Source organism: Rhododendron vialii, chromosome 10a (genome assembly GCF_030253575.1).
Source record: "Rhododendron vialii isolate Sample 1 chromosome 10a, ASM3025357v1".
Lineage (NCBI taxonomy): Eukaryota > Viridiplantae > Streptophyta > Magnoliopsida > Ericales > Ericaceae > Rhododendron > Rhododendron vialii.
The window spans coordinates 7,476,412-7,620,590 of NC_080566.1; the positions used below are offsets into that span (position 1 = coordinate 7,476,412).

At 37.7% G+C, this 144,179-nt stretch overlaps 6 protein-coding genes and 1 pseudogene across 23 annotated transcripts; 1 reads left to right on the forward strand and 6 right to left on the reverse strand.

Moving 5' to 3' along the window:
- Positions 1-12,235: 12,235 nt before the first annotated feature.
- On the reverse strand, positions 12,236-14,453 carry LOC131304605 (transcription factor CYCLOIDEA-like). 2 transcript variants are annotated; one of them, XM_058331901.1, is made up of 3 exons: positions 13,290-14,453; positions 13,079-13,130; positions 12,236-12,638 (listed from the first exon to the last, which is right to left on the reverse strand). In XM_058331901.1, the coding sequence occupies exons 1-3, from the start codon at positions 14,151-14,153 to the stop codon at positions 12,631-12,633; spliced, it is 924 nt and encodes a 307-aa protein (XP_058187884.1). In that variant the 5' UTR covers positions 14,154-14,453; the 3' UTR covers positions 12,236-12,630. The 2 variants fall into 2 exon arrangements, with proteins under 2 accessions (XP_058187884.1, XP_058187883.1); XM_058331900.1 differs by having other exon boundaries at positions 12,236-13,130.
- On the reverse strand, positions 12,771-39,163 carry LOC131304608 (transcription factor CYCLOIDEA-like). 7 transcript variants are annotated; one of them, XM_058331918.1, is made up of 3 exons: positions 38,326-39,163; positions 27,897-27,980; positions 12,771-12,867 (listed from the first exon to the last, which is right to left on the reverse strand). In XM_058331918.1, the coding sequence occupies exons 1-2, from the start codon at positions 39,070-39,072 to the stop codon at positions 27,915-27,917; spliced, it is 813 nt and encodes a 270-aa protein (XP_058187901.1). In that variant the 5' UTR covers positions 39,073-39,163; the 3' UTR covers positions 12,771-12,867; positions 27,897-27,914. The 7 variants fall into 7 exon arrangements, with proteins under 7 accessions (XP_058187901.1, XP_058187898.1, XP_058187900.1 ...); XM_058331915.1 differs by lacking the exon at positions 12,771-12,867 and adding an exon at positions 26,068-26,374 and having other exon boundaries at positions 27,914-27,980; XM_058331917.1 differs by lacking the exon at positions 12,771-12,867 and adding an exon at positions 26,068-26,382 and having other exon boundaries at positions 27,914-27,980.
- On the reverse strand, positions 12,771-80,160 carry LOC131304607 (transcription factor CYCLOIDEA-like). 10 transcript variants are annotated; one of them, XR_009192439.1, is made up of 4 exons: positions 79,170-80,074; positions 78,930-79,010; positions 38,003-38,048; positions 12,771-12,821 (listed from the first exon to the last, which is right to left on the reverse strand). XR_009192439.1 is itself a non-coding variant. In XM_058331904.1 (4 exons), exons 1-2 carry the CDS (start codon positions 79,923-79,925, stop codon positions 78,945-78,947), a joined length of 822 nt encoding a protein of 273 aa, XP_058187887.1. In that variant the 5' UTR covers positions 79,926-80,071; the 3' UTR covers positions 77,887-78,627; positions 78,659-78,689; position 78,944. The 10 variants fall into 10 exon arrangements, 9 of the variants coding, with proteins under 9 accessions (XP_058187886.1, XP_058187894.1, XP_058187892.1 ...); XM_058331904.1 differs by lacking the exons at positions 12,771-12,821; positions 38,003-38,048 and adding exons at positions 77,887-78,627; positions 78,659-78,689 and having other exon boundaries at positions 78,944-79,010; positions 79,170-80,071; XM_058331903.1 differs by lacking the exon at positions 38,003-38,048 and having other exon boundaries at positions 12,771-12,875; positions 78,938-79,010; positions 79,170-80,072.
- LOC131304610 (transcription factor CYCLOIDEA-like) lies at positions 26,068-103,035 on the reverse strand. Of its 2 annotated transcripts, XR_009192440.1 has the most exons (4): positions 101,974-103,035; positions 101,744-101,810; positions 99,841-99,918; positions 26,068-26,355 (listed from the first exon to the last, which is right to left on the reverse strand). XR_009192440.1 is itself a non-coding variant. In XM_058331919.1 (3 exons), exons 1-2 carry the CDS (start codon positions 102,709-102,711, stop codon positions 101,745-101,747), a joined length of 804 nt encoding a protein of 267 aa, XP_058187902.1. In that variant the 5' UTR covers positions 102,712-103,035; the 3' UTR covers positions 101,603-101,692; positions 101,734-101,744. The 2 variants fall into 2 exon arrangements, 1 of the variants encoding a protein (XP_058187902.1); XM_058331919.1 differs by lacking the exons at positions 26,068-26,355; positions 99,841-99,918 and adding an exon at positions 101,603-101,692 and having other exon boundaries at positions 101,734-101,810.
- LOC131302827 (uncharacterized) lies at positions 51,030-51,923 on the forward strand. Its single transcript, XM_058329621.1, has 3 exons — positions 51,030-51,172; positions 51,227-51,605; positions 51,726-51,923. Exons 1-3 carry the CDS (start codon positions 51,030-51,032, stop codon positions 51,921-51,923), a joined length of 720 nt encoding a protein of 239 aa, XP_058185604.1.
- Positions 56,549-66,444, reverse strand: LOC131302828 (uncharacterized; annotated as a pseudogene).
- LOC131302829 (uncharacterized) lies at positions 86,521-91,676 on the reverse strand. The gene is made up of 3 exons (XM_058329623.1): positions 91,589-91,676; positions 89,482-90,171; positions 86,521-89,395 (listed from the first exon to the last, which is right to left on the reverse strand). The coding sequence occupies exons 1-3, from the start codon at positions 91,674-91,676 to the stop codon at positions 89,226-89,228; spliced, it is 948 nt and encodes a 315-aa protein (XP_058185606.1). The 3' UTR covers positions 86,521-89,225.
- Positions 103,036-144,179: the final 41,144 nt, after the last annotated feature.

The window sequence follows — 144,179 nt, forward strand, 5'->3', positions numbered from 1 at the left end:
CTGCAAAACGTAGGGAAATTAAGCTGTTTCATATTTTCCTTTCTTTTTTCCTGGAATTGAACACGAGGCCAAAGAGAGAACACAATCCTTAGGATTTTAGATTTGTGGCGACTCTTTTGAGAGAAAGAAGAAGGAAAATATGCATAAATAAGCATCTTTTAGAAAGTTTTTAATTGGCAAAAAAACAAGATCATGTAATTAGCTACCTTTTGTTTGCCTTTTTATCAATTGAAGATTTGTTAAATAGTTAATAATTTATGATCGAGACATGTATTTCTACGAAAACAATAATTCTCATACATTTGTGGAGTGCAGTTTAGGGAAAAAATGATTTTGTAAAACTGAATTGTTATTTTTTTTTCACTTTCCTTATGTTTTTCTTTCACAGTTTAATCCACAATGCTTCCACTAACAATTTGGGCAACAAGTTATGGTATTTTAGCTTGTCGATCTCGATAAGCAACAAGTTTTGCATCTCATTTATAACTTACTATTAATTAGCAGAAACTACTTGACATTTTTCGACCCCTCTCTCTCTCTCTCTTTCTTTCAATAAACTTAAAATTTTTCAATAACTTATTGGTTAGTAAAAAATGACTTGATATTTTTCAAAAACAACAAGTAATCATTAAGTTATTGCCTACCAAAAATACCCCAAATAGAACCAAGGTTAGTATCTGATGGGTTTGAATGTCCTAAGTAGCTCAAGGGGTAGGCCCAATGCCAAGGAACTTAAATGCTCTCTTCCAACAATTCCGAGGATTGAAATGGTACATGAAAATTACTCATGAAAAAAAATGAAGGATTCAGATTCAGCAAACCATAGTTAAATAATTCCTCCTCCAAGTTTCCTTCAATGCAAAAAGGCACCATCTCCGGTTCAATGTTGATGATCTACATCTTTGTTTGTAAGTTTCAACAATTAAATAGCGCCAATAATCTATTGGTAAGTGCTTGGTCGAATTATTATATTATCAAACGTCTGAGCGAGTTGTGGTTAAAAAAAAAAAGGGATAGTCATAATTATAGCTTCAATTGTTCTAATTTGATACCGATATTTTCGATCATCCAACCTTTTGTTTTCCATTTCTAAGTGCTTGGTCGAATTATGAATTGATAGGCCAACAGGCTCTGGCCCAATTGGCATGGTCTTCTCCATGTGGGAGGCCAGGATTTGCGCCCCGTCGTGGGCATTTGGAATTCATGATTATGGATAGCCTCTGAAGTTTTTTGTGAACTAACCTACTAACATCCCGCTAAACCCTGTAAATGTATACAATCTTAGGGGGAAAAAACAAAGAATTAAGACTTGAGATGCACGTGTGAATCTCTCTGTCCCTCTCTCTCTCTCTCTCTCTCTCAACCCTAGCCACCACAACTCTTCGATTTTCTCCCTTCCCCTCCCTCTCGCGGGTTCCATACCCGTGTGCAGCGGCGGGAGGGGGAGGCCATAGTACTACCGACTCCCTTTCTTTGTTTTTCTTTCCCTTCCGTCTCTCCAGATCTACGACTTGTCGTTTGATCTGTGAAAGTTTTGTCTCTCGTACAACGAGAGTTATTAGTTTCGTCTTTGGACGAATTTTGTCTACAGATCGGATTCTCTTAATCGAGGTTGCTTTACAACGATATCTGTGCTTCAGCGTTCTATCCCTACATGATGTCTTTGGCGAGGCGACCCGTGGCAGCTTGGCAGATCTGTAGTTCTTGGGAGTTCATTAGTGCGTTCATACTTGGGTGGGAGTGCATCTGATTGTCCGGGTATTTGGTGTCTTTTGTCCATAACTTTGCACTTTTTCTCGTTTGAGACTTCTAATTAGATGTTAGGCAGTTTAAAATTGTCGTTATTGCGTCAGACCATGTTTAGGTTAGGATGAAAGGCATCGATTGCCTTATGATTTACTTATTTTGTATTTGTTAGACGATTAGTTTGGTTTTATCCAAATTCTTTGTAATGATCTCCGTTTTATAAGTGTCATTGGCGTTTATCAATACAATCTTCTCACTTTTGACAAAAAAAAAAAGAAAGCATGTGAATGTGACTTTTATTTTTGTTTTCCCTTTTCTTAGCAGATATACATCTGATCTCTGGAATAATTATTCAGCAGTTCTAAGGCACCGCTACGTGGTATCTCAACACTTTTACCTACCACACAAATTTTTTTTTTTTGTATGGCTCAAGACGAATTGTTTGTACACCACAAAAATTTATGGTAAGAAATGGTATGTTAGAGCACCACATTACGGTACACCAAAACCATAGAATATCTACACAATAAGGAAGAACAGTTTTTAAATTTCATATTTTTATAAATCCTAACTATTGATTTGCTCCATAAATTCTACGGTTCTCCTTGTCTCAAACAAAATTAATTGCACAATTGCTACTAATTAAATCTCATATTGCGCAGGCACCGCATTACGGTACACCAAAACCATACTATAATCCTCTTATAATAGACTTACCTTTTAGGGCTAGGTTGATGTACCAGCTGGTAAATCTCAATAGTGATCTTTAGTTAGTGAGATTTTCCAGTGTACCTGATGTTTAAATATTTTAAAAACCCAAAGGCAAAGGGCAGATATGATTTCCTCTGGCTATGGATATGTACGTACCAATCGAATCCAATATCGGATTAAAGAATTCTTGGAGGATCTTTATACGTGCCGCCAGAAGGTTTCTTGGATTTTTCCAAAATGTCCATCAAATTAACTTGAAAACAATTGCAGGGATTGGCTCAGTGGTGAAAGCTTGAGATTTAGAAGTGCTTTGTTTCCTTGATTTCTTCTAAGGTCTCAGATTTGAAATCTCTTAGGTACTGTCAACTCTTTTTGAGTCAATCTCATACTGAATTTTGCTCTGACTTAATTGGACTCTTCACTAGTGGGCGGTGGGATTCGGTTCCTAAGATTAGTCGAGGTGCGTGTAAACAGTACAAACACTTGAGTTATCCAAAAAAAAAGAAAAAATCCCTTGTCCGGAAAAGAGAGTAATATATACTCCCTCCGTCCCACATTGAGAGCCCACAATGAAAAGTCGTGTCATTTTTCAAATAAAAAAATCAACTACTTCCGTGTATAATTTTTTGAATTTTTCGCACCAAATTGAAGTACTAATTGAGATCTTTAATATGGTGCGAAAAAATTCAAAAAATTATACATTGAAGTAGTTAATTTTTATATTTGAACAATGACAAGAGAGAAAGTGAGACTCTCAATATGGAACAGAGAGAATATGATTTTAGTACTCCCATTTTATCGAAAAGCATTTTTATTTTTATCGGCAAAAATAACATATTACTATTAGGAATCTTGATCAGGGTACGAAATGCATTCCTTCTTTGATTTTACTCATGTGAATTTATAAAATTATGTTTGATATATTAACTTTTTCTTAATTCTTTTTTTCGGTATTCGAATTTTAAAATGAGGCCTGAGAAACCGAATGAAGGGTTGTTCTTCAAGAACTTGAGCCAAGCCTGATGACAAAGCAAAAAAACTAGGTTTCAGAAATTAGATTTGGGGTTAAGGTAGAGCTTTGCTAATTTTTAATCTCCAAAATTTTTTGAATCGAGAGAGGAAAAAATCAGGGTAAGAGAATTTCAATGCAATAGAATCACCTTTACTCTTTACCCCTGAAAGGATTATTTTTCTAATTAATTTCACATGAATTAGTTGAAAAAAGAAGTGCATTTGAATAAAACAAAACTTTAAAAGGAATTTTGGTATCCTACGGTTATCTTGAGTGATTTCCGAAAGGGTATTAATTTGCCCACTCCACTTATTTACCATTCACACTCCTACTATCATTCTTGTAGAGAACGTGATAAGCTAGCGTTTTCGACGATGAAGCCCGAGCCCTAGGAGTTTACATGTAAGTTCGAAAAATGAAAATAACTGAAAGGTTTGCCAAATTACGAATCTTTGCTGATTAGAATAGAGGAAAAATAGAATCGCTTCCATCTTTTAATCTTTTTAGTAAACATGTTCGTCACTACACAGGTAAAATCTTGGCTCTATACCTGCTTCCGGCGATCTCTGTTTTTTTTTTTTTTGGCAGTCTTTGACTCTGTTACCACTCATCTCCACTGGCTATTCGTGTCACTCATTTTATCTGAGAAAATTCTCTTTCTCAGGGCTCACTGTTGTCTCCTCTTTAAATAAAAATTTTCCCACTATAGTTTCTGTTATTCAGGGTGTTAAAGCTTATGTCCTTTTACTGCGTGCTTCAATGCGCCGGCTAGTACTAGCTCAATGGGTTAGGCCCAATGCCAAGAAACTTATTAATTGCTCTATGTTAATAGAGAAATGATATTAGTACCGACGAGTACCATAGGAAAAACGTACCGACGGTCGCGCCGGACCGTCTTCGGCCACCGGACTGCCGTACATGTATTTACGAAAAAATGAAGTGTTTGGATCGGACACCTACGCATGTAAGATGCTGTTGATTCCCGAAGGGCTCACTCGGTTTTTTTTTTAAAATTTTTGGACGGCTCGGATCGACAGTCCGGTGGCCGGAGACTGCCTGGCGTGGCTGTCGGTGCATTTTTCCTATGCTATTGGTCGATACCAATAGCAGGACTGATGCTAATAATTCCGAAGTTATTAAAACGGTACATGAAAATATTCATGAATGAAAAATGAAAAGTTCTAATTCCGCATACTATATTTGAATTTTTCCTCCGGCCTCCAAGTCTCTCCTTGAATGCCAAATGGCACCATCTCCACTTCAACGTTGATGATCTACAACTTTCTTTGTAAGTTTCGATAATTAAATAATGCTTGGTAAGTGCTTGGTCGGATTATTATTATCAAACGTCTGAACGAATTGTGATTAAAAAAAAAAAGGGATAGTTGCTTGACGGATTTATAACGGATTGTCCCAAGCGTAAAGTTGGGACTAACGTAGCACAATATCTGATAAGGCCGGAGTCGAATCCATAAAGATTGTGAAGTGTGCTGACTTAAAAACTCAAGTTGTTATAATTTAAACGGACTCTTAGGTATTCACCCCTTGTCGATTGGATGAAATTAATTAACTAAAACTTAAGAAATTGATTGCTCTTTTCAAATAATGTAAATGAGGTACGGTCGTAGGGTTCATAGCATTTGCAACCAATCCAGATTAACCTGCTCCATTCAGTGTTCTTAAAAACATTCAACTTTAGATTGAAAAAGATACCCCACAAGATGCGAACCCTTATAGTCGCCGTTTACCCATACGCAACGAAGAATAAATTTTGGACCCTCATTCCCCCGTTCACATAGGCTCCGACAATATCCGAGTTCATCTACGAGGAGTATTTTATCAATCTAAAATTATCTTTTTCATTATTTGAAAATAGGACCAATGTGCTAATCACTTCGCGATCCTACCTATACGACTACTCGTTAATCATTGCACAAGAAACATAAGAAATCCTAATTTGAAACATGCTTCTATTACGCAAGGTGAAAAACAAATAAGAAATATAAACTAATCAAATACCAACGAATAACTTTTATTAAGAACATAAATTAAAACTAGTTATCGAAGTGCGAGTAATTGAATAAAGTATCACAAACTTGAAAAGAAAAGAGAACACCAAACAATATTGATCGCAGTCCCTGTTCTTCGTTACCACGCAAAGTTGTTAATCCCATACCGTACCGGCTGGTACGTACCGAATTTGGGTGAAACCGATACTTTGGATCTCTAATACTGTCTCAGCTCTAATAATGGTCCTTACCGGCGAGTACCGGAAAATCCAGCCAATCTCGAACGAGATGGAGGTACTGGCGATTTCGTCCGGAATCATTTTGCATGACTGTGACTGGGATTTACAAACCCCTCTCATTCAAATCGCCACCAGAGAGAGAAGAAGGAGAGAGAGAGAGAGAGAGAGAGAGAGAGAGAGAGCTGTACAATATAGTTCATACCTGGGTTTGCCATGAGAGAGAGAGAGAGAGAGAGAGAGGCAGAGGAGAAGAAAAAGCAGCAGCAGTAAAGGGAAGGGGACGGGGGGTGGTGGGGAACTGCTGGTAAAAAGTTGACTCTAAAAAAGTTGAAACCCTAAAATGAACTAGGACCAAACTACCCTTTTGCTTACTAGAACTTACACGTGGAGAAAAAGGAAGTGGGGAGATGAGTCAGTAAAGGATTTTGTTGCAAGCCTAAAGTTTCATTTTTAAATAAAGTGAACTTTCAAAATTTGATATTTATGGAGCTTATATAATGAGGGTGTAATTTGTGTTGTCTAAATGAAAGTTTATGTTATAAAAAATGGAAACACATGGGAAAAATATAAATTTATAACTATATATAATGGTAAGAGAATAAATTCTTTACATCACCGGTGTAAATATTTGTTTCCTTTAAATCAATTGTATTGCGACACGTGTTAAAACAGTGGTCTTAATTAATAAAACACGGCGACGTGACGCAATACAATTAATTTGAAAGAAACAAATGTTTACACCGGCGGTGTAAAGAATTTATTCTCTAATGGCAATATCTTCAAAAAAAAAAAAAACACTAAATCCGAAACGGTACTCAGTATTTGACAAGTAGCGATATGTACCATATCAGTAGAAAATCGGTACCTTAACTGGTACGGTATTCAGAACATTGTGACCACAGTCTCTGTGCGTCGGCAGCCCCCATTCTTCTTTTTTTCCTGTAAAAAAGTCCCCTCTTTGTGCGCAGCTTTTTTTTTCTTTTTTCTCCCACGTAATTCGTCCTCTCCAGCTCTCCTTTTAAAGCTGCTGCTGCCGACTTCACTTGTAAAAGCTCTCATGAGATATCAGTCACTTGGGGTCTAGCCTTGGTCAAAATATAATTATTAAACATTAGGCCCACTTAGAAGATCAATTACAAGTTCAATTAATATAGCTTCGGGTCCCATCAATTTTATGATTTTGTATTATTCTGCTAACCCATTTTACTTTCAATACCACGTACATAGCAGCACAGTAGGAGGTGGAAAAATTATAAGATGCAATTCATGCTTCTTTTGCTTCAATCAGCAACTAAACAATGCACATTAAATCTAAGGTGTGATTGTCCAATTGTTTGTTGGATGCTTTTCTTTTCCGGAGTTTTAAGCTCTTTATACTTGATGCTCTTCTCTCGATGTACCCTTTCGAGCAATATAAAAGTGTTTCGTTTGCCGAGCAAAAAAAATAATGCACATTAAAATGTTAAAACCTCCGAATATCTACAGCACAAAAATCAAGCATTAATCTTCAAGTAATATTATATAAATAGACTTAGCAATAATAAATTAGGAAGTGCGTATGTGAATATTTATGTGCCTATCAATAGTCATAGTTATACCTTCAATAGTTTGATTTGATACCATATTTTCGATCATCCTAACTTTTGCTTTCTTTTTTTAAGTGCTTGGTCGAATTATTATGACTTGATAAGCCAATGTGCTATAGCCCAGTTGGCATCTCGTGATCCTCCACACATGGGAGACAAGGATTGAACTATCGTCGGGGGCGTTTGGAGTCTAGGACTATGGATAGCCTATAAAGCATCCTGTGGACTAATTAACATCCCGCCAAGTACCCTTGCTGATGTATATAATCTTGAAAAGAAAAAAAAAATTGACTTGATATAATCTGGTTGGATGCGAATATGACTTATTTTCGATTTCCTTTTTCTAAGCAGATGTAGTCGGCGGTTCTGGGGCACCGCCACCACTCTTTTTTACCACATATTTTTGTGTGGCTCGGGACAAATTACTTGTACTCCGTAGAAATGTGTGATAAAAAGAGCATTAGGACACTAGATGACAATACACTAAGACCACAGAATAATCCTCTTTCTTATAGACTTTTTTTTTTTGAACGGATTTCTTATAGACTTACCTTAGGGCTAGGTTGGTGTACCATGTTATAGTATAGTCCAATAGTGATCTTTAGTTAGTGAGATTTTCTAGTGTACCTGATAGTTGAAAAAATCAACCAACATACCTTCTTTAAATACTTTTAAAACTCAAAGTGAAGCTAGGTCAGATATGATTTCCTATGGCTATGGATAGTACCAATAGAATCCAATATCTGATTAAAGAATTATTAGAGGTTCTCATACGTACTGAGAGAAGGTTTCTTGGATTTTTTTCACGATGTCCATCAACCTAACTTTTTTGTTTTTGTTTTTTAGGGTGTTTCGGATCAGTTTGCGCGCACCTCAAACTAATCTCTATAGCCCCTCAGCTGTTTCACACGCTTAAGCGTGAGGTGAGTTGGCTCTAAGAGTTGTTGGTAAGGAGAATCGAATCTGAAACATTAGGATGAAGCAAACACCTAAGTTCCAAGTCAAGACCACTTGGCCAACCCTCTAGAGTTTCCATCAACTTAACTTGAAAACAATTGTGAGGGGTTGGCTATGTGGCGAAGGTTTTGAGATATACTTAAGAGTTTGTACCAATCTTTTACTGAATTTTGCTCCGATTTTAATTGAGCTTCTCAATAGTCGGCAGTGGAATTCGGCTTCCAAGATTCATTGAGGTGCACGCAAGTAGCATAGGCACCTGAGTTATCTAATAACAAAAAAACTCTCCTCTTGTTCTGCTCCATTGCGAGACAAACTGTATAAGCGCTTTCTCAGCACAGAAGAAATGAGTCAATATACAAATACTGATCAGAAAAACCCTAAACGTGGCTATTTGCCGGAAATCAATTTTCTCGAAAAGGTTATATAGAATCCTATTAATAATAACCCGTATAAATAAATCACTTCTGTCTATTAAACAAAACATCTTGAATATACTTAATTACAAAGTGGATTATATGATAAATAAATAGAACAACACCTAAAATTTTACTACTATTTATTACCCGTATAACATTAAAACACTTCTGTGACATATCATCTTTTGATAACACTTGATTCAGATATTAAAGGTGTTTTTCTAATTCTAAAGTAAGTCAATTCAATAGTTTTTTTTTTTTTTCTAATAACTTGAAATCTGGCTCAATAAACCGATTAATTCAACTTAAGTCTTTTTTTTTTTTTTTCTATCAGCATTAAAAAACTTTCATTGATAACAAAAAATTTATATAACTAAACCCTAATGAATTGATACATTTTGGGGTTTGGTTTATCCTTAACATGCATGTACCGTGCATATAGATGCAATGCAACAGATAGATGAGAATCGATGAGAATAACTTATTCAACGAAGTTATTCTGAAAAATTGATTCCAAATTCAAACAAGCACAAGGTTTTCAGGGCCTACCAATATGACCACAGGACGGTTTTATTAAATGCTCTCTATTTCCACAAGAAATTAATTAACATCTTTCGGTCAAGTAGACCCAGTAGGTAAGGGTCTTTGTGGACTCAAATGATTCACTGGAATTCCCTTTCCAAAAGAAAAATAAATAAATAAATAAGGTCACTGGAATCATTCTTATTTTCCTACAAAATTAATGACTCATCCATGAATAAGACAATCTCAAAATAGAACAACACCTGGTGTGTCCATCTTCTTTGGCAAACTTTGCAAATTGGTGGTTTGGAAATAGGTTTTGAAATTTGGAAATGCACATTTGGGAGGTGATTTTCTTTGCCACTCTTTGGTCATTGTGGCTTGCGTGGAACGATATTATTTTTAACAACACGACAAGGACAGTTGGTGAGGTGGGGGATCTGATCAAGACTAGGGTAGCTATGTGGATAAAAGTTAAGTTTGATATAAAGACATACTCTGTGGGGGTATTTTAAAAGCTTTTTACATGGAATTCGTAAGCTGAAATTGTAGGTTGATGCTGAGATGTTGTAGCGCCCAAATTTCGGTTGAATGCTTGTAATTTTTTTTTCTCTCTTTCTGGTGGTGAGCCTTTTTATGCTCACCGGCATGCTCCATTCTTGATGCACCCCTTTCGAGTTTTATAAAATGTTTCGATATGCTGAGGAAAAAAAAAAAACGCACCTGTTGATCAAGAATTTCAAATAGAACCAAAGTTGGTATCTGATGGGTTTGAATGTCCTTCTCACTGCGTGCTTCAATGGGTAGGGCCAAAGAACTTATTAAATGCACCGTGCTAATAATTCCGAGGATATTGAAACGATACATAAAAATATTCATGAAAGAAAAATAAAGGGTTCAAATTTAGCATATTATATTTGAATTTTTCCTTCGGCCTCCAAGTCTCCTTCAATGCAAAATGGCACCATCTCCGGTTCAACGTTGATGATCTACAATTTTGTTTGTAAGTTTCGATAATTAAATAACGCTTGGTAAGTGCTTGGTCGAATTATTATTATCAAAAGTTTGAACGAATTGTGATATTAAAAAAAAAAAAAGGGGATAGTCATAGTTATAACTTCAATTGTCTAATTTGATACCGATATTTTCGATCATCCTCACTTTTGTTTTCTTTTTTTAAGTGTTTGGTTGAATTATTATGACTTGATAGGCCAATAAGCTCTAGTTTAGTCGGCATATCGTGATCCTCTAAACATGGGAGACCAAGATTTGAGTACCGTCATGGTCGTTTAGAGTTCAGGACTATGAATAACCTATAAAGCATCCTATGGACTAACATTCCGCAAAGTACCCCTACTGATGTATAAAATCTTTATAAAAAAAGAAAAGAATTATGACTTGATATATGCCGGTGGGATGTGAAGACTTATTTTTGTTTTCCTTTTTCAAAGAAGATGTACATCTGATCACAAGAGTCAAAATCATAGAGTGATACCTCTTTCTATGGAATAATTATTCAGCGGTTCTAGGGTTAAGTGGTGTCCCAACGCACTCTTCTCTACCATACATTTTTGTGTGGCTCAAGACAAATTTTTTGTACTCCATAGGAATATGTGTGGCAAGAAATTAAAGATGTTAAGCACCACATAATGGTACACTGAGACCACAGAATAATCCTCTTGTTATAGACTTACCTTAGGGCTGGGTTGGTGTACCATGTAATAGAATAGTCCAATAGTGATCTTTAGTTAGTGAGATTTTCTAGTGTACCTGATGTTGAAAAAATCAACCAAACATACCTTCTTTAAATATTTTAAAAACTCAAAGTACCAATCGAATCCAATATCTGATTAAAGAATTATTGGAGGCTCTTATGCGTACTGAGAGAAGGTTTCTTGGATTTTTGTACAATGGCCATCAACCTAACTTTTTTTGTTTTTGTTTTTCAAGGTGTTCCGGGTCAGTTTACGTGCACCTCGAACTAATCCTTGAGGTCCCTCCCACAGCCGTTTCACATGCTTAAGTGTGAGAGTGAATTGGCTTCAAGAGTTGTTGGCAAAGATAATCGAACCTGAGATCTTAAGTTGGAGCAAACACCTAAATCACAGGTCAAGACCACTTGGCCAACCCCTAGAAGTTTCCATCAACTTAACTTGAAAACAATTGCGAGGGATTGGCTCGGTGGTAAAGGTTTTGAGACGTACTTAGGAGTTTGCCAATCTTATACTAAACTTTGATCCAGTTTTAATGGGGCTCCTCAATAGTGGGCGGTGACATTCGGTTCTTAAGATTTGTCAAGGTGCACGTAAGCAACACATACACCTGAGTTATAATAAAAAAACAAAACTCTCCTCTTTGTTCTGCTCCAATGCGAGACAAACTGTATAAGCGCTTTCATCGCAGGAGAAATGAGTCAATATCCAAATACTGATCAGAAAAACCCTAAACGTGGCTATGCCGGAAATCAATTTTCTCGCAAAGGTTATAGAATCCTATTAATAATTACCCGTATAAATAACTTAATTACAAAGTGGATGATGATAAATAAATAGAACAACACCTAAAATTTTACTACTATTTATTACCTGTATAATATTAAAACACTTCTGCGACGCATCATCTTCTGACAACACATGATTCAGATATTAAAGGCGTTTTTCTGATTCTAAAGTAAGTAAATTCAGTAGGTTTTGTTTTTCTGATAACTTGAAATCTGACTCAATAAACCGATTAATTCCCTACGATAATTCATTACAAGTGATGTGGTAAATCACTTGATCATCGCATGTCTCGCGTTTTATAAACACGAAAATTTCAAAGATCAGTTATTTTTTCACGATCGCAAACACTTGCATTTTTTTTTTTGCAAGAAATTAAACTACTCCACTATGGACCAACTGAAAAGTATAAATCAGACTCGATGGCTGAAAATTTTCGGTTTCACATATGACACACATGAGTCCATAAATATCAATTCTCAAGAGGTAACCATTTTATATTGGTGCCTTCTAATACCCAAATTTTTTTTAAATACTTTTTTTTATAAGCAAAAAGAATTTATTAATCTTTATAAAGGATTACAAAGATTAAAAAGATCAAGAGCACACCGGCTAAAAGCCACCCGAGACCTAAAAGCAGGCAAGATGCCAAACCGTACCCCAAAAACCAAAAACAACCAAGAACCAAAAGCTTAAAGCTTCAAAGCAACCCAAAACAACCAGACCACCACCAAAAAACAAAAACACCGAAATCTAAACACTTGGCAAAACCGAACACAAGGAGCACATACCAAACCCACCAAAAACTCGAAATTAAAAATCCAAAGGGAGAGATGCTCCATGCTCCAAGTCGCCTTCTTCCTCCGAGACAGACTCTACCTTCAAGTCATCTAGAGCATGATTCCTATCAATTAATTCTTCCTCTTTCATCTCAACATTCTATATATATACACATCATAAATACTTGATCCACAATATATATACAAAAAATAGACAATAAACAAAGAAAGAACAAAGACCAAGGGAAAATGAGAAAGCAAAATATTGAAACCCAATTAAGATGCATATAAATTGAAATAACTCAATAATAAAGATACTTATAATTATTTGATTCCAAACTACCTCAATATCAACATAACAGTGATAAAAAAAAGAAAAGAAAAAGAAGCTATATACCTATACCTTAAACTATGTTTTTTTTTTTTTTAATTTTATGAGCAACAAAATTATTATTACTCGACAAATGGTATATCGAGGAGGCCAAACTCCAATTACAAGAAGGACTTGGATCAAAGAGATGGCCACAAGAAAGGAAAAAGAAAAAGAAAAGAAAAGAGATCAATGAGAAATTGAAAGAAACGACTACAGGAGTGGAGTACCATTGGCTGTAGATGTTGCAGGCCTTCCAAAGTTTGGTACAAACTCTAAATTCTGCAAATTAAGAATAGCTGAAGTCATTCAGAAAATTTAAAACCTGGGGTTTTAAATAAAAAAATTACTCTAAAATGGAACCAATTAATTTCTAGGGTTTTTTTTTATAAAAAAAAATAAATATCTTGTAGGGTTATTGGGGTAACTTTACAAACTTACATCTTCTGAAGTCTTTTGCTCATCACTGGAAATTGGAGATCCCTTCAACTTGGATCTCAAGATCTTCTTCTCTCTTGTTCTTTCCCTGGCTCTCTCTCTTGCCCTTGCCCTAGACTCTCTTGAAGCAAGATATCGCTCATCAAATACAGCAGCCCTATCTTTCTGTAACTTGAGCTCTTTACCCTTGCCAACAGTACTGATCTCCAGTTCCTTCATCTTAGTACCTTCATAGGCCCCTGCTGCTACTACTTCATATCCAGAGGCAGTAGAAGTCAGAATACTCCTCTTTCCACCACCACTCGAGCCGTCCTTCACCTTGTTCAGCAGGTCCTTGATTTCTACCTTCGAGTTTTTTAGCAACCAATCAATGGTTTTGCTTGCTTTCTCGAACCCTAGCATGTCCTGGAGATCAAAGAACTTGCGAGCCGTCTCGATCGAGAGCCTCACTCTCCGATCCCTCAGCCCTTGAGCCGTGAAAATCTTGCTGTGCTTGTGCTTATTCGCGGCCTTCTTCGTCTTCGGTAGCACGCTCTTTGGACCAAAACTTTGTCCATTGAGTTCAGTACTGGCTTCTTGGTTTCTCGCCGGAGGCTTGTTTGAAACCACCATGCCGAAAAGGGTGTCGGTCAGGAGCAGATCCGAGTGGTACTGGAGGAAGAAATCGGTGGCATCGTTGCCGAGAAAGGGAGGAGGAGGAGAGAGGCGTGAGAGGAGATATGCATTGGTGGTTGAAGAGAACATTTGCAAAATTAGCAAGTGAAGCTTGCTCTTGACAAACCCTAGCTTTGGAAAGCAACGATGGTTCATATAATCTTGTCTAATGATCAAACAAGGACGGCATACATAATCTTGTCTCCCACCCATTAGCAAATGCAAGTGAGATCCACTTCTCTTTTGTCTAGATGTGGAAAGATAGAGATGAGAGAGGGAGATAGATTGTGGTTGGATTCATCCGTGGAAGTGTGCTCGCGGTATCAATCAGAGCAAAAGTTGCGTGGTTTTTCTTCATTTTAGGGAGGTGGGGAATTAGGTCATACATTGGGGGAGAGAGAGAGAGAGAGAAGGAGACAGAGGGATAAGAGTGGAAATGTGACTGGATTGAAAGCTAGTACCACGCTCCACATGGGAGGTCCGGAAAAAAAAAAGAAAGATGGAAAATAGTATAATACGCTCTCTTTTGCGGTTTCGCAACTTTGTTCAATCGCTTTTTTTTTTTGTTTTTTTTTGACGAAATCGATTTGTTCAATTACTTTGAATTCATAAATGAGTGTAAAATCATAATATCAAGACGAGTCAAACGACGCTTATGATATAAATGCTTTCAATTCAAAATTGGTGTTATGAATCTCATGCAAATGTTAGTATGATTTTTATACAAAACTGATGAATTAAAGGATGATATGGGGTGGTGGTTTGAGTTCTGCGTTATCAAAAAAAAAAAAAGAAGTTGGGTCACCTAGTAGATTTGACCGTTTTCTCATTCTTCACATCACTATGCAAGAGAAACAATCAATTAGCATTGTCGGGTTGTAATTAGCAAGCCCACCGACACTTCGATGATCAAGTTAGCATGTGGAAGGAGGAGGAGGAGAAGAAGTACTATTAGGAACGGCGTAGCTTCTCCAGGTTTTATCCCTTTGTTTTTATAGACGGTTTACCCTTGCTCTACAAGTGCATCTGCACGTCACGTGCCTGACATCACGCGTAACTGACTCGGTTAGTGACGTCACGGTGACGCCCGGCGGGCACGTGGCCTTCACGTGTTCTCCTTAAATATCTTCCAACTGATCCTCTGGTCTACCGCCAGGTCAGGTGTACAACGTCGGTCTAGATCGACTCGTCTTAGAACGGTCCTTAGGCTTCCACCTGGGCCATTCCACAGGGTGGGTTATCAGTATGTCCCACTATGGTTTGGCCCATTTGGTCTGTCTTGGGGGTCTAATCTCAGCCCGTTTTGGCAAAATTAGGGGGTGTTTGGGAGGTGCATTTTTGCATTTTTCCATATTCATTATTTCATTTTGGTTGTTTGACTACTCCATTCTCAAAAACCATTCCCAGATTTTGACAAAGGAAGCAAAAAGGGAGAATGAAGCCTGGAGGTCCTTTTTGGCTTTTGGGATTTTTGCATTTTGGGTAAATTACTAAAAAAAACCCTCATCGAGTTTAGGTAATTACTTCCATTACTTAGAGAACATTATTCTCCAAATAGCTCATGAATCTGAGGATGCCCTCCACGCCATCTATGAATTTGACGGTCCAGGCAAAAAAATTACATTCCCCAAAAAATATATAAATTAATAAATAACATTATTCATACATCTTTTAATACGACAATAAATAATCAAGTACAAAATGGTAAAAAAACCAACTCATAACTCATTTTGATCATATATCTCCTAAATACTATTATTGCTCCAAAATACATTCTACACATATCTCTCAAACACTCCTATCATATTCAAAACACATTTTGACTACAATTCAAAAAGTCAAAAAGCCCAAAGATGAAAATGAAAAGCCAAAAGTAGGCTCCCAAATACCCTCTTAATCCAGAATGGGTTCGGCCCAATCCCAGAGTCAGGTTTGTACCTAGAAAGCATTTGGCGATCGAGGTCCATCTTCACACCACACGCACATACATACATGTACACATTTATATTTAGAGAGGGAGAGAGATAGTACAGATGATAGGCAGTGTAACGCCCTGAATTTTGGGTACGTTAAAAAAATAATTTTATTGAAAATTAAAATAGAGTCTAAGAGTTTGGCTCAATATTACATCATAAACCTTACAAAAATACTTTTATTCAAACAATGAGGGAACTAGGGTTCCTAACTACTGCTCTTCTTCTTCCTCCATCCGGGCTAGCTCTTCGGCTCCGAAGGTCTCCAAGGTGTAGAGTTCACCCTGTTCACCTATGAGGTCTGACATATTATACTGGCGTCGCCACCAATATAATAAGTCAGGGTCACCAAAAAGGCAACACCGTGAGCTTAAAAAGCTCAATAGAATAATCTAAACCCAATAACCCTTAACTTATAAACAATAAAAATTATACAACAGACAATAACAATAACACATCCATAATCGATATTCAACTATCGTTGGTGTCCATGATTTTCTGTGTTTCTCCTACGTGACTTATCGTAGACCGTGTCACCATTTTCCATTTTTCTTTTTCCAAATCAATGTTTCCAAAATTTGTGTTTAACACACCCAACCTCGGTTCCGCCGCTCCGGGTTCCCGAGTATCCGCACAATGGTTCCGCCGCTCCGGGTTTCCATTGGCACACAATTGCATTGGCACCTCTCCACGGTAACCAAGCCACACACCTTACCTTGGTTCCGCCGTTTCGGGTTCCCGAGTATCCTCACAATGGTTCCGTTGCACCGGGTTTTCATTGGCACACAAAACTTGCATTGGCTCCTCTCCACGGATAATCAAGCCATTCCTCACCATGGTTCTGCCGCTCCGGGTTCCCATGGGAACGCACACAACCTCACAATAGTTCCGCTGATCCGGATCTCCATTGGAACACACACACATTCCCACAATGGGCAAGTCCGGCCACATTGCGATTTCAAAACACACCTTGTCATTAACACACCCTAGGTGTCATGTTTCTATCTTTCTTGATTTTTGTGTCTTGTTTTCATGCAACGACTCCGCGGTAGGACATATCACATACGTAAACATAAATCAAACATTCAACATGCTCTTATTACTCTTATCAAGCAAATTTACTAATTATCATGCATTTCAACATATTAGTAAAATGAGCTTGCTAATTACTTCTAATACTTCAACTTGCCTTATCATAGACAAAAATAACTAAAGTTATACTAGGGAGAATGAGCAGAGATTTATCTATCTTGATTCGAAACTAGTCGGGGCCGAATAAGCTAGTTGGAAAATTCTACGGGTGGTGAAACTCGCAAATCTGGACCGAATTTTGGATGGCAGTAACTTGGTCAATCTTTGGCCGAATATGATCGTTCTTGGGTCGAAATCGAAGCTCTAGAAGCGCTCTACAACTTTCGTGAAGGAAGTTGATCCTAGAAACTATTTTAGGTAGGAGAAAAATGGTGATAAAGGAAGAGACAATGTGTTGTCTGGAAATGAAAATCCGAGATTTTTACTGAAATTCGGATGCCAATATCTTTGTCATTTCTTCACCGATTTGGGTGGTTCTTGGGTCTAACTTGAAGGTCTCGAAGTGCTTTACAACTTTTTTGAAGGGAGTTGGCTAAAAACTACATTAAGCAGGAGAAAAATGAAGATTTGTGAAAGGAAGTAGGCTGTCTGGAAAATGGAATGGTTTCTAGAGAGAAGTGAGAGGAAAGGAATGAAGGTGTGAGTTGAATAGCATGAGGGTGGCTCTATTTATAGCCAAATCTTTGGCTCTCCCTCCCTCTCTCAAGGCTGGCCCCCCCTCTCTCTCCATATCTCTATCTTTAACAATTTGTCAGGAAATCTTAGAAAGATCAAGGCCTAACCCTAGGCTTGCATAGCTAGGATTGTTACTTTGGATTGGATTATGGAAGATTTGGTATTAAACAATCATAAAAGGACAATTGAGAGATAGATTTTTGGCTAGGAAGAAGATACACCTAAGAATTTGAAAGGATGCAAGAAGATCATGGTGATCCAAGCATGTACAACAAAATCTTCCCCGCTCTCTCTCTCTCTCTCTCTCTCCCCCCCCCCCCCCCCCCCGCTCTCTCTCTCTCTCTCTCGGCTCACTCTCAAGTACACTTTATATATATATAATGGCCAAGTACAAAGGTGCTAGATTTTCCAAGTCCAAAATCCCATTGAAAAAATTCAAATTAGGCACTTGTCTCCCTTAAACTAATAGATATTGTACCCTTGGAAATCTATATCTATATATAATATTGTATATATGTACACATGCCTATATATACATAGGTACCAAGAATCAATAGCTTAAGATTTTCTCATTAAAATATAATTTAGGTACTAGTATTAATCTACTAATCAAGGTACTAAAAATCTAGGGTTTAGATTTACCCACATATTCTAATGCTTAAAAGCAAATGGGAAAATCAATACATGAATATTAAATAGGATTCTTGTACTTAGTAGGAAGATTGGAGCTATTACCCAATGGATAATAATTTTCCTAGCGGTTAATAACCAATGGACAATGGGGGGTGGGGTGATATCTAATAAACAAAGTCTAATTGTCCTTTGCACATGTGGATATACCCTATATAATACTATATCCTTATCCTTATCAACATATCTTAAAGGAAAGCCTATTGTCCAATGGATAAAGATTACCCTAACATCTATGGACCAATGAGTAATGGTTCAACTAGTAACTAGGTGAGTTGATTTCTCCAACTAGTCGGTTAAAAGCTAACTAGACTTGCCAAGTTGGGCCTCTAGCTAAAAAATATATTTTTAAAGGACTAAAATCTAATTATGACGGATTAAAAGAGATTTAAAAGAAATCCAAGTAATTTTAAAAAAAAAATGCAAATATCTAACGAAATTTTTTATTTACCGAAAATCAGGGCCGTTACAGGCAGATTGAAGGGGGTGGGATCCGGTGATCTCGCCCTTGATGTTGTGGAGCCCAAAGCGGATGGTGTCATTTTGGAGCCCTCCGATTTCGTGTGCGATTTTCTCTATGTTTGAAGCTTCCATTGCTCTCTCTTATTGTTTCTCCCAGTGGTGGAGTTATTTTGACCCCAGGTGATGCAGGGAGGCGTGTCGAAATAGAAGAACGCGCAACAAGTACACTCACGAATAAGTTTGAACTAGAAATACTCTCTCTACGAACAAACAATTATGAGAAAACTTCTCAAATTTTAATTAATAATTCATAAAACAACTCCCTTAACCCTAAGGCTTACAACTCAATTTATAATAAACTAGAAATACTAAAAAGGAAACCTAAATAAGGGAAAACTAAATCTACATCTTAGAGAGCAAGAAAACAATAAAGAGTAAATAGAATCAACCTAATTACGAAAATCCAATATCCTAGGCAATTTATGCTAAAACGGAAATATTCCTAATAAAATACTAATTGCAAAATAATAAATTAAAATTCCTATATTTCTTAAATAATTAAAATATCGGCCTGCATCACTAGGGGAGGCTGTTTAAAAGACATATATTTTTTTATCGGAACGTATACTTATTATATCAAAATAAGTATACCCGTAATGCTCCCATCATCTAATAATCTGACTAATGCAAGAACACCCGGGTCAAGAAAACACGGAAATAACTCAAATAGGTAGCAATCTTCCAATCCAGTGACTATGCCAGTGCTTGAAGGCATGATGCCATCACTTGTTCAATACCACCACTATTCTTTAACCCCTCCAAAAGCTAACCTAATTTGCTCCAAGCTTTACCGAAATCAACTAACTGTGCTCTAGGATAAGAAATAAGGCTGAGTTTTTATGGAAAAAAAACCCCATTAAGAAATCAAAATGTGCATCGAATGGGATGCCTTCTAAAATTCTTTGATCGAATGGGACCTTTGGATTAAAAAACACAATTGAGGTTGCCCTCTACATGGAAAAGTGAAAATATCAATAAGCCCAAACCAAGAATAATCGAAGTTTTGGGAGAAGAATACGACTGAAAGAGAGGTGTTTGCTGCAATCGGTGGCTCCGCACCGGCGATTTTCTTTCACATCGATCAAGTAATCTACATGGTTTGCCCAAAAATGCACAAACGGGAAAATAAATTGGGGTGTTTTATTTTTGTGGGTAGCTATGTTAGGAAGGCTCTCAAATAAGCTGTGTTTAGCCAAACAATGAACAAATTTTTTACTCAAGCAAAAATTGATGTAGAACTAAAATCGACTATGCAACAAAATAAAAAAATAAAAGTGGAAAGAAAATACCTACTAGTCTTCCATTATGATACAAAAAATACACCTGAAGAGCATACAAAATACATTCATACACAAATTAGATGGGTCCAAAATCATACACAGGGAAGAAAACCAAAGATTAGATGGGTTGAAAATCAAGATTTCGATTATCTGCCCAGGTTAGTCGCGAAGCTTAGATGGGTTGGATATCAAGAATCTGATTACCGGTTGAGGTCAGTCGCAACGATTTAGTTAGATAGCGAGGAAAAACAAAGGGTGAGATTGGTGAGTGGGTGTTGTGCGCGTGCGCACGAGAGAGAGAGAGAGAGAGAGAGAGAGAGAGAGAGAGAGAGAGAGAGAGAGAGAGAGAGAGAGAGTACTAGGTTCCTCACCGGAGAAGGGTTCGGCGATGAGGGCCAACGCTGGAGATGGAGGTCCTGAGATGGAGGGGGTGTATCGTGAACGAAGTACTACCAGATTTGAGAGAGAGAGAGAGAGAGAGAGAGAGAGAGAGAGAGAGAGAGATTTGAATTTTGAATCCAAAATTCGGGGCTTTTGAATTTAGGAGTGAGAGAGAGATTCAACCGTGTGTGCAAGGGCCTGTTTGTACTAGCAAGAACAAGGAAACATAGTCCCAATATTTGCCATAAAAAATCCCATTATTTACCAAACTGCCATTCAAAAGATAGTTTGTGAGAGACATTTTTTGGACCATTGGATGTGTAGAATTGGAGGGTTGAGATTAAAAGAAAAGGAATATTATTTTGGAATCTTGTAGATACCTCCCCTCCCTTGATATATGGATTTTTGCTTTTTAATTTATTAAATTTGTACATTGAAATGATTCTTTAAGTTACTTCAAATGTCACATTCTTGTTTTTTGTTTATGAAAGAAATTGAAAAATGAAAATGTAAAACAACCGATTTTTTTATCAAATTGAACCAAAATGGTCAAAACCTTATATATACAAAATAAAAATTTTAAAATTCGAACACTCGAGAAACTAGGGTCAAGGGGCCCCTCCAGTCCCAACATAGGTTTGCCCTCTGCCCCTGGTTTCTCATGCTCTTCGGTGCTTCTGTGAAAGAGAACTGGAAAACTTTGACATTGCCGTGACTTCGTGGACAAGAAAAGAAGGCAAGGGCCGGCCCATAAGACAAATGGAAGGGCCTGGTCCACTGTACTATGGGCCTACTAAAAAAAACTCATGTTCCATTAATTACGTGGGTCTTGAGGCCCACTGATGGGCCTACTGAGAAAAGCCAATGTTTCATTACGTGGGTCTTGAGGCCCACTGCTGTAAAAGCTTTCATGCTTCCTTTCAGTCATCAAGAGATTGGTGCAGGAAAGCTATTCCAAGAAAATTATAGTGAAGTGGCGATTCCTTTCTATGTTTCGTGGGCTTCTGTCGTCGGATCCTCTCCTGGGTGGTTCCGATCTTGGGCCTAGCTGCATGGTGGAGGGCAGCGAACAGGTGTTTGGGGTTTTGGGCGGTTGTTTCCCACCGGTCGGTATCTCGTGGGCCGACCGGTTTCGTGCCTAACGGCCTGGGATTCTACCGTTGCCGATGACTGTCGTTTCTTCTCCTCGCTGCTTCAAATCATTTTTGTGGTCTGCCCTCAGCCTTGGTTTGTTTGGAGGATAGGAGAGTGCATGCGAAACCGGTTTGGGTTCTCCCTAGCTGGCGACGGTGGCGGCAGGAGGCCGTGGGTTGTGGCTGGAGGTTGTTTGGTGTGGCTATGTTGTATGGTGGTCTGTGGCGACGGTGGGCTGGGCTATGGTTGTTGGCAGGCGCAGTGGCGGCTGCGGCGGTGGGTGGCGGCTGTGCTGTTTTGTTCCTGTAGGGTTTGGGTTTGGGCTAGGGTTGGGTTTAGGTGTTTGGGCTTTACCCTTTTTTGGTGTTTGGGGTTTTTTTCTGGTTTGAGCTCAGTTTGTTGGGCCTAAATTACTTCCTCCATGTGTTTGGAGACAAGGGTCTTGAATGGTCAAGCCGGTGTATCATTTATCTTATTTTCTTGTAACTTCATGTTATAAGTTAATGAAATTTTATTTTCGCTGAGCAAAAAAAAAAAAATGTGGCATAAATGAAAATGAAAAGAATTTCAAAAAATGATATGATCCATGACATCCGAATCATAAAAGTGTCCATAAAAAAGTAAATGAATGATCCAGATTCACAGTGCAGTGAATTTGAATTTTTCCTCAGAGTTTTCCCTTTGTGCGTTCATTTGATATTTGGAAAATGAAGAGAAAACTGAAAGTATTTATGCTTAGTTATATAATATTAAAACTAGTGTAGAAACAAGATTCGTGGAAAACTCTTACATTTTTTGCTAGATAAGTTTTGATGAGAAGCTAATCATGGTGGAAAAGTTAAAGATTTGGGTCGCGCAAAATGTAGGAAAATTAAGCATTTCCATATTTTCCTTTCTTTTTCCCTACAACTTAACAAGACTGAAGTTAAAACACAATTTTTGGGATCTTAAATTTGTGGGGACTCTCTTGAGAGAAAGAAGGGAAATAGGTACAATAAACAAACATCTTTTAGAAAGTTTTTAATTGGCCAAAAAACTAGATCATGTAAGTAGCTTACTTTTGTTTGCCTTTTTATCAACAATTGAAGATTTGTTAAATCGTTAATGATTTATGAAGACATGTATTTGTACAAAAATAATAATTCTCATACATTTGTGGGGTGCAGTTTAGGGGGAAAATGATTTTGGAAAGCCAATTTTTTTTTTCTTTTTTCACTTCGCTTATGTTTTTCTTTCGTAGATTAATCCACAAAATCAAGAATTTCAAATAGAACCAAGGTTGGTATCTGATGGGTTTCAATGTCCTTCTATTGTGCGCTTCAATGCAACGGCCAATAGCTCAATGGGTAGGTCCAATGCCAAGGACCTTAAATGCTCTCTTCGATTTAGGATCGAAACGATGCATGAAAACTACCCCTGAAAGTGTCAATGAAAGAAAAATGAAGGGTACAAATTCAGCATACCATATTTGAATAATTCCTCCTCTAAGCTAGTCTCCTTCAATGCAAAATGGCACCATCTCCGGTGCAATGTTAATGATCTACATCTTTGTTCGTATGTTTCAACAATTAAATAACGCTAATAATCTCTTAGTAAGTGGCTGGTCGAATTATTATTATTATCAAACGTCTGAATGAATTGTGATAAAAAAAAAAGAAAAGAAAAGAAAAGAAAAGAAAAGGAAGGGTAGCCATTTTTTTTTTTTTTTGAACAGCTAGAAAAATTTATTAATCTTTGAAAACAGATTACAAAGATTAAAAGGATCCATAGCACGAGGCATCAAAACAGAGCAAAGAGAACTCCGACAATCATATGCCATGCTGCTAAGAACCAGAAGGGAAAATAGCCACCCATGGATGGAAAGAAGCCAACCCGGCCCAAAAAACCAAAAAAGAGACAAATACACCCAAAACCCAACCACCTGCCCCTGAGATGACTAATGATCAATCATGAGATTACTTAAGACTTCCTCATCATCACCCAAATAATCTTCGCCCAAGATTTTCTCAATAGACTGAGCAGCCTTTGCATCATCAAGATGTAACCTGTTAGTGAAAAAGCGGATAAAGCCGCAGCAGCAATCGCAGATCTAAACATAACACTTTTTTTCTTCTTTCTTCTTAGATTGAGGAATACCCAACATTTTCTCAGTCGACTTATCCTTCGAATTTCCTTTCCCCATTTCTTTAGTCTTCTCAGCTGGGTCAATAATTATAACTTCAATTGTCTACTTTGATACCGATATTTTCGATCATCCTAACTTTTATTTTCCTACTTTTAAGTGCTTTGTCAAAAAATGACTTGATAGGCCAATGGGCTCTAGCTTAGAGCATCCGCAATACTAATAAATTACCAATAATCAAAATATAACACGTCAGCATTTGATTATCCATTTAGTTCATAATCAAATTTAGCAACCTCTACACCTATATTGGTTATTTTTGTATCCCTAACCAAAAATAAATAAAATCCCACAATATACATTTGTCCAATCACAAACGAGTTACAATCATGCATCCGACCATACCAAATTATTCATCTCGTTGAGACGATTCCAATGTGAGGTGTTTCTGTGTTATTGAATTTTGGTTATTGGTAAAAGTTTTAAGTTTGGTTATGGAATGAATGAAATTTGGATATTTGCTAAAAAACTTTTGTAATTTTGCTTATTACAATGTAGGGTATTTTTTGAGTATTGTTGTTAAATTTATTTATCTACACCCATTGGCTTATTACAATGAGAATACTCTTAGTTGATATTTTCTGGTCCTCCTCATGTGGGAGGTTAAGGTTCGAGCCCCGTCGTGGGCATTTGGAATTTAGAGCTGTGGATAACTTCTGAAACTCCCCGTGGACTAACCTATTAATATCTCGGCCCATGACCCCGCTAACTCTTGTTGTTGATGGATGCAATCTTGAAAAAAAAAACAAAAAGAATTACGACATGATATAAGCCGGTGGGATGTGAACTTATTTTTGTTTTCCTTTTTCTAAAGCAGATGTACATCTGATCACAAGAGTCAAAATCATAGATAGTGATACCTCTTTCTCTGAAATAATTATTCGGCGGTTCTAGGGTACCATTACGTGGTGCCTCAACACCCTTCTTTACGAGACATTTTTGTGTGGCTCAGGACGAATTATTTGTACTCCAGAGGAATATTTGTGGCAAGAAATTAAGGGTGTTAGAGCACCACATGGCGATACACCGAGACCACAGAATAATCCTCTTGTTATAGACTTACCTTAGAGCTAGGTTGGTGTACCATGTAATAGAATATATAGGCCAATAGTGATCTTTAGTTAGTGAGATTTTCTAGTGTACCTGATGTCAAAAAAATCTTCTTTAAATATTTTAAAAACTCAAAGTGAAGCTAGGTCAGATATGATTTCCTATGGGTATGTACCAATCGAATCCAATATCTGATTTTTTTTATACGTACTGAGAGAAGGTTTCTTGGATTTTTTTCTCAATGTCCATCAACTTAACTTGAAAACAATTGCGAGGGTTTGGTTCGGTGGCGAAGGATTTGGGACTTAGAATTTGCCAATCTTATACTGAATTTTGTTCCGATTTTAATTGGGCTCCTCAATAGTGGGCACCTCTGTAAATAAAAATTTTCCTTGGATTTTTTTTTTTACAATGTCCATCAACTTAACTTCAAAACAATCGCAAGGGTTTGGTTCGGTGGTGAAGGTTTGAGACTTTGGAGTTTGGAGCTTGCTTCATTCTAATTAAGATTTCAGATTCGAAACCTCTCGGGTGTTGTGAATTCTTTTTGGGCCAATCTCATTCTGAGCTTTACTCCGATTTTAATTGGGCTCCTCAATAGTGGACGGTAGGATTCGGCTTCCAAGATTCGTTGAGGTGCGCGTAAGCAGCACAGACACTTGAGTTATATTAACAACAACACTCTTAGCACAGAAGAAATGAGTCAATATCCAAATACTGATCAGAAAAACCCTATAACGTGGCTTACGCCGGAAATCAATTCTCTCGAAAAGGTTATAGAATCATATTAATAATTACTCGTATAAATCACTTCTGTCTATTAAACAAAACATCTAGAATATACTTAATTACAAAGTGGATGATAAATAAATAGAACACCAAAATTTTTACTACTATTTATTACCTGTATAATTAATATTAAAACACTTCTGCGACGTATCATCTTTTGACAACACATGATTCAGATATTAAAGGTGTTCTTCTAATTCTGAAGCAAGTAAATTCAGTAGGTTTTCTTTTTCTAATAACTTTAAATCTGGCTCAATAAACCGATTAATTCAACTTAAGTCTTCTTCTTCTTCTTTTTTTTTCTTTTTTTGTCAACATGGTAAGAAACTTTCATTGATAACAAAGAGCAAAGCAGTACATCAAAGAAGACGGTTATTGTTCCACAAAGGATTCAATAACAAATAAGGAGGCCTAGCTTACCAAATATGAATATCAGAATCTTGCAAACCCGAAGTTGCCAAAGTATATGCAACTACATTTGCCAATCTATGAATAAAAAGAAAATCATGACTCCTAACAGATCAATCTCGCAGGGAATGTCTTCGATGGCAACTTTCATGGGCAAGACTACACAGTGATGGTTAGTGAATCCAACCGATCTGATCGAACCACCACTTCCTCTGCCTTGCTTCATCAAAAGACCATCACTACTACCTTTATTGTAACCTGCAGGGCTAACTCAAGATTTTTAGTGCTCAAAGCCTAATAAAAAAAAGTGTCTCCTAAAGAGTTATTACTTAATAATTTTTACAGCAATAATCACAATACGAGAAAGTCAAATCAATATAAAATTCTACTAATCATTACATACGAACACAAAATATAAAATCTCCAAATAGGCAAATACATATTATCTCAAGAACGCATAAATATCACTTGAATATTAATCATGTTGCATTTCTAGATGTAAAAGTATCAAAAGAGTCCTATTCAAACCCAAGTAGTAAAAATATTGGAGTGCCTCTAAAATTTAAAATTTTTGGGATGTCTGAGGCCCTAGCCTCGTGGGCCTTGGGGGTGGGCTGACACTGGTAACCTGATACGGCAACTCGATGATAAATGAGAATCCAAGAGAAAGGGGAAAAGAAAAAGAACGCAGAGAAACTCTCGGATCTGATGTCAAGAGAGAAAAACCCTCGCTGGAAAGGACAGAATATTGAAAACAAAAAAATCATCACCGCAAAAGAAAGAAAACACCCATCAAGGGTAAAACCCTCCCCCCTCGCCGCCGCAATAGGGTGATGGAACCTTGGGGGAGGGAGGGGAAGAAGAGAGAAGATAGATAGGGTTGAGAGAGAGAAGAATCTAGACACCCATTTTTCTTCCCCAACTTAAGTGATCGCTAGGTCAAAGTTTAAACAGATGTCAGCTAAAAAATCTTTTGATTTCAACATGGCGCCTTTGGCCCAATAGCATAGATGTGCATTCGGTTTCAAATACTATTCTTCTAAGGTTCTAATCTAACTATTCTAATGGTGTTAATTTTAATACTATTTTAAGAATACTGACTTTCACTGAACAAAAAATATTGAAAGATGTAATATTGTTGCAATGAATTATCTTTTCAGAAACAGAAATTACTCTTTCTCATAGATGGTCTGATCAAGTTCAAGTTCTACAACATATATATTACTCATTTTCTTAAATTTTTTTAGCTCAAAATAAATGGTAGAGATTTGCACTGTCCTAAATTTTTATGACTGTAAGAGTCTAAAAGTAACACAAAGAAAATGATTAATTCCCTGCGATAATTCATTGCAATGATGTGGTAAATCACTTGATCTTAGCATGTCTCGATTTTTATAAACACGAAAAATTTCAAAGATCGGTTATTTTTCATGATCGCAAACACGTTCATTTTTTGGCTAGAAATTAAACTACTATGGACCAACTGAAAAGTATAAATCAGACTCATTGGGTGAAAATTTCCGGTTTCATGTATTACATATATGTGTCCATAAATATCAAGACTCAAGAGGTAACCTATTTATATTTCGGCCTTTTAATACCCGAAAAAAAATTAAATACTTGACTCCACATCACTAATATATACTATATACAAAAAATAGACAGTAACAACATTTTCTATATATGTAAGGAAATATAATTTATATCAAAGACACCTGCCATTTTCTTATTTGATTCAAAACTACCTCAATAATAATATAACAGTGATTAAAAAAAATACAACCTATATACCTATACCTTAAACTACGTTACCATTGGCTGTCGATGTTGCAGGCCTTCCGAAGCTTGGTACAAACTTGAAACCCTGCAAATTAAGAATAGCTTGGTACAAACAGTGAAAAGCCCATGTTCCATCAAGTGGGTCTTGAGGCCCACTGATGGGCCAACCGAGAAAAGCCCATGTTCCATTAAATGGGTCTTGAGGCCCACTGATGTAAAAGCTTTCGGGCTTCGTTTGGTCATCAAGAGATTGGTGCAGGAAAACTATTCCAAGAAAATTAAAGTGAAGTGGCGTAAATGAAAATGAAAAGAATTTCAAAAAATGATATGATCCATGAAATCCGAATTATAAAAGTGATCATGAAAATAAATAAATGGTCCAGATTCACAATGCACTGAATTTGAATTTTTCCTCAAAGAGTTTTTCCTTTGTGCGCTCGTTTGATATTAGGAAAATGAAGAGAAAGCTGAAAAGTATTATGCTTAGTTATGTAAAAACTAGTGTAGAAACAAGATTTGTGTAAAACTCTTACATTTTTTGCTAGATAAGTTTCGATGAGAAGCTAATCATGGTGGAAAAGTTAAAGATTTTGGTCACGCAAAATGTAGGAAAATTAAGCATTTCTACATTTTCCTTTCTTTTTCCTTGCAACTAAATGAGACCGAAGTTAAAACACAATATTTGGGATCTTAGATTTGTGGCGACTCTCTTGAGAGGAAGAAGAAGGGACATATGTACTATAAACGAACATCTTTTAAAAAGTTTTTAACTGGCCAAAAAACTAGATCATGTAAGTAGCTTCCTTTTGTTTGCCTTTTTATCAACAATTGAAGATTTGTTAAATCGTTAATGATTTATGAAGACATGTATTTGTACAAAAATAATAATTCTCATACATTTGTGGAGTGTAGTTTAGGGGGGGAAATGATTTTGGAAAGCTGATTTTTTTTTTCTTTTTTCACTTTGCTTATGTTTTTCTTTCGTAGATTAATCCACAAAATCAAGAATTTCAAATAGAACCAAGGTTGGTATCTGATGGGTTTCAATGTCCTTCTTTTGTGTGCTTCAATGCGTCAGCCAGTAGCTCAATGAGTAGGCCCAATGCCAAGGAACTTAAATGCTCTTTTCTAATAATTCCGAGGGTTGAAACAGTACATGAAAACTATCCATGAAAGTTTCGACGAAAGAAAAATGAAGGGTTCAAATTTAGCATACCATATTTGAATAATTCCTCCTTCAATTCAAAATGGCACCATCTCCGCTTCAATGTTGATGATCTATGTAACTACCCGGATTTTTGACTCAATTTTTTTTTACTACAAATTTATATTGTTAAATTTTTAATTCAATAATTAATTAGATTGAATAATTAAAATATATTATTATGTGTATAATTGATATTATTTGCATTATTATATAAGATATGTATTTAAACTTTAGATATACAGGAAATCAGTGATTCATATTCATCTCTTATCTTTCTTATCTAAACCCTAAGTCGAACTCTATTCAAACTAACTCTCCACTTCTCTCTCTCATCTTTTACATAAAAGCGTCCAGATACATTCTCACCATGTACATACATGCGTCCACATACATTAGAATTGAAAACTCCCCCCAAATGTGGCACTTGTCCCCCATCTTTTTATCATTATCAGTATCACTCTCTTTCCTCATTCCACTACTTCTACACTTATCCTCTCACCTTCTCACTACCTTATTCTCTCTCATTATACATACCCACATAATCCGAAAATTGAACACCAGTATATTATTTTACTCTCAATTATATTGTTGAGTCTAGAATAGAGAGAGAGAGAGAGAGAGAGAGAGAGAGAGTTGTGAGTTTCGTGGGTACACCGCCGCTACGGGCCCTGTTGGAGTGCCACCGGACGCTGCCTCGAGATTTCAGAACCACCATGGCGATCTACGGACACTGTACAACACTTATCCGGACTTAGAATCGCGTTTGAGGTAGTTTTCCGGAAACCCGAAACCTTAATCTACATTTTAATAGAGTTACTTAGATTTAAAGTTTATTGAAGATGACGACCTGCTGTTAAATTGTCAATTTATTTTTAGCCCTATTTATATTAAAATTTAGTCCGGTTGTGCTAGAATGATTAGTGTTATACCCTGTGAAAATTTATGATCGTTTAACAAGTGTTTGATTGTGAAATTATTATTGATGATGCATTATTGATTTGTATTGAGTGAACGTTTACGTGTTTAATAAATTATTGGGGTAGATAAATGTTTATGAAATATTCACAAGAATATTTTACTAGTAAAAATTTATTTAGATTGTAAACAAGAAATATTTTAGATTATATATTAGTTAATCTTTAACTCTAATAAATATTGACTAGAATAGCCTCACATAATTTTGTTCTTATGAAAATCTCATATTAATATGTAATATAGTTAGTAAATACTAAATTTAGAAATAAGTATTTTCCAATAAAAATAATTAGTTTGTAAAATCTATGAATAATATGAAAGTTAAAGAAAATGTTTAAATAGTAGAAATATTTTATAAAATTTCTAAATGAGAGAAATAGACTTAATTTTAAGTGTAGTAATTAATTATTTGACTGAATATTATTTTGTTACTCGAATGATTAATTCTATGACAGGATTAATTTTATCGCATGGTTATGTGTTGTTAGTACTTTTAGTTGAAATGTTGAACCGTGTGATATTTTGTTATGGCTGTAGATTGGACAAATAGGTTCCCTGGGTGGTTACGAGTAGTGACTCATATAGACGATGTTAAGTAAATGAAAATTGATAAAGTGTTGGAAGTGTGATTGTGTGGATTGTAATTTGAGCCATGGTGATGGCAAGGGTAACCTATGGGGCCCTGTGTTGAAATGGGTTACCTGAGGGGCCCGGTGTTGTGATGCTAATGTATGATACGTCATGGAAAGTTTCTCTTCGAAGAAGAGAATGGGTCCCATGAGACGGTTATAGTTAGTGAGACGTTAATGTATGATACGTCATGGGAAGTTTCTCTTGGAGAAAGAGAATGGGTCCCATGAGACGGTTATAGTTAGCGTGGGGTAGTGGATGTCCGACCTTAATGTACGATACGTCATGGAATGACTCGATCCTCCTGTTATGGTCTTAAGTGAGAACATACTCGGTACATAACTTAGATGCGCTCACCTAGGACCCTGGTGCAGGACAAGCAAGAGGAAGGGTGGACCCATGAGACGATTGTAGTTAGTGGATGTGGGAGGAAAGGATCTCGCGGAGAGAATCCTTAGATTACATGTAAGATGATGGATAGTAAAGAAAAAGACGATGTGTTATTATTTTGTACCTTCGATGTATTATGAATTATTATATTGTTGATCTGCATATTGTGGTATTGGGTTTTAGGATTTCTACTTAGTGAATTATCACTCAGGATACGTTTGTATCCTGGCAAATCGTTTGCTTCGGCGTTCAATTTGCCAGAGTGTGCAGGATTCCACAGTGGAGCAATTGATACATGTGGGACCCTTGGAACAAAGTCTGGGCCAACATTGCTTGGAATTTCGTGTCAAAACTAGAGTCGCGTTGGAGTTGCTTTTGTTAAATAAATGTACATAAATTTTTGTATTATTTTGAAATTGTAATTTTTGTATAAGGATAAATAAGGGCTTAATAGTTTGTAAAATTCAGTGTATTTTAGGGTTAATGCTTCCGAAATTTCTTGAAAAATCGGGGCGTTACAATCTACATCTTTGTTCGCAAGTTTCAACAATTAAATAACGCCAATAATTTATTGGTAAGTGCTTGGTCAAATTATTATTAGTATCAAAAGTCTGAACGAATTGTGATAAAAAAAGAAAAGAAAAAGAAAGGGTAGCCTTAATTATAACTTCAATTGTTCCAATTTGATACCGATATTTTTTTATCATCATAACTTTTATTTTCCTTCTTTTAAGTGCTTGGTTGAATTATTACTTTATTGGCTAATGAGTTCTTGCTTAGTTGGTATCTTCTGGTCCTCTTCATGTGGAAGGTTAGAGTTTGAGTCCCGTCGTGGGCGTTTGGAATTCAGGGTTGAGAATAACCTCTAAAGCTCTCTGTGGTGGACTAACCTAATAATATCCCAGCTCATGACTCCGCTTACTCTTGTTGATGTATGCAATCTTGAAAGGAAAAAAAAAATTATGACTTGATATATGCCGGTGGGATGTGAAGACTTATTTTTGTTTTTTCCTTTTTCTAAGCAGAAGTACATCTGATCACAAGAGTCAAAATCATAGAGAGTGATACCTCTATCTCTGGAATAATTATTCGGCAGTTCTAGAGCACTGCTACATGGTGTCCCAACACACCCTTCTCTACCATATATTTTTGTGTGGCTTAGGACGAATTGTTTATACTCCACAGAAATATGTGTGACAAGAAATTAAGTGTGTTAAAGCATCACATAGCGCGATAAACCTAGAACACAGAATAATCCTCTTGTTATAGACTTACCATAGGGCTAGTTTGGTGTACCATGTAATAGAATTGTCCAATAGTGATCTTTAGTTAGTGAGATTTTCTAGTGTACCTGATGTTGAAAAAATCAACCAAACATACCTTTAAATATTTTAAAAACTCAAAGTGAAGCTAGGTCACATATGATTTCCTATGGCTATGGTTATGTAACAATCGAATCCAATATCTGATTAAAGAATTCTTGGAGGTTCTTATACGTACTGAGAGGAGGTTACTTGGATTTTTTTCACATTGTTAAATGATTAGCAAGAAACAACAAGTCGCAGAGGCCAATTTCTCTCTCTCGACTTTCCCTCTTCCCCTCTCCCGTTAGAGCATCACCAGCAATATAAGCATAATTCTAGCCATTTACCATAGGATTTCTCTCTTGGCTAGCCACAAAACATGTCCAACACCCAACAGCCTCAATAAGAACTTCAACAAAGTGAAAAAAAAAAAATTCAAACGGGCGCGTGTTGGACACGCGAGAGAGTAGATCTCACTCTCTCTCACGCGCGGCCTTTGATCGGCACGTGAGAGCTCCGGTGACCTCCATTGCCGACGGGATCGGTGGCGTTGGAATCGTCTCGACGGTATCTTCAATCCTCTGGGCTCAAAACGATTTTGGGATTAAGTCTCCATTGAAGCTGCTGTCGCAGGAAAATGGAGAGTAGCCACCGTCTCCGATCTGTCTGGCCAAGCGAGCCTCCGTACTCGCTCAGACGAGCGAGGGGAGCAACTGGCGAGTTCGTGGCGAGGTTGCTGGGAACTCGATTTTGATGGTTTCGCTCGGGAATCTATCTCGCCGGAGGAAATGGCGACCTTGCTGGAGATGCTCTTACACAGCTAGGGTTTTTCCCCGTTGTGTGGAGGCGCCTCCTCCCCCCGGCACCTTCTTGACCCTTCTCCTCCTTTCTCTCTCTGTTTCTCTCTGTCCATCTTCCCCTCCCTCTCCCCCATTCTTTTCTGATCTTCTCTTTTTCCACTACAAGAAAAAATATGTTTAGTGACGAAAAAGTGGTGACAAAATTTAATTTCGTCGCTAAATGAGTATATTTGGCGACAAAAAAATAAATTCGTCACTGTTTTGATAACTTTCTTGACGAAATTATTTTGTCACCAATTATAACTATTTAGCGACGAAAAAGATATTTTTGTCACCAAAGGCTCCTATTTGGCGACGAAATAAAATTTTCGTCGCCAAAAGAGTAAAAAAGGAGACGAAATTATTTTTTGTTGCCAAAGATAACTATTCGGTGACGGAAAAAATATTTTGTCGCCAAATTAATATTTTCGTCTTCTTTTTACATTTTCAGTGACGAAAAATTTATCCTTTGGTGACGAAATTTATGAATTACGCTTTGTCTCCAAATATATTTCGGGCATAACTCTTTGCTCAGAACTCCGATTGAGATAATTTAAATTGAGTTTGAACAATAACATAAAGAGCTACGACTTTCATGTTTATTAAAATTGCTAATTTTAATGTTTAATAGTTCAAAATGCCGTTCAAAATATATTTTAGTGTTCAATGTATGTGTTATATATTAGATATTTCAAACATATGCTGAAAAGTTTGTGTGGTGTAGTTGGTTAAAGCTTGCGTGCAAGACTTAGGAGACTCGGGTTCGAAACCCCGCAGGAGCAAGAAAGAGAGATTTTTTTCACATATAAGAATGTCTTTCGCGACGAAAAATTTCGTCACCGATGGGTCACCTTTGACGAGCCAAAGGGAATAATTTGTGACGAAATTTTTTGTCATCAAAAAAGCACAATAGGTGAAGAATAAAATTTCGTCACCAAGTCATTTTTCCGTGACGAAATTTTTCGTCACCAAAAGGCACTATAAGTGACGAAAAATAGATTTCGTCACCAGGTAGGAATCCTCGACAACCTTTAGTCGACAAATTTTTTTTCCTCACCTATATTATTTGTGACGAAAAACATACAATTTGCGACGATTTTCATTCGTCACCCAATGCAATTTTTCTTGTAGTGTTCTCATTATTCACAAAATTGATCGGCATTTGTAATGAGATGGTTGGAGGTGGCGGTGCTGGTGGGCAGTGTCACTGGAGTTATGGTTCTTGACATCCGGTTTCTTCTTGGTCGTTTATAGGTGCTGATTTTGCGGTTACTTGGCAGTCGGTTGCAGGGAGTCCGGAGAGTGACAAGGGCGATTTCGGTATGGTCTTCTGGTTTCTATCTTTCTCCCTCTTTTTCTTTTCCGACCCCCTTACATACTTGTTTGTTCATCTTCTTCTCCGCCTCCTCTTTGCTTCATTCTCGTCCCCTGCTCTCGTCTTTGCCACTCCCTCCAGTTGTTTACCCCCTTCTGATTTTCTGTTGGGTCTACCGAGCTTATGCCTAACGGCGAGGTGGTTTCTGTGGTGGTGTTTGGTTGGACGGCGTGATCTCCTGCCGTGATCGCTGCTGGGTGTTTCGCGGTTCTTGCCTAACGGTAATGGTGAGCTTTTGCGGCAGTGGGTGGTGGCCGTCGGCTCGTTTTCTTCTGGGGGTGTGCTTACGGTGGCGTGGTGGTGCTTGGAGGCAGCGATCCGATGATGGTTGTTGTTTGTTGTTGTCTAGGCAGTGGTGAGCGGCGGCCGGTTGGAAGGTTTTTAGACTAGTGTGTCTAGGTTTAGGGTTTTCTTTGGGCTGGCCTTTTGGCTGGGCCTGACCCACTTTGGTGGGTTAGGTTTCTTTTGGGTATTTTTCAACTTTTGGTTGGATTCTCCTTAATGAAATGTTACTTTTGCAATCAAAAAAAAAAAAAAACTTCAACTTGAAAAAAATTGTGAGGGGTTGGCTTGGTGGTGAAGGCTTTGAGACTTAGGGGCTTGTTTGGTTGGATTTTTGAGTCTTTGACTCTAAATTATTACCCTACTTCAAAATTCACTCATTACCCATATCTTCAACAATTACTTTCATTTTATCTTTATATCTCTCCAATCATTACCCCAATCTCCCTACCCTAATCATTACAAATTCAAATCCAAAAATCCAAAATCCAATCTTATACTGAATTTTGCTCCGATTTTAATTGGATTCCTTAATAGTGGGCACCTCTGTAAATAAAAAATTTCCCTTCTTGGATTTTTTTTACAATGTCCATCAACTTAACTTCAAAACAATCGCAAGGGGTTGGTTCGGTAGTGAAGGTTTGAGACTTCGGAGTTTGCTTCATTCTCAGATCTCAAATTCGAAACATCTCGGGTGCTGGCAACTCTTTTTGGGCCAATCTCATACTGAACTTTGCTCCGATTTTAATTGGATTCCTCAATAGTGGACAGTAGAATTTGACTCCCAAGATTCGTCAAGGTGCGCGCATAAGCGGCACAAACACCTGAGCTATAATAACAACAAAACGAGGCACATAAGAAATGAGTCAATATCCAAATACTGATCAGAAAAACCCTAAAACGTGGCTTATGCCGGAAATCAATTCTCTCGAAAAGGTTATAGAATCCTATTAATAATTACTCGTATAAATCACTTCTGTCTATTAAACAAATCATCTTGAATATACTTAATTACAAAGTGGATGATAAATAAATACTGTAGAACAACACCTAAAATTTTACTACTATTTATTACCCGTATAATTAATATTAAAACACTTCTGTGACGTATCATCTTTTGACAACACATGATTCAGATATTAAAGGCGTTCTTCTAATTCTAAAGTAAGCAAAATCAGTAGGTTTTCTATTTCTGAAAACTTGAAATCTGGCTTAATAAACCGATTAATTCAACTTAAGTCTTTTTCTTTTTCTTTTTCTTTTTTTTTGTCAACATGGTAAGAATCTTTCATTGATAACAAAGAACATAGCAATACATCAAAGAAGACGGTTATTGTTCCACAAAGGATTCAATAACCAATAAGGAGGTCTACCTTACCAAGTACGAATATCAGAATCTTGCAAAGCCGAAGTTGCCAAAATGTATGCAACTACATTCACCAATCTATGAATAAAAAGAAAATCATGACTCCTAACAGATCAACCTCGCAGCGAATGTCTTCGATGGCAACTTTCATGGGCAAGACTACATAGTGATGGTTAGTGAATCCAACCGATTTGATCGAACCACCACTTCCTCTGCCTTGCCTCGTCAAAAGACCATCACTAGCACCTTTATCGTAACCTGCAGGGCCGGCTCAAGAGTTTTTAGTGCCCAAGGCCTAATAAAAAAAAAAGTCCCCTTAAAGAGTTACTACTTAACAATTTTAATAGCAATAATCACAATACGATAAAGCCAAATCAATATAAAGTCTTACAAATCATTACATATGAACACAAAATTTAAAGTCTTTAAATAGGCAAATACATATTATCTAAAAAATGCATGATTATCACTTGAATTAATATTACTCGTGTTGCATTTCTAGATGCAAAAGTATCAAAAGAGTCCTACTCAAACCCAAGTAGTAAAAATATTGGAGTGCCCCTAAAATTTAAAATTTTTGGGATATGCCCGAGGCCTTGGCCTCTTGGGCCTTATGGGTGGGCCGACAGTGGTAACCTGATACGGCATCTCGATGATAAATAAGAAGCCAAGATAAAGGGGAAAAGAAAAAGAACGCAGAGAAACTCTCAGATCTAATGTTGAGAGAGAAAACCTCGCTGGAAAGGAGAGATTATTGAAAACAAAAAAATCATCACCGCAGAGGAAAGAAAACACCCTTCTAGGGTAAAACCCTCCCCTCTCGCTGCCGCAATAGGGTGATGGAAAACCTAGGGAGAGAAGGAGAAGAAGAGATAAGACAGCTAGGGTTTGAGAGAGAAAAGAATCTAGACACCCATTTTTCTTCCCCAACTTAAGTCACTAGGTAAAAGTTTAAACAAATGTCAGCTAAAAAATCTTTTGATTTCAACAAGGGGCCTTTGGCCCAATAGCATAGGTGTGCATTCGGTTTCAAGTACTGTTCTTCTGAAGTGTTAATCTAACTATTCTAATGTTGTTAATTTTAATACTATTATAATAATACTGACTTTCATCAATAAAAAAAAGAAGATTGAAAGATGTAATATTGTTGCCAATGAATTATCTTTTTAGAAACAGAAATTCCTCTTTCTCATATATGGTCTGATCAAGTTCAAGTTCTACTACATATACATTGCTTATTTTCTTGAATTTTTTTTAGCTCAAAATACATGGTAGAGATTTGCACTATCCTAGATTTTTATGACTGTAAGAGTCTAAAAGTAACACAAAGAAAGTGTTTAATTCCGTGCGATAATTCATTACAAATGATGTGGTAAATCACTTGATCATCGCATGTCTCACGTTTTATAAACACAAAAAATTTCAAAGATCAGTTATTTTTTACGGTCGCAAACACGTTCATTTTTTGGCTAGAAATTAAACTACTATGGACCAACTGAAAAGTATAAATCAGACTCATTGGATGAAAATTTGTACTATATTTGTCCATAAATATCAAGACTCAAGAGGTAACCTATTTATATTTCCGCGTTTTAATACCCCCAAAAAATTTAAATACTTGATCCACATCACTAATATATATATACAAAAAATAGACAGTAACCACATTTTCTGTATAAAGAAATATACTGTAATTTATATCAAAGACACTGCCATTTTCTTATTTGATTCCAAACTACCTCAATAATAATATAACAGTGATTAAAAAAAATAAAAAAGAAGAAGCTATGTACCTATACCTTAAACTATGTCACCATTGGCTGTAGATGTTGCAGGACTTCCAAAGCTTGGTACAAAAATTGAAACACTGCAAATTAAGAAGAGCTGAAGTCGTTCAGAAAATTTAAAACCCTGGGTTTCAAATAAAATTACTATAAAATTTAAAACCTGGGGTTTCAAATAAAATTACTATAAAAAAAATGGTACCAATTAATTTGTAGGGTTTTTTTTTTTAAGATTTTTTTTTTCTTGTTGGGTTATTGAGGTAACTTAACGAACTTACATATTCTGAAATCTTTTTTTGCTCATCACTGGAAATTGGAGATCCCTTCAACTTGGATCTCAAGATCTTCTTCTCTCTTGTTCTTTCCCTGGCTCTCTCTCTTGCCCTTGCCCTAGACTCTCTTGCAGCAAGATATCTCTCATCAAATGCAGCAGCCCTATCTCTCTGTAACTTGACCTTTTTGCCCTTGCCACCAGTACTAATCTCCAGTTCCTTCATCTTGGTATCGTCAAAGGCTCCTGCTGATGCCACTTCACATCCAGGGGCAGTAGCAGTCAGAGTACTCCTCTTTGCACCACCACTCGAGCCGTCCGTCACCTTGTTCAGCAGGTCCTTGATTTCTGCCTTCGAGTTTTTTAGCAACCAATCAATGGTTTTGCTTGCTTTCTCGAACCCTAGCATGTCCTGGAGATCAAAGAACTTGCGAGCCGTCTCGATTGAGAGCCTCACTCTCCGATCCCTCAGCCCTTGAGCCGTGAAAATCTTGCTGTGCTTGTGCTTCTTCGCGGCCTTCTTCGTCTTTGGCAGCGCGCTCTTTGGACCAAAACTTTGTCCATTGAGTTCAGTACTGGCTTCTTGGTTTCTCGCCGGAGGCTTGTTTGAAACTACCATGCCGAAAAGGGTGTCGGTCAGGAGCAGATCCGAGTGGTACTGGAGGAAGAAATCGGTGGCATCGCCGACGCCGAGAAAGGGAGGAGGAGGAGAGAGGCGTGGGAGGAGATATGCATTGGTGGTTGAAGAGAACATTTGCAAAAATTAGCAAGTGAAGCTTGCTCTTGACAAACCCTAGCAACAATGGTACATATAATCTTGTCTAATGATCGATCGAACAAGGATGGCAGACATAATCTTGTCTCCCACCCATTAGCAAATGCAAGTGCGATCCATTTCCCCTTTTGAATAGATGTGGAAAAATAGATCATGAGAGAGGGAGATAGATTTTTGTTGGATTCATGGGTGGAAGTGTGCTCGCGGTATCAATCAGAGCAAAAGTTGTGTTGGTTTTTCTTCATTTTAGGGAATTGGCCTAAAGTCCAAAAGCAGGTAACTATTGGGCCATTCAGTTTAAAGTAGTCCTTGATTGGACAAAAATGACCTGTCTAGCTGCCGTCTTCCTCGCGCGGACTCGCACTTCTCTTTCTTTTCTCTTGCGCGAGAGCTCATAGCTAATGGAGTATTAGCTATTGTGGACAGGTCATTCTCACAAATTTGTATCGATTGGGGGCCACGTGTAGACAGGTGTTGTGTTTGTTTTGAGGACTACTTTTTTCCTAAGCCATGCTATTGACATGTAGTATCAACATCTCTGGTAGTACCATGTGAGAATGGGGGCCATTGAAATCAAGGGCTGAAAAACAGACTAAAAATTAAGTTTAGCAGTTAGCACCGGTCTTTTATTCTGAAGGTCTTTAAGAATCAAGTCGGGCACCGTTTTGTTAAGATTTTTCTTTTTTAGGTACGAGTACTTATTTTTTTATTTATGAGACATGTCATTTTTTTACAATGCATTACCTATAATTCAAAAAATAAATACATATTTTAGTTTGTTGGACACACCTTAGTTCATTATATTTTCTATCAGTTATTTAATTGATATTTTACTTCAAAACATCCATTATTTAAAATCACTTATTTAACTTTGTTATCTAAATTGTATTTTTAGAAAAAATAAGTGATATATTGGCGTAAAGACAAAAAATTTAGTGTGAACTCATCCATCATCCATTATCTGTTGCTTTATTTTTGGGAGAAGAAAAAAATAGATTGACAAAGTTAACGTTATCTGTTGCTTTTTTTTGAAAGATGAAGAGAATATATTTGAGCATATAAGGTCATCTGTTTCTTTATTTTGGAAATAGTTTAGCAGAGATAATATTATCTGTTTTTTATTTTGAAAGATACAAAGGATAAATTAGCACATTAAGATTATTTGTTGCTTTATTCGGTGTGACAAAAAAATGTTCAACAAAGATAACCACATTTGTTGATGTTGTTACGATTTTGGAAAGTTCAAATTTTACATAGATAACCTTATTTGTTAATTGCAAGCGGAGCGTCAGTGCAATTTTTACGGCTCTTTGCCCCAATGCATAAGGTGTGGGGTTCTAGTTACCCCCTCCTCCCACACTAACATCTAACTTATAACCACTTCCCTAAAGTATAGCAACAAAAAAAAAACCTTTTCTGTTAAATTGTTTTGGGATAATACAGAGTAACACACTCCCTCCATCCCAATAAATATCCGGCTTGCAAACCTAGGCCTTTAAATAGATGCATTCTTTTTGTTCAAAAAATTAGGAAAAAATACCTTCGGGGCCAAGGTATCTTTTTTCCAATTTTTTCAAATATTTGAACCAAAAAAATGTATGTTTTTAAAGGTCTAGGTTCGCGGGCTGGACATTTATTTAGAAATGGAGGAAGCATAAGGTTATTTGTGTGCTTCATGTGTCACACATATACTGTTACCAGTGCGTATTTATTTGTGTTATTAAAAAACATAACACATATAAAATTATATTTTTGGTTGGTGGGTCACACATACAATGTTACATGTGTGTATTTATTTTGTTATTAGGATATGCCAAAGTAACACATACAAACTTATATTTTTGTTTTATGCCATACAAATAACGTTATTTGTGTGTCAAAGTAGTAATACATAAATAAGATTATTATTTTTGTTTGAATGTGGAGCATGTGCCGCTTAGCCAAGTGGAGTATATGAGTATTAACAATACTGACAAGAAAACTTAACCATACATACCCCCATCAAATGGAGTTTTTGTCTTTTTTCCACAACCCAAGTGAAAATGCATGGAAAACTAATATTGCAGGTCAAAGTGTCCTCAAACAGCTATCATCGTTCACCAGCGATAAAGTTTCCAATATAGTTCACCGGCGATAAAGTTCCCAGCACTATACTGTCGATCTAACATTTCTCGATTATGATTCCGGTAATCATTGGGATTTTATCAGTTCAGCCTTGGGCGGCGACCAAGTTTTCTGGCCGGAGTTGGGATGGCTGGCGTGGATGTCGCAGTCTAGGAAGATGGCAGCAGCGTTGTTGACGATGACGTCGAGCATGTCGCAGCTAAATTGTTGCTGGAGATAATTTAGAAAAATGGCAAAGTACAGATTAACTTCCTGAGGTTTTCGCCTTTGGTAGATGACCCTCCTGTGATTTATTAATGACACATCGCCTCCTTGTAGTTTTGGAGTAAAGTGCAATGACTAACTCCGTTAATGGTAGAAGTAAAAAAACCATGTTACCCTTTCTCAAATAAAGTGCTTTACTCTTCTTAACACCAAGAGAGAGAGAGAGATGGCAGCTAATACTCCTTAATTTTTTTTATCAGATACTCTCCTTAATTTGAAATTCAACCAGCATAAATTCTAATTACACGTTGACGTATCTGCCGCGTTCGACCCGACCCAGAGCGAATAGTCGGGATCGAGCGCCGTCTTCTCTGAGGACGGCAGATAGTACTCGCTAGAGAGGGAGTTGTTGTCGCCGAAGCTGCTACCGCTCGACTGCCTCTGCAAGCCGATCCGGCCCGACTGGTTTCCAGTCATGCGGTGGTCGATCAGCGCCCATGTCGAATCCCCCTCCTCTCTCTCTCTCCCAGTCGAATCTCCCTCCCATGTGGTTGTCAATCAGCTGCCAGTCGATTCGCTCAGCAGGCGGTGGCTGTGAAGCTTGACGTTAGGGCCGACGGGCCCATCGGCGAGGCGGCCGTGCTGAGGGCTTGGGATGTGTTTGGGACCATTGATGTTCTTATAAACAATGCTGATGTTTCAGGTGATTCATACCAAACCAATTCAAACCACCTGAAACCATATTAATTTGAATTTTGGGGTTTGATTTAAGGCTGGAAATATATGTGCGTCGAAAAGGTGTACGGTGGTGGCGGCAAAAAGATTTGAGGCTGGCAATATTGGGTTGGGGTAAATGGATATGGTTTTGAGTTTGTTTAAGGAAGAAGATGAGGAAAAGGATACTAAAGTCATTTTACAATTCACAAAAAGTCTAACGGTTGCACTTTACTCTCAAACCATAGAGGGGCAATGTGGTCATTAATGAATCACGGGGGGTCATCTGCCAAATGCGAAAACCTCAAGAAGGTAATTCGTATTTTGCCCTTAGAAAAATCTCCGCGTCGATCGTTGGAGGATGTTGTTGGAGATGCCGTCGAAAAAATCACAAGGCTCTCAATCGGTGAAGGTTGTCGGCCATCGAGAGAGAGAACGCGCGCGATACAGAGAGAAGTGATGTTTGGGGGTTGGCGAAACTATTTTGAAATTCCACCTCTTCGGTTTGTTGTTTTGTTTTAAAGGGGGGTAATTTTGGAAGGGGAGGGGGAATGTCCTGGCTGGTTGGAAATATTTGATGACTTAATTACATCATTACACCCTATATGATGTCCTTCTAGCCAAAGCTCCCCTCTTCATTTTAGGGAGGTGGGAAATTAGGTCATACATTGGGCAGAGACAGAGAGGTAAGAGTGGATATTTGGCTGGACTGAAAGCTAGTAGCTGATACGAGCGTAAATATTCACATTAGCGCTTTCTAATTTATCTTGTTAAGTCCTATTTATATTATTATTCGAGCTTAATGCTTAATTTGTATATTATAGGTATTTGGAGGATTTGGTACAAAAAGCGTGAAGCTGGTCCATTTGAATATCATATGGAGTTTAGCATTGAACTAATTAGTCCACAGGCATTACCGAAAAATCATTTGCAATTTTATTGCGTGGGCCCAATGCTTGTTGACTAAAAGGTGGGCCATAGAGTAAAAGAGTAATTATGGGCTGAGAAGGAATTAATTGGAAGTCAACTTAGGAATAAAAGAAAAAGAAAAGAAAAGGAGTATAGGTTTTTGTTTATTTTGGTTAGTCGGCACTTCTCACTTACATATAAAAGGACGAAAAACGGGGCTATGAGAGTAGGTATTTTTTTTATTCTTTTCAGTAGGTTTTCTTACGGACGATTACTTTATTTTTTTTTTTTACGATCGAAGAGCTACAGAGAAGAAAGTGGCGCTGTGATATCTACTTGGATTCATCACGCACGAAAAAAAAAGAGAACGTGGCTGCCGTGGTTACGAAGAACAGGGACTACGGCCAATATTGTTGAGTGTTCTCTTTTCCTTTCAAGTTATTTAAAGCTTTGTTGAATTACTCATCTTTCGGTAACTCGTATTATATTTTGTTCTTAATTAAAGTTATTCATTTGAGTTTTCTTGGTATTAATCTTTTATTTGTTTTCTCTTCTGAGTAATAGAAACATGTTTCAAATTAGGATTTATTCTTTTTCATGCAAAATGATTAGTGAGTAGTCGTACAGGTAGGGTCGCGGGGTGATTAGCACACAGTGCCCAGTTTGGGTACTGCTCCTATTTTCAAACAATAAAAAAAACGATTTTAGATTGTAAAAATACTTTCAGTAGACGAACCTGGGCATTGTCGGAGCCCATGTGAACGGGAGAATGGGGGTCCAAAACTCATTCTTCGCTGCACATGGGTAAACAGCGACCATTAGGGTTTGCATCTTGCGGGATATCTTTTTCAACATTAAGTTGAATGTTTTTAAGAACATCGAATGAAGCAGGTTAATCTGGACTGATTGTTAGTGCTATGATTCCTATGATTGTACCTCCTTTAATTATCTGAAAAGTACAATCAATTTCTAGGTTTTAATTAATCTTTGCATAAAACGATAAGGGGTGGCTACCTAAGAGCTAATTTTAATACTATAACCCGAGGTTCCACAGCACACACTTCACCGTCCTTAGTGGATTCGACTTCGGTCTTACCGGGTATTGTGCTACATCTGTCTCAACCCTACGCTTGGGGCAACCCATTATTTTAGGTCTAAAAATCGGTCAAGCATTTTGGGCGCCGTTACCGGAGACGGTAACGTGTTTTAAGAATTCAGGTAGTATTTTTATTTTTATTTTTTTTAGTTTATTTAGTTGTTTTGAGTCAACATAGGTAAAGGTAAGCATTCCTCCATCGTAGGAAAGCAATCATCTCTAAAGCCTAAGTACTATCAAGATAATACTAGACGTCTCGTAACCATTGAGATAGCGCCGAGAGTAATCGTGGAGGAAGAATCTTTTAGTGGTGAGTCGTTTGATATCGGTGGCCTGTTCATTGATTTAATAATTGAGCCACCGATGGCAGAGCCACTGATGTCGATACGTGCACACATGCATCCTGAGAGGACCACTCCTTTCGGTCCAATAGTTCTACCAACCGAGACGATGAAAGCACTTAATGCTTTCACCATAAAGCCTGCTACGCATAATGCTCTTCCCCTATTTTATGGGAAGGAGAATGAGGATCCGTATGAGCATGCTCATTATTTCGACGGTTTGGTGCGCACCCTTGCCACCACTTCTTAGTGGGAGAATGCTTGTCTTAAGCTTTTTCCAGCCTCGCTCAAGGACTATGCGGATAAATGGCTGCGAATGCAGAAGCCACAGTCTCTCATGACGTGGGCTGCTGTTCGAGATCTATTTTACAAGAAATATTTCTTGGAGAGTAAATCGAAGTACCTAACTCGCCAAGTTCAGTCGTATAAGCAGAAAAAGGGCGAGTCGTTCTTAAGGTGCTGTGAGCGGTTTAAGGACTTGCTGTTGTCCTTGCCGCATCATGGTTTCGTGAAACACCAGTTGATGTCATTTTTCTATTTGGGCTTGAATGTTGCTACGGTCCAACAAATTGAGTACCTCTGTAAGGAGGAGGACTTCCAAGACAAATCCCCGAACGATGCATGGGACTTTCTAGATGAGTTGGCTGAAATAAACCAGAGTTAGAAACCTTCCAACCTCGGTGATAGAGCCATGGCTGCGCAGGAACCCAGTGGGTCCAGCATTTTTCTGTCAAGTGTGCGAGAGCACAATGTCTAGTCTCAACTGGATAAAATGGCTAAGGAGTTAGAGGACTTGAAGTTTAAGCAAGTCCATCAAGTGAGTGAGGTGAGAGTTGATGAGGTTTGTGCCTTATGTGAGTGTTTGGGGCATCTAGTTACCGCTTGCCCCGTTTTTCCTATGGTGAAAGAAGCCTACCAAAGCAATTAGGCTGAGGTGAATGCAATTAACTAGCGTTGGGATCCGTATTCAAATACCTACAATCCTAGGTGGGCCCAAAACCCATTTCTAGGTTGGAGGGATCAAAAAGCCGCAGTACAACCCCAGGCACCACTTCAGTAGCAGTCAGTCAAGCAGTTCCGGCCTTCTCAAGGCCAAATGACCCAGTTTCGTTACCCACCTCAGCAGCAGCAAGGATTCGGTCCTTCATCTTTTGGACCACCCACAGGCATAAACCATCCCCCGCGGGATAAACAGACTGATGAGATGATGAATGCTTTCATGCAGTCTCAATTAAACTTCACTGAGCAAACCAAACAGGCAATTGATGACATTAGGACACAATTGACCCAGTTAACGGTGGTAGTTGGACAAGTCCAGTAGGAGAAGGGAAAGTTTCCTTCTCAACCTCTAGTCAATGCCATCGGTACTCATTATGTGGGCGATTCTTCTGGCCCAAGTAATCCGAATCTCAGTCTGAAAGAGGCTAAGGCGATCACTCTCAGAAGTGGAAAGGTGATCGACAAAGACTTACCTCCCAAGCAAAAATCGGTGCCACCCCCGGTGTCGGTAGCTATACCAGCATTCGTTCCAGACTTGGGAAGTATTCCTAAGGTAGAGAAGGAGGCGGAGTCTCCTGAAATGGTGGTGCCTGCAATTACAGGCCCCACGACTCCAACACCACCTATTGCTCCATATCCAAATCGCTTGGTGGCGAAGCCTAAGGTCAATGTGAACTTTCAAATGCTTGAATTATTCAAGAAAGTTCAGTTTCCTATCTCTTTGATGGAAGCCATTGACGTAATTCCTTAGTTTGCAAAGGTCTTGAAGGATCTGTGCACGTCAAAATGGAGAACCAAGAGTCAGGATACAGTGCTTCTGATGGAGCAAGTGAGCTCTATTCTCCAGGCTGAGATCCCCACCAAGTGTAAGGACCCTGGTTGTCCCACCATTCCTATAGCTATGCGGGCCAAAAATTCGATAAGGCTTTATTGGATTTAGGAGCAAGTGTCAACTTGCTCCCTTATTCGGTATACTTGAAGCTGGGTTAGGCGATTTGAGAGCCACTCCAGTCATGCTACAGTTAGCTGACCGGAGTGTGAGAATTCCAAAGGGAGTGGTGGAGGATGTTCTGATTCAAGTGGGCGAGTTTCTTTTTCCAGTCGACTTTATTGTCCTGGATACTTGCCTAATACCGGAGGTCTTTAAGAAGACTCCTATCATCCTTGGCCACCCATTTTTAGCCACCTCCAGTGTTGTTATGAATTGCAAAACTGGACAAGTCCAATTGTCATTTGGGGACTTGAAATGGAGGTGAATATTTTCAATGTAGATAGTCGGGTTGAGGATGATGAGGAGATATATGAGGTGAGTTTGATCGATACGCTGGTGCAAGAGCATGTCGATAGTGTGTTGTACAAGGATCCTCTAGAGATAGTATTAACTGCCGAAAAGGCATCATTATGAGATTCTCCAGAGGTAAGGAGTTTAATGGAGATGCTTGCAGTGGAAGATGTGTGTGGCGCCGCTTGGAATCTAGTTCCTGAGCCGCTGGGTGCCCAATCTCCTAAAGCTCTCCCGTCGTCAATCCAACCGTCTAAACTAGAGTTAAAGCCTCTGCCAGACACACTTAAGTATGCCTTCCTTAAAGGCGATGATACTTTTTCGGTTGTGATCTCCTCATCCCTTGAGGTGGATCAAGAGGCTAAGTTGATTGCCTTGCTGAGAAAGCACGTGGGCGCGATAGGCTGGACAATAGTTGATTTACAGGGTATTAGTCCAACGGTGTGTACACACCGTATTTTTCTAGATGAGGACATGAAGCCTTCTAGGCAACCTCAGCGTCGTCTGAACCCTAATATGAAGGAGGTGGTTCGGGCTGAGGTGCTGAAGCTCTTAGATGCAGGTATTATTTACTCGATAGCCCATAGTGAGTGGGTAAGCTCGGTGCAAATAGTGCCTAAGAAGGCTGGAGTGACTGTTGTGAGAAACGGCGAGGGCGAGCTGGTGCTGACTCATGTTCAAACCGGGTGGCGAGTTTGCATCAATTACCGGAAGCTCAATGCGAGCACCCAGAAAAACCATTTCCCTCTCCCATTCATTGATCAAATTTTGGAGAAGGTGGCTGACCGGGCATTCTATTGCTTCCTGGATGGGTACTCTGGCTACAATCAGATTGAGGTAGCCATGGAGGACCAGGAGAAGACCATGTTCACATGTCCTTATGGTACGTTTGCCTACCGTCACATGCCGTTTGGCTTGTACAATACTCCCGGAACCTTTTCAATGTGCATGATGGGAATATTTAGCGACATGGTAGAGAAGATCGTGAAGGTGTTTATGGATGACTTTTCAGTTTTCGGAGATTCGTTTGACGAATGTCTTGAGAATTTAGGAAAGGTTTTGCAACGGTACGAGGAGAAGCAACTTGTGCTTAATTGGGAGAAGTGTCATTTCATGGTGACCCAAGGGATTGTGTTGGGACACATTGTCTCATCCAAGGGTATTGAGGTGGACAAGTCGAAGATTGATTTGATCGCAAATCTTCCCATTCCAAAGTCTGTTAAAGACATTCGATCTTTCCTTGGTCACGCCGATTTCTACCGGCGTTTTATTAAAGGATTCAATGCTATCTCCCGACCGTTGTGCTGTAGACACCCCATTCTGGACCGTCCAGATAACGTTATTTGTCGATCTTTTGTTTTCCCCAATGATGATTTTAGTCGAAAACAGTTTAAGGACAAAGGTGTGGTTGAGCTTTGAGCGTCCCTAACCTCTCTCAAACCCCTTTCAAACCCTTCAAACCAGAGCCAAACAGCCCCAACAAAACCCAACTGACATACGCCAGTGTCCTGGAGGCGTACGCCAGTTATCTGCCACGTGTCAGTCATCGACCAGTGGCCCAGCTTTTACCGGCGCACGCCAGTTAATAGTGGCGCACGCCAGTCAAACCCAATCAAATCAACTTTATTCAGCCACTTGGGAGGGACTTTTGTGCCACCCTGACGTCGGCCACAGTAGCCCCTGATGATTGTATCGTCCAGGCCCGCTCCCTCTCTCTCCTACACCCCCCATCAAGGCAAGTCCCATGCATTTAATGCATGGGAGGCTCCAACCTTGCCTTGACCAGCCAAACAAGGCCTTGGTCCCAGACTGATCTCAGTCTCTCTCCCCTATAAATACCCCCCTTGCATTCATTTGCAAGGGGTTAGCATCATCAAGAAGCAAAAGCACCCCTCTCCTCTCTTCTTGCTTTTTCTCTTCTTCTTCCATTGAAAGAGAAAGGAAAGAAGCCCATTTCCATATACCTCCACTGATGTCCAGTCACCATACAACATCCATCTTCAACCTCTAGGCTCTAAACCACCTTCAAACTTCAACACCCAAAAGGTATACCACCTTTGCTTTCCTTTCTGTTTTCGGCCCCTGAGGGGAACCAGCAAGGCCCAGGCTAGTAAACAATACTAGTCCTGGCCTTGAACTGGTAAAATACAACAATCGTATGCGACAATACTTGGCGCACGCCAGTTTATATACGCCGTACGCCAGTCATGGCAGTACGAGCACAACTGGCGTGGGGATCAAGGATCGTCATTCTTTTGTTTTATCTTTCTGTCAATCACCCTTGCATGCTAAACAACCAGTTTACTGTCTTCTGTATGTTGAGAACTGTTTAGATGTAGTAGTTATTGCTTATTCTTTGTCTATTTAGAAGGCCTCTAGGATCCTTCTGGTCATGTTCCAGAGCCCAGATGATGCAAAAGCCAAGCACTGGGTTAGGGTCAAACGTGCGTACGGCAGTCCATAACTGGCGTACGGCGGTTGTTCCGCGACCCAGTGGCTGGCCCTTGCATTTTAGTGTGATCTTGGCCTCCTTCCTGTCCCCACTCTGTTTAGGGGGTTTCTTGTCTATTTTCATGGCTTCAAGCCATCTCATCTGTCTGTAAATATATATATATCCTGCTTATTTAACTACATGGTTTGTCATGGGTGTGCGCTGGTCCTTTTCCAGAGCCCAGAGGGTTGCAAACAAGGACTGTGAAACTAGACGAGTGGAGTACGTCAGTCTCTCTGCGGCGTGCGCAAGTCAAACCAACATGCAGTGGCTCGACCAGTGCATGCTGGTAGAACTTGCTCATGCCCTTGCGGGGCAGCGTACTGCAATTTGTCCGGTTTGCTCAGTGCTTGTTCTCAATCTATATTTAGCATTGCAATCAAGCCATCCATAAATATTTTGCCACATAAATCACAACTTGTTATAGTTTTAACCCCCATTAACTGTTCCCCCGCCCTAACTGGCTAAAAAATGATTAAATGAGAGAAAAAAACAAATGTTTTATAAAATGCCCGAGTAGAGACCGATCTCCGGATCGGGCGAGAGGGGTGCCATAAAACCCTTCCCCTCTCGTAACATGGCTCCCGAACCTCAGATATCGAAGGTGACGACGGACCGGTCTACGCCTTTTCAAAATCAAACAAACGTGGCAAACGTTTTCGAGTTCGGTTCCTTGGGTGTTTTTCACCGCTAAAACCCGAGTGGCGACTCTGAATCGAGGCGTTTCACCGCGCTTTTCCAAACACAAAAAGGGCCGCACCCAATTTTCCGAAGCAAAATTTCTGGGGCGCGTGCCCACATGTGCCATTTACTGTCAAAAGAAACGCCCTTTATGTGGTTTGATGCGTGTGAGGAGGCATTCCAGACGTTGAAGTGAAGTCTCACTACTCCACCGATCGTACACCCCTCAGATTGGAGTTTGCCCTTTGAGTTAATGTGCGACGTCTCCGACTATGCTGCCGGGGCAGTTTTAGTGCAATGGTTAGGGAAAGATCCCTGCGTCGTGTACTATGCGAGCAAGACTTTGAATGAGGCACAAATAAACAACATTACTACTGAGAAGGAATTGCTCGCGGTGGTGTTTACCTTAAACAAGTTTCGATCCTACTTGCTGGGTTCGCAGATTGTGGTGTATACCGATCATGCGGTCTTGAAATATCTGATGACCAAGCAAGATGCGAAAGCTCGCCTTATCCGGTGGATTCTTTTACTGCAAGAATTCCACCTCATCGTTAAGGATAAGAAAGGGGTTGAGAATGTAGTGGCCGACCACTTGTCTCGTCTGGAGTTTGATGACCCCACATCTCATCTCCCCATCGTGGATACTTTTCCTGACGAGCAGTTGTTCGCTGTTAATACGTGCCCAGGGTTTGCAGATATCGCCAATTATTTGGAGACTGGCAAATTCCACCCCATTGGTCCATAGCTAAGAAGAAGCGATTTTTGAGAGAGGTCCGAAAATATAGTTACGATGATCCATATGTGTTTAAGTATTGCGCGGACCAAATTGTGCGCCGGTGTGTCCCCGAAGCTGATCAAAGAGGAATTTTACAGTTTTATCACACCGAGGTGTGCGGAGGTCATTTCTCCGCAAAGAAGACCGCTGCCAAGGTCAATGAGTGTGGTTTCTTTTGGTCGAATCTTTTTAAGGATGCTTACGTCTTTTGTAAGTCGTGTGACCGGTGCCAGAAATTAGGAAAGGTTGGCCTGCGGAATATGATGCCTCTCTAGAACATTTTTGTGATAGAGGTATTCGATTGTTGGGGTATTGATTTCATGGGCCCATTTCCGGTGTCATACGGGTATAAGTACATCCTCTTGGCGGTGGATTATGTTTTCAAGTGGGTTGAGGCAATTCCCACTAAGACCAATGATTCTAAGGTTGTGCTAGAGTTCTTACGAACTAACATTTTGTCGAGGTTTGGCATGCCACGTGCTATTATCTCTGATTAGGGCACACATTTTTGCAATAGATCTTTTGGGGTGATAATGAGCAAGTATGGCATCTCTCACAAAGTGTCTACTGCTTATCACCCTCAAACTAACGGTCAGGCTGACCTAGCGAATCGTGAGATCAAGGGGATTCTCGAGAAGACCGTGAACCCGAATAGGAAGGATTCGTCACTTCGGTCGACCGATGCCTTATGGGCCTACCGCACTGTTTACAAGACCGTGTTGGGTGCTTCACCTTACTGGCTCGTTTATGGTAAGACCTGCCACTTGCCCGTTGAGATGGAGCATAAGGCCTATTGGGCTATCAAGACGCTAAACGCGCGTTTACCTAAGGCGGGTGCTCATAGGAAGCTCCAGTTGTGTGAGCTCGAGGAGATTAGGAATGACGCGTATGAGAGTGTAAGTATTTATAAGGCTAAGGTTAAGGCATATCATAATTGTAATATTCAGCGCAAAACTTTTAGTGTTGGTTAGAAAGTGTTACTGTATAACTCGCGCCTCCATTTGTTTCCTGGTAAGTTGAGGTCCCGGTGGGATGGTCCCTACATTATGCATAAGGTTTATCCGAATGGGTCAGTAGATGTTTGTGACCCTCAGAATGGTAATATTTCCAAGGTTAATGGGCAGCGTCTGAAACCATTTTTGGAATATGTAGAAGTCGGTGAACCTGAGGAGGTTTTGGTTGATCCTGTTTATTCGAATGACCCTGTTGTGTAGCCGTTGGGCTACGTTCATTCGGGAAGCTTTCGCGTACCATTCTTTTCACTAAGAAGTGAACCCGGCTCCTAGCGTTAGGGGTACCCATCATTGACTTGGGTTTTGGACACAATTTTTGTATACTTGTTCTTTTATTGGAGTGGTGTCAAATAAACTCTATTATCACAAAAGAAAAAAATCGTTGTTGATCTCATTATTTTTGTTGTTATCGAGTGTTGAGAATTTTTTGAATTGCCTACTTGTCTCTTAGGTTTGAAAAGTTGCATGGTTGTATTGCCCTTTGGAGAGGATTATAAGCCATTTTTGCTATTTTGAGCCGGTTTCGTTTCTTTCATTCACACATTTATCTTTTGTAAGCCAATTTGAGTTTCATGCATATAGTCTTTTTCTTGTTGAGCTCCACCATCTATATTGTGTCTTGAGAAGGGTTAGTTAATGATGTGAAGGTGAATTATTGAGAAGGGGATGAGTGGAATAGTGAATTGAGTTTTGATTGTTGGTGATCTTTCCCATTCAAAAAAAGAGAAAAAGACAAAAAGGGAGGACACACCAAAATTATTGTAGAAGAAGAAATATTTGTACTTAATGTGAGATTTTGTTAAAGGTAAAAAAAGAGAGATGTGGTGAAGTTGAAAAGAAGAAAAATATTAAAGAAAAAAAGAGAGCACGCATCGTTATATTTGCCCTATGTGAGTTGTGGTTAGCCTATTCTTAGACAATTGAATTTTTACTTAACCTTGAAATATTTTTTCCTTACTTGATGTTATAATTGAAACTGAAGTCCTATTTTATCCTAAGGGCAATAGGTTGTGGATTGATGGATAGAGAGAATTTTCAATACTTGGCATTCCGTTAATGAGATCGTGTGTCTACTTTGTAGAGCTTTCTTTTTGTGTCAACTTGTGCGGGATGCTTTGCTTTTATTTACATAACGTCCGCCCGCACATTTTGAGAGTAATATACACCTTGTTTCGAGTGATTTCATTTGTTGAGTGCATGACACAGTGAGATTTGAAGTCGAGACTTGGACCAGAGAGAACTTTTAGTTATTATTCACTTGTGACCGAAGCCCTTGTTCACACACGCTAAATTTAGGTGCTATGACTCATTTTTATGACTTGATAGTATCTAGAACTGCTTATGCCCATTATCTTTTTGTGATGGCTTCATATTCTTTGCTTGAAATATCATTGAGCTGTCTTACATGTTTTTGGGGTTCATGTGAAAAGTATTCACAATGTTTGTGGGTGTTCATTGCTGTAAACCCTCACGAGACTCCACTCGTCCTCTAGGGATCGCCTAAGGGTTTAAAAGATTTGTTGTACGGGCTAAGTGCAATTGTGAGTCCTACGAAAGTGACGTAGTTTAAATTTATCTTATTTGCTTTCTTTGCTCGGGACTAGCAAAGTGTAAGTTGGGGGGTGTGATAGGCGCGTAAATGTTCATATTAGCGCTCCCTAATTTATCTTGTTAAATCCTATTTATATTATTATTCGGAGCTTAATGCTTAATTTGTGTATTGTAAGTTTTTGGAGGATTTGGTACAAAAAGCGTGAAGCTGGTCCATTTGAAGATCATATGGAGTTTAACACTAAACTAATTAGTCCACGGGCATTACCAGAAAATCATTTGCAATTTTATTACGTGGGCCCAATGCTTGTTGACTTGGGCCATAGAGTAAAAGAGTGATTATGGGCTGAGAAGGAATTAGTTGGAAGTCAGCTTGGGAATAAAAGAAAAAGAAAAGAAAAGGAGTATAGGTTTTTGTTTTTTTTGTTTGTCGGCACTTCTCACTTATATATATAAAAGGACGAAGAACGAGGCTGCGGGAGTAGGTATTTTTTTTATTCTTTTTAGTAGGTTTTCTTATGGATGATTACTGTAGGGGGATGAAAACAATTGGTACTTCTGATCAACTGGATTGCAACGGCTTATTCGTGCCTCTTCACCGGAACCCTAACTCGACGTCTGAACCCTAATCTGCAAAATAGACAGGGGGTGAGTGCACCTTTGCCTCTCGTGGCAAAGGCCCTCCGATGCCTTTGTTAGTATCACGTACTAGAGATTTTACCCTAATTCTCAGTAGGAAAGCAATTAGAATACAATATATTGCGTACCTTTTGCCTTTAGGTTTACCTCATATTTATAGATTTGTGTATGCTTGTTGCCCAAGCATCTCTGTTGCTATAGGATTCCCATCTCGTATAGGAAACCTAGGATATCAAGGATTCTCGTTTCCTTTATCAGTTTATTAGAAAAGAGTCCTCTTCGGATTCTTTTCCATAAAGAGCCGAACATCCCATACTCGTTGGGTATCTTTCTCAGATCCTATATTCTTGGGATCTCATCCCTTAACGGAATACCACTGTTTCTGGACCCTTCCAGAGTATTCCCTTTGCTCCTACTCTTGATTGGAGCTCTTTCTTTGTTCGGCCGTCTCATGGCTGAACAGACGGCTTGGACCAGTTACTTCACATGTAACTGGTTCTTGAGCCCGTACAACCTTCCTGGACTATTGACTTCTCATGTCACTGGTCCATATTGCCGAACATTGTTTAGCACGATGACTGTCCTATCAATATTCAAACTATGGTCCCACGTACCATTTGCATTGCTTCTAACCGGTGATCCCTCGTATCACGTGCTTGGTTCTTACTTCATCTGTTCGGTTGTATCATAACCGAACAGTCTGCTTGGACCAGCTACTTCACATGTAACTTGGTCCAATGTAGTTGGAATATCTCTATCCGCCGAGCAATCAGTTTATACTCATGACTTCTCATGTCATTGGCCCTTATCACTGTTCAAAGCACTGACCGGCGATCAGTTACATTCAAGTTTTCACGTGTTCTTATACATCACGTGTTCGGTAACTAGATGGACCTTCTTCGGGAATACCTCCCTACAATTACTTTATTTATTTTTGACGATCGAAGAGCTACGGAGAAGAAAGTGGCGCTGTGATATCTTCTTGGACTCATCACGAACGGAAAAAAAAAAAAAAAGAACGTGGCTGCCGTGGTTATGAAGAACAGGGACTACGGTCAATATTGTTGAGTGTTCTCTTTTCCTTTCAAGTTATTTAAAACTTTATTGAATTACTTATCTTTCGGTAACTCGTATTATATTTTGCTCTTAATTAAAGTTATTCATTTGAGTTTTCTTGGTATTAATCTTTTGTTTGTTTTCTCTTCTGAGCAATAGAAACATGTTTCAAATTAGAGTTTATTCTTTTTCATGCATAATGATTAGTGAGTAGTCGTATAAGTAGGGTCGCGAGATGATTAGCACACTGTGGTCAGTTCGGGAACTGCTCCTATTTTCAAACAATAAAAAAAACGATTTTAGATTGTAAAAATACTTTCCGTAGACGATTCCGGGTATTGTCAGAGCCCATGTGAACGGAAGAATGGGGGTCCAAACTCATTCTTCGCTGCACGTGGGTAAACGGCAATCATTAAGGTTTGCATCTGGCGGGGTATCTTTTTCAATATTAAGTTGAATGTTTTTAAGAACATCGAATGGAGCAGGTTAATCTGGACTGGTTGCGAGTGCTATGAACCCTACGACTGTACCTCCTTTAATTATTTGAAAAGTACAATCAATTTCTAGGTTTTAATTAATCTTCGCATAAGACGATAATGGGTGGCTACCTAAGAGATAATTTTAATACTACAACCCGAGGTTTCACAACACACACTTCACCTTCCTTAGTGGATTCGACTTCAGTCTTACCGGATATTGTGCTACATCGATCTCAGCCCTACGCTTGGGGCAACCCATTATTTTAGGTCTAGAAATCGGTCAAGCAGTAGCACACTCCAGATGGGAGGTCCCGAAAAAGCATGTCGAAAAAGGAGAAAATAGATGGAAAATAGTACAATACGCTCTCTTTTGCGGTTTCGCAACCTTGTTCAATTGCTTTGTTTTTTTTTTTTTTTTTTGTTGTCAATGAAATCGATTTGTTCAATCACTTTAAATTCACAAATTTGCTTAAAATCATAATATCAAGACGAGTCAAACGACGCTTACGATATAAATGCTTTTAATTCAAAATTGGTGTTATGAATCTCATACAAATGTTAGTATGATTTTTATACAAAACTTATGAATTAAAGAATGATGTGGGGTGGTGGTTTGAGTTATGCGTTATCAAAAAAAAAAAAATGGGTCTCCTAGTAGATTTGACCGTTCTCTCCTTCTTCTTCACATCACTATGCAAGAGAAACAATCAGTTAGCACTGCCGGGTTGTAATTAAGCAAGCCAAGTGACACTCTGATGATTAAGTTAGCATGTGAAGGGAGGAGAAGAAGTACTATTATGAACGGCGTACCTTCTCCAGGTCTCTACAAGTGCATGTGCACATCACGTGCCTGACATCAAGCGTAACCGACTCGGTTAGTGACGTCACTGTGACGCCCGATGGGCACATGGCCTTCACGTGCACTCCTTAAATATATTCCAACTGATCCTCGGGTCTACCCTGGGTCAGGCGTACGACGCCGGTCTAGACCGACCCATCTTAGAACGTGCCTTAGGCTTCCACCTGGGCCATTCCACAAGGTGGGTCGTCGGTATGTCCCACTATCGTTTGGCCCATCTCGTCTGTCTTGGGGGTCTGATCTCAGTCTGCTTTGGCAGAATTAATCCAGAACGGGTTCGGCCCAATCCCAGAGTCGGGTTCGTACCTAGAAAGCATTTGGCGATCGAGGTCCATCTTCTTCACACCACACACATACATACATACATGTACACATGTATATTTAGAGAGGGGGAGAGAGAGAGAGAGTACAAACGATTGGCAAATTGAAGGGGGTGGGATCCAGTGATCTCGCCCTTGACGCTGTGGAGCCCGAAGCAAAGGGTGTCATTTTGGAACCCTCCGATTTCGTGTGCTATCGATTTCTCTATGTTTGAAGCTTCCATTGCTCTCTCTTGTTGTTTCTCCCAATGGTGGAGTTATTTTTACCCCGGGGGAGGCCGTTTAAAAGACATATCTTTTATCTGAACGTATAATTATTATATCAAAATAAGTATACCCGCAATGCTCTCATCATCTAATAATCTGACTAATGTAAGAACACCCGGGTAAAGAAAACACGGAAAGAACTCAAATAGGTAGCAATCTTCCAATCCAATGACTATGCCAGTGCTTGAAGGCACCATGCCTTAACTTGTTCAATACCACCATCATTCTTTACCCCCTTCAAAAGGTAACCTAATTTGCTCCAAGCTTTACCGAAATCAACTAACTGTGCTCTAGGATAAGAAATAAGGCTGAGTTTTTATGGAAAAAAACCCATTAAGGAATCAAAATGTGCATCGAACGGGATGCCTTTTAAAATTCTTTGATCGAACGGGACCTTTGGATTAAAAAACACAATTGAAGTTGCCCTCTACATGGAAAAGTGAAAATACCAATAAACCCAAGCCAAGAATAATTGAAGTTTTGGGAGAAGAATACGACTGAAAAAGAGGTGTTTGCTGCAATCGGTGGCTCCGCGCCGGCGATTTTCTTTCACATCGATCAAGCAATCTACATAGTTTGCCCAAAAGTAAACTAATGGAAAAACAGATTGGGTCTTTTATTTTTGTGGGTAGCTATGTTAGGAAGGCTCTCAACTAAGCTATGTTTCGCCAAACAACAAAATTTTTTACTCAAGCAAAAATTGATGTAGAATTTAAATCGATTGTGCAGCAAAATAAAAAAATAAAAGAGGAAAGAAAATACCTACTAGTCTTCCGTTATGATACACAAAATACACCTGAAGAGCATACAAAATACATTCATAAGCAAGTTGATGGGTGCGAAATCATACACACGGAAGAAAATCGAAGATTAGATGGGTTGGAAATCAAGAATCTGATTACCTGCTGAGGTCAGTTGCTTGACCGATTTCCTAGTCCTAAATTAATGGGTTGCCCCAAGCGTAGGGCGGAGACCGATATAACACAATATTCGGTAAGTCCGAAGTCAAATCCACAAAGACGGTGATGTGTGCTAACTAAAAATTTGGATTGTTATAATTTAAATGGTCTCTTAAGTAGCGACCCCTTATCAATTGGATGAAATTAACTAAAAGCTTGGAAAATATTTATCCTTTTCAAATAATTAAAAAGAAGGTACGATCGTAGGGTTCATAGCACTCGCAAAATACACAAAATACACCTGAAGAGCATACAAAATACATTCATAAGCAAGTTGATGGGTGCGAAATCATACACACGGAAGAAAATCGAAGATTAGATGGGTTGGAAATTAAGAATCTGATTACCTGCTGAGGTCAGTTGCTTGACCGATTTCCTAGTCCTAAATTAATGGGTTGCCCCAAGCGTAGGGCGGAGACCGATATAACACAATATCCGGTAAGTCCGAAGTCAAATCCACAAAGACGGTGATGTGTGCTAACTAAAAATTCGGATTGTTATAATTTAAATGGGCTCTTAAGTAGCGACCCCTTATCAATTGGATGAAATTAACTAAAAGCTTGGAAAATATTTATCCTTTTCAAATAATTAAAAAGAAGGTACGATCGTAGAGTTCATAGCACTCGCAATCGGCCCAGACTCATCTGCTTCAATCGGTATTCTTTAAAACGTTTGATTTTAGGCTGAAAAAGATATCCAGAAAGATGCAAACCCTTATGGTCGCCGTTTACCCATGCACAATGGAGAATGAGTTTTGGACCCCCATTCCTCCGTTCACATGAGTTTCGACAATGCCCAGATTCGTCTACGGGAAGTATTTTACCAATCTAAAATTATTTTTTTAAACATTCTTTATTTCAAAAAAGGAGCAAAACCCATTGATCCAATCCGGCCACGGTATGCTAATCACCCCGCTACCCTACCCCGACGACTACTCACTAATCATTGCACAAGAAACAGAAGAAACCCTAGAATGAAACATGCTTCTAAACGCGCGAGATAAAATAAATAAATAAAAGATCTAAGTTAAACAGGAATCCACGAATAACTTTTTAAAGAACAAAAAGTAAAACAAGTTACCGGAATACAAGTAATTGAATGAACCCTCAAAAACTTAAAGAGAAAAGAAAACACTAAAACCATATGTGCCGCAGCCCCCGTACGTAACTTTTTCCCTTCGGCAGCAGCCTTTTATTCTTTTTCTCGCATGGCGCCCTCTGAAGCCAGTAGGTCAATTGTTTATATAGGGATCAGTGGCTCTAATCACACAATGGCCCTTTGGACTTTATGAAATAATATATGATCCATTTAATTTTGAATCATTTCGCATATAACTCTAAACTTTTTTAAAATCTTCTTTTTATTCAAAGTCTCGGACAACGAGCTTGAGCAACCTATAAACATAAAAACACATAATAAAAATTAGTTAACAAATATAAAAGACTAATAAATGTATATAGGAGGGCCAAAATATGTACATTTTGGCACTTATCATCAGTCGCGAAGATCAGACGAGTTGGATATCAAGAATTCGATTACCTGCAGAGGTCAATTGCAATAATTTCTCTCACTCCTGAATTCAAAAGCCCCGAATTTTGGATTCAAAATTCATATATATATATCTCTAAAATCTGGTAGTACTTTGTTCACGACACAACCCCTCTGTCTCAGGACCTCCATCTCCGATGTTGGCCTTCATCGCTGAACCATTCTCCGATGAGGAACCCAGTGCTCTCTCTCGAGCGCGTGCAACGCCCAGCCACCAATCCCACCCTTTGTTTCTCCTATCTAAGGGCCTGTTTGTACTGGCAAGAAAAAGGAAACACAGTCCTGATATTTGCCATTAAAAATCTCATTTATTTACCAAACTGTCATTCAAAAGATAGTTTGTGAGAGGGACATTTTTTGGACCCTTGGATGTGTTTGAAAAAAGATGAATATTATTTTGGAATCTTGTAGATACCTCTCATCCTTTGTTATATGAGTTTTTACTTTTCAATTCATTACATTTGTACATTGAAATAATTCTTTAGGCTACTTCAAATATCCAATGCTTGTTTTTTATTTATGAAAAAAATTGAAAAATAAGAATGTAAAACAACAGATTTTTTATCAATTCGAACCAAAATATTCAAAACTTGGTATATAAACCAAACCAAACTGAGCCTTACGTCACAATCACTTGAGGTCGGCTACATGAATCCATTTCCTCCATTGAGCTTTGTCAATAGTCACTTGTTCACACAGACCCATTATACTCATATTTTTGCGCACTGCAGCAACTAATATCAATTTAGGTCTACCCCTCCCCGTAACATTGCTACCTAGAGCTATCCTATCCGCTCTCTTAACTACCGTATCTTCTGGTCTACGGTAGATATGCTCAAATTACCTTAGTCTATTTTTTCTCAATTTCTCCTCTATAGGTGCTACACCTACCATCTCACGAACTGTTTCATTTCCAATCTTGTCTCATCTAGTCTTACCGCACATCACCTCAACATTTTCATTTCCGCTACACTCAACTTGCTCACATGTTGTTTCTTAATAGACCAATATTTTGTCCTATAAAGCATCGCTGATCTTATGGCAGTTCTATAGAATTTTTCCTTCAATTTTGTGGGTACCCTTTTGTTACATAGTACACTAATAGCGCTTCTCCACTTGAGCTACCGCACTTGGATCCTATGGGTCACATCATCAGCAATCTCTCCATCTCTACTAATAATTGAGCCTAAATACCTAAAATGATCACTCTTTGGTATCTTCTAGTCTTGAATTATCATTCTTTCTTCATGCGCACTACTGATACAACTAAACTTGAAAACCCTTTGACTCTAATGCTTTCCTCTAAATTTCTAATTTCGTATTAACACCTTTAGCGGTTTCATCTACAAGGACAATGTCATCTGCAAACATCATACACCATGGAATATCCTCTTGAAATTGTCTAGTCAATTCATCCATAACTAAGGCAAAGAGGTATGGCCTCAGGGCTGACCCTTGATGCAATCCTACAGTGATTGAAAATTCACTTGTTTCCCCTACTAGTGATCTAATGGTAGTGACGGCACCTTCATACATGTCTCGAATCATCTCGATATACCCTTTGGTCACTTCTTTTCTCTCTAGGACCCACCATATGATGTCCCTAGGCACTCTATCATAAGTCTTTTCTAAGTCTATGAAAACCATATGGAGATCCTTCTTCTTTGCTCTATGTTTTTCTACCAATCTCCTTAATAGGTAGATAGCTTCATGGTTGATCTTCCTAGCATGAACCCAAACTATTTTTCTGACACCGTAGTCATCATCCTCAAGCGATACTCAATAACTATTTCCCATAACTTCATCGTATGACTCATCAATTTAATACCTTTATAGTTGTTGCAGCTTTGAATATCCCATTTATTCTTATAGATAGGTACTAATGTGCTTCTTTTCCATTTGTCAGGTATCTTCCAAGTCATAATAATCTTGTTGAATAATTTCGTCAACCAAGTCACCCCCAAGTCACCTAGACTTTTTCACACTTCAATAGGGATATCATCCGGTCCTAAGGCCTTACCTGGTTTCATCCTTTTCAACGCTTTAACCACTTCGAACTTTTGTATTCTCCGATAAAACTCATATTCTATGTTCTCACCAGGTACATACATTTCCTCCCCACCAAAGCCTCCTTTATGTTTCTCGTTTAATAACTTATTGAAATACGACTTCCAAACCTGGTACATACAAAATAAAAATTTTAAAACTCGGACGCTCGAAAAACTGGGGCCGAAGGGCCCCTCTGGTCCCCAACATAGCTCCACCCTCCACCCCTGGTTTCTCCTACTCTTCAGTGCTCCTATGAGAGAGAACTTGAAAACTTTGACACTGCCATGACTTTGTGGACAAGAAAAGAAGGCAAGGGCCGACCCATAAGAGAAGTGGTAGGGCCTAGTCCACTGTACTCTGGGCCTACTGAAAAAAAACAAGGGTTCCATTATGTGGGTCTTGAGACCCACTAATGTAAAAGCTTCTGGGCTTCGTTCAGTCATCAAGAGATTGGTGCAGGAACACTATTCCAAGAAAATTATAGTGAAGTGGCATAAATGAAAATGAAAAGAATTTCAAAAAATGATATGATTCATGGCATTCGAATCATAAAAGTGTCCATGAAAGTAAATAAATGGTCCGGATTCATAGTGCAGTAAATTTGAATTTTTCCTCAAAGAGTTTTTCCTTTGTGCGTTCATTTGATATTTGGAAAATGAAGAGAAAACTGAAAAGTATTATGCTTAGTTATATAATAATAAAACTAGTGTAGAAACAAGATTTGTGTAAAACTCTTACGTTTTTTGCTAGATAAGTTTCGATGAGAAGCTAATCATGGTGGAAAAGTTAAAGATTTGGGTCGCACAAAATGTAGGGAAATTAAGCATTTCCATATTTTCCTTTCTTTTTCCCTGCAACTGAACGTGACCGAAGTTAAAACACAATCTTTGGGATCTTAGATTTGTGGCGACTCTCTTTAGAGAAAGAAGAAGGGAAATACGTACTATAAACAAACATCTTTTAGATAGTTTTTAATTGGCCAAAAAACTAGATCATGTAAGTAGCTTCCTTTTGTTTGCATTTTTATCAGCAATTGAAGATTTGTTAAATCGTTAATGATTTATGAAGACATGTATTTGTACAAAAATAATAATTCTCATACATTTGTGGAGTGCAGTTTAGGGCGGAAAATGATTTTGGAAAGCTGATTTTTCTTTTCTTTTTTCACATTGCTTATGTTTTTCTTTCACTGATTAATTCAAAAAATCAAGAATTTCAAATAGAACCAAGGTTGGTATCTGATGGGTTTCAATGTCGACCTTCTATTGAAAAATCTGGCGTAGATAGAAAGCAGTGTAGATAGAGAGAGTATGGGGTGGGTTCCTCCCCACCCCCTCCGCCCCCCAATTCCCCGCCTCCCCCCTCCTCCAGCCCCCTCATCCACCCTCTTCCTTCCCCCTCTCCTCTCAATTCCCCATTTTTAGCCTCTCTCATCTCCTTCTCTCTTTTCGCTGGGCCCAAGGTTGTGAGGTGGTTGAAACTCTCTCCTTTGAAAATTGAGATCTCCTACTCTTTTAGACTCTGGAGCCAGGTTTGGGCTTTTGGACCTTACCTCTTGGAATCAGTTTACCGGTGACGAAGACGGTGGCTTATGCCACGGTGGCTTCTGCCTCTAATCTGCGCTAGGACGAGATCGATCGAATTGGTGCACCGGGTCATCCAGGAGGGTTTGCTCTGTGTTCATACCTGGCCTCTCAACTGCGGCCTCTCCAACCCCTCTTCATGAGCGTGTTCGATGGATCCGGCTCCGGCATTGTGGTTCCGGGCGGCTTTTGTTTTTTTGTTTTGTTTTGTTGTATTTTATTTTATTTTGTTAGTTTCTGTATTTTGGAACCGGTAATGTGATGAGCACTCAATATTGTAGATATTTGGTGCGACTAGTCCATTTTATGTTGTTTTAACTTACGTTAATTCGTCATTTATAGTGATATTGCATGTAAGGTATTTCTTTAAGTGTTTCAGGTAATACGCAATAAAAAGGTGTGTTTTGATGCAATCAACAACCCTTGAGGGTATCCGAGTGGCTGAGGCCATAAGGAACACAACCTCCGAGTTTCGGAACAAAGAACCGAAGGGCGGGAGAGTGCTCAGAGCCGTTGGACATCAAGATGGGCCCCGAAGGACTTGATCTGCCCAGTAACGAGCTTAGTATCGATACAAGAATTATTGTATCGATACCATAAAACAAATAGAGAAGCAGGGTTTTCTTCAAAGCTTCAGCGTATCGATACCAAAACCCTGCGTATCGATACCAGTTCACTACGGGGAGAAAAGGAAGGCAACCAAAATTGCTCGGTATCGATACAGACGTTCTTGTATCGATATGAAAGGCTGACTGATTTACTTTTTGACAGATTTTAACTTTCTATAAAAAGCAAGTTTCTACTTTTAGGTGTTTTCAGGATATTTTGGATGAGAAAGAGACTCTCTCTCTCTCTCTCTCTCTCTCTCTCTCTCTCTCTCTCTCTCTCTCTCCTTTACAACTACCTACCTTTAGCCTATCTTTCTAGTCTTTTTCTCTTCTAGAACTCCATAGCTATTTTCTTCAAGCTTTTGTCTTTAATTAATTCCTCAACAACTCAAGTAAGTAGTAATTGTATGTTAAATTCCCAAGTATTAAAGTTGTAGCCACTCTTTAGATCTTCATTAATATCAAATTTGTTTTCGTTTTTATCAGTTAAATCTTATGGCTCATTTTTCTAGCATGTTTTGTTCTTTAAGTATGGTTGAGTAGTTGATTGTCTAAGTCTTGGGTTAATCTTTCCCAAAGACTTAGGTTGTTATTTGGTTCTCAAACCCTCGGGTTTAAAATCATGATTTTCGGAATTGGATTAACTTAGCCATTTTTGGTCTAAACGAGGGGTGTTAATTCATTGATATATCGTTTAGCCAAGCGGTCTTGGCAAGCGACAAACTGAGGGCTCGTGGCCTCCTACATGTTAGATTCATTAGCAAAAATAAGTTGGTTCAGTTCCGATAAATCACATCTTTCGATAAACGTAGTCATTCAAGCTAAATCTTCCGAGCATGAGCACGGGTCGTGACTCTCGTTTGAGTTATAATCAAGATCCAGTAACAGCCTTTGTCAAGGGAAAGACGATCCCTAGACTTGCTTCTTTTAGTTCATAAAACACACTTCTAATATTTTTCCTTAGTATTTTTACTTTCAAAGCAAAACCGACGGTCATCTAAACGCCACTAACCTCACATATAGCCTATAATCTGAATTAGCTGTATTCGATTTCCTGTGGGTACGATCTCGGTCTTACCGGTTATTATGCTGACGACGACATTGCCCTACGCTTGGGGTATTCAACCTTATTTGTAGGCAAGGTTATTGGCTAAGCATAGTGTCCCCTCTTATTGTACTGTGTTTACTTTTGTTGAGTTTGTTTAATGTTTAATAATGTTGGGATGATCTAGTTCAATCAAAAAAATGTCCTTCTATTGTGTGCTTCAATGCATCAGCCAGTAGCTCAATGGGTAGGCCCAATGCCAAGGAACTTAAATGCTCTCTTCTAATAATTCCGAGGGTCAAAATGGTACATGAAAACTATCTATGAAAGTGTCAACGGAAAAAAAAAAATGAAGGGTTCAAATTCAACATATATACCCTATTTGAATAATTCCTCCTCCAAGCTAGTCTACTTCAATGCAATATGGCACCATCTCCGCTTCAATGTTAATGATATACATCTTTGTTCGTAAGTTTTAACAATTAATAACGCTTCAACGGTAAGTGCTTGGTCAAATTATTATTAGTATCGAACGTGTGAACGAATTGTGATAAAAAAGAAAAAGAAAAAGAAAGGCTAGCCATAATTATAACTTCAATTGTTCTAATTTGATACTGATATTTTCGATCATCATAACTTTTATTTTCCTTCTTTTAAGTGCTTGGTCGAAATATGACTTGATAGGCCAATTGGCTCTAGCGTATTGGTATCTTCTGGTCCTTCTCATGTGGGAGGTTAGGATTTGAGTCCCGTCGTGGGAGTTTGAAATTTTAAGGCTGTGAATAACCTCTGAAACTCTATATGGACTAACCTATTAATATCCCGACCCATGACCCCTTTAAGTCTTGTTGATGTATACAATCTTTAAGAAAAAAAAATATGACTTGATATATGCCGGTGGGATGTGAAGACTTATTTTTGTTTTCCTTTTTCTAAGCATGATGTACATCTGATCACAAGAGTCAAAATCATAGAGAGTGATACCTCTTTCTCTAGAATAATTATTCGGCGGTTCTAGGGTACCGCTACGTGGTATCGCTGGGTGGCTCAGGACGAATTGTTTGTACTCCATATGAATATGTGTGGCAAGAAAGAAATTAAGAGTGTTAGAGCACCATATGGGCGGTATCCCGAGACCACAGAACATGCATTTTTGTGTGGTTCTGGACGAATTATTTGTACTCCATTAGAATATGTGTGGCAAGAAAGAAATTAAGAGTGTTAGAGCATCATATGGCGGTATCTTGAGACCACATAATAATCCTCTTTATGTAGACTTACCTCAGGACTACTAGGTTGGTGTACCATGTAATAAAAAAGTCCAATCCCAATAGTGATATTTAGTTTGTGAGATATTCTAGCTTACCTGATGTTGAAAAAATCAACCTACCTACATACATTCTTTAAATATTTTAAAAACTCAAAGTAAAGGTCAGGTATGATTTCCTATGGCTATGGATTTGTACCAATCGAATCCAATGTCTGATTAAAGAATTCTTGGAGGTTCTTACACGTACTGAGAGAAGGTTTCTTGGATATTTTTTACAGTGTGAATTATGACTTGATATATGCTGGTGGGATGTGAATGTGACTTTTATTTTTGTTTTCCTTTCTCTGGAATAATTATTCGACGGTGCCAGCAAACAATGCTCATTCTCTTCTGTTTGATGATGAGTCCTAGTTGGAGCAGTATTTCTCCATATTCATCTGGATTCAGCAATGCTTTAGTTTTAGTTTTCAGCTGTTTTACCCTCTGCATGTGTTTTAGGGGTCCTTTTGTGGCTTTCGGTTCGTTTTGTCAGTCTTCATGTTTTGGTTGGTTTCTTGCCAACTTCCTTTTTTCTTTTGATAGCGGATGGCATATGATTGCCTTTGGCTTAAGTGCCAACATAGTTGAGATGTAGGTTGCGGGTTGTGATGCCATTTTCACGTTTCTGTTTAATCTTCGTAACTTCGGTTCTTTGATTAATAAAATCTCTTTTGCCGATAAAAAATAATTATTATTCAACGGTTCTAGGGCACAGCTATGTGTTGCCCCAATACTCTTTTCTACCACACATTTTTCTATGGCTCAGGACGAATTGTTTGAATCCACAGTGTGCAGTGGTAAGAAAAAGTGTCATAAATGCACATGACGGTATACCGAAACCAAAGAATAATCCTCTTTTTTATAGACTTGCCTTAGGAGCTAGGTTGGTGTACCATGTAATAAAAGAGTCCAATCTCAACAGTTATCTGTAGTTATTGAGATTTTCTAGTGTACCTGATGTTGAAAAAATCAACCGAACATTTAATAACTCATAAAGGTCAGGTATGATTTCTTATGGATATGTACCAATCGAATCCAATATCTGATTAAAGAATTATTGGAGGTTCTTACACGTACTGAGAGAAGGTTTCTAGGATTTTGTTTCACAATGTCCATCAACTTGAAAACTAACGCATCGGGTTGGCTCGGTGGTAAAAGTTTAAAACTTAGGAATTTGAATTTTAATTCGATTTTAATTGGGCTTTCCATTAGTGAGAGGTGGGATTTGGCTTTCAAAATTAGTCGAGGTGCGCGTAAGCAGCACAGACACTTGAGTTATCCAAAAAAAACCTTATCCTGAAAAGAGAGTAATATATATGATTTTAGTACTCCCATTTTATCGAAATGCATTCCTTGTTTGACTTTATTCATGTGAATTTATAAAACTATGTTTGATATATTAACTTTTTCTTAATTCTTTTTCGGTGTCCGAATTTTAAATTGTTCTTCAAGAACTTGAGCCAAGCTTGATGCCAAAGGAAAAAAAAAACTATGTTTCAGAAATTAGATTTGGGGTTAGGGTAGAGCTTTTGGTAATTTTTAATCTCCCAAATTTTTCGAATTGAGAGATCGAGAAAGAAATCAGGGTCACAGAATTTTAATGCAATGGAATCACCTATTCTTTTTACATCTGAAAGGGTTATTTTCTAATTAATTTCACATGAATTTAGTTGAAAAAGTAAGTGCATTTGAATAAAAGAAAACTTTTAAAAGGAATTTTGGTATCCTACAGTTATTTTGAGTGATTTCCAAAAGGGTATTAATTTGCGCACTCCATTTATTTACCATCCACACTCCTATTATCATCATTCTTATAGAGAACGTGTAATAAGCTACCGCTTTCAACCATGAAGTAGTCCCAGTCGTAGGAGTTTATATATATGTAAGTTCGAAAAATAAAAATAACTGAAGGTTTGCAAAACCTCTATTCTTTGCTGATTAGAGTGGAGGAAAAATATTTTTCTCTGCTCTCTCCCTCTCTAACCCTAAAGAAGCCGCCGCCGCCCCCCAACTCCCTCATTCCCCTTCCCTCAGTGTTTTACGCCCCAATGGGTGACGGGAGAAGAGGGATTTCTCCCCCTCGTGGGGTTTTTCCATCTCCCAATCTTAGATCTCGGAGATTTTCTCTCGTTCCCCCTTCACCCCCATCCTCCTCCTCTCCAAACCACCATCTGCCATCCCTCCTCCGCCTCTTCCTCGGTATAGTTCGACGGCTTTTGGAGGCAGTGCCTTGCAAATCGTGGTCTCCGAAGGCGTTCTCCCCCCACCGGAGTGGGAGATCTAGGTAGGTGGATGAAATCTGCTCTGGTTCTATTACCAGTTTTTCTCTTCTTCTTTTATTCTAGTTTTCTTCTTTGGTATCTCCAGTGTTGGTGTTTTTGGATGTTTTCTGCAGTGCTCCGTCTGTTTGGAGCAATGGGTTTAGTAGTTGGGTGTGGTCTTTGGACTGAGTCCTCTTCTATTTGATTTCTTGATTCCCTTGTTTAGGAATGGAGTTTTCTCTTGATGTACTGATTTTTTGATCTATAATATCACCTGTTATCGTTTTGGCCAAAAAAAAAATAGAGAAAAAATAGAATTGCATCCATCTTTTAATATTTTTTTTAGTATATATGTTCGCTACCACAACGATAAAATCCTGGCTCTGGTATATACTCTGTACCTGCTTAATTTCCGCCCTTTTTTGGCAGTCTTTTACTGAAAAAATCAACCAACTACATACATTCTTTAAATATTTTAAAAACTCAAAGTAAAGGTCAGATATGATTTCCTATGGATATGGATTTGTACCAATCGAATCCAATGTCTGATTAAAGAATTCTTGGAAGTTCTTATATATACGTACTGAGAGAAGGTTTCTTGGATTTTTTTTACAATGTCCGTCAACTTAAACTTGAAAACAATCGCAAAGGGTTGACGCAATGGTGAAGGTTTAAGACTTAAAAGTTTGCTTCGTTGATTCCTTCTAAGGTCTCAGGTTTGAAATCTCTTAGGTACTGTCAACTCTTGTTGGGCCAATCTCATACTGAAACTTTCCTCCGACTTAATTGGGCTCCTCACTAGTGGGTGATGGGATTCGGCTTCCAAGATTAGTCGAGATGCATGTAAACAGCACAAACACCTGAGTTCTCAAAAAAAACCTTATCCTGAAAAGAAAGTACTATATATGATTTTAGTACTCCCATTTTATTGAAATACATTCTTTTTTATCGACAAAAGTAACATATTATTAGGAATCTTGATAATGCATTCCTTGTTTGATTTTACTCACGTGAATTTATAAAATCGTGTTTGATATATTAACTTATTCTTAATTCTTTTTTCGGTGTTCGAATTTTAAATTGAGGCCTGAGAAACCGAAATGAAGGGTTGCTCTTCAAGAACTTGAATCACCTTTACTCTTTACACCTGAAAGGATTATTTTCTAATTAATTTCACATGAATTTAGTTGAAAAAGAAGTGCATTTGAATAAAACAAAACTTTAAAAGGAATTTTGGTATCCTACAGTTATCTTGAGTGATTTCCGAAAGGGTATTAATTTGCGCACTCCACTTATTTACCATTCACACTCCCACTATCATTCTTATACAGAACGTGTAATAAGCTACCATTTTCGACGATAAAGTACGAGTCCTAGGAGTTTACATGTAAGTTCAAAAAATGAAAATAACTGAAAGGTTTGCCAAATCATTAATTTTTGCTGATTAGAATAGAGAAAAAATAGAATCACATCCATCTTTTTATCTTTTTATTATACATGTTCGCCATCACATGGGTAAAATTCTAGTTCAGTACTTGCTTCCGGCCCTCTCTTCTTCTTTTTTTGGGCTTTCCATTAGTGAGAGGTGGGATTTGGCTTTCAAAATTAGTCGAGGTGCGCGTAAGCAGCACAGACACCTGAGTTATCCAAAAAAAACCTTATCCTTATCCTTGTTTGATTGTATTCATGTGAATTTATAAAACTATGTTTGATATATTAACTTTTTCTTAATTCTTTTTCGATGTCCGAATTTTAAATTGTTCTTCAATAACTTGAGCCAAGCCTGATGCCAAAAGAAAAAAAAAACTATGTGTCAGAAATTAGATTTGGGGTTAGGGTAGAGCTTTGGGTAATTTTTAATCTCCCAAATTTTTCGAATTGAGAGATCGAGAAAGAAATCAGGGTCACCGAATTTGGGTAATTTTGCATATGATTAGATTGGTTTTTTCCTTTTAATGATGTTTACCCTTTCTTTTTCGATGTACCCATTATCGAGTTTCTAATAATATTTCTTTGCCTATAAAAAAAAAGAAAAAGAAATCAGGGTCACAGAATTTTAATGCAATGGAATTACCTATTCTTTTTTACATCTGAAAGGGCTATTTTCTAATTAATTTCACATGAATTTAGTTGAAAAAGTAAGTGCATTTGAATAAAAGAAAACTTTAAAAGGAATTTTCGTATCCTACTGTTATCTTGAGTGATTTCCAAAAGGGTATTAAATTGCGCACTCCACTTATTTACCATCCACACTCCTATTATCATCATTCTTATAGAGAACGTGTAATAAGCTACCGCTGTCGACCATGAAGTAGTCCCAGTCGTAGGAGTTTATATATATGTAAGTTCGAAAAATAAAAATAACTGAAGGTTTGCAAAACCTCTAGTCTTTGCTGATTAGAGTAGAGGAAAAATATTTTTCTCTGCTCTCTCCCTCTCTAACCCTAAAGAAGCCGCCCCCGCCCCCCAACTCCCTCATTCCCCTTCCCCTTCCCCTAGTGTTTTACGCCCCAATGGGTGACGGGAGAGGAGGGATTTCTCCCCCTCGTGGGGTTTTTCCATCTCCCAATCTTAGATCTCGAAGATTTTCTCTCGTTTCCCCTTCACCCCCATCCTCCTCCTCTCGTTTCCACCTGAGTTTTCTCTTGATGTACTGATTTTTTGATCTATAATATCACCTGTTATCGTTTTGACAAAAAAAAATAGAGGAAAAATAAAATTACATCGATCTTTTTATATTTTTCTTAGTATATATGTTCGCTACCACAACGGTAAAATCCTGGCTCTGGTATATACTCTGTACCTGCTTAATTTCCGCCCTTTTGTTTGGCAGTCTTTGACTGAAAAAATCAACCAACTACATACATTCTTTAAATATTTTAAAAACTCAAAGTAAAGGTCAGATATGATTTCCTATGGCTATGGATATGGATATGTACCAATCGAATCCAATGTCTGATTAAAGAATTCGTGGAGGTTCTTATACGTACTGACTACTGAGAGAAGGTTTCTTGGATTTTTTTTACTATGTCCATCAACTTAAACTTGAAAACAATCGCAAGAGGTTGACTCAATGGTGAAAGTTTGAGACTTAAAAATTTGCTTCCTTGATTCCTTCTAAGGTTTCAAGTTTGAAATCTCTCAGGTACTGTTAACTTTTGTTTGGCCAATCTCATACTGAACTTTCCTCCGACTTAATTGGGCTCCTCACTAGTGGGTGATGAGATTCGGCTTCCAAGATTGGACGAGGTGCGCGTAAACAGAACAGACACTTGAGTTCTCAAAAAAAAAACTTATCCTGGAAAGAGAGTACTATATATGATTTAATTTAGTACTCCCATTTTATTGAAATACATTTTTTTTTATCGACAAAAGTAACATATTATTAGGAATCTTGATAATGCATTCCTTGTTTGATTTTACTCTCGTGAATTTATAAAAGTGTGTTTGATATATTAACTTATTCTTAATTCTTTTTTCGGTGTACGAATTTTAAATTGAGGCCTGAGAAACCGAAATGAAGGGTTGTTCTTCAAGAACTTGAATCACCTTTACTCTTTACACCTAAAAGGATTATTTTTTAATTTATTTCACATGAATTTAGTTGAAAAAGAAGTGCATTTGAATAAAACAAAACTTTAAAAGGAATTTTGGTATCCTACAGTTATCTTGAGTGATTTCCGAAAGGGTATTAATTTGCGCACTCTACTTATTTACCATTCACACTCCTACTATCATTCTTGTACAGAACGTGTAATAAGCTACCGTTTTCGACGATGAAGTATGAGTCCTAGGAGTTTACATGTAAGTTCGAAAAATGAAAATAACAGAAAGGTTTGCCAAATCATTAATTTTTGCTGATTAGAATAGAGGAAAAATAGAATCACATCCATCTTTTTATATTTTTATTATACATGTTCGCCATCACACGGGTAAAATCCTGACCCTGTACTTGCTTCCAACCCTCTCTTCTTCTTTTTTGGCAGTCTTTGACTCTGTTACCACTCATCTCCACCGGCTATTCGTGCCCACTGGCTATTCGTGTCACTCATCTCCAGTACTGTTACCACTCATCTCCAGCCCTCTCTTTATCTTGAGTAGTGCTGACAAAATAATGCACTGATCGATGATTTGTTTGTCTTGAGTAGTGCTTATCCTCAATTACGGTTATAGATCGTGATCTAAAGTGACATATAATCACATTCAGAAAAGAGAAATGATCACGCTCAAGAGAAACAATCACGGCTTATAACCATGATAAAAGAGAAACGATCACGCCTTTTGGCCGTGATTGTTACTCTCTTTCAATCACGGTTTATAACCGTGATAAAAGAAAGTGACTTACAATCACACCCAGATCCATCACAGTAGCAGGAGCGTGATGAAAAACTTACAATCACGGCTAATAGCTGTGATCTTTATGGTTTATTGTAGTAGTGTCTTTTCTGAGTTGAAGCCTAATTTGCAGAAAAGCTTTATATATTTAGCTGGGTTTACTCAAACTCATCGAAGAGAGTTGTGCAGCTTTCTCCCTATTCCAGTGAGTACTCTTCCCGTTAGATATCTGGGAGTACCTTGTACGTACCTCTATTAATCTCTACCAGAAATGATAACAATACATACAAAAATCTGTATCAGCACATACAAACTTCTTTTTGGGCCTGTTTTGGGTCTCAAAAAAATGATCGAAGCCGCTCATTTTATTTAAAATACTTTGCTTATGATCCTTGCAAGAAACAAGCTCAATCCGGTATCGGTAAGGACATTTACAAATCATCCAACTTTGCTTTAGAATTCATGCCTAAATTCTAGAACAAAGTTGGACGATTTATAAACGCCATTTCCGTTACCGGATTGAACTTATTTTTTACAAGGACCATAAACAAAGTATTTTAAACAAAATGAACGATTCCGATCATATTTTGGACACCTGAAATAGGTCCAAAAGGAGGTTTGTACGCGCTAGTATAGATATTAAATCTGTACCAGTAGCACCGTTGTAATCTCTACCAGGCTTAAGAGTGAACACTATGTTCAGCTTAAAGATAAAATTCTAGGCTTAAGAGTGAAGACTGTGTTCAACTTAATTAAAGATAAAATTCTTAACCCTCCCATTATGGAGGAAGGGCTCAATTTTAGCCCTCCCATTATGTGGGGTAAAATTGTCTGGTTTTCTCATAATATTTTCACGTTGGGCATTTATTGAATGACTTTTTTTTTTTTGGGGGGGAGGGTTTATCAATAGGACTGCAAACGAACCAAGCCGCTCGCTCGCGGCTCGTGACTCGGCTCGCTAACGACTCGTTCGAGCTCGGTTCATCAAGTAAATGAACAAGCTCGAGCCAACATTTTCAGCTCATTTCATAAACGAGCCGAGCTCGCGAGCTGCCATATATAGTACATACATATACCAAACGAGCCATTCGAGCCGAGCTCGAGTTTACATATACCAATACCCATACATGTACCGAACGAGCCATTCGAGCCGAGCCGAGCTCGAGCTTTGGAATATATGTTCGAGCCGAGTTCGAGCCCACATATTTCAGCTCGATTCGAGCCCGAGCCAAGCTCAAGCTGAGGAAAACTAAGGCGAGCCGAGCTCGAGCAAGGCAAAACTCGGCTCGACTCGGCTCGTTTGCAACCCTATTTATCAACCAAAGATATATCAAGTAGTTGGGGTTTGCAGAATGATACGATTTGTTGTTTGTGTGATGCCCAGAATGAGTCCCATGAACATTTATTCTTTGTGTGTCCCTTCCCATCGCAAGTTTGGAGTCACATGCTGGAAATGAACAACATAGGTAGAAGTGTGCTTGCCTTTACTGATGAAATAGCATGGGCATCTTCCCATAAGGCTAGTCCTTCTTCGGCGCACATTACTCTCTCTCTCTCTCTCTCTGCTTCTATGTACTGGATTTGGAGAGAAAGCGTAACTTTCCTATTTTTTAGAACCAAATGAGAGATGCTAGGGGTTTGTCACCCGGGGGTGCTGTAGTGCACTCCCTGCACTACATGTGTAGTGCGACCGATCTGACCATCCATCTCGGTAATAAACGGCTCGGATTGGAATCTAGACAATCGACGGCTCGGATTAATAGAAGCTTGATTAAATCCGAGCCGTCTATACTGAGATGGTCGATCAGATCGGCTGTAGTGGCAGCCACACTACAGCCCCTCCCAATTCGATTGAGGAGGAGGTATGGGCTTGTTTTGTGTCGCTCCGAGGAATCAAGAAGAATTAATGATGTTAATCGTTGGCTAGCGCTGAAGTGGAGGGTCCCCCTCGAATTTTTGCTCTGTATAGTTAGGATGTAATTGTTTTTGTACTGGCTTAGGCCTTGGTTTCTGTTTGTTTGCGCTTGATGGAATCACAGTTACCAAATAAAAAATTTTAAAACTAAACGGAGTTATCAAGTTAGGAAGATTGGTTCGAGTCCTCAGTTCAATCGGAAAATTAAGTATGATATTACTGTGACGGTAAATTTCCGAGCAAAAATACGTCCGATCGTAGTTCGGAAGTGTCAGGATTACAACAGTACGTACTGATGCTCAAACACGAGACTCGAACATAAGTGTTCCTAATTTATATTCTCTGGGAGTATATATACCATGGAGGTTATGGTTTAATGTTAACTAGCAGCTATTTAATGATTCTAACTGGAAAATATTTGATGGATGCCATTAATTTTTTTATGTTTTTATCAATCGACAGAACAAATCATTTCATCATATATGAAGTACAGAGTACAAGCAGAAAGAAAGGAAAAACCTTTCAAAGGGAAGAATACTCACACGCAGGTGGAGAAATTCGAACTCCGAACCATTAGTTCATCACAGAAGCAACGAGCCAATATCCAAGTACTGATCAGAAAAACCCTGAACGTGGCTTATATATTCCGGAGTATTATAGAATTCTATTAATTAATTACCCGTATAAATCGCTTCTGTCTATTAAACAAAACATCTGTAGAATACTTACCCCAAAAAAGAGAAGGAAAAAAAAAAAAAAACATCTTGAATATACTTACGAAGTGGATGATAAATAGAACAAGAAAATCTTCTCTACGGATGTTTCCATGAAAAAGGGTTTTGAGGGGCACCATCGTGCGCATCCAAAGTGTATTGGACGATCTGGATTTTAATGAAAACTCTTTTCTGAAAAAATTTCATTAAAATCTGAATCGTCCAAAGTCAAAACGGACGGCCAAGATCACATGCCTCCGTGATTGTCTTATTCACGGCTCCTCCAATATCTGATGGGTTTGAAATTGAATGTACTTTTACTGCGTGCTTCAATGCGTCGGCTAGTACTAGCTCAATGGGTAGGCCCAATGCCAAGAAACTTATTAAATGCTTTAAGCTAATAATTCCGAGGATATTGAAACGGTAAATGAAAATATTCATGAAAGAAAAATGAAGGATTCTAATTTAGCACACTATATTTGAATTTTCCTCCGGCCTCCAAGTCTCTCCTTCAATGCAAAATGCAGGCACCATCTCCGGTTCAATGTTGATCTACAACTTTGTTTGTAAGTTTCGGCAATTAAATAAGGCCAATAATCTATTGGTAAGTGCTTTTTTTTTTTTTTTAACAGCAAAGAAAATTTATTAATCTTTGAAAACAGATTATAAAAATTAAAAGAATTCATAGCACGAGGCATCAAAACAGAGCAAAGAGAACTCCGACAATCATATGCCATCCGCTAAGAACCAGAAGGGAAAATAACCACCCATGGATGACAAGAAGCCAACCTGGCCCAAAAAACCAAAAAAGAGATAAATACACCCAAAACCCAACCACCTGCCCCTGAAATAACTATTGGTAAGTGCTTTGGTCAAATTATTATTATCAAACGTATGAACGAATTTGATAAAGAGATAGAGAGGGGATAGTCATACTTAATTATAACTTCAATTGTTTTAATTTGATACTGATATTTTGGATAAGGGCAAAGTCTACTTTTACCTCCTGTGATTTGAACTATATGCGGATTCATCCCCTATTGTTAAAAAATGTGCACATAACCCTCTGTAATTTTGAAAATGTGCGAATAGACCCCATGTCGTTATGTTTTCTATCCATATTAACGGAGACTATCTCATACACCTTTAGAATCTAATCTGAACCGTTCATAATGTATTAAATAAAGAATATAGTATCTCTGTAAAAAAAAAATCATCTAGATCAAGCATTAATAACTCAGTGATCTAATTCTTGGAAAATTCAAATTTGAAATTTTAATTTCATAATAAATTCGATTTGACCATGAGGCTTTCATTTTTTGATTGACTTGAATTTTGGCATGGATGTAGTACTCGTCAAACACTACAATATCAAAGGTTCAGATCGAATTTTTGGTATAAGGGATGAATTTGTTAGATTTAAGGAAAAAGAAGAATCCAGGGTGAGGATAAGGACATATCGGTCTTTCAATATTTTGTTCGTTAATATGGATGGAAAACATGCCGGTAAAGGGTCTAACCGCACATTTTCAAAACCACATGGGATTATATGCACAATTTTGAACCATAAGGGTGGCACAAACCACAGGGGGTTAAAGTGGATTTTGCCCTTTCAATAATCCTAACTTTTGTTTTACTTCTTTTAAGTGCTTGGTTGAAATATGACTTGATAGGCTAATGGGCTCTAGCCTGGTTGACATCTGCTGGTCCTCCTCATGTGGGAATGCCAGGATTCAAGCCCCATCGTGATCGTTTGGAATTTAGGTCTATGAACAGTCTCTAAAGCATCTTATGGACTAACACCCCGCTAAGTACCCTTGCTGATGTATATAATCTTGAAAAAATAGAAAAAAGAATTATGACTTGATATATGATAGTGGGATGCGAATATGACTTATTTTCATTTTTTGTTTTCTAAGCAGATGTATTCGGAGGATCTGGGACACTATCACGTGGTGCCCCAACACTCTTTTCTACCACACATTTTTATGTGGCTCAGGACAAATTACTTGTACTCCATAGAAATGTGTGATAAAAAAAGCGTTAAGGCAATACATAACAGTACACCGAGACCACAGAATAATCCTCTTGTTATAGACCTACCTTAGGGCTAGGTTGGCGTACCACGTACGTAATAGAATAGTCCAATAGTGATCTTTAGTTTAGTGAGATTTTCTAGTGTACCCTGATGTTGAAAAAATCAACCAACCTACATACATTCTTTAAATATTTAAAAGTCCTTAAAAGTAAAGGTCAGGTACTATGATTTCCTATGGCTATGGATATGTACCAATCGAATCCAATATCTGATCGATTAAAGAATTATTGGAGGTTCTTATACGTACTGAGAAAAGGTTTCTTGGATTTTTGTACAATGTCCAACTTTTAACTTGAAAACAATTGCGATGGGGACGGGTTGGCTCGGTGGCGAAGGTTCCGATATTTAGAAGTTTGTCAATTTTATACAGAATTTTGCTCCAGTTTTAATTGGACTCTTCAATAGTGGACACCTCCGTAAATAAAAATTTCCCCTAGGTGAAGGGAGGAGAAGAAGAAGAGAGAAGATAGGTAGGGTTGAGAGAGAGAAGAATCTAGACACACCCATTTTTCTTCCCCAACATATTCATTTTTTTGGCAAGAAATTAAACTACTATGGACCAACTGAAAAGTATAAATCAGACTCTCTTTTTTTTCTTTTTTATCGGTGAAGAGAAATTTTATTAATTCGACAAAGGGACTCTAGATACAAAGATATGCTTGAATCACAGATAGGGTCAGAAAAAAGAAAAGAAAGATTACATCCAATAAGAGATATTAATTAGATGGATATAACCAGTAGAAGCCTCAACAGAGTTTCAAACAAATCCAGACCTAGAAGAAGAGAAACATCAGGCATCGATCCTTCCTTCACTCTCAAATTCAAGAAGCAGTAGTAGAACGTCAGAATCATCTCTCTACCCTCTTGAGATTCAGATGAGACTGACTCTTATCCCACCTAAAATCTTTGGAGATAGAAGAGAATGTAAAGCCAGCATCCACAATTAAAGATTCAGAGACTTGATCACCAATAACAGAGAATAATAAGACTAGCTTCCAAATGCCGAATCAGCAGATTTCACTATTTCCATGGATGATAACGACACGACAGTAGCAACACATAACAACCATGAAATTGTAATAGAAAACAGCAGCAGCAGCATCTCTTAGCCCTCCTAAGATTAGGAGTTGAAAGAGAGGGATAATAACATCAGTTGAACCTCTTAGCCCTCCATACCTTAATTTGGAGCTGAAAAGAGGAAAATTAGCAACCATTTCTACCATGGATTCTGATATAAAGCAGCAGTAGCAGCATCTCTTAGCCCTACCAAGACTAGGAGTAGAAAGAGAAAAGTGGTAGCATCCGTTGAACCTCTTAGCCCTCCATAACTTTGGAGTTGAACCTCTTAGCCCTCCATAAATCAGACTCATTGGCTGAAAATTTTCGGTTTCAAATAAATAAATATAAAGACTCAAGAGGTAATCTATTTATATTTCGGCCTTTTAATACCCGAAAAAAAAATTAAATACTTGATCCACATCACTAATATAAATACAAAAAATAGACAGTAACCACATTTTCTATATAAAGAAATATAATTTATATCAAAGACTGCCATTTTATTATTTGATTCCAAACTACCTCAATAATAATATAACAGTGGTTAAAAAAACCTATGTACCTATACCTTAAACTATGTAACCATTGGCTGTAGATGTTGCAGGCCTTCCAAAGCTTGGTACAAACTTGAAATTCTGCAAATTAAGAATAGCTAAAGTCATTCAGAAAATTTAAAACCTGGGGTTTTATTTTAAATAAAATTACTCTAAAATGGTACCAATTATTTTCTAGGGTTTTTTAAAAAAAAATAAAAAATTCCTTGTAGGGTTATTGAGCTCACTTAACAAACTCACATCTTCTGAAATCTTTTGCTCAGCACCGGAAATTGGAGATCCCTTCAACTTGGACCTCAAGATCTTCTCTCTTGTTCTTTCCCTGGCTCTCTCTCTTGCCCTTGCCCTAGACTCTCTTGAAGCAAGATATCGCTCATCAAATTCAGCAGCCCTATCTTTCTGTAACTTGACCTCTTTACCCTTGCCAACACTACTGATCTCCAGTTCCTTCATCTTAGTACCTTGATAGGCTCCTGCTGATACCACTTCACATCCAGAGGCAGTAGAAGTCAGAGTACTCCTCTTTACATTACCACTCGAGCCGTCGTTCTCCTTGCTCAGCAGGTCCTTGATTTCTGCCTTTGAGTTTTTTAGCAACCAATCAATGGTTTTGCTTGCTTTCTCGAACCCTAGCATGTCCTGGAGATCAAAGAACTTGCGAGCCGTCTCGATCGAGAGCCTCACTCTCCGATCCCTCAGCCCTTGAGCCGTGAAAATCTTGCTGTGTTTGTGCTTCTTCGCGGCCTTCTTCGTCTTCAGCAACGCGCTCTTTGGACCAAAACTTTCTCCGTCGGGTTCACCAGCTTCTTGGTTTATCACCGGAGACCTGTTCGAAACCACCATGCCGAAAAGGGTGTCGGCCATGAGCAGATCCGAGTGGCACTGGAGGAAGAAATCGGTGGCATCGCCGCCGAGAAAGGGAGGAGGAGGGGAGAGGTGGTGGTAGGACGGAGAGAGGCGTGGAAGAAGATACGCATTGGTGGTTGAAGAGAACATTTGCAAAAATTAGCAAGTGAAGCTTGCTCTTGACAAACCCTAGCTTTGGAAAGCAACAATGGTACATATCCATGGATATATACATTATACAGTAATAATTAATGAACAAGGACGGCAAACATAATCTTGTCTCCCACCCATTAGCAAATGCAAGTGAGACCCACTCCCTCTTGTCTAGATGTGGGAAGATGGATGAGAGAGAGACAGAGAGATTGTGGCTGGATTCATCGGTGGAAGTATGCTCACGGTATCAATCAGATCAAAAGTTGTGTGGTTTTTCTTCATTTGGGGGAGGGGGGAGATTAGGTCATACATTGGGGAGAGAGAGAGAGAGAGAGAGAGAGAGGGGTAAGAGTGGAAATATGACTGGATTGAAAGCTACCACACTCCACATGGGAGGTCCGGATAAAGTGTTTGAAAGCAACCCTTGGTCATTGCTTGAAAATATATAATGGAAAAAACATGTCGACAAAGGAGAAAATAGGTGGAAAATAGTACAATAAGCTCTCTTATGCGATTTCGTAACCTTATTCAATCACTTTGAATTCATAAATTTGTGTAAAATCATAATATCAAGACGAGTCAGACGACGCTTACGATATAAATGCTTTCAATTCAAAATTGGTGTTAGGAATCTCATGTAAATGTTAGTATGATTTTTATACAAAACTTATGAATTAAAAAATGATGTGGGATGGTGGTTTGAGTTGGGTCTCCTGGTTGATTTGACCGTTCTCTCCTTCTCCGCGTCACTATGCAAGAGAAACAATTTGTTCGCATTGTCGGGCTGTAATTAACTAGCTAGCCCAGCAACACTCCGATGATTAAGTTATAGCTTGTGGAGAGAAGAGAAGAAGTACTTAGTACTTTAGAACTATTAGGAAGGGTGTACCTTCTCTAGGTTTTATCCCTTTGTTTTTAAAGACGGTTTACCCTTGCTCTATAAGTGCATGTGCAAGTCACGTGCCTGACATCATGCATAACCGACTCGGTTAGTGATGTCACAGTGACGCACGATGGGCGCGTGGCATTCACGTGCCCTCCTTAAATATCTTCCAACAGATCCTCGGATCTACCCACGGGTCGGGTATACGACGTCGGTCTAGACCGACCCGCCTTAGAAGAGGCCAAGGGCGGAACTAGCCTTGGGCTGTAACCCATGTCAACCACAAAAATCCAAAAAAGAAAAAAATTATATGTAAAATTCTTGTCCAAATAATTTTAGTCCAATCCATCATCTCATTCAACCCAACCCACCATCCAAAATTCACCCCTAGCCCAACCCATCATCAAAATGATTTCAGTTGGCAGTACCTCGAATCAAGAGGCTTTAGATCCATAAGTGTTTTCTTATTATACAGAGCACTGTTTGGTATGCTTAAGTTTGTACTTCTGTTATTAAATATAGAGTACCGACTAGTATATTTAGATTTGCTCTTATGTTGTTAAATGCAGAGCATTAGTTGGTGTGCTTAAATTTTTACTAATTTAGTTGATGCAAAGCACTGACTGATGTACTGAAATTGGTTTAAAATGATGGTTCTTTCAATCCTACTCTTTTTGGTTTAAATTATAATGGAACAACAGAACATTTTTTAAGATTTGTTTTGAGATTTGTTGATGTCTAAGGGTTTTTCCGGAAGCGTTTTTTAATATTGTGCATGTTAAAGGCACCATTGCATTTAACTCTTAAGAAATATATATCTGATGTCCTCACTTGTTACAATTTGGACATTCACAATATGCGAGGTCAATAGTATGATTTTGGTAGCAATATCCGGGGCATTGTTATACGCACTATTTTGCCCACCAAATTTTTTTTGGGTTAGCCCAAGGGCGTAACCAATTCTAACGTCCCACTATCATTTGGCCCGGCGTAACCAATTCTAACGTCCCACTATCATTTGGCCCATCTCGCCTGTCTTGGTGGTCTGATCTCAATCCGCTTTGACAGAATTAGTCCAGAACGGGTTCGGCCCAATCCCGGAGTCGGGTTCGTACCTAGAAAGCATTTGGCCATCGGGCCATCTTCAGCGGAAAATCCTAGCCGTACGAGTTCAGTAGGGCCGCCCTCTTCCTTTGCTCGTGCATCTCCTTCGTCCACACAAAAGCACACGTAAACAAAAAAAAAAAAAAAAAACTCATCTTTACACCACAAAAACACACACATACGTGTATATGTATATGTGTATATATATATATATATGTGTGTGTGTGTATATTTAGAGAGGGAGGGAGGGAGGGAGTACAGATTGATAGGCAGATTGAAGGGGGTAGGATCCAGTGATCTCGCCCTTGATGCTGTGGAGCCCGAAGCAGAGGGTGTTGTTTTGGAGCCCTCCGATTTCGTGTGCTATTGATTTCTCTGTGTTTGAAGCTTTCATTGCTCTCTCTTGTTGTTTCTGTCGGTGGCGGAGCCATGATTTTGACCCAGGAGGGCCCGCTTAAAAGACATATATTTTTTATCAGAATGCCGAACGTATACTTACTATATCATAAGATTTTGCTTTTACATTTATATTGAAATGATTATTTAGGCTATTTCAAATGTCACATGATAATTTTTTATTTAAAAAAGAAATTGATAGATAAGAATGTAAAATAACTAATTTTTTTATCAAATCGAACCAAAATCATGAAGATTATAAATAGCTATATATGAATCAGGGGTGTCAAATGGGCGGGTTTGGGTCAAAATGGGTAAGTTTCAAGTGGATTGGGTCTTTAATGGGTCATTGACCCATTTAGACCCATTAATTATGAGTCTAATTACCCATACCCAATCCAACCCATCTATTTAAAAGCAAATCCGACCCACCCATTAACCAAATTACATACTATATACTAGAATGACTAAAATACATATGTACACTAAAATGACCATATTACCCTTGTAAATTTAAAGGACTAAAATACCATGTACACTAAAATTACCTACTATCCCTCTACTACAAAAATGACCAAATTATCCATGTACACTTAATTACCATATTGGTCGCTCTTAATTACCAAATCGCAATGTATCCAAGTGGCTTTTTTTTTAATTTTTTATCTTTCAAATATTTTTCACATTTGTTAGTTTTTTGTCAAATTTTTAAGGATTATTGCTTTGTTATGACGAGAAGAATCTAGAAAGTAAAAAATTACGATCGAAATTCATATTTTTTTGAATAAAGACAAAAAAAATGGCTTATTTTTATCTTCATTCAAAAAATTTAGGTTTCGATCATAATTTTTTACTTTTTAGATTCCTCCTGGCGTGTCGAAGCAATAATCCATAAAAATTAATGAAAAACAAACAAATGCAAAAAAAATTGAATAAGGACAATAAAACAAGCCACGAACAAGCCAACTTTTGTGACTTACTCGTTGAGAAAAATCAAAAAAGTAAAAAAGTTATGATCGAAACTCATAAATTTTTTCAAAAAGACAAGAATAAGTATTTTTTTTTTGTCTTATTGACTTATTTTTGTCTTTATTCAAAAAAATATAAGTATCGATCAAATTTTTTTACTTTTTCGATTCCTCTCGTTGAAACGAATCAATAAGTCACAAAAGTTTGACGCAAAACAAAAAAAATGCAAAAAAATTTTGAATAAGGACAAAAAAATAAGTCACTTAACTTTTTAATTCAAATCCTATGCGGGACTAAATACCACGAGAGAAACTTAATTCACAGCAGAGCCGTGAATACGCGCTATTTCACCAGTTCATTCGCGCAATCAATGGATGAGATATGTTTTCAATTTTGACTGATCAAAAATAATTATTACCAGTCACAATTGATTTTTAATATCGTCCAAAATATATTTGGATGCGAGTGATTTAACACAAAAAAAATTAAATAAACACTATAGAGAGAGAGAGCGCTCCTTCCCATTGGAGAATCTTTTCATTCCTGGACAATGGCGTACCTGAAAGCCATGGATTCTGTCGGGGACGACTCCATTCTACCGTTCAGCTTTATTTTTCTGGTGGGTTACTTGCATGACCCAATGGGTCATTTAAGTTGATCCGATTAATGTCCAATTAAGACCCAATTAATAATGGGTTAATTGGGCTTGGATCCATTTTTACCCAACTAATAAATGGGTTGGATTGAGTCTATTTTTTAGTTGATGGATATGAGTTTGTTAATGGGTATGGGTTCAAGTTATCACCCCTAATACGAATATATATCAATAATATTCAAAATCCGATATATACAAAATAAAAATTTTAAAACTCGAACGCTCAGAAAGCTGAGGCCGAGAGGACCGAGGCCCTCCGGTCCTTAACATAGCTCCGCCCCTGGTTTCTCCTACTCTTCAGTGCTTCTGTGAGAGAGAAATTGAAAACTTCGATACTGCCGTGACTTTGGGGACAAGAAAAGAAGGCAAGGGCCGGCCCATAAGGGAAGTGGTAGGGCCTGGTCCACTGAACTCTGGGCCTACTGAGAAAAGCCCATGTTCCTTTACGTGGGTCTTGAGGTCCACTTCTGTAAAAGCCTCCGGGCTTCGTTTAGTCAAAGAAATTGGTGCAGGAAAAGTACTCCAAGATAATTATTGTAAAGTAGCGTAAATGAAAAGAAAAGAATTTCAAAAAATAATATGATCTATGACATCCAATCATGAAACTATCCATGAAAGTAAATGAATGATCAAGATTCACAGTGCAGTGAATTTGAATTTTTCCTCAGAAAGTTTTTCCTTTGTGCGTTCGTTTCATATTTGAAAAATGAAGAGAAAACTGAAAAGTATTTATGCTTAGTTGTGTAAAAATTAGTGTAGAAACAAGATTTGTGCAAAACTCTTACGTTTTTTGCTAGATAAGTTTGGATTAGAAGCCATGATGGAAAAGTTAAAGATTTGGGTAGCATAAAATGTAGGGAAATTAGGCATTTCCATATTTTCCTTTCTTTTTCCCTGCAACTTAACGAGACCGAAGTTAAAACACAATCTTTAGGATCTTAGATTTGTGGCGACTCTCTTGAGAGAAAGAAGAAGGGAAATATACTTACTATAAACAAACATCTTTTAGAAAGTTTTTAATTGGTCAAAAAACTAGATCATGTAAGTAGCTTCCTTTTGTTTGCCTTTTTATCAACAATTGAAGATTTGTTAAATTGTTAATGATTTATGAAAACATGTATTTGTACAAAAATAATAATTCTCATGCATTTGTGAAGTGCAGTTTAGAAAAAAAAAATGATTTTGTAAAGCTGAATTGTTTTTGTTCTTTTCACTTTGCTTATGTTTTTCTTTTGCAGATTAATCCACGAAATCAAGAATTTCAAATAGAACCAAGGTTGGTATCTGATGGGTTTCAATATCCTTCTATTGTGTGCTTCAATGCGTCAGCCAGTAGCTCAATGGGTAGGCCCAATGCCAAGGAACTTAAATGCTCTCTTCTAATAATTCTGAGGGTCGGAACGGTACATGAAAACTAGCCAAAAAAGTGTCGACGAAAGAAAAATGAAGGGTTTTCAGCATACCATATTTGAATAATTCCTCCTCCAAGCTAGTCTCCTTCAATGCAAAATGGCACCATCTCCGCTTCAATGTTAATGATCTACATCTTTGTTCGTAAGTTTCAACAATTAAATAGCACTAATAATCTATTGGTAAGTGCTTGGTCGAATTATTATTAGTATCGAACGTCTGAACGAATTGTGATTAAAATGAAAAAAAAGGGAAAAAAGAAAGGGCAACCATAATTATTATTTCTTTTTTTTTGTCAAAAAGGGAATAGTGTTATTCATCTGAAGGCAGAAGCCTAAACATCAGAGAATGAAAAACCCCATGGGGGTAAAGAGGTTGTCCACAAGCCGGAAGAACCACTGGAAAGAGTCATATTAGCACAATAATGTGCGGCTCGATTACAATCACGTTTGACATACTTAAACACACAAACCATAAATGAATCTCTAAGAATTATGCTGTCTTACACCAATATACCAATGTCAGATGGCGGTTCTATAGTCACAAGGCAGCTTCGAACAACCGTCTTCGAATCCCATAATAACCTTTGGCAGCCTCATCGTAATACCCAAGTTCAAACCATCTCTAATAGCAAGAGCTTCAGCAGGGGTAGTAATCCCCTTAAGAATATTGAGAGAAATTCCAATTACCTTGCCATCTACTTCTCGAGCTATAGCACCCGTACCACTTACATTTAATGCTTTGGACACTGTTGCATCAAAATTTATTTTCACCACGTTAAAGTCAAGCCGTCCTCCATGTACTCCGTTCAGCTCGAACAGATCGCAAAGAAGAGGAAGGTGGTTTCGTATTGGCCTCCAAAAACTCATGATAATCTCCAAGCGCTTTTCCGTTTACCGCCTCCGTCATCCATTTGATCCTAGTAAACACAAAGTCGTTCTGCGTTCTCCAAATCCACCCCAAATATACCTGGCCCAAGCCAACAGAAGAGGGGGGAAGATGACCATGGGTAACGCGGTCCAAGATGCAGCCCCACCAATCAGTTAAATTCTGAAATTCCATGAGCTCCTCCGGCCTTAAACGGAAAGGTGAAAGGATCCAAACTTTAATGGCAGGCTCACATCTAAAAAGAAGATGGATAATGGATTCCTCCCCCTTGCCGTAAACAGTACATATAGGGTCAGTTCTTATCTTCTTCTTTTTTTTTGGTAAGTTGAAACTTTTACAAAGCAAACCAATCAAAACAAAACCAATTAGAGGTCAAAACCTCAGTACAATCAGAGCAAACCTAACAAGCTAGGAGAAGAAAAATCAGTTCTTATCTTCCTCGATACTAAAGCCGAATTCGTTGCTACCTCGTCATTGAAGCACTCCCATACAAACACTTTGATTTTTGGATGAATTTTCAGACCCCACAATTTCTTCTGCACCGACGATAAAACACTGGACAAGCTTGTTTGAGCTGCTTGAACATTCACGTGACTTCCCATACCTTCTTTTTCCAAATGATAAGCTGACTTGACTGTGAAAGATCCAATTGAAGAGAGGTGCCAAATTTTTTGATCACGCCTTTGGGTGGAGCTAATCGGAATCGAGAGAATGGATTCAGCATCCTCTTGGTTGAAAGTATTTATGATCAAATCGTGCTTCCATGCCTATGTCGAGGGATCAATAAGGTCAGACACCTTCTCTAAGCCATCTCTCCTCGCCGTATTGCTGTTAACCTTAAAAGATAGATCCTTTGGCAACCAAGGATCCTCCCAAGCGAACTTGCCAATGCCATCATTTGTCAATTAACTCTCTTTCCCAAACTATACTTTTCCAAGCCCAAGAAGATTGATTATTAACCGGTACATACCAGAACAACGTGTTGGGGAAGTAGCGGCCTTTAAAAATACCAAAGCTTTGCAATTTCAGCTGACATTTGCTGCACAAGAGATTTCGGAAGATGAAAACAGGACATTGCATAATTTGGCTTCGCCAGCAAAACAGAATTAATTAATACCTCTCATCCAGCATTATTGAAAGAAAAATCGTCCCAGCTACTCAATTGTTTCATCATTCCATCTTTAATATAGGAGAACAACTCTCGTTTTGAATGCCCAAGGAAAATTGGCAGGCCTAAATACTTCGCGGCCCTTGCTTCCAAAGAAATACCCACTTTCATGGATAAACAAGACCTGGCTTCTGTTGGAGTGTTGGGGCTGAAAAGTACCGATGATTTCCCTTTATTCACCTTCTGACCTGAGGCAGCCTCATAAGATTCAAGAATGCTAAACAAAGCCCCACAATCCCTATCAGTAGCTTGGCTGTATACAATGGAATCATCCGCAAACAACAAATGAGAAATCAACGGACAATGCTTATTAATACGAAAGCCACGCAGAATGTTCTTACTTGCATAATCATTGAATAGGGCCGTGAGACCTTCACTGCATAGAAGAAAAAGATAAGGCGGAAGGGGACACCCTTGCCTTATACCTCTGCTTGGTTGAAAAGTTTCCCCCGCCTCCCCGTTTATCACGATGGAAATAGTGGCAGTCTTTACACACTCCATAACCAACCGACCCATCTTGGATGAAAGCCCAATCTTTCCAAAACGAGCTGAAAATAACTCCATTCGACCCTATCATAAGCTTTCGTCATATCCAATTTAAAAGCAGCCACTCCCTATTTGCCCCTCCGTTTGTGTCAAATGTAATGCGTGACTTCATGCGCAATTAGAATATTGTCCGTTATCTGACGCCCCTCCACAAATGCGCTTTGGTTTTTCAAAATAATGGATGGTAGAAATGATTTGAGACGATTGGCAAGGACTTTAGCAATGATCTTGTAGGAGGTAGTGCATAAGCTGATAGGGCAGAATTCTGTAACCTTAGTGGGCGCTGAAACCTAAGAACAATCTGTGTACGGGTTAAGCTTCTGAGCATCCTGTTGCTATGAAAACAACTTCTAACCGCTCGACAAACATCAACCCCTACTATATCCCAATATCTTTGAAAAAACCCAGCAGTCATCCCATCGTATCCTGGAGCTTTATTTGGTGGCATCTCAAACAAGGCTGCCTTGATTTCTCGCGAAGTAAAAGGCTTGAGCAGACTATTAATCATTGAACTTGTTAAGCGATGGGGTAGTAAGCTGCAAACTTGTTGCGCTTGAGAAGTGCTTTCGCCCGAATACAGATTGGTGAAAAAACTTTGAAATTCTGTTACAACTCCTTCATGATCCGAAATCCATTCTCCCCGAGCATTCTCTACACCTGAAATATGATTCCGTCGTCATCGTGCAACCGTGCTTGCATGGAAATACTTAGTGTTGCGATCCCCCGCTTGTAACCACTTCTGGTGCAACTTTTGCCACCAATACAACTCGTCTTTTTTCCATTCACATGCCGACCGGTCCTCAAGAGCCACCAACTTCGTCAAGTGGAATTCGCGACCTTTAATTTCCAGTTGTTTAATTTCCTCCTTAGTCTGCTCAATATTTCTTCTTGAATTGAGATTTTGCTTCACTCGCCACAATTTCAAAGCCAGACAACACTTCTTAATCTTTTGAGTGAAGCAAAAGAGCCTAGACCCAGTTATTCCTTGATCCCATTCAGATTGCACTATCCTTTTTACCTCTTCAATCTCGAACCACCGAGCATCAAACCGAAAGGGATCAACCGCTTCCTCACTTCAACCTTAGTGTGCAAAAGCAAAGCTTTGTGGTCTGAACCTATACAATCTAGATGTTCAACAAAAGCCTGACCATAATGTGAGCTTCACAGGTGTGATACCAATACTCTATCCAGTCTCGATTCTATAAAATCACTCCCCTTATGATTGTTTTCCAAGTAAAGGGATACCCTCTAAAACCCATATCTTCCAGACCACACCCATCAAGAAAAGATTGAAAACGAACAAAACTTTCCTCTATCACGTGATAATCCCCACCTTTTTTCACCTGGTTTTAGTATGTCATTGAAGTCTCCCCAAACTACAACATCAGAATTCAGCCCTTTTACATGCTCAGAAAGATCAATCAACTGCTGATAACGAATTCCATCCACTGGGCTTAAACAGAGATTAATAAGATGCCAGGAGTACAAAGAGTCTAAGCATTTCAATTTAAAATCTCTCTATAAAAAAAACTACCATATTTTAAGACTTCAAAAGCAACAGAGTCGTTCCAGAAAATACCCAAACCGCCCGAAAGGCCAATTGGGTCGATCCAGAAGCCATTATTCATACTAATACTTCTACGAACAGAATCTAATTTTTTTGGTTTTTGTTTTGTTTCGGACAGAAAAACAAAATCGGGAGAGTGGAGTTGAACCATCGATTTGAGTTGATGGCATGTCCAAGGCAATTCCACAATAACAGCTTCATTTGGCCACTGGGGCCACTCTCGGCTGGCTTCCTCCACCGTATTTGTAGAATTCGACTCTTCTATAGCACAGTCCAAATCCCCTTCGAGAACACCACTTGTTTGACGGGGCTTTTTTGCAGGCGAACACACTTCATTGTCCTCGGGATCAGAGCGCCTCTTCTCCCCAACACGAGGCCCTGAACCCGCGGAGGGGAAAGTCTCTTCTGATGGGCCGGGGCTATTATCTTGTACCCCCAACCCCCGGCCCTTGTCTGACTTCGACTTGCTACCCACTGGCCTTCCACGTTTCTTCGGAACCTGAGCGGAGACTTTCTTTTGAGAGATGGAGATAGTGGAACTTGCTCCAGGATTGAAAGACCCACCTGGGCAGGCAGAGGAATTCAAGCTCTGATTAGGGTAGACAGAAGGACAAGAAGGGTTTCGACAATTGGTAAAGGAGGCTGGGTGGAGATTATCTCATGGGGTGGGTGGGTGGGTGTATTAGACAGGCCAGTTATTGGTTGGGTTAGGGATGTGGGTTGAAAGCATTGGGGTTGGAAGATCAGGTGGGCTGACACAATTAGAAGGTGTTGGGTTGGGTTGGGTTTGGAGGATAGAATTCCTGGATGGTGAGTGAAGGGGTCAATAACATGTGGAAGAGGGTGTACAGTTGGGGTAAGCCCAATAATTGAACTAGGCCCAAATTCCACAATTTCAAGTAGGGCTGTTTGCGGTCTGGATCAGATCGGATTTGTAGAAATCCGAGGACCGAACCGCTAGTTACGATTTTTACAAAATAAAATCCCTATGGTTCAGTTCCAATTCAATCCGTGACTTGCAGATCGGTTACAATTTTATCCACGGATTAGGTTTCATAAGCAAGCAAAAATAAACATCGAACAAAAATATCTTCCATTAGGTGGTGTTCCACTAACTTCTTTTTCCACTTTTTTCGTTTTGTCCTTGTTTGAATTTTTTTCTCGTTCGGCAGTTTTGCGTCAAATTTTTTTTACTTTTTGATTCGTCTCGAAAAATTAAAAAAAAATTACTTTTGCTTAAATATTTTGAACAATGACCACTTTTAAGTATAAAAAAAAAAGTAGATTTTTTTAACTTAAAAGTGGTCTTTGTTCAAAATATTTGGGTAAAAGTAAAAAAAATTTAACTTTTCCGATTTGTCTCGTCTAGATGAATCAAAAAGTCAAAAAATTTGGCGCAAAACGAACAAACGCGAAAAAAATTCAAATAAGGACAAAATCCGTGAACTGAACCGCGAGACACGGTTTTTTAATTTTTTTAATTCGTGTCCGGACCATTAATCCACGAACAAAATTCAAAAGATACGGATCGATTCGAACCGAACCGGTTTCACGGTTCACCGGATTTTTTTTGCACAACCCAAATATTTCAAGGACACCCCAAGACTAGGGCTGCAAACGAGCCGAGCCGAGTTTTAGAGTGTTCGAGCTCGGCTCGAGAAGTATTTACAGAGCTCGAGCTCGGCTCGTTTATGAAACAAATATATATAAATATATATATATATATAAATAAATATAAATATGTAAAATATTATATATATATATATATTTATTTAAATATAAATATATATAATATAATTGAGCTCGCGAGCCAATTCGAGCCGAGTTTCGACTAGCTCGAGCTTGGCTCGTTTACAAAACGAGCTCAGGACTCGAGCTCGAGCTCGTTCGTTTGTGTCTCGAACCGAGCCGAGTTGAGCCGTTGTCGAGCCGAGCTCCGAGCCGCTCGCGAGCGGCTCGGATCGTTTGCAGCCCTGCCCAAGACCAAGAGCTGTTGGGTTTAAGGGATTTGGACGTTATCTTTGGTATTATGGGAAGGGATATCATATTATCACGCGGATTAGTTGGTAACAACATTCCATCTTCACCCGTATCTCCAATCTGCTCCGGCAAAACCGCGGAATTCTCATCAAACGCCCCTCCCGGTGACCGGAACCGGGCATATCAATAATTATAATTTGACATCCTAACTTTTATTTTCCTTCTTTTAAGTGCTTGGTCGAATTATGACTTGATAGGCCAATGGGTTCTAGCTTAATTGGTATATTCTGGTCCTCCTCATGCATGTGGGAGGTTAAGGTTTGAGCCCCGTCGTTGGCATTTGAAATTCAGGGTTACAGATAACCTCTAAATCTCCCTATGGACTAACCCAATAATATCCCGGCCTATGACCCCGCTAACTCTTGTTGATGAATGCAATCTTGAAAAAAAAGAAAAAGAATTACGACATCATATATGCCGGTGGGATGTGAAGACTTATTTTTGTTCTCCTTTTTCTAAAGGAGATGTACATCTGATCACAAGAGTCAAAATCATAGAGAGTGATATCTCTTTCTTTGGAATAATTATTCTGCAGTTTTAGGGCACCGCTACGAGGTGGCTCAACACCCTTCTTTTTTACACATTTTTGTGTGGCTCAGGACGAATTGTATGCACTCCACAGGAATATGTGTGGCTAGAAATTAAGAGTGTTAGAGCACCACATGGCGGTACACCGAGACCACGGAATAATCCTCTTTTTATAGACTTACCTTAGGGCTAGGTTGGTGTACCATGTAATAGAATAGTCCAATAGTGATCTTTAGTTAGTGAGATTTTCTAGTGTACCTGATGTTGAAAAAAAGAAAAGAATTATGACATGATATATGCAGGTGGGATGTGAAGACTTACTAAGCAGGTGTACGTCTGATCACAAGAGTCAAAATCTAGAGAGTGATACCTCTTTCTCTGGAATAATTATTCGGCAGTTTTACCAACGCCCTTCTCTACCACACATTTTTGTGTGGCTCAGGATGAATTGTTTGTACTCCGCAAGAATGTGTGGTAAGAAATTAAAGGTGTTAAAGCACCACATGGCGGTACACCGAGACCACATAATAATCCTCTTTATATAGACTTACCTCAGGACTACTAGGTTGGTGTACGTACCATGTAATAAAAAAGTCCAATCCCAATAGTGATATTTAGTTAGTGAGATTTTCTGGTGTACCCTGATGTTGAAAAAATCGACCAACCTACATACTTTCTTTAAATATGTTAATAACTCAAAGTAAAGGTCAGGTATGATTTCCTACGGCTATGTGGCAAAGTAAAGGTCAGGTATGATTTCCTATGGCTATGGCTATGGATATGTACCAATCGAATCCAATGTCTGATCCCCCTCCCACCCTTTTGAATGATAAAAGAAAAAGTCCAATGTCTGATTACAGAATTCTTGGAGGTTCTTATACGTAGTGAGAGAAGGAGTCTTGGATTTTTTTTACAATGTCCATCAACTTAAACTTGAAAACAATTTCAAGGGGTTGGCTCGGTGATGAAGGTTTGAAACTTAGGAATTCGCATTCTAAGAGCATCCACGGTGGAATAAGCAAAACAAAAAATTGTTAAAATTAGCAATGTTGAATCAAAAAGGTGCTCACATTGAAATAACCAAACCTAGCAACCTCTTAACAACTCATCAAATTTTGGTTCTTCAATAATCAAAGTTAGCAATATTTTATCAATAACCAAATTTTATCTCTCAATCAACTACACCAACATTACACAAAAACTTTCTTTCTTCCATTCTCTCTCTCTTTCAACAATGTTTTCAAAAAATAATTTTAAAAAACTGTAACTTTCAGATTTTTTTTTCCTGTTTTTTTTCATAAACTTTTTTTTTTACAAAAAACAATTTTTTTCAAAAATTTTAAAAACTATAAGTAAATAAAGTGTGTTTTTCAAAAATCTATTTTTGAAATTTCAAAACTTTCTTATAGAAAACTGTATTTATAGTTTTTAAAATTTCAAAACTATTTGTGTAAATATAATTCTTTCAAAATTTCTCAAAATTGTATTTACAGTTTTTAAGTGAACAGAGTGTGTTTTTTGAAAAACTGTTTTTTATTTCGGAAAACTAATTTTTTTTAACTGTTTTTAACATAAACTGTTTTTGTTTCCTTCAAATATCGTTTTTTTCAAAAAATATGCGTGAAATGAAGGAAATAAGTTTGGAGGGCCCATTGGTTTTTATTATGGGCAAAAAATAACCAATATGGGATTTAACATTGCTAATTTTAACAACCTTTAAATGGATAATCAAAAGCTGATGTGGTATGTTTTGATTATTCATATTTGCTTATTACACTGCTGATGCTCTAATGAGGATTCAGGTCCGAGACCTCTCAGGTGCTGTCAACTCTTTTTGGGCCCAATCTCAGGTGTTTCAGAAATTAGATTTGGGGTCAGGGTAGAGCTTTTGGTAATAATTTATTAATCTCCCAAATTTTTCGAATTGAGAGAGAAAGAAATCAGGGTCAAAGAATTTTAATGCAATAGAATCACCTTTTCTTTTTTACTTCTGAAAGGGTTATTTTCTAATTAATTTCACATGAATTTAGTTGAAAAAGGAAGTGCGTGCATTTGAATAAAAGAAAACTTCAAAAGGAATTTTGGTAATACTGCAGTAATCTTGAGTGATTTCCGAAAGGGTATTAATTTGCACACTCCCCTTATTTATCTTGAGTGACTTCGGAAAGGGTATTAGTGTTTTGCGCACTCCCCTTATTTATCATCCACATTCCTATTGTCATTCTTACAGAGACCGTGTAATAAGTTACCTGCTTTCAACGATGAAGTCCGAGTCCTAGGAGTTTATGTATATGTAAGTTCGAAAAATGAAAATAACTTGAAAGGTTTGCAAAATCTTTTTAATCTTTGCTGATTAGAATAGAGGAAAAATAGAATCACATCCATCATTTTACTAGTAATTTTTACCACAAATGTAAAATCCTGGCGGTTACCCTGTACTTGTTTTCAGCCCTATTTTTTTGGTAGTCTTTGACTTTGTTACCACTCATCTCCACTGGCTATTTATGTCACTCATTGGCTATTCATGTCATTCATTTTATCTGATAAATTTCTCTTTCTCAGGGCTCCACTTGGCTAGTCATGTCATTCATTTTATCTGATAAATTTCTCTTTCTCAGGGCTCCACTTGGCTAGTCATGTCATTCATTTAATCTGAGAAATTTCTCTTTCTCAGGGCTTCACTTGCCCGTGGCTTCTTGAGTTGTTGGTTTCGGAGCTTTGATTGGTAAGGAGTTAGACAAGAGAATGACTACTTAATGACGGATGAGAGTGTATGTTTTATTTTATTTTATTTTATTTTTCTTCAGATTCAATCGGTTTCTTTTCGGATTTAATCTGGTGGGTTGTTAATTTCCATCGATTTTTGCTATTGTCTTTGATATGGAGTTCCGCCATCCCAAGGCATCTTTTGTCTTAGTACTATAACTTCACTTATGCCGATCCTTGTTAATAACGGTGTAGAATAAGTGATGGCTCTTGCTTAGGCGTTAGACATCAATTTCGTCTCTTTGCTTTTTCTGTGTATATCGTTAGCTTTAGAGTTTGGTTGTGTCTCTATATCTCTGTATTCGGATGGAAATCTGTCACTAGCATATGGCTTGATCTGTTTCCGATTATAATCTTATGACTTGATAGGCCGTTGGGCTCTAGCTCAGTTGGGATATCTTAGTTCTTCCTATATGAAAGGCCAAGGTTCAAGCTCTATGGAATAGTCTCTGAAATTTTATGTGAATTAACCTATGGGCTATGTATACAATCTTTGGGAAGAAAAAAAAAAACAAAGAATTTTGACTTGATATATTCTGGTGGGATGTGAATGTGACTTTTATTTTGTTTTCCTTACTCTGGAATAATTATTCAACGGTTCTAGGACATCGCTATGTGGTGCCCCAATAGTCTTCTCTACTACACATTTTAGTGTGGCCCATGATGAATTGTTTGAATCCACAGTGTGTAGTGGTAAGAACAAGTGTCAAAGCACCACATGACGGTATACCGAAACCACAAAATAATCCTCTTTTTTATAGACTTACCTTAGGACTAGGTGGTGTACCATGTAATAAAAGAGTCCAATCTCAACAGTGATCTTTAGTTATTGAGATTTTCTAGTGTACCTGATGTTGAAAAAACCAACCAACATACATTCTTTAAATATATTTTAATAACTCATAAAGGTCAGGTATGATTTCTTACGGATTTGTACCAATCGAATCCAATATCGGATTAAAGAATTATTGGAGCTTCTTATTCTTATATACGTACTGAGAGAAGGTTTCTTGGATTTTTTTCACAATGTCCCCCAACTTGAAAACTAACGGAGGGGTTGGCTCGGTGGTGAAGGTTTAAGATTTAAGAATTTGAATTTTGGTTTGATTTTAATTGGGCTTCTCACTAGTGAGCAGTAAGATTCGGCTTCCAAAATTAGTCGAGGTATGCGTAATCAGCACAGACACCTAAGTTATCCAAGAAAAAAAATAAACCTTATCCTGAAAAGAGAGTAATATATATGATTTTAGTACTCCCATTTTATCGAAATGCATTCTTTGTTTGATTTTATTCACATGAATTTATAAAACTATGTTTGATATATTAACTTTTTCTTAATTCATTTTCGGTGTCCGAATTTTAAATTGTTCTTCAAGAACTTGAGCCAAGCCTGATGAAAAGGAAAACAAAAAAAAATCTATGTTTCAGAAATTAGATTTGGGGTCAGGGTAGAGCTTTTGGTAATTTTTAATCTCCCAAATTTTTCGAATTGAGAGAGAAAGAAATCAGGGTCACAGAATTTTAATGCAATGGAATCACCTATTCTTTTTACATCTGAAAGGGTTATTTTCTAATTAATTTCACATGAATTTAGTTGAAAAAGTAAGTGCATTTGAATAAAAGAAAACTTTAAAAGGAATTTTGGTATCCTACAGTTATCTTGAGTGATTTCCTAAAGGGTATTAATTTGCGCACTCCACTTATTTACCGTCCACACTTCTATTATCATCATTCTTATAGAGAACGTGTAATAAGCTACCGCTTTCGACGATGAAGTAGTCCCAGTCGTAGGAGTTTATATATATGTAAGTTCGAAAAATAAAAATAACTGAAAGGTTTGCAAAACCCCTATTCTTTGCTGATTAGAGTAGAGGAAAAATATTTTTATCTGCTCTCTGCTCTCTCCCTCTCTAACCCTAAAGAAGTCGCCTCCCCCATCTCCCTCCTTCCCCTTCCCCCAGGGTTTTATGCCCCTATGGGTGAAAGGATAGGAGAGATTTCTCCCCCTCATGGGGTTTTTCCATCTCCCAATCTTAGATCTCGGAGATTTTCTCTCGTTCCCCCTTCACCCCCATCCTCCTCCGCTCCAAACCACTATCTGCCACCCCTCCTCCGCCTCTTCCTCGGTATAGTTCAATGGCTTTTGGAGCCAGTGCCTTGCAAATCGTGGTCTCCGGAGGCATCTTTCCCCCCCCCCCCCGAGTGAGAGATCTAGGTAGGTAGATGAAATTTGCTCTGGTTCTATTACCGGTTTTTCTCTTCTTCTTCTTTCTAGTTTTCTTCTTTAGTGTCCCCTGTGTGAGATTTTTTCCCATTTGTGGAGCTTCTATCACACATGTGTGGGTGTTTTATGATGTTTTCTGCAGTGCTCCGTCCGTTTGGAGCGATGGGTTTAGCTGGAGTAGGGTGTAGTTTTTGGACTGAGTCCCTCCTATTTGATTTATTGATCCTTTGTTTAGGGATGGAGTTTTCTTTTGATGTATTAATTCTTGAACCTATAATATCACTTATTATCGTTTTGATAAAATACAAATAGAGGAAAAATAGAATCACATTCATCTTTTTATATTTTTTAGTATACATGTTCGCTACCACAACGATAAAATCCTGGCTCTGGTATAGACTCTGTACCCGCTTAATTTCAGCCCTTTTTTGGCAGTCTTTGACTGGAAAAATCAACCAATCTACATACATTCTTTAAATATATTAAAAACTCAAAGTACAGGTCAGGTATGATTTCCTATGGCTATAGATGTGTACCAATCGAATCCAATGTCTGATTAAAGAATTCTTGGAGGTTCTTATACGTACTGAGAGAAGGTTTCTTGGATTTTTTTTTACAATGTCCATCAACTTAAACATGAAAACAATCGCAAGGGTTTGGTTTGGTGGTGAAGGTTTGAGACTTAGGAATTCGCTTTCTACTTAGGATTCAGGTTCAAGACCTCTTAAGTGCTGTCAACTCTTTTTGGGCCAATTTTGTTACGAAATTTTACTCCGGCTTTAATTGGCTTCTCACCAATGGGCGGTGAGATTCAGCTCCCAAGATTAGTCGAGGTGCGCTCGTAAGCAACACAAACACCTGAGTTATCAAAAAAAAAATATTAACCTGAAAAGAGAGAGTATGTGATATGATTTTAGTACTCCCATTTTATCGAAATGCATTCCTTGTTTGGTTTTATTCATGTGAATTTATAAAGATATGCTTTTTTTTATAGGCATTTATAATGCTATGTTTGATATATAAACTTATTCTTAATTCTTTTTTGGTGTTCGAATTTTAAATTGTTCTTCAAGAACTTGAGCCAAGCCTGATGACAAAGCAAAAAAAAAAAAACTATATTTCAGAAATTAAATTTGGGGTTAGAGTATAGCTTTGGTAAATTTTAATTAATCTCCCAAAATTTTTGAATTGAGAGAGAATGAAATCAGGGTGAGAGAATTTTAATGCAACAGATCAATCACCTTTACTTTTTACACCTGAAAGGGTTATTTTCTAACTAATTTCAAATGAATTTAGTTGAAAAAGGAAGTGCATATGAATAAAAGAAAACTTTATAAAAGGAATTTTGGTATCCTACAGTTAATTTCCGAAAGGTTATTAATTTATGCACTCCACTTATTTACCATCCACACTCCTATTATCATCATTCTTATAGAGAACGTGTAATAAGCTATCGCTTTTGACGATGAAGTAGTCCAAGTCGTAGGAGTTTATATATCTGTAAGTTCAAAAAATAAAAATAACTGAAAGGTTTGCAAAATCCTTAATCTTTGCTGATTAGAATAGAGTAAAAATAGAATTGCATCCATCTTTTTTATTTTTTTTAGTATACAGTTTTGCCACCACAAAGGTAAAATCCTGGGTCTGTTACTCTGTACCTACTCAATTTCAGCCCTTTGTTTTTTTTTTTGGGCAGTCTTTGACTCTGTTAATTTCCACTCATCTCCTCTGGCTATTCATGTCACTCATTTTATCTGAGAAATTCTCTTTCTCAGGGCTCACTTGTCTCCTCTGTAAATAAAAACTTTCCCACTACAGTTTCTGTTATTTAGGGTGTTAAAAGCTACTGTATTTCAACTCCACTCCAGTCTCCTTAACTCGGAAATCATCCAGTTCAGTTTGGGTTTTCAGGGAGATTTTTTAGAATAGTGAATGGAGAGAGATAGATCGAGAAAATTTATTAGAGATTGTGCCCAGAGATTTTGAGACGTCAAAACAAATAAACAACCCAGGTACACATCCCAATTTACCTGGACCAACTCCTGTTTTTTCTGCTGAGAAAAAGGAGAGAAAACATTGAAACCTCTTAACTACTTGGAACTTGCTCTTTTCAGAAACCCTTGATTTAAAATTTAAAATTTAAAACTAAACCACAATAAAAACTAAAATGAGTTATCATGATGCATGTTAGGAATATTGGAGACTCGAACCCTGTTCGGTTTGGGTTTTGAGGAAGGTTTTAAAGTGTAATTAGTGAAGAGAGATTGATAGAGAAAATTTATTAGGGGCCGTACACAAGGATTTTGAGTACCCCAAACGAAAGTACTATTCCTAATTTATATTAACCTGGGAGTATATATTTAAATTGGAGGTTATATATGAATTAATGTAACTAGCTATCAGCTATTTGATTCTAATTAACTGACATTAACAAAATATTTGACGGACGCCATTATTAGTTTTTTTTTTTTTGTCAACATGGTAAGAAACTTGCATCGATAACAGATCATAGCAGTACATCAAAGAAGACAATTATCTTTTTCACAAGATTCGATAATCAATTAGGAGGTCTAGCTTCCCAAGTGCGAATGTCAGAAGCTCGCAAATAAAAAGAAAACTACAAATCCAAACCGATCAACTTTGCGACGAATATCTTCGATGACGACTTCCACTTCCGTATGGTAAGACCACACAGTGATGGTAAGTCAATCAAACCGATCTGATCGGACCACCACTGCCTCTGCCTTGTTTCATCAAAGAACCACCACCCACCGCCGCCGCCTTTATCGAGACTTGAAAACGGCATCTCGATGATAAAGGAGAAGCCAAAGAGAAGGGGAAAAACCCTAAAAGTGGTCAATATCCAAATACTGATTCAGATATTAAGGCAATTCAGTACTCTTTTTTTTCCCGATGACTTGAAATCTGTCTTAATAAACCGGTTAATTCAACTTAAGTCAGTAGGTAAATTAAATCTAAACAGATGTCAGCTACAATAATGTGGGAATCCGTATTGTAAGTTTTAACAGATGTCAGCTAAAAAAATATTGTAGTCAAAAAAGAGTTGAAAGATGTAATATTGTTGGCAATGAATTATCTTCTCAGAAACAGAAATTACTCTTTCTCATGTAAGTTCTGATCAAGTTCAAGTTCTGAAGGGCTGATTTTTGTTTTGCAAGGAGTTTATTTATGTTTGGCTATCCTCACCTGCCATGTTTGAAGCTGTCTCACCTCTATTGGGATGATGGAAATGATGCTTCTTCTTCTTTTTTTTTATCGGCAAAAAAATTTTTATTAGAACTCGACGAAAGGTACATTGAGGAGGCCAAACACTAGATACAAGAAAACTTGAATCATAGAGAGGGCCAGAAAAGAGAAAAGAAAGAAAGATACATTCAATGAAGAACTGAATGAAAGCATGATCGAAATACCCATTATCAATATACCAATTATCGAGTTTCCTTATAATAATATTTTTTCCATTTAAAAAAAAAAAAAGGGTACAAGTTCTAGAACACATATATTACTCACTTTCTTACATTTTTTAACTCACTTAAATGGTAGAGATTTGCACTATCCTAAATTTTTTTTTTTTTTGCTTGGAAAATATTTTTTTAATCTTTGAAAAAAATTACAAAGATTAAACGGCTCACGGACACACCGATAGAATAGCCACCCGAGACCCAAAACCAAAATAAGGCAAGATGCCAATCGAAACACCGCAATAAAAAGTCACACACCCTAAATAATCCAACAAACTATGCCCTAAACAACCTAGTGCCAAGAAATTAAACAAGGACATCTCAAATGAATCACCTTCCTCCTAATCATCGAGGGCATTGATCATTTCCACTAATTGTTCTTCCTCTATTTCAACGAATTTTTTTAAAATGAAATTTCCTCCCCTCTAAATTTAACTATCCTAGATTTTTATGATTGTAAGAGTCTAAAAAAGAGAGTCTAAAAGTAATTCCCTGCGATAATTCATTACAAATGATGTGGTAAATTATTTGATCATCACATCTCTCACGTTTTATAAACACAAAAATTTCAAAGATCTTTGATTTTTCACAATCGCAAGCATGTGCATTTTTTTGTAGAAATTAAACCACTATGGACCAACTGAAAAATGTAAATGAGAATCATTGTGTGAAAATTTTCGGTTTCACATATTACGTATATGAGTCCATAAATATCAAGACTCAACAGGTAATATTGCGGCATTTTAATACCCAAAAAAATGTAAATACTTGATCCACATCACTAATATATATAAAGAAAGAAACAAGACAAAGGGAAAATGAGAAAGCAAAATAGTGAAACCCAATTAAGATGCATATAAATTGAAATAACTAGCATCTCTGCGTTGTGATGCTTGTCTCTCATGCCTTCTTGTAATCCTTTTTTCTTATCAATAAAATATTTTTCTTTGCCGGTCAAAAAAAGAAAAAGAAAAAGAAATAACTAGCAACTTCATCATAATTCCAACTTGACACAATTCAATAGAAGCAATTTATTAAAAAAAATTGCCAATAAGAAAATAGAAGCAAATAAATTAAGGATACTTATTTATACAGACACTGCCATTTTCTTATTTGATTCCAAACTACCTCAATAATAATATAACAGTGATTTAAAAAAAGAAGAAGCAGCAGCTATATATACCTATACCTTAAACTATGTTACCATTGGCTGTAGATGTTGCAGGCCTTCCAAAGCTTGGTACAAACTCGAAATTCTGCAAATTAATAGCCAAAGTCATTCAGAAAAAATTAAAAAAACCTGGGGTTTTAAACAAAATTACTCTAAAATGGTAATCCTACCAATTACTTTCTAGGGTTTTTTTTTAAATAAATAAATAAATTCCTTGTAGGGTTATTGAGGTAACTTAACAAACTTACATCTTCTAAAATCTTTTTTTGCTCATCACTGGAAATTGGAGATCCCTTCAAATTGGATCTCAAGATCTTCTTCTCTCTTGTTCTTTCCCTGGCTCTCTCTCTTGCCCTTGCCCTAGACTGTCTTGAAGCAAGATATCTCTCATCAAATGCAGCCCTATCTCTCTGTAACTTGACCTTTTTGCCCTTGCCACCAGTATTGATCTCCAGTTCCTTCATCTTGGTACCCTCAAAGGCTCCTGCTGATGCCACTTCACATCCAGGGGCAGTAGAAGTCAGAGTACTCCTCTTTGCACCACCACTTGAGCCATCCTTCGCCTTGTTCAGCAGGTCCTTGATCTCTGTATTTGAGTTCTTTAGCAACCAATCAATGGTTTTGCTTGCTTTCTCGAACCCTAGCATGTCCTGGAGATCGAAGAACTTGCGAGCCGTCTCAATCGACAGCCTCACTCTCCGATCCCTCAGCCCTTGAGCCGTGGAAATCTTGCTGTGCTTGTGCTTCTTCGCGGCCTTCTTCCTCTTCGGCGGCACGCTCTTCGGACCAAAACTTTGTTCGACGGGTTCGCTGGCTTCTTGGTTTCTCGCCGGAGACTTGCTCGAAACCACCATGCCGAAAAGGGTATCGGTCAGGAGTAGATCCGAGTGGTACTGGAGGAAGAAATCGGTGGCATCAGCGCCGAGAAAGGGAGGAGGAGGAGAGAGGCGTGGGCAAAGGTATGCATTGTTGGTTGAAGAGAACATCTGCAAAATTAGCAAGTGAAGTTTGGTGGAATACAAACCCTAGCTTCTGAAAGCAACAAGGGGACGTATCCATGGATATATAGAGTAAGGATTAATGAAGAAGGACGAGATACATAATCTTGTCTCCCACCCAGTGGCAAATGCAAGTGAGACCCACTTCCCTTTTGTCTAGATGTGGAAAGATAGAGATGAGAGAGGGAGATAGATTGTGGTCGGATTCATCGGTGGAAGGGTGCTCGCGGTATCAATCAGAGCAAAAGTTGTGTGGTTTTTCTTCATTTATGGAGGTGGGGAACTAGGTCATACAATATTGGGGAGAGAGAGAGAGAGAGAGAGAGAGGGAGGGAGGGGGTAAGAGTGGAACCGTGACTGGATTGAAAGCTAGTACCACACTCCACATGGGAGGGCCGGTTAAAGGGTTTGATTTTTTATTTTTTTATTTTTTTGAACGGCAAAAAAAAGAATATTATTGATAGAAATAATACAGTACAAAAAGTTAGCATCCCAACGTGAGAATAACATCCTAACAATATTAGCACCCTATTTCACGACAATCGTATACTATTCAATTCCGAGGATTAACAAGAGATCAATCCAAACTAAGAACAACTTAAAAGAACTCTCAATTATCAATTGGATCAGCCAAGATAGGTAAAGAAGAATGATGCTTCACCTATCAGATTTTTCAAACAGTTGCATAGTCCATTCCCAAACAATGTAGAAGCATAATCCAATCTGTTAATATAACATGGTCATCATAATGAAGTATTCAAATCCACTCAATACTGTAAGTGGATAGCCATGAGCTCCTATACCATATCATATCAGCAGATTTCACACCAACCGTAGCAAGATAGAGCAAAGTGATAGCAACCCTTGATCATTGCTTGAGAATATATAATGAAGGGTTTGATAGCAACCCTTGATCATTGCTCGAGAATTATAGATCTTTGCTTGAGAATATATAATGAAGGGTTTGATAGCAACCCTTGATCATTGTTGAGAATATATAATGAAGGGTTTGATAGCAACCCTTGGTCATTGCTTGAGAATATATAATGAAAAAAGAGATGTAATTATTTATAAAGCTGAGTGATCTCAGCCGTTCATTTCGACAATGGACAGTCCGAATTGAACATAAACTGTTAACGACTGTAACGTCCCAAGCAAACCATTGGCTTAGTATTTTGATTTTGATCCACAAGCCACACCAAGATACTAATAGTAGCCCACAAGATTTCTTATATGCCCAAGATCGTCCATGTACACTTACAATATGGGACAAAGTATTACAATCTCCCCAATACTAATCAAACCAATAACCAAACGCCAAAGGCCGACATGGTCGTGTACACGGATAGCTCTGATACCACCTGTAATGTTCCAAACAGACTACAAGCCCAACACCTTGATTTTGATCCACAAGTCACACCACATGGCCCAAAAGCTTAAGCCCAAAGTACTAGTAGTAGCCCATAACGTTTGTTATATGTCCAAGATCATCTATGTAAACTTCTGATATGGGACGGAGTGTTACAACTACCGCTAAGAGATTATTTTCAATCCAAATCGTCCAAAATACTTTTGGACGACTAAGATTGAGCTCCGTAAACATTTGTTTATAGCTGCTCTATAAACAAGATTTTCTCATGAAAAAAATATGTTAAAAGGAAAAAATAGATGAAAAATAGTACAATATGCTCTCGACTCTTATGCTCGCAAGGTATGCACCCTGTTCAATAGCTTCTTCTTTTTTGTCATTCGTTAAACCTAATCTACTCAATCATTTTGTTCAATCACTTTAAATTCATAAATTTGTGTAAAAATCGTAATATCAAGACGACACTTACAACATAAATGCTTTCAATTGAAAGTTGGTGTTAGGAATCTCATGCAAATGTTACTCCCTCCGTTCATTTTTTAGTGTCCAGCTTCATAATTCCAACCTTTTTTATCGGCAAAAAGAAAATTTTATTAATCTTTGAAGCAGAATAAAAAGATTAAAAGGATCACAGGCACACCGGCAAAAGCCACCCGAGAACCATACCCAAAGAAAGGCAAAAAAACCAACCAAAAACACCACAAGAAGCACGAAAGCCTCAAAATAGCCCAACAGCCTAACACAAAAACAGCCACAAACTAAAAAAAATTAATCCTAAATCCAAACAACAACCGAAAGATACAAAACCGACAACCAAAACCGTCAATCTATGGACCTAAAAAACCTTCTTTTTTTTTTCTCTCTCTCTCTCTCTCTAAACTTATCGTCTCTACTAAGTCTTTTCTCCCTTGGCGCCACCACTGCCTGGGGGGGGGAGGAGCCGCCTTCCTCCTTCTTCCCCCCGAGCCTTTGTTCCTCCCTCTTCTCCACCTATCTCTCTCTCTCCTTCCTCTCTTTTCCTGATCGCGATTTTCCTCTGTTTTTCCCTCTGTTAGTCAGCTTCTCGGGGCACCGCCCTCTTCTGCGGGGAGGGCGTGGCGGTGGTTTGCAGCGCACTCCGTCACCGACCGAAAGTTTCCTTGGCTACCTCCGGAGGCCTAGCGGCGCTGGGTGCTTCGATTGTTCTGGTGGTTGTGGGGGGCAGAGTGAGGGTGATCGATCTGGCCGGTTTGGGTGGAGGCTTTGGGCGGTGGTGTGGTGGAGGTGGAGGTGTAGGTAGATTTGTTTAATCTCTGTTTTTGCAGGTTTTTTCAAAATCGATTGGCGAAGATGGCGGTCTGATCGGGTCGATTTCTCTCCGGTGGAGGCGAGGTGGTTGCGGTCCCCATGAATGGGTTGCTCTTGGTCGTCTTTTGTGTGCCGAATTCCGACCGGCAGTCTGTCTGATCTCTCATTTTGGGCGAGGGGCCGGCAGCTCTCTTCTTCTAGTTTGATGTTGATGTTGCTGCAGATTGATCTTGTTCTGGGGATTGTTCGGTGTTGGCTGTTTGTGGTGGTGGCTGGCCCTCCGGCCCTGGCTGCCTCAGTTTTCACTGGTCGTAGGCTGGTTCCCGCCGCCGTCTCTACATCTAAGAGAGGCGCTTGGCTTAACGGCGAGGTTGGGCCCCGGTGGTTTGTACGGCGATGGCTACTGGTGTAGTTAGGGTTTGTGGGATGGTTTGGGTGGGCCGGTCCAGGCTTGGGCCGGGTCTTGGGTTTTTGGGTTGTATTGTTTAATTTGGGTTTGGATTGAGCTTAATGTTTTATTTTGTTGTGGGCTCTGTTAGACCTTTAGGTGTTTTGGGTTTTGCCTTTGTGGTGTACTATCCAATTTTTTGTTGGATCCCTTTCCCCTTTTCCCGTTTTTAATAAAATTCATTTTTGCCGATCAAAAAAAAAAAAAAAACCCGTCAATCTATGACATCATCATCACATTTTTCACATCAATTTAATTTTACCTCCATTTTTCTACTTACCCTCTATGGAAACATCATCATTACATTTTTACTTACTAACTTTTCAAAATAGAATTTACTTTTAGGGGCAAAATAAAAAATGTACCAACTTCTACCCACTAACATTACAAAATAGAAACTTATTAATGGACAGCCCAAAATAATAAAACAAACTAGTAATAAAGTGATCGAGCTTTCTATTTTTTTTTAAGAGGCGTTTATTAAGGGACAGCTCAACTTTTTGCACTTTCTATTCTTTTTCATTTTTCTAATACTCCCTCTATCTCAAAATATTTGTTCGGTCCGCAAAACGAGGACTCAAAAATAATGCATTTCTTTTAATAATAAATATAAATTCTTTTTATAAATTACAAAAACTCATCGATATCTAATGAATTGTTGAAAAAAAATTGAAATTTTCTTGCAAAAGTTGTATGAATTTTACGTCATCGTTTTGCGGACTGGACAAATATTATGGAACGAAGGGAGTAGTAGAAAAACGTACCCTAAATCACCTAAAAATAAACCAATATACATAACCAAGACAAAGGCAGCAGAGTGATTGATTCTCGATAAAATATATGTAATTTATTTTCAAAGATTAATAAAAAAAAAAATTTTGGTTGGTAAAGATTTATTTCACCAAAAATAATAAATAAATAAATAAATATTTTTTGGTGCTTCACTTGGGTTAGTTTTAGGAGTGGGTTTTTCTTTTGGGGTTTTTTTCTCGGTTGGCTTCTTGGTAGCGTCAAGTTATTTTTCTTTCCCTCTTGAGAACCTGGTAACAGTTGATCAGGGTCGGCCCTTGGGTAAAGTCGGAGGTGCAGCCGCTTTAGTCCTCTAAAATTTAAGAAAAACCTAGGCCCTATTTTCCATAGCAGAAGTAAATATATTAAATACTCTATATAATATTCCAAAATTGTACATAGTTAGGGTATCTGGCACTAATAATGCAGTGTGCATAGGCATTACACATTGTCTGGCTGGGCTCAAATCCTAGGATGTCATTTTGGCGCCGTAGGCCGGCCCCTTTTTGTCCTTGCATATCCATCCAGCCCCACCCTGCGTTAAATCCATTCCCAACAAACCCTGTTTTAAGTGAGATACCCAAAATACCTCCTCTTTGCTAAACCCACGCATTTAGAGTTGAATATTGACTTCTCTCCCATCCTCATCTTATCTGGATCAGGATACTCGGTACTGTAGTCCCCCAACTCTCTCTCTCTATCTCTCCGCGTCATCGCCCGCCCCATCTTCTCAGTCCAAACCTTCGACTCCCACATGTCGACCGACAAGGACGCTCTCCCCTTGCCCTCCGTCATGATGGCCCCAATCCGGTCCGAAATTGTCATCCACATCCACTCCCTGGTCTCCAAGAACAGCCGCTAGCCCTATGCCGCCAACCAGACCTCCGCCGAGCCATGGGGCATCGGCCGCGCTGTGGCATGAATCTAAGGGTTCCTGGCAATGGGACCCACCGTGCCGACCAGGGCCAGGGTGTGTTGAAGAAAGAGAGAAAGGAAAAATACAAGTATTTAGCGCAACAAATTTGTCATTACGTTTTTTCCAAAACGTATTCATGAATTACTCTTTGCTGGTTTTATAGGCTTGAAATTAGATCATGGATCTGTGATCTGCTTTATACATGCAGAATTGTTGATGGTGATTTTGATTTTTGGTGATTGATTAGGTCATGCGGGATTTTAGATGGGGTGTTCTGTGCGGGCCTTCTTTTTTTTTGGAACTCACCTTTTTGTTTTGGTTTTTTTTTTTTTTTTTGTGTTGTGAATTCTTTTTTTGAAGGTGTGAATATTTTTTTTTTCAAATGTATGAATTTTTTTTTTTAAGGTGTGAATTTTTAATTTGGTGGTGTGAATTCTGTCTTTTTTGAAGATGTGAATTCTACAAAAAAGTATGATATGAAATTATGGGGGTGTGAATTATGCAAAAGATATGGACAGGACTGTAAATTGATATGTGAATTTTAGGGACGTGAATTCTATAAAGGTGTGTGAATTTTGTAAATGGTGTACTGGGGCAAATCCACACACTCAAGAATTCACACCAATAATTTACCTAAAATTTTGAGGGCGTGAATAGTGCATAGGGTGTGAATTCTTGCAAATGAGTGTCAATTCAAATGTCTGAATTCTTGTAAATGTGTGTGAATTCTGCAAAGGGGATGAATAGTAAACATGAGACGTGAATTCTGCAAAGGAGTGTGAATTCTGTGGGGTGTGAATTCTGTGAGATGTGAACTCTTGCAGTGTGAATTTTGTGGGGTGTGAATTCTCAAATGAGTGTCAATTCAAAGGTGTGAATTCTTACAAATAGGTGTGAATTCTGCAAAAGTGATGAATAAAAAAAATGAGATGTGAATTCTGCAAAGGGGTGTGAATTCTGTGGGGTAGTGTAAATTCTGTGAGGTGTGAATTCTATAAGGTATGAATTCTTGGGATGTAAATTTTGTGGGCTGTTGAAAAGTGACAAGGGTAAAATAGTAAAAGCATATTTAAAAAGGGGCTGGATGGGATAGCTCTACAAAATGAAATTTACATGAAACTCTAAGCAAAAAATGGGACCGGCCAGGAATTTCCCCTAATTTTTTCTGCACTTTCCTTTCAAGTTGTTTTTTTTTTTTTTCCTTTTCTTTGGATGTAGTTATAACATATTGCTATACAACACCATTTGTATTATAAATAAGTTATGCTTTAGTGATTGTAGATGTCACTCAAGCCCGAGGTTCAAATCTATTGCACCCCAAAAATGTTTCGATAAGCCCGTTCTTAATTAACTTTTTTGGTGTATCTTAATTTATTTATAGATTTTTATATCAAAATCACAAACAGAACACTTTTGACTATAAACAAAACAAATAATTAATCTTCACTCAACAAACTATGATTAAAAAAAAGTTTAAAAAAAAAATTGTTATTGAAAATGCTATTTTTGCAGTACAAAGAAACTCCCAAAGTGCTAATAGAAGCTCCCAAATAACATGTTGAAAGTAACATGTTAGACGTTAGAGAAGCGAAGTATGAGCAGTACTTCATTATGTTTGATGATTTTTTTCTAATGGTATAAAACAAACTAGAAATTTATTTCAATTAATTAAATTACAATGCTAAATACCAGGTTTAATTTTTTTTTTCCCCTCATATTACCATTCATATTGAATTGTTTTTTGAAAAAACCTCGAGCCCCATTTTTAAATTCGCTTTAAGCTGCCAAAATATCAAGGCCGACCTTGCAGTTGATTGTCAGAATGAGGAGGTGCCTTCTTTGTGGGTATGCTTTTGGTTTGTTTTGATGTCTTGTACGTGCTTTGGGTTCTTTTAATCTTTGTAATATGTTTTTAAGGATTAAAAAAAATTTGTTGTTCAAAAAACAAAAAGATAACTTAAGAAAAACAAAATTTATAAGTTTGATCTTTTGTACCATTACTTCAAAAGATTAATAAACTCCTTTCCTTTTATCAAAAAAAAAAAAGTTCAAATTAAGATGTTCTTAATTCTCATGCACTAGTTTATTTTTTATCAGCAAAAATAAAATATTTATAATTAAAACTCGATAATTGGTACATCGAGGGTAAAACACAAAACTCCTGACATGCCATGAAGTAAAGCACAAGGCCAGAAAGGACAGAGGCGGCTCTACATAGAGCCTTCCATGGTCAACTGAACACCCTAACAAAAAAATTTTGCTTAGAATATATGTAAAAATTATGGGCTAACCTTTTTTTGAACACCCAATTTAAATATCAATGAACACATAATTCTAATAGTTTTGAACACTTGACTCAAAAAGAATTGAACAGTCAACCTAAAATCAGTTGAACAATCAATCATAACCCAAATACAGCCCATCAATCCACGTAATTCATATTTGAACATTAAACACATTAATTACTTCAAATAAAACTCATAATCATAATAATGAAATTGAAAAAGAAAGAGAAAAAAAAGAATCTATTGGTGTAAGTATTATGCTCTACGTTACCTCTCCACCTTTATTATCGATGGTCTAAATGTGTTAATTCCACATTCATGACAATTATAACTACTTCATTGGTTTTTGTCTTACTAGCTAATAGAATTTACGGATAGAGCTTTAAAAAAATTCAACTCCATTGCAAACTCCGTTAACTTGAATAATATTTCTTCAAATTTCAGACTACGATAGAAAATTAAATCTCTTCATGTTATCCTAAAGAACACCATATTTTCGAGAAGGCCAGTCTCAACATACTCGCTATAGTTTCTTTCAAAAGTGTTTCAGTAGATTAATACGCTGATTAAACGTTGGCACAAAACATGAGATCTCATCTAAGACAACTGTAAAAAAAATCCTCCTCCATTCTCAAAACAATATCTACTATGCAACTTTCAAAAAATTTGAAAAAACAAGTATATATTTTTAAGTTATCATTTTGCCTCGTAGTTAATTTTTTTTAGAATAAAGGCTATTTTTTTTACCGCACTATTTATACTAGTATATGACATTTTGTACTTATATTATTGGTTAAGAGATTAGCCAGTAGAGTTAAAGGTAATTTCTGAACGCTCTATTACAAATTCCTGGAGCCGCCACTGAGAAAGGAAGAAAGATTAAACAGTACTGTGGGGTTTCTAAAGGCTGTGGACGGCAATCCCCTTTTTTTGAAAGACAAAAGAAAGTTTTATTAATCTTTTTGAAATTATTACAATGTGGAGGCAATCCCCTGTACCGTGTTTGATTGTTAAGCGCACAGTAAACATAATCAACTAATTGTACAAGAAAAAGGACACCATTAATTTTTGGGCAAATTTCACTGACCTCTCCTGAGGTTTTTGACACCGACAGATACCTCTCTTGAGGTATCTGAAATATCACTGCCCTTCCCTCATTTGGCTGACAATACCAAATCACCACCTTCGCGCCAAAAAACTGTAAATGGTGCTAAATTCACCGTTAGATGACACAGAAAAGACCAATTGCCCTTTGGTATATAAAGGAACACTTGGAGATTTTTCTCTCCCATTCCACACCTGCAGAAGTGCAGATTATTCGACACATTAGAGAGATAGAGAGAGTGAGTGAAGGTTGAGACGACGACGATGATGGAAGATGGTGGTCAGATCACGTAATGAAGACCACCATCGCGATTTGTACTCCAAGACCTGAACACTTTGGTTCGTTTTTGCTCAAGAAGATTGTGTGGTAAAAGAATCAATGGATAACTCTTCAACCCTTGTGGATCGTTGCTTCTTGACACTAATACAGGTAACCATTGCTACTATAAGTAGTGTTTCGTAGAGTTTTTTTAGTTTTCCTGTAATTTTTTTTGGTTTCTTTGTTAAATCCGAATAGTTAGGGTTTTTCTATAATTTTTTTCGTTTCTTTGTGCACATTTTTTCTGCAATTTTCCTTTCGTTTTTGTTAAATCTGAGATTAGGGTTTTGAATATTTGGGACTTTTGTTAAATCATCTCTTTCTACCCTCCCTATTTATTATGTCTCTTTTCAAAATGTCAGTTGTTGTTGCAAAAATCATAGAAAGAATTCAGAAGCAATTCCTTTGGGGGGATTCCTTAGACAAAAAGAAGCTTCATCTTGTTAATTGGGATGTTATAACCAGAAGCAAGAAATTTGGAGGTCTGGGCATCAAAAGATTATTGGAGCACAATGTTACCCTTTTAGCAAAGTGGTGGTAGAGATTTAGTTCTGAGAAACAAGCTTTTTGGGTTAAGCTGTTATCCAAAAAGTACAATCTAGGAGATTTTCAATGGTGGCCTGCTCTTCCCCCCACTTCTTCCAGAGCTTCAATGATTTGGATTAATATATGCTCTGATAATTCTCCCATTGGCAAAATAATTCAAGATGGTCTCAAAATTTCTGTCCAATCGGGCAATGCTACTAAGTTCTGGAATGACATTTGGTTGGAGGATAGAAGTTTAAAAACTCTTTATCCTAGACTTTTTCTTATTTCAATGCAACAAGAGGCTATGGTAAATGAAATCTCCCCAACATCACCATCTGAAGATTGGAACCTTCTTTTCCAAAGAAGTCTATGCCCTTGGGAGGACAGTGTTCTGTCCTCTATTCAAGATAAGTTGAGAAATTTCAACTTAGTTCCTTCAAGGGATGATCATCCTCGATGGACATTGAGTTCCAATGGATGCTTTTCTGTAAAATCAGCTTATTCCAATTGGGAGATAAGAACCTTTCATTGTAACATCAGCCTCAACTCCATTTGGAAAAATCTCGGTCCAGCAAGAATCGATGTTTTTGTTTGGCTAGCTGCTCAAGAAAAAATAGCTACCAAATCTGTATTAGTTAAGAGAAATATCGTTCCTCCAAATCTTGGCAACTCCCCTATATGCTTTGCCTCTTTAGAGACACCTTCTCACTTGTTTCTCCTTTGCAACTTCGCTTGGAATATCTGGTGCGATTTCTTTTCTTGGTGGAATATTTATTGGATTTTTCCTTCGTCTATCACTGGTCTGATCGATTTTTGTTTCTCCAATTCTTTTCATAACTTGGAGGAAATTTGTTGGAACACCACACTTTATGCCGGTATTTGGTCTATTTGGAAAGCAAGAAACGACCTTATCTTCAACAATTCAATTCCTACTGTTGAGAAAGTGGTTGACCTTATCAAACTAAAAGTGGCTTTATGGATTAAAGAGAAATGCAATCTTACAATTTATTTTGTTGAAGACTTCAGAAGCCATATGGATGGCATTAGAAAGCATAAAATCTGAGTCATTTTGTAATTCTCTTTTTTGTTTTTTTTCCAACTCTTGGTTGGTCTTTTCTTGTTCTCTTTTTGGATTGTTGGCTAGCATATGATTGGATTGGTTTTTCCTTTCAATGATACTTGTCCTATCCTTCTCGATGTACCCATTTTCAAGTTTCTAATATATCTTCTTTGCCTATCAAAAAATAATAATAATGAATTGGGACTTTTGTGTTTTCCCTTGAAATTGAAACTTGTGACTGTTTTTATTATTATTATTATTATTATTATTATTATTATTATTATTATTATATTTGTGGGTTCTATGACTGTTTTTTTTACTTGAAATTAAAAAATTTGGCTTCTATTTTTTTTTTTTACTTATTGTGTCACTCAAATCCAAAGAGTATTAAGTTCGGGTTCTAGAAATTTAGGGCTTTTGTGTTTTTCCTTTGTACATTATATTGTTGATCGTTGTTATGTGGTTCGATAATGTCCATGATTCTGTTCATGTACTGTTGTAATAAATGGTTGCATGTGAATAGTTCATGTTCACGTAGTACTGTTGTAACAAATGGTTTCCATAATTCCATTTGTTATGTAACAAATGGTTGCATGTTAATAGTTCATGTACTGTTGCTAGACTTTACATATCTTGCTTGAATTCCTTAGAAATAAGTTTGAATGTATAATAATCCATGCATTTTTTTGGTGTTTTTGGTTCAGCCATCCCTCCTGCTTATTTTGATTTCATCATCAACCATAAGAGAAAAGTTGCTAGGATATGTAACATTGATCCTAATAAGTATTGCTATTTTGACTTGTTTGCCGATGTAAGTGAGAAATTATTGTCTCATTATCCCACTGGGTTAGGGTTAGCAATCTCGATCTTTTGTGAACTTCCTGGTATTGGTATAGGATTGACCTTAACAGTGACAAATTCCTCATTGATATGTTCCATTTTGATGGTGTTAACACATTGAACTTATTTGTAGAAGTGGAGTCCCCCAATCCATGTCAGGTAGAGCACCTTAGTGAGGTGGATGGAGTAGATGTGGAGGTGGTCGATGCAAAACCAGGATGGCCATATATATGGTTATAATGATGAGGATGATGATTAGAATCTTGAGCACCACAGGTTTGAGGAAGGGGGCAGGGGGGAAAGAGATGTGAGAAATGTTTGAAATGTGATGGATACTGGGTTCTTACCTCATTTATGCCTCTGTTTTTCTTTCTCTTTCCTGGGAGTGATCACTTGTGAAATGAAGTTGGCGTAGGGCTATATTTATTGGAAAGAGTAAGGGTGGGGGTAATATAGGTATATTACAAGTTAGTGTACAATGACATCATCTTTTCCATCCAGTTTAGCTGGAGTTTAATGGAGGAGAGTGATTTGGTATTGTCAGCCAAAGGAGGGGAGGGCAATGATATTTCAAATACCTCAGGAGAGGTATTTGTCGATGTCAAAAACATCATGGGAGGTTAGTGAAATTTGCCCTTTATTGGATATATCCAAAATCTCCTTTCTGCTAATTTATTTGGAAATATCCAGCTAAAAGTGCTAAACTTTGAATATTTTTAAAAGAATTGGGTAAAAGTCATAATTTTTTACTTTCACTACAACAAAATTCGGTTCTGGCGACGCACAATAGTATGTCGGCAAAGGGTTATTTGCGTCGGCAAAGGGTTTTGGCAACGCAAGTCCTTGCGTCGGCATGCCGTCGCCGTTGCTATGTCGACAATAGTATTTGCCGACGCAAACACCTCTGTCGCCAAAAGGCAATAGATTTGGCGACGCGCTTTGTGTCGGCGAAAGCAAGTTAATGTGGCAAACGTATTACACCTTTGCCGACATGTTTTGCGTCGCCAAAAGGTAGCCTATTGGCGACACTAATTGTTGCGTCGCCGAAAGGTTATTTGATAAAAATACAATTTTCTTGCACCTCGTGGGTTTCAAACCCAAGACATTCAACTACACATACCTTTACACACGAGGCTCTAACCAACTACACTAGACACACTTTTCGTTATATGTTTGAAATATCTAATATATATAGTATATATTTAACATTAAAATAGCAATTAAAGTTGAATCAAACATGATTTTGAACCTTTAAACTAGGGGTGTGCACGGGTCGGGCGGGTCAGGTATGGCCCGCAACCGGACCCCGACCACGTCGGGTACGAAAAATACAAGCCCGCAACCGAACCGACTAATGCTATAGACCCGTCTGCGAGCCTAATTTTTTTCGTCGGGTCGGGTTGGTCGGTTTTAAGTGGGTTGGGCCGGGCCGGGTCCAACCCCAGCGAGTAAAAAACGCATAGACCCGAAATCCGAACCGAAACTCATTTTTTAAACAGAACCCAATCCGTACCCGACCGAAGCCTATGTTCAGAGCCGCCCGAGACCCTTCGGGTCAGGTTGGTCGGGTTGCAGATTTTTTGCACACCCCTACTTTAAACATTAAAATTAGCAAATTTTGATAAACATGAAAATTGTAGCCCTTTATGTTATTGTTCGAACCCAATTTGAATTACCCCCAATTAGAGTTAATTTATTTAGTATTTCGGGCATAACTTTTAACTCATAATTGTGATTGAAGTAATTCAAATTGGGTTTGAACAATAACACAAAGGGTTAACAACTTTCATGCTTATCAAAATTCAAATAGGGTGAAACAATTTAAGTATTTTGGACCGAAAAAAAAGACTGGGTCTTCTCGAAACGACGTCGTTTTATATTATTGTATTTTAATAATTTTCTTTTTGCGATTGTTAATTTCTTCTACTCTCCGTCCCAATTTAAATGTCTACTACTGATTTTCGGTCATTTTCAAACCAATATATATATATTTTACACCAAATTAAAGTGAAAATGCACAAAAATTCTTAAGGGACATTTGAATTGGGATGAAGGGAGTAGATACTTATATATCTATGTATTAATTTTACGGGTTCACTAGATTTTTTTTTAATTTCTTATCATTACATACTTGATCAGACGTAAAATATCATTCTAATAAAGAATTTACATCCCGATGAAGGGGATTTCAAAATCGAATATATCCAAAAAATTATAAGAATGATTAGCACAAGACCTTTGTTCAGAAATAAATAAATTTAATGTATACCTTTTAAATGTAGTGGTCTGCTATTTTTTTAAATGATCGATCTAAACCTTTAGCATTTAATGTCTTATCAATTATATCATTTTCACCAAAATTGATGATAATAAGATGTCAGCAACCATATGATCGTAACACATTCGGTGGTTCCTGAGGATTAAAGTTCTACAGTGTACAACTTGAGAGCCGCTTGAACTATTTTTTTAAAATTGGAACTGTCTATCTTATAAATAAGAAAGATTAAACCAGTTCTGCTAAGAATGAAGTAAATCCTACTTAATTGGACGTAAAATTTCATTCTAATAATAAATATGCGTCCCGATGAAGGGGCTTTCAAAATCCGATAGACCTAAAAATTTACGAGAATGATTAAAACACTAACCACAATAAAATGAACGGTATCGATCGTCGTGATTATGCTGCGGTCATCTGGCTACTGTACATTATACTATAGCATAAGACATTGGTTTAGAAACAAGTAAATTGAATGTATAGATTTTAATGGCATGTAGTTGCAGGCTCATTTTTTTTGAATGGTTGATCAATCTAAACCGTTAGGATTTAATGTCTTATCAATTATATCATTCTCGCCAAAATCGATGATAATTTGATCTCAGCAACTACATGATCATAACATATTCGATAGTTCCAGAGACATTAAAATCCTATAGTGCACAACTAGAGGGCCACTTGAGCTATTTTTTTAAATTAGAACCGTCTATCTTTTACATAAGAGGGACTAAATCATTCCTGCCAAAAATAAAGTAAATCTCTTATTGTTACATATTTGATCGAATGTAATATATCATTCTAATAATAAATTTTCGTATAGATGAAAATCTTCGTACTCAACGGCGACGCGCTTCATGTTGCTAATTGCTTGCGAACGTAAATTTGCCTTTTGGCAACGTGATTTGCGTCGCCGAATGTGAAGACTGTTGGCGACATCAAAGTGGGTCGCCAATACATACCCAACGGCGACGCACCTCACATCGCCGAATGTGAAGACTTTTGGTGACATCAAAATGTGTCGCCAATACATATCCAACGGCGACGCATTTTTGTTGTGTGGCCAATCCTTGTCGCTGAATGTGAAAATTATTGGCAACATCAAAGTTTGTCGCCAATACATACCCAACGGCGACGTATTTTTGGGCGTGTCGCCAATTCGTGTCGCCAAAAGTCAGATTTGTTGTAGTGTTTTTTGATTTCTCTCGTTAAGACGAACAAATAATCTACAAAAATTTGACGCAATCTAATACATGCAAAAATAATTTGAATAAAGTGGAGTACATGCTAGGAATCAAGCCAACTCTCTCTCTCTCTCTCTCTCTCTCTCTCTCTCTCTCTCTCTCTCTCTCTCTCTCTCTCTCTCTCTCTCTCTCATCGAAATAGAGGGAGAGGTACTAAGAGGAAATTGAATTTGTTCTTTATGTTTGAAATGGATGTCAGTTTCTTGCCTCTGCTAAGTACCTGGGTTACACACCAATATACAAGACGGTTCCAAGAATTTGTCGCTCTCTCCCGTGAAATCAAGGAGCCAATTAATGCTTGAAAATTACTGTAAATTACTTGTCGCATCGCTACCATCACCACATGAATATTCCCATATAGAGAGGGTAAAATAGTCACACACAAAAAATGCTCTCGCCACTGATTTATACATACGCAATTTATAAGACCACTCAACATATGCGTGCATATTGGCCATGAGCTGGCTCATAAGTTTTGGAAGCCGGAAGCAAACCTCTTGAATGAGACCTCTCTATATTTTTCATACAAAAATTGGTTTACTAAGAGTTTCATAAATAAAAAAAATCATTATAAAAGATTTATCATTACCAATTAGGTCAACTGCTCAAGATAATAAAAAGAAACCCTAAAAATTTTACCAATTAGGTCAACTGCTCAAGATAATAATAAAAAAAAAACTTGATAGAAGTGGAGAGTTGAAGATGGTTAATCAAGGGCCTCTCAAGGTATGCCGTATGAAAGTATTTTCCGCCCACGGTCCTCGATCGGTGTGTCCCTTCCCTTCGAGTCATCAGACGTCAAGCATTTCTTCTTCTTTTTTTCGACTACCTCTAGTGTTTCTCAATGTAACGCCGTAATGCGTTATGGCCTATGGAAGTTGATAATCAATGTTTCTAACTAGTAATTCCACCGTTTGGCTTATTTTGTGGCTCCTAAATTTCAATTGGACCTATTTTGTGTAAAGAAAGCTTAGTGCAATTTTTTTTGGGCTATATATACATACATATATATGGAGTCCTAAAAATTTAAGAGCCCTTATTTTTAACCTTTTTGGGGCCTGAAGCGCATGGTTAAGGGTATCAAAGCGCCTGCTAAGGCATCAAGTGTGTTTTGTTGATTTTTATCTCTCTGTTTGGTTTCGTGGAATGGTCCAAAGTTGATTCCAAGCCATGAAGTGGGGTTTTTTTTTTTGAAATGACGGCCAATGACGTATTTTGATAATTAATACCTGTAAAAGACATTTTCAGCATTAACAAATATTCTCAACATATCCTTAGCGGGTATTAATTATCAAAATACGTCCTAGGCCGTCATTTTCCCTTCTTCTTTTTTTAGTAAGTCTGTTCACACAGACTTGTAGCACACAGATCGCGCACAAATTCGTGTGAGGGGTCCACTACAGGTCCCGCACAAATGATCCAAGCCGTTCATTAAATGAAAACATTTTTTCAAGGGTCCGCGTAAAAAATCAACTCAATCCGACACGTAAAAAATCGACTCAATCCGATACCTATAGGTGTTCGATTTAATCATCTAATTTTCAGGATAATGAAAAGCTAGACGATTGAATCGAGCATCTATAGGTATCGAATTGAGCTGATTTTGCGAGATCCCTTGGAAAATATTTTACATTTAATGAACGGCTCGAATCGTTTGTGTGGAATCCGTAGTGGACCCCACACAACAATCTCTGCGCAATCTATGTGAAATCGTTTGTATGGGTAGTACAATGGTTGTTTTTTTAACGCGACGCGAGTGAGTGCGCGCACGCGCGTCCACCATTGCACTGAAACTTTTTCGAGAGGGAGAGATAGATATCATTGAGCGTAAAGTAACAATCAAAAATCCCTCATGCACACATGCATACAAACGATTTCCTTGCACAAATTTACAGTATTAGTACTATTATATACCACAACGATTCTATCAAGGTAATTGATTTTGACACTCCACTCTTTGATAATTACACTCTAATATTTATCTTTCAGTGATCAAAATAGACACGACAAAAATACTAAAATACAAATATTAAAGTGTGATTATCAAAAAAAATAGAGTGCCGGAATCCACGGGCTGAACGGGCATTCAAGCCGTTTGGGGCCGAGTGGCCCCGTTGTTCGGCCCACTACAAATCCAATTAATAGCATCAACAACCACATGGTACTGTCGAATGGACTGTGCATTCATTCTCCAGCACTGGCCCATAGAGCCAGCCATATGACACATTAATTTGGAGCAATGATTAGTCCTTTTTGTTGATTTTGTGTACCCGTTTGGTTCTGCATGTGGTATGGTCCAACGTTTTTTTTAAGAGCAAGTTTTTTTTATTAAACTTTAATAAATACATATTACAAAGATAAAAAAAGACCCTAAGTCGGAGCATCGATCACAACGGGACAAGAAGCAAACCAAAATATCGGCAACCTCACATGTGCGGTAAAGATCGTATGCCGCTAAAACCAGAAGAGGAAATAATCACTCGAGATTGGCATGATGCAAACAGAAAAAGAAACTCCAAACCACCCACCAAAGAACTCCCACCCAACTGCAAAGAGATACACCAAATCCAAAGCCCACATAATGACGAAAACACGCACAAACACCAACCCCCCCCCCCCCCCAATATGCCGAAGGATTAAAAATCCTGTTGATGAATTTTAATATTTTAATATTGGCCCTTTCATCATCTTCAGCTTCTATTACCATAATTTTGCTTATAACTTCCTCATCACATCTAGTACCATATAATCTACACCCACGATCTTATATTTTGACCAAACTGCCTCAGCCGCATTAAGACGAATCAAGTTCCTATTGTTGATGCCTTCAAATTGATAATGCAGCTGCATCAGCTGCCGATCTGAACAACACACATTTGTGCTTCTTTAATTTTACCTCCCTCTCCTTGGATTTTGAAATGCCCAACAAATCTTTTACTGACTTCTGCTTTCATTTACCTTTCTCAGTATCCTTAACACTTTTCGTTGGATTAAGATCCACTCATCCACGAGCAACTCGATTCGGGAGCATGACCTTCCACTTCGTGCAGTTTTATATATATATATATATAGGCCCCGTTCCAGATTACCTTTCTTTTCTATAAGTTTTGTTTTTTAATTTTCAAACTCAAATATTATGAAAATAAAAAATAATTTTTTGATTTTTTTTTGTGTACCATTTAAAAGATCTCAATAAGATCCATATTGGTAGAAAAATTATTTACATAAACACATGATTTTTGAGCTGAAAATTATCTTTTTTTCCAAAAAATACTTTTTCGTTAATCCGGAACGGAGCCTATGCTTTTTCCAATAATGTTCTCATCTTCTGATCCTGGTAAATTTAAAAGGGGGCAACTTGCTTTCCTATGATATGAGATCGCCTTCCATGTCTTGAAAATTACTGGACACAAATCACTGTGTTTGGTTGACAATTTTGAAGTGAAAATTTTTGAGTTAAAATGTAAAAACATGTAATTGGATGCGAGATCTCAAAGATGAGTGGGGACTTAAGTGGGTCCCCTTGACTCTCTCATCAGAAGAAAAAAAAAACCCACTCCAATTACTCATGGTTGTCCAAGTTTCCAAAAGTCTATTCAATTACTCACGGGTTGCCCCAAGTTTCCAAAAGTACGGGTTGCCCCAAGTTTTCAAAAGTTTGTTCTGATCTCCCAACCTCACTTTTTTAAAGCAAACAGCTTTGGACCAATTTCGGAGGAGAGAGAGAGTCTGACCAATTTCGAAGGAGAGAAAGAAGAGAGAGACGGGACCCCTTGCTTTTCAAGAAACTGCTACTTTTTTATTCCATTGTTTTACAAAAAATTTGCATTCAAAATTAACTTTCTAAATAAAAGTTTAAAAAGATGAACCAAACACGGCGATTATCTCCAAACTCCAATTTGACATGCACAGATTCCACCTCCACCTTCCTCACTAAACTCCTCCAACGTTGAAGCTAACGCATGAAGAAGCTAGCAAACGATAATGAAAAGTTCATGGAGATGACGAAGATTTTAAATTTGTGTTGACAGGAATGCTAACGGTCACGCTTTCAATCTTCGCACTGCGCTTGTACTCTCAAGTCATCGTTCTCGTGGATTTTAGTAGTTTGGGAACTATTTCAAATACGGTTTCACATTCACGCACGGGCACACGAATTATGTGAGTCAGGATATGGCCCAATTAAACTGTTACTCCCTCCGTCTCTATTCAAGTGTACACTACGTACGGTTTTGCGTGTCATTTTCAATTGTCTATATCTCTCAATGTATATTGTTAAGAAGAATATGCAATATGGATCGTTTGTTATAGATCTCAATTATTTATATAAAACAACGATTTTAAAAACATAAGATATAATATACTTCGAGAGATAAATGTCTTTAAAAATGACATGCAGAACCATAGTGAACACTTAAATAGGAACGAAAGGAGTATAAACTAGTGTTACAAATGTGCATGCTTTATCTCACAAGTTTGGGTAATAACTCGATCCATATTGGTAGGGCTTTTCTGTATGCATTCACTATTACAATAATCATAAAAGATGACAGTTTAAAATTGTCATTAAACGTGAAAGATGACAGTTTTAAACTGTCATCTATAGAGTTGTTATTAAAAGTCTGAATCTTAAAATGACAGTTTGAAACTGTCATTAATATCTATAAAGATGACGCTTTATAAACGTAATTGAAAGTAAAATATGACAGTTGTGAAACGTCATTAAAATGCTTTAAAAACGACCCACTCCCACCCTATATTATATTGTTCGCTTTGAACACCAAACCCCATCAAACCTCCCAGTGACGTCACTCATCCCAGGATTACTCAAATGCGAGCACGTTTAACTATGAAGTTTCAATTGGCTTTGGCACCCTCATAGTTTTAAAAGTCCTTGTACAAGATGGGATGACGATATATTATTTATAACACACAACTTACACTTCACTAAGAGATGTGGGACTACTCTCGATTGACCCTTCTGGTCAATGATCCGAAAGCTCCTCGCACGGATCCCAACTGCCCTCAGGTCGGTTGACCACTACCTGAAACTCCCCAGGGGTAGGGCATCACAATCTCCCCAACTTAGGAACACACGTCCTTGTATGGGGTTGAGATTCTATCTCACATTTCTAGTTGGTACAGGCTCTGATACCATATGTAACGACCCGCTTCCGATTTGAGATTTCAAAGCAATGACGCTCATAGATGGCGCCATGTTCTCCAAAAATAAATTTTTGTTCTTCAATGTCACTTATAAGGAGAAACCGACATTAAAAATAAAAAATAGTTATGTCACTATTTTACAAAATGACATCATAAATATATTAGATCACAGTTTAGGAGAAACTTGCATTAAAAAGAAAAAATAGTTATATCACTATTTTACAAAGTGACATTATAAATATATTATATCACAGTTTAGGAGAAACTGACATTAAAAAGAAAGAATAGTTATGTCACTATTTTAGAAAGTGACGTCATAAATATATTATATCACAGTTTTTTACATGACTAACATTATTTATCTATTGCAATCTTTTTAATTACGGTTTTTTCAAAAACTGACATCCTTTCACTTTTTCAAGCGTCATTTTTTAACAATATTGTAGCATTGGGCTCTATTTTGAGAACTGGGTCGAATTTTACCCGAACTTGGATACTTAAACCAAACAACCAGGCCAACCAAACATATTGTTAAGAGTTCCACAAAGAGGCACATCAACCACACCCCTCTCACATACATGTGGGTCCCACATGTACTACGCGTGTGAACAAAAACCAAGCTGCGGTTTCTGGGAATGGTGCAACCCTATTTCAGCAACATGGCAACCAAGTGGAGTAGCAATCACTGCTGCAAGAGGAGCACCTGTGAATCAACCAAGTGTAGTGATGGCTGGACCAAATGAAGATCAAAAATGGTTGTATTTGGTTACCTCATTTTGTATGGTTTGTGTTTGTTTGTGACACTAGTATCCCTTGTAATGAAATGAAATGCAAGCACCAGTTGTAACTCATTCTGATGCAATGAAATGAAAGCTCCAGTTGCTACTTAGCAGTGCACAACACATCACAACAGTTTATACATATTCCATGCATAGCAAAACAAAAGTTCACAACATAACTTCATACTATCATATTGTGAGACCCGATCACATTTAATTATAAAGTTCCAGCCTAATGGAGCTCCATTAAATTAAAGAAGGTAAATATTTGTGCATAAGAACATTAAATTAAAGAGGGATTGTAATACCCGTAATTTAAATAACATGATTATTGGTGCACAAGTGGACGTGTCGTGTACACGTGCATGTGTGTGTGCTACATGGGTATTACTATTACATATGAAAGAGGGATCAAAGATCAATTCTTTTTGATAAAAGAAAAGGACAAAAATGGAGAGAACGGTCCATTAGTTATTGTGGTGTTAATTTGTAGCAGTGGGGCAATGAATTGGATGGATATATATGACTGTTGCATGGAAAGGCTAAGGTGGCTAAGAAGTGTGTGTGGGTGCACGTGGGGTGCTAAGGTGGCTAATAAGTGTGTGTGTACATGTGAGGTGCTAAGAGAATTGTGCATATATAGCCCATATATGAGAAACAAGAAAAACTTGGAGAGGAAGGACGTGAAACGCTCCTGTTTGTGGAGGAGAGGCAGAGAGTGGGAAATGTTGCAGGGAGAAGGATATGTGGAAGGCGTATCGAGAGATTATGTAGTTTCTTAAGGAAGTGGGTGATGGTGTTCCATTAGTTATTTGTTGTTTATCGAGTTGGCCGGTGGCGTGAAATAATCAATATTATTATGTTTTGGGTTGTGGTGCTTGATGATACGGGTCGTTATACATATCACCAAAAAACTGCATCACCAATGCAGCAAAATAACATAAGTTCATACTACCATAATTCTCAGTCATCACCACCACCAGCCAAAAGGATTAGGAGTTATTACAACTAATACAGTTACCAATACAGATTACAACCATTTCCAACAGTCAAAAGGATTACAAAAGTTTCTTAATTTTTGAAAGTCAAAACAACAATAATTGGCAAACAGTTAACTGCAGACAAAGTAAATGGGAAAATAATGTACCTTTAACATAGTTGGATTGGGATGAATCATATTCTTACAAGTCCTCTTATTATGTCCACTTCCCAAACACTTACCACATGTGACATTTATGTTCTTCCTTAATGCCTTGTGAGGATCTCTTGGCTCATCTGCTTGTCTTCTCCTTAACTTCTTTGGCCTACCAGTTAGATTCCTTGACAATGGGGCTGTAATGGTTGAATTCCAGTCACCACATAGTCATGCATACTAGGAATTGCATGAATCATGTGGGCATATATCTTCAAATAAGTTTCCTTTGAATAGTATGGATCCACATAGTTCTTTGCAAGCTCATGGTTCTCCCCTACGGCAGCAATGGCATGGCAACATGGTATCCCAGTGACATCCCATCTCCTACAAGTACAAGTTCTAGCCCTAAGATCCACAAGATATATCTTGTCATAATGGTTCACCTCAAATTCAAGTTCTCCACACCAATAAGCAAAGCAGACCCTTGAGTCCTTCTTAAAACCTTCCAGCTTTGTTTGGATATTTGGACACATTGCACCAGTATAGTTCTCCATACCCTTTCTCTTCACTTGTATCCTTTTCATAATCTTCATCCTTATCCACTCAAACATATTGATGAAGGGTTTATCTCTAGCCTCTAGAATGTATGAGTTAAAGAATTCAGATATGTTGTTAACCAATGTATCACATTTGGTCCTAGTGGGAAAATGTGACCTACTCCATAGTGAAGGATTCACTTTCCTAAACCATTCAACTGCAGTCTCCCTATCTCCAATCTTAGGATCTGCCTTATCTATCTTATCCATCCAGTAGTTGAACCCACTAATATTGAATACTGATGCAGCCTTCCAAAATAGTTCTTTTAGATCCTCCCTGTCTTTGAACGTGGTTTTGAAATTGTTATACATGTGCCTTAGACAGTACCTATGGTCTATTATAGAAAATAACTCCTCAAAAGTCTCCACAAGCCCTTTCTGTCTATCTGAGATGAAAGTCCAACCCATGTCCTTAACCCTCCCAATGTTATTGTACAATTCAGTCATGAACCATCCCTATGTGTCCTTGTTTTCAATCTCAACAACTGTCATTGCTATCGAGAAAATGTTGTAATTTTCATCCCTACCTACTGCGGTAAGTAACTATCCACCACATACACCCTTCAAATGACACCCAACAAGACCTATGATAGGTCTACAACCAGCTAAAAAACCTTCCTTCAATGCTCTTAACTTGTAGTACATCCTTTGAAAAGTTGGCACAGGAGCATCAAACTCCCCCCTAAGTAAAAGCTAACTCCTAGGATTGTATTTCTTCACAATCTCACAATAATCCCATAATCTGTGGTACTACTCAACCAGATCTCCATCAATCACTTCTCTTGAATTTCTCTTTGCTCTATAGACTTGCCACACACTCACATTTACCATTACCTTCCTCGTGATTTTTTTCTTCAAGGTTTCTGGGTTTATGTCTGGATTATCCCTCACTTCGTCAACTATTTTATTTTCCAAATAAGTTGAAGTAACTTGACTATTTTCATAGTGTCTGCCACATGTATGTATTTCTGTCAATGTTTTGAGTTAAAAATATAACCCAAGTCAGCCTACTGGTGATCCATGAATCCTCCACTTCCACCCCCCATTCATTTTCTTTATCTTCCCAGTACTTGCACTTGGGTGTGATCCTCTTGTTCTCATTCCATATGTATGTAATATCATATCCATTCTTGACGTTGTACTCTCTTAAATAAGCTATAAACACTTGGGGAGAAGGAAACTTCATACCAGCAACCAACTTAGGATTACGCATCATGCTCTCATTGTACTCTATGTTCTTGTCTCTCACTGGCTCATCTTCGTTTGAACCTATTACACTTCCTAGTACCTCATCATCTTTTGGATCAGAATACCATGGCCCATCTACAACCTCAACCTCTTCTTCAACTACCATTGGTTCCTTACTTTTAGTCTTACTGAATCCCTCATTATTTGTCTCCTCATTTTGTTAACCACCTTGCAAATCCTCACCATTTCTACCATCTTTTGCAAATATGTAATCATCATTTGGACTCTCTAGGTCTTCAAACATCCAGCTAAGGTCATCACTATAGGCAATGTCAGCACTTTCACCAGAACTTCCTCTAACATAGTCACTCTCATCAGAATCATCACTATCATCCTCCCTTGAGTTGACATTACAGTCACTATGATCCTTTTGTAACTTCATCCCTCATCACCCTTTCTTCATTCACAACTCCATCCCCCATCATCCTTTCTTCATTCACAATTTCATCCTCCATCACCTTTTCTTCATTATTTTCTTCCATGTGTGGGGTATCATTGGTAAATGTATGAGGGGGTGGGGGTGGACATAAAACTTTATCATAGAAATAACAATCATCATCAACAAGATGTCAAAATCTTCTATGTTAATTGTTTCAAATGGTAAAGCCTTTTGAGTTGTAGGAGTTGTGTTCTTAGCTACCTTTGAAAATTTTAAAACTTTTCCACATGGTGATATAGCGATAAGGTCACCCACCTTTTTTGCATAAACAACCACCACATGGAGGTTTGTGTACACTTCAAGCATTCTAGTGACATCCTTGTCTGAATTCAATCTCATTGTACCAATGTCTAGGGGATAACCAGGAACCCTAAAGTAATATTCCACAATTGTGCCCTCCCCTCCTGCTTCTCTGTATAGGTCTTTAATCTCAAATAAGGACATTCTATCAGGGTCACAATTTTCAATAAGGGCCACAGAACCCCCATTGTACACAACATGTGGCTCCCACTCAATTTTACCCCCAAAGTGCAATTCTAGAGTAAAATAAATAGTAGACATCTTGTACAGATGCAAACATGTATTTAATATAGGGCATATGCAACTATATATTCAATATTTGAAAAAGATGGAAACTTTGGGACCACACATCACCCATTATCCATGATTTTTTATTCCAGAAATGACCATGCACCCACTAAATCGATGACTACCTACCATTCCCAGATGCAACTACCACTAGAAAACACATGGAAAAACTCCAACAATTTTTGTCGGTATCAATTAAATAAGAACCAAACCTTTTATATATCTTTTTCAAATAAAGTAACTAACTTTTGATGACTCTCAACAAAACCCTAAAAAACCCATGGAAACTTCCAAAAATCATTGTCGAAGTGATAAAATAAGAACAAAAACCCTAGATCTTTTCGGTCAAAGCCAAAAAGTGCAATAAACAAAAGGGCAAAACCATAACTGTAAATAAAGGTACCTGGAAAGATGTTGGTCACTGCACAGCTTCGATGTGGTCCCAAAAGTGTAGATCTGTTGCTTTTCAACCTTCAATCCTTCGATTTTGTGCCTTTGAACCATAGGGTTTGCCCCGAAATCTTGATCGCCATTCTCTGTTGCTCTCAATGTCACTGTTGTTGTAGGGTTTGATTTGGGCGTACGAAGTGAAGTGCTTTATTTATCACAAGGGTAACGAGATCTTTTTGCGCTTTGCCGTTAACAGAGTTACAGTTACAGTTTACTACAAAACCATAGGGGGGTTATGTGGTCATTAGTTAACTTCAGGGAGGTTATCTGCCAAAGGTCCAAACCTCAGGGAGGTTTTTCGTACTTTGCCTTTTTACTTATCTTGTTATTGATTAGTCTTTGTTTTGTTTATACGAACTAGTAATTAATCACTGCTCATCAAATATTTATTTAATTTTCTCTTACCTATTTAATTTTTAAGCTTGTGCAGTATCACATGGTCACGACCAAAATACTTTATATTTTCTTTCATTTATGAATATTTTTAGAGTTGCACGATGATTCAAAAGACAACAATTTGTGTAGGGACAAGGTACAATAACATTCAACATTTGTTCATCTGCATTCTGCAAGTCCAATTTTTTTTTCCTTTCATTTTAATGCTTTGCATTAGAGATGAGACTATATTTTTGTTGTGTATGTCTTAATTTTTTGGAAATATGGTGGCCAAGTTTTTAGCTTCCGAAATTACTTTTATTTAAAATTAGACATCGAATCAACATAAAGAAGTTTCTCGTAAGTTTATTTTTTCTTGACAAATGAACAACTAAAATTTAATTTTCCTGCAAAATTCCTTTGACAAATGAACACTCGCAGGAAAATAAAATTCATTTTCCTTTAATTCACTTTTCCTGAGAATAACTTTCCTATACAACATTCCTGGCAACTAAACAGAGCCCAAGAGATTGAGATGGTTTTTTTTTTTTTTTGCACCAATTACTAAAAATCAAGCCCTACGAAATGAACGACTCTTATCACGAAAAGGGACACATGCAATATGGGCTCCATGTTAATATCGAAAGGAGACACATTGTGGGTTGCACATCGAGTGCCATCTACTTTGTAGGTGAGTGAACAAAATAGGTGCCTCGTCAAAGATAAACATAATAGACTATTAAGGGATTGGCTTGGTGGGCCTGGCCTGAGTATTAGGTGTTTGTTTTGTCCTAAGGTCTCATGCTCGATTCTACATGCTAACAACTCTTAGGGTCACAATGTATGGATAATCGGCTCTCATGTTTGATTCTCCCTCATAAAGTCTCACGTAAGTGTGCGACAAGACTGTGGGAAATACTGTAGAAATTAGATTAGTCTAATGTATGCACAACCAAGCCCGGAACACCCCTGCAATACGCCAAAAAGAAAGAAAGAAAGAAAGAAAAATAGGCCCTACTCCATGACTTGCTGAAGCTGTAGAATTACTGGATAAATTCGGAAAATCTCAGCCCGCCTATAGCCTAATAGGGCCTTGAGATCATAGTTTAAGTCCAGTGGGCCGAGTTGGGCAATTTTTTGTAGGACGCCCTAATTGCCATTGGGCTGGCGGTGGGTTTTTAAAGTATGGCCCAACTCTCATAAGTCCCAACACAAGAAAATTATGGGACTATTCGAGTGCAATAAGAGTTGCAACTTTTGAGAGTCGAACTTTGCTTATTTAGATCACATAATAAGACGTGGCAAACAATAAGTGGCTCGTTTTCGCTTACCCCGTCGAATTTGTCCACAAGGTTAATGGGATCATATGCGTTTATCTGTGAAAGATTCATTGACCATATTCTTTTGTACATGCCTATTTTCATATTTTTATTGAAATTTGAGTTAAAATTTGTGCAAGGGATGGAAGTGACTTATCAATCAGTTAAAATTTTCTGTAAATTTTCTTCTTTTACTCGTCAATATTTGGATCTGTATTGTTGATTGCCATTGTCATGTTCTTTTGTTCTCAAATTGTGCAATGTTTTTTCAGCCTTCTCATGGCTAAAAATAAAAAATTTAACCAAACTGCATCTCAGTAATTTTAGATTTCGAAAACAGTAATGAGACAGATCTGTGCACGGATTTTCCATGGAGCCCACTTTTGGGTTCTACACAAATGATTCGATCAGATTTTTTGTGGAGCCCGCTTTAGGATCCTATACAAATGATCCGATCCGTTCATTAATTTTACATTTTTTTTGAGCAAATCCGTAAAATAAATTGAGAAAAGATTGCATCTTAGCCAAACAACAATGGACGATCAAGATCTATTCGGCCAAGGTGCAATCTAAATTGTCCAATGCCGAGCACAGAAGGCCCATATCAGCCCTACACGCATGTTATCTCTAAGGGCCCGATTGGATGCCGTATCCATCGGGTGTATTGCGCAATCCGGGTGTATTGGTTCCTGATTGGACAATTGCTCCACTGTTTGGTATCATTTTTTGCTCCTGTATTTGTTTCTCCCCTTCTTCGTTAACACAGGCCTCATGGTACTAATTTATAGCCACCTCCGGAGGTAGCCATAACTAATCAGGGACAATACAGGTGAAATCTTGCCATTTCTGCCCTCCCTAATCCCCCCTCTTCATCACCTCTTCACACATGCACACAGAATGGAAAATAGAGAGAGAGGAAAAATTATGGCCGGAGTTGTCATTTACAGCGGATCAAAAAAAAAATTTGTCATTTTCAGTAGAGAGAGAGAAGTACCGAACGTCGCCCGTTGCCGGTGGGTTTTGTAAAATCGTGAGCGAGAGAGGTGGAACAGAGGTGGAAAAATTATGGCCGGGTTTTGTAAAACCATCGTCGACTGGAATAGAGGTGGGTGGGTTTTGTAGAGAGAGAGAGAGAGAGAGAGAGAGCGAGGGGCGGGGGGGGGGGGGGTGGTGGGTGGGTGGGTGGTAGTGGGTTTTGTAAACAGAAATGATTCGTGCACAGCAAGCTGTGCACAGCAGCCGTTTTCTCCCGCCTCGGGTAGCCTAAATTCTGAAGTGATTTTGGGTGTTTTGTTAACGCCTCAAACGATATTGAACGAAGCTCATTTTTTACAGAGACCTTAAACGATATATTTTGAACAAAATGAGCGGCTCCAATCATCTTTGTGCGACCCGAGGCGGGAGAAAATGGCTGCTGTGCAGAGCAGTCTGTGCACGTAGCACAGCTCTTTTGTAAAACCGTGTGATTGAGAGAAGTTGAAAACCGTGGGTTTTTTTAAATTATTAGTAAAATAAATTATTATTGATTAATTGTGATAAAGTAATTAATTTTATTGGATTTTTCAATAATATATGTAATCTAATGAATTATCCATTTTAATAATGCGCAGGGCAAAAGGGTTATTTATCAACTTTTTACATCATACACCCAATTTATCTTCTATTCAAACTAAATATTATTTTATTTTCCTTTTCTAATACATCATCCAAACCATCTATTTTTTAATATACCCTCTATAAATAGAGGTTTTAAATACTTATGTTTTCATCCTCAAAATCTATTGTTGTCCATTATACCCCTATTCATATATTATTATATATAGTGTCTTCCCTATTATTTTGATTTTTTCTATTAATATATATAATTAAGGATTTTATCATTTTCCTTACTGTTACCCAAATTATGCAACCTAGAGGGGGGGTGAATAGGATTGCTAGTAATAATTACCAATAAAAATTTATCTCTAACAATATATGCAAACAATAAGTATGCAATCAAAATAGAGAGATAGAGAGATAGAACCCGTTTATAGTGGTTCGGTCCGGATTTGTCCACGGTCCGGCCCTACTCCACTTCTCCTCAAGCAATTACTTGAAGGTTAGACTAATCTTTAAAAGATTACAACTTGTAAGTCTTGCGGGTGCTTACAAGAACCGAATGCCTCTAGCTTTCCCGAGGAGCTAGCACAACCGCAAGAATTTTCTCCGAAAACTTCTCAAAAACAATAACACCCAAATTCCAACCCGAATTTGGTCTTCTAAGCTTTCAAGTGTTTGACTCAAACACTCACTTAGGAAATACAAGTATGTGAAGAAGGTATGAAAATTATCGCTCACGACTTGTACAAATTTTCTCTCAAGAATAATATGAAAGTGGAAGAACAATGAGAATTTTTGGCTTTGATCTTTTGAGAATTTGCTCTTGCAATAATATGGAATGTTGTAGCTTGTGTGTATTCTCATTAATGAGTTCTTGATGCCTTATATAGCCATCCATATGCTTCCTAGCCGTTGGAACTAGCCGTTGGAAACTAGCCGTTTGAAACTAGCCGTTGGAAACTAGCCGTTTGAAACTAGCCGTTTGAAACTAGCCGTTGGAAACTAGCCGTTTGAAACTAGCCGTTGGAAACTAGCCGTTTGATAGAGTGGTCATCCGAGTGGTCGTCCGGTTGTCACAGCTTTCTGTTCAGACAGCCGGCTTGTCAGCCGGTTCGTCAACCTGTGGCTCACAATTTCATCTAAATAAACCGTTAAAGCATGTATTGAGCTCAATAAAGTCTTTGTAAATATAAATCATGAATCCAAGAGACTTTATGCTATATTTCAAGGTCACGAAAATATTTAATTCGGGAATCGACTTTTCGATAATTTTGTATTTGCCGAATAAAAATATCATTGAATTAATCATCAAAATAATTAATAGAGATGCATATAAATTTTCACAAATTATAATGCATACATTTTTCAACAATCTCCCCCTTTTTGATGATGACACAAAATGATAGTTTTTATTCAAGTAGGAGTTATGCCAATCTCCCCCTTAATACATGCACCAAAGCAGTTATCTACGATCAACGAGTAATAGCAATAATCATCAGATCATAGCAAGCAATTTTTTAAATTTGCCCAAAATGGCAAGATAGATCAATTAAAACTTGGCTTTTTCTCCCCCTGTGACATCATAAAAAAAACTAAAAAGAGAAAAACAATAGGGCCATGGTTCCAGCACCATGCCGCTCTTGCCCTGTAGCACTCTATCTTCGTTCATTGAGAGCTTGGCGTCCTTGATTTTCGTATTCTCGAATAATGGCTGCTACAACGGCAGCTATAATGCCAATCCAATACCACAGAGTATCCACATTTACATTCCATCCGAACCATGGTGGTATTCTCATGGTAAGTAACGCACACAGCAGAATGAAGATAAAGAGTTGCATCCAAATGGTTTGGATAAACAACCTGAACTCTGCTCGTTCGGCATCTCTTTCGTAAAACTCAATCGGTAATCCTTGCGGTATGTTTGCCATTGCTCGATTTTGAAGGATAGAGATTTGGAGAGTTTTAGGCCGAGAAAGAAGGAGAGATAGATAGATGAGGAGATAGAGAGAGTGTTGTGGAATTTATAGAGTATGAGAGAAGTGTTTGGAATGCTGCGCCGAATTGTTTGAAATGCTGCGCCGAATTGTTTGAAATGCTGCGCCGAAAGAGAGATAGATGAAGAGATAGAGATAGGATAGGGGATGCGGTAGAGATGCGGCGCCGAAAGAGGATAAGAATAGGGGAAGAAAATTGTGATAGGATAGGGGCGGTGCCGAATAGAGATAGGATAGGGGTGGCGCCGAATAGAGATAGGATAGGGGAAGAAAATTGTGTTCGGGTGTTTATTGTTGTGTCCCCTTAATACATGCTCCCCCTAAAAGAGAGCTTTTTAAAGAATGCGAGGGGTATTACCGAGAATGATTATTCCTGCAAGCTTAGAGACAAGAAATTCATATCGGCGAAGTATATAAGAGACAATTTAAGCACTAAGCCATGAAGTTCATACAAACTAAGTGTAACAGACTTAATAAATCAGAGTTAGCAACGCAAAAGCTTGAATAAGTCTCAACCTCACGGTCGTCCGGTTGGACATCCGCTTGGACATCCGACTGACAAATGCAGGTTAAGTCCAGAAAACGTTTAAGAGGAGTAGCATTAAAGACCATAAAACTGATTTTCTGCATACCAAACACAGGAAAATGAAACATATGATAAAATGTTTGGAGGGTGATTTCTTTATCAAGATCATTTGTACTCTTCATCAAGTATGATATTTACGAATTCAATCAACTCAACATTGAATCCAAAAAAAAAAACTTTTGACATCAAGAACACAACTTTTTCATAAATGATTAGACATGCCGAGTTCTCGTCGAATGAAACAAAATTGTTCTTCACCAAGGGGTTTTGTGAAAATGTCCGCCAATTGCTTGTCGGTACTAATAAAGTTAAGTTCAATATCCCCTTTTTGAACATGATCTCTTATAAAATGATGTCTAATCTCAATATGTTTTGTTCGAGAATGTTGAATTGGATTCTTGGTTAAGCTAATTGCACTAGTATTATCACATTTAATAGGAATATGATCATATTGCAAATTGAAATCCTCCATTTGTTGTTTGATCCACAATATTTGGGCACAACAACTTCCGGCCGCTACATATTCCGCCTCGGCGGTAGATAGAGCTACGGAATTTTGTTTCTTGCTATGCCAAGACACTAGAGAGTGCCCTAGAAATTGGCAAGTCCCACTTGTACTTTTACGATCAACTTTGAAACCTCCAAAATCCGCATCTGAATAACCAATTAAATCAAATGCAACTCCACGTGGATAAAACAATCCTAAGTCATGAGAACCGGCAACATATTTAAAAATACGTTTAATAGCTTTTAAATGCGATTCTTTAGGACATGATTGAAATCTAGCACACATGCAAACACTAAACATTATATCCGGTCTACTTGCAGTGAGATAAAGTAATGAGCCGATCATACCTCGATACATCTTTTCATTGACGGCCTTACCATTCTCATCTTTGTCTAGCTTAGTTGATGTGCTCATTGGTGTGCTCGTTGGCTTTGATCCTTCCATGCCAAACTTCTTAATAAGTTCTTTCGCATACTTGGCTTGGTTGATTAGGATCCCCTCATTAGTTTGCTTGATTTGAAGTCCGAGGAAGAAGTTAAGCTCCCCCATCATACTCATTTCAAATTCACCTTGCATACACTTAGCAAACTCACAAAAATTTCTATGAGACGAGCGAGTGGTTACCCCTTTCGAAACTTCTCCAAGAATCAAGTCCTTTGGATGGTTTTGCACGAATCTCCAATCCTTGGAAAGATCTTGGTTGTCTTCCATGGCATCTTGAGGTTGATTAATAACTTCATCTTCTTTGATTTGAGAGCTTTCTACTTGAGTATCACCATCAACTTTTTCTTGAATTGTCAAGTCATGAATCTTATGTGTAATCTCTAAGTCATCATTATCAACAACATCCTTAGTAGCACAAGGATTAGATTTATTAAAGGAAACGTGAATAGATTCTTCAACAAGATTAGTGCGCTTATTATAAATTCTATATGCTTTGCTAGTAAGAGAGTAACCAATAAAGATGCCTTCATCCGATTTTGAATCAAATTTACCCAAGTCATCTTTTCCATTGTTTAATACATAACATTTACAACCGAATGCATGAAAGTAATTAATGTTGGGTATTCTACCATTCCAAAGCTCATAAGGAGTTTTCTTGAGGATAGGCCTAATTAAAACTCGATTCAAAATATAGCATGAGGTATTAACGGCTTCCGCCCAAAAATATTTTGGCAAAGAGTTTTCACAAAGCATAGTGCGGGCCATTTCTTCCAAAGTACGATTCTTTCTCTCAACTACTCCATTTTGTTGAGGAGTACGAGGTACAGAAAAGTTATGACCAATACCATGTTCATCACAAAACTTTTCATATAAAGAATTGTCAAGTTCTTTTCCATGATCCGTACGAATGTTAGAAATAACAAATCCTTTTTCATTTTGAACTCTTCTACAAAGTTTAGTGAAATTAGGATAAGCCTCATTCTTATGAGCTAGGAACATCACCCATGTATATCTAGAGAAATCATCAACAACAACAAGACAATAATAGTTTCCACAAAGACTTGGAGAGCGAGTTGGTCCAAACAAATCCATATGAAGTAATTGCAAAGGTCTAGTAGTTGAAACAACATTTTTGGACTTAAAAGAAACCTTGGTTTGTTTTCCTTGTTGGCAAGAACCACAAAGTCTATCTTTTTCAAATTTGATTTTAGGAAGACCTTTTACCAAATTTTTTCTAGAGAGTTTTGAAATAGCATCCATACTTGCATGTCCTAGGCGCCTATGCCAAAGCCAACTATTTTCACTCAAAGCGGAAAAACATTTTATATCACAATTACTTAAATCATTGAGATTAAAAACATATACATTTTCAAGTCTTTGTCCAACGAAGAGTGTCTTGTTGCTTTTGACATTTTCAATGATACATTTGGATTTTTCAAAGATAACACGATTTCCTCTATCACATAATTGACTTATGCTAAGAAGATTGTGTTTTAAACCACTAACAAGTAAAACATCTTCAATAATAGGAGAATTACCTATATCACCGATTCCTATGATTTTGCCTTTGTTATTGTCTCCAAATGTGACATGTCCACCATCTTTAGACGAAAGAGAATTGAAAGCCCTCTTGTCACCGGTCATGTGTCTTGAACATCCACTATCAAGGTACCAACTTCCTTCCTTGAGAGAACTTTTGAAGCATACCTACAATAGCACATCAATTCTTGACTTTTGGTACCCAAATCATCTTGGGTCCTTGAAGGTTAGCATTGATACGGTTCTTAGGAACCCAAACCTTTTTTGCATTAGAAGATGAGTATCCTTTCATAGGACATGTAGGAGAAATATGACCAATTTTACCACAATAATGACATGTCAATTTAGAATGGCTAGAAGGAGGAACATCTTTTTCAAAAAGATTTTTGTGTTGAGTGGGATTATAACCAATTCCGGCCTTGTGAAAAGAAACCATTTGTTTTCCAAGAAGAATGTCTAAACTTTCTTTTCCATTAGTGAGTTTTGAAAGAGAATTAGTTAAATCATCAATTTGTTTTTCTAAAGATTCGTTTTTGGAAGTATCCTTCAAATACTCTTTTTCTTTTTCCAAAGAGGTTCTTAAACTTTCATTTTCTTCCTCCAAAATATCTTTCTCTTCAATTAAATCATCTATTTCTAGTGAAAGATCTTTAGCAACCTTTTTAAGAAATTTGTTTTTAGAAACAACCTTTTCAAATTCTACTTTCAACTCTTTATAGGCAATAAATAATTCATCAAAGGAATATGATGAGTCGAGATCTACCTCGTTTTCTTCGATGGCCATGAAACACAAGTTAGCGACCTCTTGTTGCTCATCGTCCTCATCGGAGCTACTATCGTCACTATTGTCCCATGCGGCCATCATAGCTCTCTTTTTGTCCTTCTTTGAATATTTTTTTGCATATGGACATTCACTTTTGATGTGGCCGGGCTTCTTGCACTCGTAGCAAATGATTGGATCCTTTTTACTATTTTCTTCTTTGCCTCCATCTTTTCTTGAAAATCCTCTGCCTTTGTGAGATGCTCTATTTTTGAGGAGTTTCTTGAACGTTTTTGTGATGAGCGCCATTTCATCATCCTCACTTTCGTTGCTTGAATCCTCCTTGCTTTTTGATTTGCTTGTTGTACTTTTGAAGGCAAGATCCTTAACTTTCTTCTCTTTTTCACCCTTGAGGTTGTGATGCATTTCCTCCGTCATGAGAGATCCCATGAGCTTGTCCATCGTGTATGTTGAGAAATCTTTGGATTGTAGGATGATGGAGGTGGTAGTGTCCCAATTGGTTGGCATGGAACGGAGCACCTTCCTTGTCATTTCGGATTGACTGTAAATCTTTCCAAGAGCTTTTAAACCGTTAGTAATACTAGCAAATCTAGCAAACATTTGAGATATAGATTCATCCGGTTTCATTTTGAAGAGCTCATAGCTATGCACAAGAATATCAATTTTGGACTCCTTAACTTGACTATCTCCTTCATGTGACATTTCTAACTTATCCCATATTTCTTTAGCCGATTCACATGCGGAAACACAATCATATTCATTGGGAGTAATAGCACAAAAAAGAAGGTTCATAGCCCTATAGTTCTTTTCTATTGAAGCCTTTTCCAAATGACTCCACTCATAATCTGGTTTAGGCATAGTCTCTTCTCCAACTTTCTTAGTAGGAATAATGGGACCATTTTTGATAATTTTCCATAGATCATAATCCGTGGATTGAATAAAGATCATCATTCTATTTTTCCAATGAGAGTAATTTTCTCCGGTGAACAAGGGAGGTCTATTGGACGATTGACCTTCGATATAAGAAACATTACTAGTGGTTGCCATGGATCTTAACTCTTAGATGGTTAAATCTACAAACAAGAGCCGAGGCTCTGATACCAATTGTTACCCAAATTATGCAACCTAGAGGGGGGGTGAATAGGATTGCTAGTAATAATTACCAATAAAAATTTATCTCTAACAATATATGCAAACAATAAGTATGCAATCAAAATAGAGAGATAGAGAGATAGAACCCGTTTATAGTGGTTCGGTCCGGATTTGTCCACGGTCCGGCCCTACTCCACTTCTCCTCAAGCAATTACTTGAAGGTTAGACTAATCTTTAAAAGATTACAACTTGTAAGTCTTGCGGGTGCTTACAAGAACCGAATGCCTCTAGCTTTCCCGATGAGCTAGCACAACCGCAAGAATTTTCTCCGAAAACTTCTCAAAAACAATAACACCCAAATTCCAACCCGAATTTGGTCTTCTAAGCTTTCAAGTGTTTGACTCAAACACTCACTTAGGAAATACAAGTATGTGAAGAAGGTATGAAAATTATCGCTCACGACTTGTACAAATTTTCTCTCAAGAATAATATGAAAGTGGAAGAACAATGAGAATTTTTGGCTTTGATCTTTTGAGAATTTGCTCTTGCAATAATATGGAATGTTGTAGCTTGTGTGTATTCTCATTAATGAGTTCTTGATGCCTTATATAGCCATCCATATGTTTCCTAGCCGTTGGAAACTAGCCGTTGGAAACTAGCCGTTTGAAACTAGCCGTTGGAAACTAGCCGTTTGATAGAGTGGTCATCCGGGTGGTCGTCCGGTTGTCACAGCTTTCTGTTCAGACAGCCGGCTTGTCAGCCGGTTCGTCAACCTGTGGCTCACAATTTCATCTAAATAAACCGTTAAAGCATGTATTGAGCTCAATAAAGTCTTTATAAATATAAATCATGAATCCAAGAGACTTTATGCTATATTTCAAGGTCACGAAAATATTTAATTCGGGAATCGACTTTTCGATAATTTTGTATTTGCCGAATAAAAATATCATTGAATTAATCATCAAAATAATTAATAGAGATGCATATAAATTTTCACAAATTATAATGCATACATTTTTCAACACTTACTTATAGGAGGGTCGTTTCGAATCCCCCAATTACCAGGATTGGGTGATATCCCATTTGGAACAGATTTTGTACCCTTTTGGCACCTAACCACGTACAGTCGTCATGACCGGGATTAGGCAATATCCCCAGATTACGTGATATTGATTTGCCACCTAGTCCGGGTGGCGCAAATCAGCCATGTCGTTTGAAATTGGTGGTCGTGGCTCCGGCGCCGCACAGCGGATGACGACTTTGTTGGCGATGGAACAAAATATCTTCGGTAGCTTGAAGAAGAAACAGATCATGGCGAGCGGAGGCGGCGGCATTCTGATTGAGAATTCGAGAAAATCAACAGAAGATCGCTTTCTGATCTACAAACATAGAGTACATGTGAATCATTCTTTTCATTTACTACTGATAATGTGTATTTGTTATTCCAGAACTTGTTATCAGTTTTCATGGCACACAATTATCCTCCCCCACCAACCAAACCCACCAAAATCTCTATCGTCAAAGCCGGCAACGTCGGAATGGCCATAGCCCAGACCATGCATCCTCACCCAAAACCTTGCTGATTTAGATTACTTGTGCCGAAATTCATTGATTACCTGTGCCGAAATTCTGTTGTAATTGATGGTATATTGAAGATAGGTTTTCATATTTTGGAACAACTGTAGTAAGTTTTCGGTCAAAATGTTGGGATGCAACGAGTGTCATTGTAATCATATTTTACAAAATTTGTCATGTTTGCGAAATTGTCATGTTTGATCTCACTTGTATCATGTTTTGTTCATCAACCTCGATTGAAACTTACTTCTCAAAACTTGTTACGTTTTCTGATTCTTGTCATGTTTTTTATTTGATCATATTTTGTTCATCTATCTCGATTGAAACCTACACTTCTCAAAATTTGCCATGCTTTTTAATTGATCTTGTTTTGTTCATCTACCTCGATCATGTTTTGCCATGTTTTGTAAATTGATCATGTTTTGCCATGTTTTCCGGCTTACACATCCGTTTGTGTAAGAGTCCTGTTTTCTTTTTAAATTTTAGGGGAATGAAAATATGATGGAGTAGGTTAGGAGAGAGAAAAAATTCAAAAGATTAGGTGAGAGAAATGTTTGAAAGATGAGAGAGAATTGAGATAATTAGAAAAGATTTTAAAAAAAAGGAGAGAGAAAGATTTGAAAAATTAGGAGAAAGAAAGGGTAGTTTAGGATTATATTGAATTTGAGGATGGAAAGATAAATATTTAAACACATTAGGATGAGCACCTGAATAAGTAGGGCAAAAAGAATGGCTGATTAAGTTCCCCCTATTTAATCATATCAATGTTGACCCTTTTTTTTGAACTAATACCTCTTATTCTCTTTTTCATTTTTCTTAAATAATACACCCAAAATATCTACGACATTCAATTGGGCCCTAAGGAACAGCACGCACCCCGGATTTTGAGAGCAATTCAAAAAAAATTTGCCAAAACCATCAAAGGAACGTAGCCAATGTTTCTACCACATCTTTCTTTCCATCTTTGTCCATGGTGGGACCAGATCAAAAAGAGAAGGAAAGGAAATTACTGTTGGATTCTGACTAATCTCTGAGCACAAAGGACTGTGCACGTGCACAAAGCCCTTGGAATCGTTGGACCAGTGGAATTTGTCACTCTGTGCGCAAAAAGTTGAATTATATTTTAATTTCAGAAATTTTACACCCAAAGTTTCAGAAATTTGGTCGGGTTTTCAAGGGTTGAGCCAAACAGGATTTTGAATTATACTAGTAAAATTTTACACCCAAAGTTTCAGAAATTTGGTCAGGTTTTTCAAGGGTTGAGCCAAACAAGATTTTATGGTCCTTCTGGAGCAACTCCAAATTTGGAAAGGGTTAATTTTAGAAATCGTCCCTCTAGTTTGCGCGCAATTTCAATTTCGTCTTTATAGTATTAACTATGTCATTTCTAATCCTATAGTTTATATTTTATCTCAATTTCATCCCTCTCATCAACGGCGTTATTAAAACTAACGGAACTCATGGGCAAGATTGACATTTCGCTCTTAGAGGGACGAAATTGAAACAAAATGTAAACAAGAGGGACTATTTCAAAAAATTTACATTTTTTTTAATTTTGCAAAAACAAACTCACACCTAAAATCTTTCTATGATTGAATAATCAAAATGTATTGAGGAAATTCAAAAATTTATTTTCAAATATATTACAAATAATATTATGAAATTCGAAAAGCATCCCTTAGTTAAATATCTTTGCATCGATTTTTTTCCAATGGATTTATATTAATTTTTACAATCCCGTTATATATGTTCTTTTTTACGCAATTACGAAAAAAATTTGTTATGGAACACTTTGTTAATCTTTATATGAAACATTTTTCTTTCTTTCTAATAGCGAAAGTAAAGAAAAAGTTTTTTTTTTTGGTGAATAAGGAAAAAGTTGTGATGAAACATTTTGTTACGAAACATTTTTTTCCTAATAGCGTAAAAAAGAACAAAAACATAATTGGATTGCAAAAATCAAGATAAATCCATTGAAAGAAAAAATCCAATGCAAACTTATTTAACTAAGGGATTCTTTTCGAACGTCATAATATTATCTTAATCTAAAATAATGTTTTTAATTTTCCCAATATATTTTGATTATTCAATCAAAGAAAAATAATTAAGGTGAGAAAGATATTAGGTATGAATTTGTCTTTGTAAAATCAAAAATAAAATGTAAAATTTTTAAAACAGTCCCTCTAGTTTGCATTTTGTATCAATTTCGTCTCTCTACGAGAGAATTGTCAATTTTGCCCTAGAGTTCTGTTAGTTCTAATCGCCGTCAATGAGAGGGACCAAATTGAGACAAAATATAAACTATAGGGTTAAAAATGACACAATTAATACTAAAGGAACGAAATTGAGATTACATGCAAACTAGAGGGACGATTTCAAAAATTAACCCATCTTGAAATTGGGGTCCTACTCACTATCTTGGTGCAAAGCAGGTGTGCCCTTTCATCATGTAGATCTCGTCAAGACGGGTGACCATACCCAAAAGCAAGTTCATTGGATTTGTATCGATACCTGATCGAAACACATTTTATTTGTTTTTATTTGTTAAAAATGGTGTTCGGCACACTGGATAGGCAATCAAGTATTGATACAAATTCGATGAACGTGCTTTTTGTTGGTCTTCTCCTCTCCCCCTTGATTGTGGCTTGCATATGATTGTTTTATGATGCTCGCCCTATCCTTCTCAATGTACCATTTATCGAGATTCGAATAAAATTCTTTTTGCCGATAAAATAAAACGTGCTTTTGGGTTTGGTCACTCGTTTCGACGAGATCTATGAACGGTTCCGATCATCAACGCGGGCCTTACATGGGCCCACGAAACAAAAACTGGAGGGGAGGCGAGTCCATCCACACAAGTCTCGTCCAGAGCTAAAAATATACGGTATATAATTTGAATCGTTTATTTTATAGACATGCAGAATAACACTACGAAAATCACGGCAATCGAGCATCGATTACTTAATGAGAGAATCATATTTGTCTTGAATAAATTAACTATCAATGGCGGACACAAGGGGTGTCGTGGTGCCCGGCCCCTTGCACACAGTAATACTGTATTAATTTTTCAGGTTAATTTTTTTTTAAATGATATGAAATTGACCCCTGCAAGTATATTGAGTGAAAATATCAAAATTCCTATACGTTGGCGGAAAATATTCTTAAAATTTTGGATTATCAATCATTTTTAAGTCGCACGTATGAATTGCATGGTGGCTACATGTACACAATCTTGTCTTTTGTTGGACCTCACAGTTAAAAATAGATACTTAGAGCATCCATAGTGAAATAAGCAAAATAAAAAATTGTTAAAGTTTACAATGTTGGATAAAAAAAGTGCTCACATTGGAATAACCAAACCTAGCAACCTCTTAACAACTCATCAAATTTTGGCTCTTCAATAATCAAAGCTAGCAATATTTTGTCAATAACCAAATTTTATCTCTCGATCAAGTACACCAACATTACACAAAAACTTTCTCTCTTCCACTCCCTCTCTCTCTCTCTCTCTCTCTCTCTCTCTCTCTCTTTCAACAATGTTTTCAAAAAATAATTTTAAAAAACTATAACTTTCAGTTTTTTTTTCTGTTTTTTCAAAAACTTTTTTTTTTACAAAAAACAATCTTTTCAAAAATTTTAAATAACTATAAGTAAATAAAGTGTGTTTTTCAAAAATCTGGTTTTGAAATTTCAAAACTCTTTTATAGAAAACTGTTTTTTACTCCACAAAATCTGCTTTTAAAAAACTGTATTTATAGTTTTTAAATTTTCAAAACTATTTGTGTAAATATAATTCTTTCAAAATTTCTCAAAATTGCATTTACAGTTTTTAAGTGAACAAAGTGTGTTTTTTGAAAAACTGTTTTTTGTTTAGAAAAACTTTTTTTTTAAACTATTTCTAACTGTTTTTCGTTTTGAAAAACTTTTTTTTTTACTGTTTATAACATAAACTGTTTTTGTTTTCCTTCAAAAACCGTTTTTTCAAAAAATATTCGTGAAACAAGGGGAAAAGTTCAGAGGGCCTATTGGTTTTGATTATGGGCAAAAAATAACCAATGTGAGATTTGATATTGCTAACTTTAGCAACCTCAAAATGGATAATCAAAATCTGATGTGGCATATTTTAATTATTCACATTTGCTTATTCCACTGTTGATGCTCTTACGAGATGTTTTTGTCCATGCGAGGCGCAAATCCTTGCATCTGTCACTGTGAACCGTAGTTGTAAAATAACAAAAATCGCATAATTACACGAGCGAATCATATTGCGATAATATTCGATTAACTTGATTTTTGATTTAAGTGTTCTGCGTACTTGTCAAGAGCTACAAAGTGAAAGATCCAAATTACATCTTTGAACTCGGGATAAAGGTCGGTCATTTGAAGGAAACAGCAGTCTGGGCACCGCATAGCCCTCAAATTCAAGGTTGTTTTGACATCTAAATGTGAAGAGTTTTTTTTTTTTTTTTTTAAATTGAGACGTGAGATTATATTAATAAAGTCCAGCGGCACTTAATTACATAACAAAGTTCACTACAAATATCTTGGACAAAGCCAACCAAACCATCTTAAAAATGCAAAACGAGAAAGACATAAGGCAATCGATGTCTATCACTCCAACCCAGACTTATGCCAGTTGCACATTAATTCTGTCGAAAATTTATATCTGGAATTTAGCAGTCTTAAGAGATATAAAGTGCTAGCCAAAAACAAAAAACAACAAATATAAAGACGATCAGATGGACTCTAACTAAGTATGAATGCACCAATCAACTTCCAAAG

Excerpts from the sequence above, each read along its gene's own strand:
- LOC131304607 (XM_058331903.1), bottom strand. The coding sequence starts at position 79,925 with ATGTTCTCTTCAACCACCAATGCGTATCTTCTTCCACGCCTCTCTCCG. Across the intron at positions 79,011-79,169 it reads AGCAAAAGATTTCAGAAGAT|AATTTCAAGTTTGTACCAAG; the intron begins GTGAGTTTGTTA and ends CTTAATTTGCAG.
- LOC131302827 (XM_058329621.1), top strand. The coding sequence starts at position 51,030 with ATGGGCCCATTTCCGGTGTCATACGGGTATAAGTACATCCTCTTGGCG. Across the intron at positions 51,173-51,226 it reads CGAACTAACATTTTGTCGAG|ATCTTTTGGGGTGATAATGA; the intron begins GTTTGGCATGCC and ends TTTTTGCAATAG. Across the intron at positions 51,606-51,725 it reads GGAATGACGCGTATGAGAGT|TTGAGGTCCCGGTGGGATGG; the intron begins GTAAGTATTTAT and ends TTTCCTGGTAAG.
- LOC131302829 (XM_058329623.1), bottom strand. The coding sequence starts at position 91,676 with ATGCCCGGTTCCGGTCACCGGGAGGGGCGTTTGATGAGAATTCCGCGG. Across the intron at positions 90,172-91,588 it reads GATACGGGTGAAGATGGAAT|ATAATCTCCACCCAGCCTCC; the intron begins GTTGTTACCAAC and ends CCACCCCATGAG. Across the intron at positions 89,396-89,481 it reads TTTTGAAGTCTTAAAATATG|TGGATGGAATTCGTTATCAG; the intron begins GTAGTTTTTTTT and ends GTTTAAGCCCAG.
- LOC131304608 (XM_058331918.1), bottom strand. The coding sequence starts at position 39,072 with ATGTTCTCTTCAACCACCAATGCATATCTCCTCCCACGCCTCTCTCCT. Across the intron at positions 27,981-38,325 it reads AAAAAAAGATTTCAGAATAT|GGTTTCAAGTTTGTACCAAG; the intron begins GTAAGTTCGTTA and ends CTTAATTTGCAG.
- LOC131304610 (XM_058331919.1), bottom strand. The coding sequence starts at position 102,711 with ATGTTCTCTTCAACCAACAATGCATACCTTTGCCCACGCCTCTCTCCT. Across the intron at positions 101,811-101,973 it reads AAAAAAAGATTTTAGAAGAT|AATTTCGAGTTTGTACCAAG; the intron begins GTAAGTTTGTTA and ends ATTAATTTGCAG.
- LOC131304605 (XM_058331900.1), bottom strand. The coding sequence starts at position 14,153 with ATGGGTGGGAGACAAGATTATGTATGCCGTCCTTGTTTGATCATTAGA. Across the intron at positions 13,131-13,289 it reads AGCAAAAGACTTCAGAAGAT|AATTTAGAGTTTGTACCAAA; the intron begins GTAAGTTTGTAA and ends CTTAATTTGCAG.